Source organism: Leuciscus leuciscus (assembly GCF_965113295.1).
Source record: "Leuciscus leuciscus genome assembly, chromosome: 9".
NCBI lineage: Eukaryota > Metazoa > Chordata > Actinopteri > Cypriniformes > Leuciscidae > Leuciscus > Leuciscus leuciscus.
The window spans coordinates 22,510,632-22,654,810 of NC_138733.1; the positions used below are offsets into that span (position 1 = coordinate 22,510,632).

General features: G+C 37.9%; 3 protein-coding genes and 1 long non-coding RNA gene across 7 annotated transcripts in view; 2 read left to right on the forward strand and 2 right to left on the reverse strand.

Annotated features, from left to right (window-relative positions):
* Positions 1-2,736, forward strand: part of tbx2b (T-box transcription factor 2b) — a 7,768-nt gene extending 5,032 nt beyond the window's left edge. The window contains exons 6-7 of the mRNA XM_082180509.1: positions 154-770; positions 1,294-2,736. Of these exons, the coding sequence (XP_082036635.1) occupies positions 154-770; positions 1,294-1,725 (1,049 nt within the window). The 3' untranslated portion in view covers positions 1,726-2,736. The remainder of the gene's footprint in view (positions 1-153; positions 771-1,293) is intronic.
* A 13,474-nt stretch (positions 2,737-16,210) lies between these two features.
* On the forward strand, positions 16,211-33,524 carry tbx4 (T-box transcription factor 4). Its single transcript, XM_082178732.1, has 9 exons — positions 16,211-16,523; positions 19,593-19,738; positions 19,979-20,073; positions 24,730-24,849; positions 26,242-26,389; positions 30,587-30,739; positions 30,839-30,927; positions 31,005-31,240; positions 31,880-33,524. Exons 2-9 carry the CDS (start codon positions 19,595-19,597, stop codon positions 32,515-32,517), a joined length of 1,623 nt encoding a protein of 540 aa, XP_082034858.1. The 5' UTR covers positions 16,211-16,523; positions 19,593-19,594; the 3' UTR covers positions 32,518-33,524.
* A 1,187-nt stretch (positions 33,525-34,711) lies between these two features.
* On the reverse strand, positions 34,712-60,238 carry LOC309506831. Of its 2 annotated transcripts, XR_014208944.1 has the most exons (4): positions 58,853-60,238; positions 58,682-58,773; positions 58,544-58,601; positions 34,712-34,918 (listed from the first exon to the last, which is right to left on the reverse strand). It is a non-coding gene; the product is annotated as an uncharacterized lncRNA (long non-coding RNA). The 2 variants fall into 2 exon arrangements; XR_014208945.1 differs by having other exon boundaries at positions 58,682-60,238.
* Positions 60,239-60,334: 96 nt separating this feature from the next.
* brip1 (BRCA1 interacting helicase 1) lies at positions 60,335-92,016 on the reverse strand. 3 transcript variants are annotated; one of them, XM_082180783.1, is made up of 20 exons: positions 91,822-92,016; positions 91,385-91,511; positions 91,095-91,206; positions 90,352-90,543; positions 87,377-87,516; positions 87,123-87,281; positions 82,644-82,946; positions 80,349-80,570; positions 79,176-79,375; positions 78,829-78,961; positions 78,590-78,744; positions 77,901-78,069; positions 77,647-77,787; positions 76,996-77,157; positions 68,722-68,893; positions 68,527-68,648; positions 63,862-63,974; positions 63,690-63,772; positions 63,113-63,391; positions 60,335-61,807 (listed from the first exon to the last, which is right to left on the reverse strand). In XM_082180783.1, exons 2-20 carry the CDS (start codon positions 91,475-91,477, stop codon positions 61,032-61,034), a joined length of 3,726 nt encoding a protein of 1,241 aa, XP_082036909.1. In that variant the 5' UTR covers positions 91,478-91,511; positions 91,822-92,016; the 3' UTR covers positions 60,335-61,031. The 3 variants fall into 3 exon arrangements, with proteins under 3 accessions (XP_082036909.1, XP_082036908.1, XP_082036907.1); XM_082180782.1 differs by having other exon boundaries at positions 60,336-61,807; positions 87,377-87,519; positions 91,883-92,016; XM_082180781.1 differs by having other exon boundaries at positions 60,336-61,807; positions 87,377-87,519.
* Positions 92,017-144,179: the final 52,163 nt, after the last annotated feature.

Consider the following 144,179-nt stretch of genomic DNA (forward strand, 5'->3'; position numbering starts at 1 on the left):
TGTTGAAGTGTAATGCATGAAAATTAGCTACGCATGGAATTAGGTGACTGTAAAATGTTATCTTCAAAAATAATATCAACATAAGTAGGCTACTGCATTTAATTTCGTCTTATAGCGCATGGACAAAAACTTTTTTATTTTATTTCATCACAGACGACAAAACATGCACTGACAGTGAGCAGGAATTGGACAATCCAGATGAGCGGACCAGCAGTCCTGGACCAGAGCCTCCATCTCCATTCAGGTCGAGATGTGAGGACCGGGACCGGGACCGGGACCGGGGGCGGGAGAGGCCTGTGGTGGAGAAGAAAGACGATTATCCGGAATCCCGAAAATCAAGCGATTCTATATTTAGCATAAAAAACTTGGAGAAAGACAAACTAGAGAGCAGGCCGAGGAAAGACACAGACTTGTCAAAGAAGGACACGGAAAACGGTGGTCTTAGCAGCAGTAAAGAGAGCTTCTCTCCTCTGATGGTACAGACTGAGAGTCCGTCACATTTTGGGGCAGGGCACCTTCAGAGTTTATCGCTCTCCGGCCTACACAGTCAACAGTTCTTTAACCCACTAAACACCGGACAACCTCTATTATTCCACCCTGGACAATTTGCAATGGCACCTGGGGCGTTTTCAGCCATGGGTATGGGACATCTATTGGCTTCAGTATCAGGAGCTGGTGGCCTGGAGAATGGAAGCCTGTCGGCCCAGGGTACTGGGAGCACCACGAGTCCCTTTCCCTTTCATCTTTCTCAACACATGCTTGCCTCTCAGGTAAGGAAACTCTCGCCATTAAAATTTAAAACAATGTCATGATACGGGCTGTCTGGTTATGGAAGCACGCGAATGAAAACAGGCTATCTATCTAGCGATAGTTTTTGGTAAGATGCTCTTTGATTTGTTTGTCAATAAATTACTGTCGAACATTTTTATTTTTGTTTACAATTAGGCTAGCGTAGCCTACATATAAAATACATTGCTTAAATAGGCTAATATTTATTACAAAACTTTTCCATTTGAATAGCCTACAGAAGGCATGCAGACAGATTTCAAAATGTCATTGCAAAAGCTCATCATTTAAAAATAAGGTCGATTGTAAACTAATTCCGTTGACAGTCAGCGACATATTGCGTTTATTTCTAAATAATACATTCGCCTGCCATTGAAATCTGATGGATTGCAAACAGGTGGATCTGGTTAATCTGTGCAAATACTGGCTCTATGAAAAATTCGCCATGTAGCAAACTATCGCATGTTCGGTGTGCTCAATATCGCTAACGAATGTCTCTTATTACAGGGCATTCCGATGCCAACCTTCGGTGGACTTTTCCCGTACCCCTACACCTACATGGCCGCGGCAGCTGCAGCAGCCTCCGCCCTTCCTGCGAGCAGCACAGCCGCCTCGCTCTCCAGGAACCCGTTCTTGAGCAGCTCCACTCGCCCTCGGCTGAGATTCAACCCTTACCAGCTCCCCGTCACGATCCCTCAATGCACAAACCTGCTTACCACCGGATTGCCAAGCGGCCTAAACCCCTCATCTGAATCGTCTAAGTGCGGGAGCAGGGAAGCGAGTCCTGTGCCTGATCACAAGTCAGGGGCGAGTCAGAAAAACGGCTCACCTAAAACAACAATGAAGGAATCCATCAATGAACTTCAGAACATTCAGAGACTAGTGAGCGGCCTAGAGAGTCAGCGGGAGACTTCCTCGCCTAGGGATTCGCCCAAGTGATCAAGCGTCCCCAAACCTATCCAGGGCATGACTTGAATTGCCAGAGGATTTTATTACGTGGTTCTCTGCGAGAAATTTCATCAAGTACTGTTTTTGCGCATGGATGACTAAAAAAAAAAAAAAAAAAAAAAGGCCTAATAAATGAAAACGTTGGACTTGGCGCTCTTGGTGGTGGAGATCTACGAAAATGCTGCGAAGACAATCTAAAGTGTAGCCTAATTGACTCTTGTGTAGAACATGCTGACAAGACCACACCAATCTGTTGAAAAAAGAAGTTTTAAAATAAAATACATTTTTATTTGCGTAATGTCAGTAGGATCACTGCTGGTTGGTTGCAATATCTAAATGGTGATTCACATAAAACCTGTGGACTGAAAACAACCAAGCTACATCCAAAAAAAGAAAAGAAAAAAAAAAAGAAAGAAAAAGAAATTAAAATGGATATTTCAAAAGGGATTGAAATGACAGTTGGACGGTTAGTTAAATCCGACAGACAGTTATACCTGAACTATTTAATGTAATTATTAATAAAAGAAACCTAATTCTGTAAATAAGCTACAAGGACCTAAGAATATGCAAATTGGTATTAATTTATTCAAAGCTGTGCATTTGCGTGTACATAATATTTAGAGTTTAACTCATTGCATTTTTTTTTTCTCATTTTTCACTATGGTTGTTGTAAATGAAAGCTATAGCGTTTGTTGTTTGGAGACAGAAGGTGTTCCTATCTGTGTTAATCTGCCTGTGACACGCAAAAAAATTGCGTGTGCCATCAATGCATTTGTAGCAGTCGCTGTAAAAACACTTATCACGCTGCGGGACTCACAAGGTTTGGGAAGCCTCAGGTTAATGTACTCCAACAGAAGAGACCGACATTCCTCTTCTTCAGATGAGTTTATATAAAGAAATATATGAAAGTGTCCCGTTGTGCTGGCTGTCCGGATTTTTCTGTTGTTGTTGTTGTTGATGTTGTAGGATTCTTTCACGATTTCAATAAAAAACAAAAATCAACGTGTTTAAATATTTTACATTTATGGCACTACCTAATGATAAACTGCATTCTTACTAATGACAGACCAAAATTATAGTTGGCCCATATGCATTAGATAGGGAGCCTATACCTTATGAGATATAACGAAAACATAAAAAAAAACATAATACAATTTATTTGAAAAAAGAACAGAAAACAGCTACAAGCAGAAAACAAGTGTTTTCTAAATGCATGGGTCAGCCACACCCTCACTATATCTGAATAATAAACGTTGTGTTTTAGAAGAAATAATCTGTGGAAAATAATCTGTAGAAATATTTATAAATTCATAATGGTTTTTGAAGGGGATTTCAAAAACGTTGCATAGCCGCCGATAGTAAAGCTACTGCGCCCTCTGTCGTAGACTCGCGTCACATCATTTACCCTCATCAACTTCAATAATGTGATTTTACCGCTACAACGGTAGTTTTAGGCTATTAGTAGGCCTTTAGGCATGTGCAAACAATTTTAGTTTAGGTATTTGTTTGTTATTATTATTATTTTACATGAAAAGGGGTGTAGGCTATTGCAAAAATACAAATAGGCTACAACACACATGCCTCTATAGCCTATATAAAAAATAGTAATAGAAGAAGCAACAATAACACAATGTTCTACAATCTAATCTCTAATAGGCTAATCATAATAGGCTACAACTAGGACCTCATCTAGTGAAACCCGAACTGTCTTTTTGGCTTTTAGTTAGCTATCTTTAGCTCTCTACGTTTTTTGTGATATATTTGTGATAAGCAAATCCATAACCAAACGAAATAATGACAGTGTTAACGTTTGTTAATGTTTTCTCTGATGATGACCCTTACAAAAAAGCTAGTTAGCCACGTAAGCTTACGCTACGTCTATTTACCGCCAAGTGAAAATATGCACCATGACTGATTTATAATCTAAATGATAAAATCTAAAAATAATACTAATATTAATAATACTAATAATAATAGCCTAATAAATCGACTACATAATGGTGCAAAGACCAGAGGTCTAAATTAGATTTTTTTTTATCGTTTCCAGTGTTTCCCGTGGTGTGTAGCCTACAATGTCACCTATTGTGTTGTTTTAAGCCTATTTATAGTCATAGAACTGCAATGGACGAGTATTTATAGAGAAAGCTTGACTGGGAAGCAGAACTACGCTCCACTCTCCCCACCTCCTTTCCTTCACTCTCTTTGAACGACCCAGATACTGTAGCCTATATGTTGTGCGCTTTTTGGCACCAATCATTAATGGTTTGAGCGCGCCCAGAACACTGTTTAGGGCTGTCGAGTCGTAATGAGTAGATAAGCTGCACAGCAGAGAAGAAATACTCTCATGTTATAGCGAAAGGGTTAAGAGCTGCGGATAGGAGGTTAGGGAGGATGAGAGTTTGGACGCCCAACCACTTTGGCAGCAGACAGCCCTTTGTCCAGCAACCGGCGCCTGTCGCCTGCCTGCCGGCCATGCAGCTTCCCCACACCCGCGCACAAAGGGACAGATCCCGAGAGTTACAGCTCCTAATTAGAGATACCCCCTTGTTTCTCCTCTTTTCTTTTTCGTGCAATAACCACAAGCCCTCGTTTTCATTAAGGGGCCATTGTTAAACCCTGTTATATTCAATTAACAGACCGAACAACGCAACCTAACTCTTTGTCCAAACTAATCAGTCAATGACCAATCAATAAACTGCGATGACAAGCAATTACGGGCCTGGTACTCGACAAGAACCAGCCAAGTGTTTACATATTTAGCTTTAAGTCAACCAAATCGGAAATTGAGAAGGACCAAATCTTTGGTAGGTAGCCTACACAGGCCGAAAGTGACATTAAGCGTAAAAGCCAATTATCAGTTGTTTCTTTTATATTAATGAAAAAAAAAAAAAAAAAAAAAAAAATCAGACAAAAAGACCATTGACAACAAGTGGTTTCTCACAGTCGTCTGGGTGAGTTTTTTATCTGATCTGCAGAAGCTGAAACTGAACACTGAGAAGCTTGGAAATCTATGAAGGCATTGAGGGGTTGAGATGACTGGATGCTGATATCATTCAATACTACGAACCTCAGAAATACCATGTAAAGGAGAGCGAGAAAGACTCCTCAGGCTTATTGCCATTACAGTATTACAGTACCACATCAACATTATAGCTCACGTGCACCTGATCAATCTCTATTCTCTACTGGTCTATGATCATTTTTTTTAAGAACAGCCTACAGTCCACGGGTGTTTTATGTCAGTTCATTTATATACGAATATTTGGCCACTGAAGCACTTTTCAACACCTAAAATTACAATGAAATCAATTGTATAATTTATATATGAAATCAATAAAGGTGAGAAAACACCTTGACCTAATATTAATTTCACAAACATATTTAATATTAAATTCTTCATATTTTACTATGTCAGGTAAACAAGTGAACACAAAGCCACTACAAATGTTTACATCTGTACAATTAATTAATTACAATATTTGCAAGCCAAAACAATGGTTTGTTATTTCTGTACATTTCCTTTAACATTTGTTGCTGAATTGTTCGACTGTTTTTGCTGAAAAGCCTATAATGGGCTGTTTAATAGTGACATCTTACCCCATTCAGTGTGACAACATGTGTTCAGTGGATCTTTATCTCTTTTTTTTTTCTAGGCAATAACAGTGGAAATGTAAACAAGCAGTTTTGTCGCCAAGACAAGAAGAAATTGATATTTTTAAAAACTAAGCCTACCTTAAGAAATATTCAGTAAGTGACAACTAGCCTGACAAAGACAAGTATCAATCTCTTTGAATGTGGGTAGTGAAGAACAGTTGCTTTCAGAATGTGTTGGGTAAGACAGTGTTTGATGGAAATGTTTAAATATTACAGTGCACAAGACAAACGTGTAATTCTCACACACCTCCTTGTTGAAGCTTTCAAGCTTGAGTGAAGCTGTCAGAATCTGTGTAGATCCTGGGGAGGAGGAGTCTCATTCTCACACAAGTTGTGCATTCAGAAAGGCTGATGGTGAGTTTCTCTGGTCTTATGTATTTGTTTAGTTCAATTTCAAAGGCATTCTGTTAACACACAACAACAACAACAACAACAAATCACTTTTTGGTCAATCAGAATATAAATCTGAACCAGTGATCCGTCGCCACCTTCTGGACATATTAATGAAAGGAAGCTATTGTTAATATTATGTCTATATATGTTCTTGGTGAATGCTTTCTTACAAAGCAATTTATAATAAAGTGTAGCCCTACAGATTTTTACAACTTCAGTGGCAATTCAGCAGGACAGCAGAGAATACAACACAAATACGTGCACTGCGAGTAAACACATAAAAAAGCAGAACGAAAAATACTTTTAGTGAAGAAAAGCAGACAGGTGTCAATTATTGTGCATGTGAAAGTGTATTTATATTATAAACCCAATACTGATTCATCATATTTGATATAAGTTACTAATATTAACTTATATCAAAATGTAATATTTAAGCTTTTTTTTTTGCATAAAAAATTTTTCATGCAAGCAAAATATAGTTTATCATCCAGTGAACAATAACCACAAAATGCCCTGTGTATCCAGTGGACTGTCACCCTGTAAATAGAAAATAAAATAAAAAAGCTCACTTTTCTGCAGTACATAACACAACCACTAGGTGTCACAATAACCTTCTAACCATTTCCTTCAATTCTGTGCAAATCAAACAAATCTGCCTCAAAATAATTTTCTAATGACAAAATTGACTAAGCCTAACCTCAAACAATTTTAAATACTGAGAAAAGCACTCAAAGTTATCTCAGTTTGTGATTGCTTAAAAAGAAAGACACACATTAGTGAGTGAACCAGCTGAGAAGAATTCAAACATCAAAATTGATATTTTAGAAGCAATACAACATCAAATCTATCTTCTCAAACTCTTCACCACAACATAGAAATATAAACAAGTGATAAATACAGACTGCACTCAAATGGTTGTGATTACACTGTAAATCTACTTTCATTTTCTGTTGAATCAGCCAGTGCTGCTCCAGGTAACAGAAAGAGAGAAATGAATATCACCTCGAAGTCACCAGAGCGGCTCAGGCAACAGGCGTCTCCAAAATCCCACTACAATAGATGAAGTTAAAGAGGGATTTGTGTGCCTGACCCGTACTCGTCTACTCGCAAGCTCAGATCCTGAGATGAACACAAGAGATTACTAAAGACTAACAGTTGATCATGATGAACGAAGCGTCAGGCCAGGGAGGGTCTGAGACTAAACTAGTCAGCCCTTCTCAAAACATGCAATTCTCTCACACTTAAGAGGGTACAGCCTCAAGTGCCTGGCTAATTTATGGCCTGTTTTATTAGGTTGCTATATATTGCGATTTGATAAATAAAAAAATCTTTAATTAATACTGCTATACCACAAACATAAAAAAAAAAGAAAAAAAAACAAACTTTTTTGTTGCATTTAAGTGATAATGACTCTGACTTCCGTGTATATAGAAAGGACATGTTTGAGATCATATGACAGGTTCATAAGAGCTGAAGCAAATCCGGAGGTCAGTGTTAAGGGTCATTTTAAGGGTCTATTTTAGAATAATATCCTCTGATATGACTGTTTGTAAGCGATATTATGAACCAAAAGGATAAACTATGCCAACATGCCCTGACAGGATTCATCCAGAGAAGCATTCCATTGAAACACAGAGCAGTAACTATTAGAATGCATTACAATAACTGTTACAATAGAAGGTATCTCAGGTGAATATGAGTAATTATTTAAGATTAATAATCATTATTAATACGAACTTTACTTAATTAAGTTGTCATGTTGGCTAAAACAGAACAGGACATACTGGACTAAGAACATTAACAGTAGATTACAGGCCATAAAAATACGTCCATGTTGTTGTTAATTTTATGAAACAATAATTAATTTGGTTGCACTTTATTTCGATGGTCCACTTTAGACACTCTACTACACTGTAAAAAATTATATGATCAATAAGGTATAACACATGTTTTTACATTGCTTAAACTCATCAAAATAAGTTAAGCAACTGTCAAATTTTTTATACGTTATACAAGATTCAACGAATTTTTTAAGTTAATTTAATGCAATTTAAGTTGAAATTATTCAAACATCCAAGTTGGTTGTACTTTTTTTTTTTTTTTTTTTTTACAGTGTAACTAAGTAACTTTGCAACTACATATCAACTCATTTTTTAAAATAGAGTTATGGCTAGGTGTTAGGGTTCGGGTTTTAGAATAAGTTGACATGTAGTTGTATGGTTACAGCCAGTAGAATGTCTTTTGGGGATCATCAAAAGAAAGTGTTAGCAGATAAGAAGACTACTAATACTGAGAGTTAGTTGACATGTTGCAAAGTTATATAGTTAGTAGAATGTCTAAAGTGGACCATCGAAATTAAGTGTTACCATTAAATCTTCTTTTAAATTTTTCTTTCTTTTAGATTTAAGGATGTCTCGAAAATGTAAATGAAAACCCCATAACCAGGCTAGAGTTTTGGCTTTGCTTACGTAATTGTGGCCCAAACACAAGGAACCACATTAAAATGTACATTTCTCTAAAATGACAAGTAGCCTATAGCAACCTCTTTGTGTCAACTTTGTAAAGCTGTAAGCTTTCTGGGATTTTTGGGGTACTGAATGCGCAATGTGAGGACCACATTTATTAGCTACACTTCATCCCGTGCCCTGAGTCACATGGTCAGAGGTCAGAGAGCAGAGCTGATGTCTGCGATTAGCATGAAGCATGACTGCCTACGAGCCAGGTGATGTCTAATAGCCTAAGTGATAAAGACACTAAATGACTAAACAACCCATTCGCAATGACAAGCATAATAAACAGCTGAAATGAGCTAACTGCTAACACAACAACGGCTAAAGGCCACACTTTTGATCTCTGATTTATTGCAACAAATGCATGCATGTAGGCTATTTATTTATTTGTCGGACATTTACATATTACTCTAGAGTATATAATGAGATTTATAAAATATAGCTACAACTGTTCTATGAATTTGAACTCATCAAATTTGAACTGTTTGTAAGTTTGCATGTGTAGCTAATATAGCAATAAATGTACCATTTCTGCAATACAATAAAAGCAGATTAGACAGAACTCTTGTTTGATTTAGAAGGTTGCTGCTGCTGAAGGTTTTAGTGATATCATGACCCTTACAGATGCGTATTTTCAGTGAAACTACAGGAAACTAATGACCCATGATTTTGTTCGTGTCAAGTCTTTACAATGACGCCCTTCCCAATTTTCCATATTCATCATTTCCACTTTGCAAATCAATACTGCAGCAATACACAAATGTTTGTTGTTTGAAAGCAACGGTGCTTATATGGGCCATGTGCAAGCCTTTCCTTGAGGCTGTATTCAAATACTCAGGCAGAAGATGAATGACTCTGTCTGTAGCTGACAGGTGTTGTAGCATTTGAGAATGACACCTGTGCAAGCCACGTGAGATTTCTAAGGATTGTGAGTAGAAATAAGTGGGGAATTGAAGGGAGAAGGGAAAGAATAGTTTATAAAATTGATCAATTGTGTACTAACATGTTTGCATTTTAGGTAGGGCATATTCGGGGTCTTAGTAGTTTATGATAAACATTTATACGTTTTATATACTAATTGCTGAACACATGATATCAGACAAACTTTTGGCCGAGGCTGAGGTATTCAGAGCAAGGTTTACGTAAGGTAACGTGAAAATAATCGGGACAGTCTGAAATCTGTCCCAGTGGCTCCAAATTACAGCGCGATGCAGTTCCATTTTCCACCACAGATTTACAAAGGAAAACTGGGGGGGGCGCTGTGGAGGGCTGCGCTGCCCCGCTTAGTGCATAATAGTCTAGAAAATTCGAAAGTTTTGGAAGACTATTTTGGCTGCCCTCACATTCGAGCGCGGATGGTGTATTTGTCAACTGTGGCGGCAAGTTCAACTTTGCTTTCCCTAAACCTTAAAGTTGTAGGCTACTGCTGTTTTCCCCATAACCATCTGTGCTACATCATATTGCAAATATAAGATCATCGTACTGTAAGATCTATCCGTGTACGGATAAGTAGTGCCTTTGACCACTGAGTTTAACATGGGTGTTAAGCTAAATAAACCATTTTAGTTTTTAAATAGATTTGTTCTACAGCACCTTTACTCGATGACACATGACAGCCTCGGGTCATTGTTTTGTTCTACACCAAATCCTGTGTATAAACGGTCTGTTTTTGATGATGAAATGCGTCCATGTGACTGTATATGACCATAGTTACAGTATTATATTTTGGTCATTTCCCACCCAATTTTCTCTAAATACATTTATAAATTATCAGTTTAAAATGATAAGGTTAGCTAAATACCATCTGTCATGTAAATTAATCTTGACCATTTATTTTAGGCTGAAAAACCTTTATAACAGTTTTTGCATCATAACTTTTAATAACTCAAATAAGGTCAAAAAGAAATGTGACCAGACCATTTTCAAATGTTTTCAATTACATAAAGACCACAACCAACCGAAATATAATGCACCAGACTTGATCAATTACAGTGTTTTGAACACTGTTTTTCCAGCTTAATCAGACACAGTCACTTTTCCTATAATTGGACATTAAGTATTTCATTGTGTGTTGAAAAAAAGAGAAATGTTCAGGACTATATAAATTTATTTGTAGGCCATACTTTTGTGTCAAAGTCAAAACCAAACCATTTGTGGTTAGATGGTTTATCCCACTGATCAGTGCTGCATTAGTCCAATGACGGAGATCATTTATCTAGTCCTCTGTAACTGAACAACCTGAATAATACAATTTCATGAGTGATGACGTTTGATGTCATGAATACTAATGAGCTGTATACATAAAATGTACACTGAATATAATGATCTTAATTATATAATCCTATAATGTTTGATGAATCAAGTAAAAATCTGAAATTAAAAGGATATTAAAGGGAAAGTCTAAGGCACACAAAACTACAGTTAAGTACTGTATATATTTATATACCAAAGACCTACAACACTGATTAATTCTGCTAGTGATATATCAATGATAAAAAGACTGATCAGATGGTTCACATCACTGTGCATACTGTGCAGCTCATGCGAGAATGAATAAATATTTGATATTACCTGGCAAAACCCATTGGCTTACATTAAATAATGATAAGATTAATACTGCCCAGTTAAACAAACACATTCGAACACTAGTGCCCAGTTTCACAGACAAGGCTTAAGCTAGTCCCGTTTGAGCTGTTTTAACTGAAAGCGACTTGCACTGACATATCTTAAAATAGATCAGTGCCATTGTTTTGTCTCAAGATACAAACCAGTGATGTTTTTTTTGTTTTTTTTTAAGGCATGTTTATAAAAGCTACTTAAATGTCCTAATTTAACTAAAGCCTACTCCTGGCTTAATCTAAACACTATCTGCGAAACCAGGCCTAGATCTTTTAACCAAATACATAAGCTTGTTAAACCGGTTAGACCCTATATGGCCAGATTCAGCATCATACCGGCATGATGAATTTGGTCTTCAAGCAAAAGTAACTGGATGAATATTTGAATGCTTCTAATCCCGATCTGATCAACGAACTGAGCTGGACAATGACATCATTTTTATGCAGAACTGCTTTCTAGATGAAATGAACTAATTCAATAATTGATGATCTTTACAATTAACACTGAACCGACTACAGCTGAATCTGTAAAAGCTGTATACAATCTGTACTGTATAAAGTACGATTGTAATAAAATGGAAACTAGCCAGTTAAATGACTTGATGTAAGAAAAGTGCTTTTTAAAAAATATAGTTGCTTAATCTAAACATACATTAAAACAATTTCTTTCAAAAGTATGCATTCATTTATATTTTCATATTACTTTTTGAAAGGACAAACATAATTTTGCACCTGAGCCAGCTTGTCGTACTGTGAAAATCTTCCCAAGCTTTCACTGCTCCACACACAGGAAGGGTGCTTATGGGAAGAGGGCTAATGGTGGAAGAAAAGACACAGCATGCGCGCTAAACACTCTGACTGCACACAGACATCTGAGCTAATGACTATGGCAGTATGGGGTTATGCTGGTTCCAGGGTGGCGGGTCGGTCCGAGGTTTTACTATGAAGCCATTGTGATGTCACTGCTCTGTACTGACTATCTGCCGCCGGGAGCAGACAATGTCCTAGTGTAGAGCCAACTGCACATAATGCCCTTCTGAGAAATACAGCAAGCTGAGAAGAGATGAGAGCATCCTCACCCGATAATTTCACGCCAAAGACACGATACTGGGCACTGTGTTACCACAGTATAAACCAGTGTGAAAAGACTGGATCTGTGCAGGATACGCAGACATTAGGAGGATTTTGGAAATATTTGAGATCATAATGCACAGTATTGAATGAAGATTATTTCAGGTATGAGAGAAGGGAAAAAAGGATAGAGAAATGTAGGACGACTCTGTTGAATCAAAGCCCCCCGCCTCCCCCCATCCCCTCCCATCAGCCTCTTTACTCTTTGTTGTTTATTAGCACAGACCCCTCTTGCCCATGACCAATTATACAGGCAAATGTTTTTCTAAGGAAAAAGAGCCTGCACTCCCATACCCATTAATCACTCACGGATGCTTCCATGAGGATTCTCATTCAACTGACAGAAATCCAGCAGTATTACTAAAATATGATGTAAAAATCTTTAGTCAAGCAATTTTATTGTAAGAAACCAAGAAAGGGAATGGAGAAAAAAAATCTAAGAATTTTTTTTTTTTTTTTTTCATAAAGAACATAGCCAGTAAAACAATTTTATAATGTAAACTAATTATAAAAAAGTATGATGCAATAAATTATGTAATTTGTTATGTACAATATTAACATTATTACCAAAAAAGTAATGTGTAAATATAACTTATTTAACTTAGGCCTAAATATAACTATTAATAATAATATACATGTAATATACTATAAATGTTTACAATAATAATTACAATTTAAAAATGTTTATCAGGACTGAGAACAGGCTATAAATCAAAAAGAATCATAATAACAACACTTCTCTTCTCTCCTTCTAAATGACAGTACAGAAAATGCTCTCTAAGAAAATTGAAAATCAAGGTATATGTAGGCAATAGGCTATTCATAATTTTGCCCGTTTAAAACTTAAATGAATTAGTCATACAATATGTGCAAATTTACAGTTTTTTTTTCCTATGGTGAATATGCAACTATTGATTCAAAATTAGATTAAACATGTTCATTAATCCTCATTTTTAAGACTATATCTAGCCCAGAGTAACAACGCAAAACATTGCAGAACTACATTCATAGTTTTCTCAAACGTGAATTTTAAATGATCGTCACATTTGTATTCATTATTAAATGAGAGGACTATTTTTCTAGTATCTATTTCTATTTTTTCCCATCCGAAATAGATGTTGTTAACGGCCAACATCTACCGTGAGGCAGAGTAAAGGAAAAACTAAAGGTCTGGCGGAGAGGCATCAACTGTAACGTGTAAGTTTTGAGAGCATCGCTCAGTGTCTGTCCAGTCGGTAACACCCTGCCCTCAGTACATAAACTAACCCTACTGCTGTTCCTAATTTCAAGACCACGTGACGGTGGGAGTGAGTGAAGTTTAAATTCCCTTTCAGAGAGGCAGCTCAATTCATCCCCTATAAAAAATCACCCCTTTTATAGCGACATCTTATAGCACGCTAAGGTATAACTTGCCTACTTGAGGATCCCCAAGAAAGCGCGCATCTTGAGCGAGTCTCATCCTGAGGTTCACACACACAGAAAGTGCGTCAAGATCAGTGAGGTCGAGGTAAGACCAATTATTTTCAATCACGTGTGATAACTGTAGGTAATACATGGCTTTCAGCAAATAATTCATGCCTAAAATTATTATTCCTCACGAGAATATTTCGTGCTTCCATCCTGAAGGGATACGCCGGCTTTAGGCTATTTAGTTGTGAAATATGACTAACTTTAAGCTATTTATTTTCGCTCTAATCTATGACAACTTGTCGGAAACAATGGAGTAATTAGATTAGCACCTTTACGAAAAAATTCTAGAATTCATTTTTATGAGATTACCTTACAATTAATGACGTGAGCATCTAGGCCTTATTTAATGTTTAGATTTCTGTCAAACAAACGTAACGCCTTTTTAACGGTATAGCCTTTTCGATTTCAATATATAGGCCTAAGTCTAGAGTATTGTAGAGTCTGATGCATCAAATAAAGCAGATGGGCCTTCACGTGAACATTTTGACATTTAGCTAACGTGAAGTATAGCCTACATTAAATAAGCTACACTTGTTGCGGATACATTGCATTCACTAAAATATGACTAAATGTTTGATCAGAGATTATATTTACAGCAGTATTTTATGGAAAGATGATTCTCATTATTTGACAGCAAACAGCGAAGAGACATCCTACAGAGGAAAAACATGTGAAAATAAATACCGACAATATATTCAATATAGAATGTAAATTACATTATAAATATACCTACATTGTAAATATACCTACATTATAGTCTGTTCTATTATGATTATTATTGGTGTTATTATTAATATTAGCCTACTGTAGGCCTATATTAATTATTATAGTATGTCTGTTTTGAAGGATAAGCTACACCTAAAAGCTTGAACGAAGCTATAACATTTATTTTAGATTTTTTTATAAGCACCAGGTTACATGATTTAATTAATTAAACAAATATATTTAATCACACATTGTGTCAAACTTTTTGGGCTGAAATTCAGGAAGATGGACTGTACATATTAACCTTTAAAATAAACCAAACACGTGTGTCCAGACGAAAGAACATATAAAATAGGCCTGTGTGGTCCCGAATTGCTATCACTGTAGCCAATGAGGCTAAAACAAACAAACCTAGCCGATATCATCCACCCATGACCGAGGCCTATCTCCTAAAACCGTCTTTCCTTATTCCTGCGTTTATTCTCATTGATAACATGACCTGCTTGGAAAATTACACTGGCGAGAATGACAAACGGGTCTGAGAAGGACATATTCTGGCTGTTGCCATTCATTTGGTCATGTCACCAGTAGATATAAGTCAAGGCTCCCACGGCCCTCGAACTTCTCCAGGTGATTTATTGATCTTTCAGCCTCGTGCTTCGACCCATTTACTCTAAAACCGCAACCATATTTCACTGGAAATGTTTAAACGAAATTCTCAGCAGATTTCAAATTCAAACATGCGAGCCTATAAGCGGAACAAATATGCTAAAAAATGGAACAATGTTAAACTGTGAAATTGATAGAAAGCTCATGACACATAAAGCCGGACAAAATGACATGTTAAAGACATGGATAACGTTCAGCCTGTTTTTGCCCGAGCATAAATGGGTGATCGTTTAATTAGAAGCAGTTTTGGCTAACTTGAAATCTTGAGTAATGATCTTGTTCTTCAAACAATGTTTCATCTCCGTTAACACATTTATCACATCATTGAATAAAGATCGGATGCATGGCTTGATCAGCCTTCGGGTGGATCTGGTATAATGTGTGATGCGGTGAATCTTTTAGCATATTGTGTGATGTGATGATTTTATTTTTTGGGGAGAAAATGTCTTGGAATTGCTAATACATCAATAGCCTATACAACAGTAAAATAACTATGAAATAGAAAAAAATATTTCTGAATAAAAAATCTTACATAATGACTGGTAAAATGAATTGGTATAAAGCTTATCTCAGATCATGATGTAAGAATATTAAAATTAATTATATTTAGCCTATGATCTTCAGTCTTCTTCAGCGGTCACTTTGCTGTCTGAGATGTTTTCCTCTGTATTTCTAATTAAAAAAAACAACAACCAAAAAACAAAACAAAAACACCACTCAATTGTTGTCTAAAATGCTTGGCGTGATGGCAATGACAGCAGTTCTACACTAAAAGTAGACCAATAGACATTAATTATTCACGTAAATTCTAAACGACTTAAAATATGATTTTTAAGTTCTTTTGGGGGGTGGGAAGTAAAGCTGAATTTCCATAATTTAAAAATCTTTATTATAAAAGGCAAGTCTGGATAGGGAACTAGCCCAAAATAAAAAATTACCGTTCAACATAACAAAAAAACAAAACAAAAAACTATTTAAAACATTTTTTAAAAATCATCACAGAGGACAGGAAACTTAATTTCCCCAATTTAGAGAAAATAAAATAAAATAAATTCATAGGCTATTCTTTTTTGTCCCCATCCTTGAGGTAGCTATTTTGAATAGGCTACTGCATGTTAAACTATTGCTGTGGGGGAGAGAATGAGGAGACGAGTCTACCAGTCATGTTTAACGATGAGTAGACTTGCTTTCCTCGTGAGAGGACCGTTGGTTTGAGTCAACCCTGCGCATCGGGTTGTTTGGGGTTTGGTGTTATTGAGAGCAACGTCAGCGATGAGGCGCGGGGGGAAGGAGGGAATGAGTGAATGAGCCAAGATATTCACCCCAGTGTTTTAACAATTCAAGCTGCCCTGTGGATAGTCGGTGTTTCCTAGAAAACATCACGTAGTGACCATTTGCCTCTGAGACGAGCACTCGCCGGTGTTAGCACTCGGCTCGCGGCGCTATATGAACAGAAGCAGACTCTGCCGGGGAAGAGAGAATTGAGACAGCTCAGTCTGCTCATGAGGATGCTGAACAGATACTAGTGCACTGGACTCAACGCCACACCGGGACCTAGCCTCCTGCTGTAATGTCGCAGTGGACAGATTATTGCGGTTTGGAATGATATGGAGCATTTCAGAACATAATATTTTATGAGGTAACATTACATTTGTTCTCAGTAGGTCATTTCACGCTACTCTGAAATCCGTGTGGCGAACCGAACCTCCTCTTATATGTGCATGGAGGTCGGTAATGCGATTAGACGCAGTTGATCTATCCTTCTTTATCAAATTAAGTGATCAACGAGAAGGCGTCAGTCCTTCATAAATAAAACCATGGCTATAGGATTTTTATTTAACAATATCTGAACAGCTTGTGATGTAAACAATCTGAAGTTCCTATAGTATAGGCTACTGTAGCCTTTGTAAACTGTGTAGCCTTTTTATTGTATTATTATGCCGCTTAAAATACCATTTATTTGTAGGCTACTATACTTGCCTATGTACTGCTTATGAATGTAATTTTGTACAACATTTGATGTAGGATGCTTTTGCATTATAGGCTACTGCGTGTTAATGTGATTTATCTCAAAAGAAAGCACTGCGGCCTGTACGTGCATGCTCGCTTAATATTTTCAATGAATTGTCGGGAGCACATATTTTATCTGATGATGCAGTTACTTTTGATCTTGTTCGTGTCAATCCCTGATCTATCATTTTGCCCGAATGAATGGAGTAGACCTAAAGGCCTTAAAGCAGCAGCTTAATTCATTCGGATGGCGATAGCATAGTTCTTCGTAAACAATAAAATGACAAATTTCTTAATATTTAAAATTGATATGCAAAATAAAATGTATATATATATATATATATATTTTTTTTTTGATAATCGGAAATAAATAGAAGCGTGACAAATGCAAAAGAACAAAAATATTCACACATATACCTATCATACAGTATTTAAACTACAGACATTTTATTTAAAAAAAAAAAAAAAATCATGTTTAAATAATATATTTTATTTTAAGCTGGTTAAATGCACTTTTAGTTTTTTTGGGGGGGAGGTAGGACTTAAAAAATTAATTAAATTAAATCAAATCAAGAAAATCAAATTAATCAAATCAAGAAAAACAGGCCTATTATTACACAGACTGATTTATTCAATAGGGCCTAGGCTATATAAATAATAATATCTTTGATTAATAACAAATGCACCATTAGTTGCACTCTTTTATATCACAACGAAAATGCAAAGCACATCTAAAATATAATTATTACATTGACAGATAGCAAGAATTAGCCTATAAAAATTATAAAAATCTTACACCTTTTAGAAAAGGAAACTACAGTATATTCAACTGAATCATTTGTGTTAACCCAATTCTTAATATTTATTGTTTTTATTTTTGTTGTTGTTCAGCTGTCAAATCCTATTTAATTCAAATGGTTAAAGGACACCTGAAGGGGGCAAGCACATTTCCAGCATTTTTCATTTTCTCACTGTGTTTGTCAATATGACAGTATTCAAGCAGTCATGGGATAACAGCCCACAAATGCTAAAAATAAATGTTCTAATTAGAATATAATGGTCTGATGCCTTTTTAAGTCCCAAAACAATTTTGGCCTTAGAAAACCATCTACAGGTGCTTTAAAGAACTCAGAAATCAATGCACAAATCTTAGGAACCAAAGTGATTTGTAATCGCCAAAGAATATAACTAACTTAAGAACCCTACAGCCAAAATGGTTCAAGTGTACTTTACTAAACCTAATGTGCTGCAAAGTATCACTGAAGAAATATAGCAGAATGTCACCATACCTAGGAAGGAAAACATGCTGTGTTAGAAGTGAACAGGCCTGTTCTCTAACACGCATTGTTTCCACTCTGGTACAGAATAAAATGGAAGATCAAATCATACTGGGCCGCTATTATAAAGTGCATCAAAACGGTATAAAACACCCCCCTCCCCCTCCCAGGCACGATATTATTCCAGGTTTCCAAAAAAGTATTTCAATGAACTGGGTGAATCTGACCACAAAATCATGGCTATATAGAATATGGTGCAGTCCATCCTCAAACAATTGTATTATTATTACTTTTTGAAAATTTTATAAGAAGCGATAAGTCAAAATTTGGTTGGTGTCGAACATTTTGGACAACACACTGTAAATAGCCAGCGAACCCCCGTGTGCACACAGCAGTATCTGCCAGGAATAGTTTAGCGGATTATATGTCTGGGGTGACAGAGATGTAAACAGATCTCTCGCTCACTGGGCTTAGTTAAACAGTGTAAGTGAAAGGCACATTTTGGACTGGAAAAGTCCAGGGTTGACTTGCTGTAGCCTCACTGTGCCTGTCAGACTTTATCTTTATTAGCTTTGGCAAATGCCTGCCCGAGTTTACACGGAATCCCGCTCTTCTCCTTTTATCTGAAGGGCGCACACTCACATTGTTTACATGCGTGAGATTAGGAGCGGGTGGGAGGAGGTGGCTTTCACCATGAGAGCGGTTTGGTGTCCGCCGTGCAGATAGGCAGCATTCTGGAGGCAGTGTGTTGCACTACAGTAATGAGACATACCTTTGGTGTGATGTCTGAGCGTGAGCAGAGAAGGGGCGTGAGAGCGGGGCTAAGTTTGTGACCTCTCTTAATGGAATCAGCAGTGTTTAGCACGCTTCCATAAAACCGAGGTGCCCGAATGCTGGAAGTGTAAATATTTAATCTTGCGATACTTCAGAACAAACGGATCTCGACCCTTTTCCTTGAAATGAATTGGCCAGGCCATGTTATGAGGACAGACTTTCCCTCACGAAATGTAAATGTTAATGTACGTTATTTCTCAAATTTTGCAGCCCATGTCTTGTCCCTCTCTGTGTATAATCAATTAGAGCAGGCTAAGAGAGAACAAAGAGGAACTATGGCATCTGTGGTATTTTCATTATACATATATCATTAGGTTTTTAGCTTGTGTTAAAAACACGGCATGAGTTTAGTTTTTTTCCGTTGGCTCGTTTTCTAATTTTTTAAGACACTAAAAAATATATAATTTATTAGCATCATAATCTCAAAGTATATTTTATGGTTTTCTATTTTTCATTTTATATGATTTCTTTTTCCAAAAAAGTGGAAAACCCCCGGTTTTAATTAGATATAATCTGAAATAATTTGTCCTATTCTGAAAGTTACATTGCGTAGCCATCATTAAACTAATATTTCTGTGATTTTACAGAAATGCTACAGGAGAAGGCCTCAGCTGTGGCTGATGAAGGTATGACCGTGGCCCAGTTGGGTGGGCGTCCTGAGCTTGCCAGTGATTCCTCACATTTGGGCCTGCCTACAACTCCCAGCATTCCCCAGAACAATGAGCCTGACAAGGTAGCCAATCACTTGGATCCTTTTAATGAGTCCTGACTTGTAGATCTTCACCTCTGCGATGAGATGTAATGTAACATAACAAAGATTTAATGATCAAAAAAAGATAAAAATGAATTATTTTAGTAAATAATAAAATTGTTAATTTCATATTTTTCTCTTTTCATTTGACCAATATTAATAGCCATTTTTCCATTAACAACGACTCATTATCATTTCTCTTTTTTGTGCCTGTACTTTCAGAACATTGAAAACATCAAAGTGGTTCTTCACGACAGGGAACTATGGAAGAAGTTCCATGAGGCCGGAACCGAGATGATCATCACCAAAGCAGGCAGGCAAGAAGAGCGTCATTTCCATCCACCCGATTTTAGACTTTAACACACACACAAACAGAGAGAAAAGTGGTGTTGCAACAGGGAAGCGAAAACATAACAAGGCCATCTCGCTTCTAGTAAGAAATGCAAATGTGAAACCTTGTTTTACCAAGAGGCTCAGTCGCATGAAAAGATGAAGTGCTTTTAATAGAATATTTATAAAATATTATGTGACCAAGGGAAAGCAAGGCTGAATTCCTGTGCATACAAATATCTAATTGAAAACACAAACGGCTGCCCCGTGTGTTAGATTTAATGTGCCCTGTGGATTAAGAGCAGGACCCTGGATATTAAGCAGAGAATGAGTCAATGCTCTCTGCCAGTCTTAGCCAGCAGTTTCTCAGCGCTTCTCTGTGGAAAATGCAAAAGGTCACCACCATTTTTCTTTAATGCTGTAACATTGTGAGGGATGGGCTTCCCCCTGTCCAACTGATAAAGTGCTCCGAGAAGCCTTAAACCCTTTGAAGAGCAAAGCACTGTTCAGTCAGACAGCTGTGCACAGAACAGGAGACTGTACTTCCACATAGTTCCAACAACAGATGGGCTCATTTCATTTTACATACTTTAGTGTATAATGGACACCAGGCTCTGTTAAAGATGCTCAATATGTCAATCGAGCCATGCAGTAGGAAGAGCTTTTAACGGTTTCATTTTATTTTGGGGGATATGACTTGTAGGATATTAGACAGCCATTCACTGAATTGTAAATCTTGAGAAAACTCACCAGGTTTCTTCACGATGGGTCCCATTACACAAAATTGGGGCCAATTTCATGCAATGATTCTCAACGTAGTCTTGTGTTACATAGCAGGCTTCAGCCATGTCTGCACGGTATATGCAGTTTGACAGTATAGGTTTACGCTAAAGAAGAATGCACTCTTACATACAATTCATTGGGTCTGCTAGTAACAAAAATGGCATTTGACAGCATTTTGCTTCTGTGAATGCACAAATAAGTCGAAAATCCAAAGAATGATATCATTGAAAAAAATGTATGTCATACCTGAAGACTATAGCAGTTGTTATAATCAAAAAGAGATTTAGTTTAGCATGAACATTGAAAAACAATCCCCCAGTCATGCGACTAGCACTACTTGCTACGCAGAGAAAGTGGGTCATACATAGTGTTAAAGAAATATTCTTGCTTCGGTTCAAGTTAAGCATAGTCAACAAAAGCATTTGTGGTATAATGTTGATTACTATGAAAAGTAATCCCCTCCTTTAAAAAAAAGCCATAATCTAGGTTACAGGGATGCACTTAGTGTAAAAGTAAATGTGGCCCAATTTGTAAACATTAAAATGCTCAGTTTCAATAGTTTAGCCACTAAACATAAACACAATGTGTGTTAACATAACTTTAGTTTAAAAAAAAAAAATGCTAACTAACCTTTTCTGTGTAAAGTTATATCCAATTTAAGAACTTAGTTGACGACGTAACGGCTCTAACCCTAACATTTCTCTAAAAGTGATTTGCAGCTCAAAAAAATGATTTATGCGCATCAATAAAATGACAGACTTCATATTTCTGCTTTTAAATCCTTTCATAAATTGGACTTATGTACTTCCAAGGTAAGTGATTCATCGTAGCCTAGATTTTTGCAAGTCAAATTTCACAAGCCACTTTTTTTTTTTGTGGTAATCAACATTATGCTACAAATGCTGTCGACTGAGCTTGACTTGTATTGAACCCAAAATATTTCTTGGAGGAAAAAATTGAGGTGAAACTGAGCTGAACTCTGCTACAACAACTCATCTTGTTATTGTGCACATCTGTGGCCCTGTACTAAGCACTAAACATGACTATTGAAAGCAGCCGGCTGGTGTTACTTGTACACAGCCCGTCAGAGTAAGCATCAGCGAGGCTGATGAGTGAAGCATGGTGCCCTGTTCGATCACATCTCCCAGGCCCTAAAGGACCCCACTTGCTTTATCATCTAGCTTCTTTTGATCTAGGCACTCTTCAGATAGCATGAATCACTGAAAGAGCAGGCGCGCGTGAACGCTAAAAGAAACAGCTGCCATAATGCACATGCTGACACCGATATGATACACTTTCATACTTGCCATTTCTCACTGTCGTCCTTACACATATACACTGAAGCACAGGCCCACCCATAAACAGTGCTTTTACTAAGATAACTAAGAAAATTAACCATATCACTTGAAAGAAATTTCACTCCCATAGATATTGTCAGGATATCTAAAACTTGACATGTAATAATATACCAAAAAAATGAAATACAATTGTCATCATTTATTCACGCTCATATCATTCCAAGCCTGTATGACTTTCTTCTGCGGAACACACACACACAAAGATATTTGGAAGAAACAACCACTGAAAAAAAAAAAAAGAATGAAAAAACCTGCAACATTTTTCATAAAATATCTTCTTTTTTTTGCTCCACAGAAGAAAGTCATATGCAATGACATGAGGGTGAATAAATGATTACAGAATTTACATTTTTGGGTGATCTATCCCTTCAAGCAACAAGACGCCGTTTATACAGTAAAGTAAATGGTGCACACAGCTGTTCCCATGCCAAGGACAGCGCTCCAACATGACTACCTACAGCAACAGAATACAGTTACAGAGCCACTGTAAGACCCCTTTAGACATGTGCAATGTGATCTACTGTGGCAGCCATTATGTCAAAGTATTGCATAAATGGAAAGAGCATTACACATCCCTCAGGTGTTTACATGTGAGTCTTGAGTAAATGCGTTTTACTCAAGATTTATTACATCCTCACTGTTAGTACTGTAAATACTGGTTAATTTTTCCTAACTGTATTTTCTTAACATGAATAATTTATTTTAGATATATTTACATTTTGAAAATGTCTAAATGTTCAGTTGGCCTACATAAAAGTACATACAAGAACTCTTGTGATGTTTAATGTAATACTAAGGTAACATTTTACAGTAGGTTTAATTTAATGCAAGAAGTTACATGTTAATAATAATAATGATTATTTTGTTAATTATTAGTTACCTGTGATGCGTGATTTATGATTTAGATTTAAAAAATACAATTAGAATAAAAACAAAATTACAATTGTATTGTTAGTTCATGATACCAATGGCATTGACTAATGTTACCAAATCTAACCTTCTTGTTCTTAGTGTCGAAACAATGTCAGAACCAAAAATGAAACAAGATTTTGTCAATTTGTTGAATTACTGACAGAAGAATAGGGAAATACATCATCATCCGAGCGTAGCCTGGTGGAAAGGTTTGTTTAAGATGTTCCTGATGGCTTAAAGCACCTCTTTACCAGTGTCTTGCCCAGTGTGATTTACATTGATTGGATTGCAGGCCTGGGCCAGACATAGAGCTCTTCCTCTGGGTATTAGAGCTAGTGCTTTCAGGCTAGTGCTTACACAGTGCAGGCCTAAGCAGTTGTGCATTTGCAAATGCAATGAAATGATTCAGCTCAGGCCACATTTATTTGCCGTAATAAATGTATGACTGCTGGTGGAACCCTCCCCCCCCCAAAAAAGTAATGCACTGCAGTGGAACTTTTCTGGAGGAGTGGGGTGGTGCAATGAGGCTGTTTAGCTGCCCGCTGTTTAAAAGACCTGCCATTAAAAAAGCACTCAGAGTTTATAAGGGGAATCAATCTTTTTGCAACTTTGGGATTTTACATGCAAAGAGGTTACTCAAGGTAGCTCTATTGATTTGTTTTATGACTGCGTCTGCTATATTAGCATATTCTGTCTGTCATCTCAGCTTCTCCTGTATCTGAACAAAATGGAGATCCCACATTTTATAGAGCGGCTCTTTCAAAACAGAGTCAATCCCTAAAAATATATATCTGCCCCAAAGCAAATCAGTACCAGGTACAGATCATGACTCCTTATATGGGCTTGTTGAGGATAACAGTTACATTTTATGCTTTAGGTTTTATGAATTTTTGAAGCGTAACCTTTTATGGTAGAGCCGTTTGTGTGAGATGTTTTGCAGAGCTGTCTGGGGATGCTTGAGCACGCAGCCTTCTTGGAGATTTAAGTGACCTTTTGTGCCTCTTAAACAACTAATCTGTCCTAAAAACAGGTTAAGCTGTTATCTGATCACTAATCGTGTACTCATCCGCCCAAAACAAACACTTCCCGTGATTCTCTTGCACTTAAGGCCTGTTAAAACCCTCGAAAGAGCCGATAAGACGGTCTCATCCATGCTTACTGTCAGTGCTCAGCTGTTGCATACGCAACCCGGCCCTAAGTCATTCGGAGGAAAAAGCTGTTCCTGTAGTGAGCAATAAAGACGGCATTGAGATACCTGAATGACACAAATGGGATAAGCCTGCGTAGATGCGATTGAAAGAGAATGACCTCTCTGAGCACAAAAGCGCATTAACACCAAGTTTTTAAGTTAGATCTAAATGGCATTTAGGGACAAAAGCACAGTAGTAAGTGAATAAAAAACAACTTGGTTGCAGTTATAATAAAATAAAATAAGATTAGTAAAATGAAATAAAGTACTAAACTAATTAATAAACTTATTTCTCACCATGTACAATACCTGAAGAGATAAAGCTCTATGAAGCTTTTCTATGTATTTCAATGGTAAGGCACTATTTTAAACCCTGATGATATCATTTGCACTCTCTTTAGGCGGATGTTCCCCAGCTACAAAGTTAAAGTCACAGGAATGAACCCAAAAACCAAATACATCCTATTAACTGACATCATTCCAGCTGATGACCATCGGTACAAGTTCTGTGACAACAAGTGGTGAGTTTAACGTCCCTCTGTCCATCTTTAACGTTTCTGCAGAAGACGACATTCATTCTGACTCACAACAGCATAATTAGAATGAACACATTCTGGAAAGTTGTTTAAGGATACTCTAAGCCTTTGGAATTCAGCTGTAACATGCAATAGCAAATGTGACCGTATCAGAACAGTGACCGTTCGCTTGAGGCATCTGGACAAACACTTATCCAGATTACATTGCAAAGAAACAAAAATGAGTATGTTTTATATTCTGCTGTCTCCTCCAATCTATGTTCCTTAATTTGTTGGCATGAGTGGAAAAATGCCGCAATCCATATCCACAGTACAGATGCACACTTTTTAACACACTAAAAGGAAATTGCTGATAAAGTATAATAATTATTATTAATATTAAAATTAAATTGTATTATTTTTTATAATTATACTGTCAGTAATGATTGTCAAAAGTTTACTAATACTTTGCGATACTGAATATAATGTTGGTAAATAATTAAATCCCATCACAAAAAGACTGCATTGGCCTCGTTTCCAACACTTTTCTTAAATTATAATTCATCCTATTAAACACTTTTGCAAAGGCCAGCACTGAAGGAAACTCAAATTAATTATTTATAAGCAAACAATATGCAGTCTATATCAGTTTATCCATGCAATGCTAGTTCTGGCTGTGGATTGTCATTAGCACACAGTTAATAACTGTAGGCCACAGCAGGCAGTCTGTCAAAACCAATGGGCTTAAAACAGCTGGTTATGCATGCTGTCCTCTTTTTGACCCTGTACCTCTGGCAATGCCACTAGATATAGGCTCTCTTCACCATGCAACCATCGGCACCACAAAAGGTCAGATCTGCATGTATCCAGCATGGAAAAAAACTCAACAAAATAACGACGGCATGCAAATCTCAATGAATGGCATGTTTTGTCACGAGAACGAGCATTTTATGAGCATTTTTCAAAATCTGTGGGATAGACAGGAATTCCACCATTTGCCAGCATTGGTTCTGGAGATCTTCAGCGACACCTTCAAGGCACACAATTAGCAGTGATGTTTCGGTCAAAGCAGCCACCAGTCTTTGGGAAGTATTCCCAAAATGTTTTGGACATTCACCACTCGTGCTCTGATCATTAATGCGCAGATGTTCTGCATAAAGCCTTTCTGTAGCCTGCTGCTATATCCTATTTTCGTGACACTGAAGAACAGTTTTCCTTTTAAAAGCGCTATGGCATGATGTCAGAGGTGCTGGAAAGCTATGTACTAAAAGAAACTCTGGAGGACTGAGCCTAATTCACCACACCAAACCAACAACTGTAAGCTATAGGTCTTTTGCAAATGTTGCTAGTGCCTTTTCGTGTCAAAAAACTAAAAAATGCTCTTGTTCTTCTTCATAGGATGGTGGCAGGAAAAGCAGAGCCTGCCATGCCTGGAAGACTCTACGTCCACCCAGACTCTCCTGCAACAGGGGCCCACTGGATGAGACAGCTGGTCTCCTTTCAAAAGCTGAAGCTCACAAACAACCACCTTGATCCTTTCGGGCATGTGAGTGTCCAAAATCTGAGATTATATATTAAAATCTGCGATTTGCAGTGTGCAAAGAAGAGAGACTTACAAGGTAGACTAGGTGATACACAATTTTTGCTTATTAAGTGGAATTAATAGTGTGGAAACATCTTTTTTTATACTAGGTTATCGGGGGGAAAAGTAGTGCAGGGGGTTTGTTCAATCCATCAGTGTTTGAATGGATAGAGGCAGAACTGAATGCAAAAGAAAATAAACAATACCGTTTAAGTGGACAAAATAATTAAAGAAATATTTATTTTCACCAGAAGATTTAGTAATGACATTTAATAAAAAATTACGTGATCCAATTTTTTGGGATGAATGGATGAATTGGTGTAATGGAATGGAAAATACATCTTATTGATCATTAAGATTTATTTAGAAAATAGATAAGGTGATTTTCTATTTCATACTGACTTTAAATGTAGATATTAGACTGATTCTCACTGAAAATGAAAACTGTGCTATTGATTAAGAACATAAAAAGCCTTTCTGTTATAAATAAACTGAATTGGCCACAGCCCACAGGAAGTTGAACTAGAATGACAGAATGTGGGATTTACTGAATTGCAATTCAAAGAACAGGTAATACAATTCTTGGAAACTTTTCTTTTCCCCGACATTGACGGAAATTTCCTTCATTTGTGAGACAGCGCTTCCCCGCCATTGACGGAATATTCCGGCTTTCCGTGTTTTCACTGTTATATAGTGTGGGGGGGGGGGGGGGGGGGGGGACTCTTCATCTTCTGAAAGAGTACTGAATCTCCTGATCAAAACACAGATGAAGGTGCAGAAACAGGCGATATCATATTTAATTATGCATATGTAAAAAAAAACCCGCAATCATCAATATTAAACAGCATGCAAATCAAAACTGCCAAATGTTACTAAAACGAAATGACCCATTCAGTTCTATAGGACTGTGCAAGCATTAGGGGTGTTGATGGACTCAATCTACTCCATGTTTTGATCATCTGACAAAAACGTGATTTTCTCAGCTTTTTGCTCAAAATGTTGCTCACCCATATTCAAGTGTGATAAAAAAAAAGAATGCTCAAAGCTATATTAAAACCTTTTTTTTTTTTTTTTTTAAAGCAGAGTCTGTTATTTTGATATATTGCATATTCAGATATTCATAGAGCAAAACATTAATGAAATCTTTGTAAAAATGCTCAAAAACGCTGGCAAAAACAACAACAACAAAAAAAACTTTTCCATAACATATTTCCATAAATCTGTCTGTAAGACTTTTTTAAACATTCAAGCAAGGCTGTCAAGCCAACAAGTTTAAAATTTAAAATTTCTTGTGAAAAATTACATTTACACAATTTCATTTTGTAAACTTCCTTAAAATTAAATTTGACTTGCAAGGTCCGGTTTGTCCGGTTTGGTTCAGAATGAATACACCTCATGTGAGAGCTATGGTAAGGGTCATCTTGAGAGTCTCCTACTTTCTAAAGAGAAGAGAAACAGTGGAGCAGAGGAGTCTGACCATGGCAGCGCTGCCCAAAGGAGCCTGTGGACCTAGCTTGTCTGATGCAATAACATCAGAAACAAGCTCATTAGGTTCATAACCTGTCAGAACGACACAAAGTTGGCCTGTCAGGATTAGTTGAATGCCTAGGAAGTGATAAGGGCGAGTAATGAGCAGGGAAAGAGGTTCCTAAGCTCTGCTGACGCCCACAACAGCAGGGACACCACGGCTGGCTGAGAGCCCCAACACAGGCCACCACTGCAGCCATGCTAGTGCACAACACCAGCCACAGTCAAAACACTAAAGCTATATCCACAGATATTACAATTGTGCTGATAATTAGTTTTAATGGTATGACCGAAAACCAATACATGGCAGATATAAGTTTTTGGTCACACTTAAGATCAGGGTCCAATTCTCACTATTACGACTTTTGCATCAATAAACTCCTAATTACTGCGTATTAATAGTTAAACAGCCAATATCCTTGTAATATGCATGCTAATAAGCAACTAGTTAATAGTGAGAATTGGACCCTAAACTTAAGTTTTACCTTCTTTTTTTTTTCTTTTTAATATATAAAGGAAGTCATATATATATATACAGTTTATAAACAGTTCTTAGCTTTCAGCAATATTATTGATTTGACTGCACTGACACTATTGGGTGAGAACTGAACTGAGCTGGAAGATAACATCACTGTTTTCTGCAGAGCTGCTTTATACTGTAAATGAATTAATTTCATAATTTACCAATTTCAGTTATTGAACCAAACTAAATCAACATAAATGAATTCTGTTTTCATCACTGATCATTATTTTCCTGTTTTTCACTGTAAATCTGCTTAGATACGCATTAAAGCGATATATGAATAAAGTTGACTTGACTACCTTTCAAAAGTAAAAAAATATATTTTAATATGTTTATATAGATAAATAGATTTATAATGTCACAAAAGATGTATGTTAAAAAGGCTGTTTCTATTCGTCAATTAATTCTGAAAAAAAGTATCAGGTTTCTTCCACAAAAATATTAAGTAGCAAAATCTGTTTTCAAAATTGATAATATAATTTTCTGATAATAGATTTCTGATGGATCATGTGCCACTGAAGGCTGTAGTAATGCTGAAAATTCAGCATTGTCATCACAGGAATACATTATAAAATGAATTATACTTTCAAAATATATTGAAATAGAAAACAGTTATTTTCATCACATGACCAAATTATTGTGATTTATTGATGTCTTCACTTCACCAAGCTTTGATTACTTTTGCTACACCACTGACCGCACAGACACCCAACACCCACAGATATTTATAAGCAACTTGCTGTGGACTGAACGCACAGGAATTTTTCCAATGCAAGGCAATCTAGCTGTAAGGTCACATGACACAATCCCCAAAAATAGATCTTACACTGAAAGAAAACGGAGATGAAAGGCAGCCTCGGAGTCGGCATTGATCTGACAAAGGTGCTTGATTAATATACTTGGACAGCACACATCTCTATATCTGAATCATCAATGCAGTTTGCATCACATGGTATTACCTCAAGACGCCAGCCAGCCAACCAGGCAAAGGTCACATGTGTCTGCACTCACCAAATGAAGCGCACAAACCATTCATTTGGCTGAGGCTACCGTCTGTGTCTGTGATGGGGGGGATTGACCTGGGGTTGCCCTCTGTGCACTAGTGCTCCTAACTCCTCTTCTAAAAGTGCAGCAACGAGGAGAGCGGCCTTACTCTGTGTCTGGGAGTCGACATAACAAAGGGAAAGGCCCTGATGCTCATTGGCCCTGACAGATCTGTGTTGGGGATGACCCTAACTAAACGCTTCACTGAACACCAGACACATGGACACACTGAGCAGACTGGTGCTGCTAGAACACTATGATCAAACACACATACACAAAGGATCCAGTTGGATTACTTGCATAAAACACAGAACAAAACCTCTTGACGTGTGTATTGATGCGGTCACATTAACATGTACTGTACATCAACAGCTTCATTATGATCAATGTACAGTTTTATACATTTGGATATTTTCTGAAAATGTTAATCAGATCATTCATACAGGTTTTCATACTGTATGCGCAGCTTTAGAAATGTAGACAATAATGAATCTATAAATATAATATATTAAAGAAAAAAATTCTCAATTGATTTGATCAAATAATGCATCTGCCGCCTGTGTGAGCATACACTTTTTTCTAAAACATAAAAAAAAAATACTACAACCCCAAACTTTTAAATGTAAAATTTTGCCTAAATAAAAATAAAATATTATAATATAATATAAATATAAAATAAAAATGTAATATTTTAGTTGATATTTGTAATGTAATATAAAATTAAATATATTCCAATTATCAATTATTTTAAAATAAATATTTATATCACAAATATTTGTATGGCTATATTTTAATATTTTATAGAGCTCAATAAATCAAATTCAACCCATTAATTCAATTTTCTGTAAGGTTTCGTTAACATTTGTATGTCTCTAAAGTTGTTCACACGTAAAGTGCTGTCAGTCTGTTAATAATGTAAATTTCAAAAGTATGAAATGTACTAGAACCAAACTTTACATGCAAATACATATGATTACAAATGAGATTATTACATTTTCATATGCAAAATAATGTAAAATTTCTCTTTCTCAATCTATCCTAATGTAGGCTTGCATTTCTGTTCACAGATCATCTTGAACTCAATGCACAAATACCAGCCCAGGTTACACATTGTGAAAGCTGATGAGAACAATGCCTTTGGCTCTAAGAACACAGCCTACTGTACTCATGTCTTCCATGAGACCGCTTTCATCTCCGTTACATCCTATCAGAACCATAAGGTACCATTAGAATCTGCCCATTACACAATAGAGTCTCACAATCACATGCAGTTATTTGTATAGCACACTACAATTGCGAACTTATGTGTTTCTTCATAGATCACCCAGTTAAAAATTGAGAACAATCCTTTTGCCAAAGGTTTCCGTGGCAGCGACGAGGGAGATTTGCGTGTGTCCAGACTTCAAGGGTAAGATTATCATCTAAAATATGCTGCATAATGTACCAAAGATCTTAGTCTTACTGATCAAGTGCCCATTTTCCTAGGAAAGATTACCCTGTGATTTCTAAGAACATGGTCCGGCAGCGGCTTATCTCATCACATGGCCATCTGTCAGGAAAACTGGGTACAGGTGTGCTGAGTAGCCACTCACAGGTGGTTTCTCACTATCAGTATGACAGTGGCGTCCCCCTACCGAATTCTGATTCCCAGGAAGCTCTCTCTCACTCCTTCCCATCTAGCAGGGAATCCAGCCTTCTTTACCACTGCTTCAAGCACAGAGGTACAGCGCTATGGCAACCACATTATTTACCAAAGACTTGTTAATCCTGACTTAAACACACAATATTGGTAGCATATCGGTTATTGGTCAATAGATATCTTCCTTTTTTTTATATAATCGATATCAGCTATGCTAATTTCCTGTATTGTTTACATTTAGATTACCTTTGCAGTCATCTAACGTTCACTAAAAGTTTACATTTAAAAGCACTAATAATTTAATAATACTGATGACTGATATAATCATCAAAATAAAATGAAAAACGTATGATGCCTAAATTCACTTAAAATGATTCAAACCAGTCATTTTAAATACTGCAAGTGAATTTAGACATCATAAATTAAAATGTATTTGTAATTTGCTGTATTTGAATGCATAACATAACATAACATAACATAACATAACATAACATAACATAACATAACATAACATAACATAACATAACATAACATAACATAACATAACATAACATAACATAACATAACATAACATAACATAACATAAACAACACCAATAAGATTATCGGCATGGGTGCATTGCTAATCCTGATCAATTATTATGACATGGATTTAAAGTGCAGTTTTCAAAATCTCTTGCATTTCCAAACCTTGTAGATTCAAATATGATATTTTCTTCTAGATAACACAAGACATTTGGACCTGGGATGCAAACGACCCTATCTTGACACAACAGCCTCTGCGGTTTCTGAGGAGCACTACTTCCGCTCCCCTCCTTCCTACGATCCACCTCTGCTGTCCCATCCATACTGCAGCGAGGCTTTAGGTTCTAGAGAGGCATGCATGTATGGAGGAGTGGAGGGAGAGGCAGGGGGCGCAGTGGGTACCGATGACCTCCCGGCCCCGTCACTGAACTGCAATATGTGGGCGTCAGTGCAGCCGTATCCTCGCTACGGCATGCAAACTGTGGAGTCTGTGCAATACCAGCCCTTCACTGCACACTTCAACAGCACAGCCTCCGCGGTTCCCCACCACTCATCGTCCATGCAGCGTCCACATCCAGCACCTCCCGACCTAGTCACGTTTACCACACAGCGGGTGTTGCAATCGACAGCATCATCAGCATCCTCCTCCCCCTCCGGCCCCGCCTCCCGTGACAGAGCACATTCCTCGCTGTTTCATAGGAACCCTGGGTCGCCATTACGTTCACAAAGGGATTTCACAGGCTATCCGAACCATAGCCCTACTTCAACACGGGAATCAACCTATCAGTTCCAAACAGGGCTGAGCAGTGTTGGGCCTCACTGGACAGACAGTTAAACAGCCACCGTCTACAACTATATTCCTCTGCAGCTTAGAGAAACAAACTCTCTGTGAACAGCTGCAATGAGATTATTTTTACAGCCATGATGCTAAATTGTAAAGCAAAGCCATAAATCTATTTAGCCTCATAGTATAGGAAGCCCACAATTTGTGGCACTGTATATTTATTTGAATTTGAGATATGATCAGAGTTATAGTTCATGCGCAGGTGGTGAAGCCAAGCACAAACAGCCTACTTAATGCACTGTTGTTGGCATTAAAGGGATAGTTCATCTAAAAATGAAAATGTCGTTCCAAAGCTGTTCTTCCAAAAGAAGATTTTTTTTGTTTTTTAATGGGTCAGCTGTTTTTGTTCATATACTGTAGCGAATGTCAATGGGTGTTTAATACAACATTGGATCCCATTGACTTGAAAAGATCATGAGATTATTTTTCAAAATGTTTTTTTTTTGGGGAGGAGAGTCATACAATTTTGGAATGACATGAGGGAGAGTAAATAATGACAGAAGTTTAATTTTGGGGCGAACTGTCCCTTTAAGAGGAACCTTATCGGTGCTTAATTTTTGTATATAGCACAAAATGTGTATGTGCCAACTGCATTTTGCTACACTTGGGAGACTTTTTGTATTGAGTGCAAAAAGTCAGTGGATTATATTGAGAAGTTTAGTTGTTAGTTAACCTAAACAGACTTAGTTAATGAGGCTGCCTTTTTCCTCTTGAAATGTTAGAGTGTGCAAAACATGTGCAAAGTCCAAAGATTGGTTATTTACTGGGTGTTATTAAGAGATCCTTATTATTTCCTAATATTGCAATAAAGTTTTAAACAAAAAAGGTATTTTTTCAATTATATATATATAATGTATCTGGAATTGCTAATGTATTGATGCTATGCAATTGCTACTATTTCTTTGTAATGCAATCACAACAGTGAAGCTATTCAATATTAAAACACCTCTTCCATAATCAAATGATAAAAAATATATTTGTGGTAAAAAAAATAAAAATAAATACAGACCAGACCTACAGCTCAAAATAAAGCTCACTGAGAAAATGCATCTTAGTGGTCTTAGATTGGCTCCTATACTTTTCCTCCATTTTTGTTGAACTGTATTCTAGAAATGGATTGTAGGGCCAGTTGAACAATATGTGCTATAGAAGCGAAGTGTTTGAGTTTGGCACCAATCATTGTCTGAATTAGTTTGATAAGTGCAATTCGACATCAGAAAAGCTCCTTGCAACCAGATGGAAGCCTAAAAATGATCATTAAGAAAAGAATAGAGAAGAACAGAGTTTAGGCTAGGTTGGAAAATCCTCAAGAGGTCGACAATATAAAACAGCCTTCGTGGGCAGGCAGCCACAAGTCAAATTAAAAAAGGATGGGGCATCACTGGTAAGCACTGTGGTTCTAATGAAGGAAAACAGGATGTGTTAAGGGAACTTAAAGTGGTGATTTTACTCAAACTGTCATTTAAGTTGACAAATCTGACAAAAAGAGACCGTTAATTCATCATGTAACAAATTTTCTCCATAGGAATTTCAGTTGTTTGCACACGTTGAATAAGCTGTACCTTTTTTAGTCTCTTTTTAGAGATTACAGTATGTAACATTGTTTCCAAGACCTCCTGTTTGAACAGACCATAGAAACCAAATAGGCCTATATGATGGTTAATTAACATAACTAACAACATGTTAATAATGATCTACAGACAACACTCAAATTTCAACTCACCTGATTGTTAGATGGTAAAATTCCAGGTGTGGTTTTTGTGAACTGTGGGTTGATTTTTGGTTGTGTTATTAAGGGGTTTGCCTTGTCAAGCTGTTACTCATAACCAGTCTAATATATATATAAATAAATATATATATATATATATTTTAGAACATATTAATTACAAAATAATGTTCATTTTAATTTATCAGTTATCAGCCATAACAATATTTACAATAAAATAAAAAGATAAATAATCGCTGACTTTTGTTTAGGTCAAATCTTTTTTTATATCGATGCATCAAGAAATATGCTATAATATTTATGCTACACTGAATGTACACCATATAGGCTACATGTTTTCACATATAAAAACTTAAGGACTTCTTTAAAGTCACATTGGATAAGAGTGTCTGCTAAACTATGTTTTCATCTATGATTCATTGATAAACAGAAGTGCTAAATGATGTGATTTTCTTACTTTATTTAACTACAAACAATTACAATTGAGTTGATTTGCATAAAGCAATTTTTTTTAGAACAAAAGGGAAAACAGTCATAACAAAAATTACTTTCTTGTGCTAAAAATAAAAGGGATATTAAAAGACAAATGGGAAATGCAGTGGATTCCTCTGAATGGGTCCCAGGGTATTGATAGAAGAACTCAACTGCTGATGAAACCAACCAGATCTAAGGCAAGGGAGGAAATGAGAACATGATTCTGGGTCTTTGAAATGCTCCAAAAACATTTTGATTTACATGAGTGATACACAGTCCAAGAATGAATCCCATAAAGTGCCAATAGTATACAATGGGACACATGAGCATGAAGTAAATTATATTGTACATAACTTCAATGGTGTGCGGTTCTGTTTTTGACTGGGTTCAAGTACAGGAAGTGTCATTTGGTATTTTAATATGCTTTTAAAAACTGAAAAACTCTCCCCAACCAAATCCCATCTGATAAATCTAGGATCACTTAAAAAGAGCCCTCATTGTCATCTGATCAAAACTTAGCTGGCCTTTTTTTTTTTTTACCAATCTTTGGTAGCACATAAAAAGACAAACTGGACCTATAAGATTCATGCGATTTAACTTTCCACATATAAAGCTGTCTATCTCCATTAAAATAGAGCCAGGTTTAAGCCTCACAGAGAATACTCCAGCTTGTAGTATCTATCTAAGTTGGAACTGAGGGGCATCTGGAACTCATTGGAGGAGATCTCCCTTGCCCTCCACTTGCAGCTTCCCACTGTCGTCCCTAAATCCCGTCTGAGAGCCGCCTTGGCAAGGCAACTCTCTGACCCAGCAGCTTAAGTCACTCCTCCTTGTAAAACGTTGGAATCGGCTCTTCGAAGGAGCACTCAGAAGCACACTTTAAATACTTTGAGAAGATTTAATATCAAGTCCATTATGGCCTTTCTGGAGCCTAGTAAATAGTCAATTAGTGGATAATTCTGATTCGATCCACATGCGGCCAGATCCGCTAGGGCGACCGGACAGCTTTGCATTCAGTGGGCCCCGCCAACACTCTTGGGATAAAAAAAGGGGGCGACTGAAATGGGAGGGGCACCACATGGAGCCCTTTTTGTGCATAACCTGCCCATTGCAGCAGGCATTAATTCTGTCAAGTCTAATGCGAAGTTGCTTTTTGCACTTTCAGTGACTTTGGAATAAAAACGAAATCATAATCCCTCAAGCTGGAGTTGTTTGTGGTCTTCCTGCATTGGAATGGAGGGGGGTTGACTGATCTTACACAAGAGGGTGGGCTTCAGGAGGAGGGCCAAATTGGGAGATTCAGCGGTCCAACTCAAGGCGGCATCCATTGATCAAAAGGTACATCTGGCCGACTCCAATAAAACATAAACCCAACTGTAGAAAATTGGGGTCCGACATTACTGAGTGGCTTTGGATAAAAGGACCAATAAAATTAATAATTGTATTATATACATACTGCGGATTAGAGTTTTCTAAAGAAATTGAGGGTGGATTAATCTTTTATCCATCGGATTAAATGGAGACCGGTGAGCCTGATGTATAGTGAACCGTGATGGCAGAAGAACACAGACAACAAACAAGCTAAAATTTGGGGCTAATTTTTATAAAAGGCTGTTTAACCAATTATAACAGTGTTTCGCAAAGTGAAAAATGTTGATCTGTATCCAAATACATACTTCACTGAAATACAAACATATAAAAACAGGATATGATGAAAACAAGATCATAAAAACTGTTGGGGTTGGATTTGAGGACTGCACATGCATAGACTTCACATTACCTCACTGTTGCATCACATTTGTCTAATGGTTTAGCATGTGAGCCTGTGCATGTGTAGTAAAGAGAAGAGCGAGTTCTGGATGGCAATTTAGCGTTTGAAAGCGTGATATGCTTTCGTGCACTTCATTACTCCACCTCTTCATTCTCAACAGAATTTTTGTTGGGTCTAGACAACCAATCAGCTGTTGATACGCCAAGGGCTGCCCCTTTCACAAGCCCCCAATCTTAACACAGCATCCTAGAGTGTGTGCACAAGAACAAGAGGAAATCAAGGAAGTGTTGCACAGAATAAACCAACCAGCGAGAGGGTTTTTGCAGCGTACACATGACCTATCAAGCGACCAATCAATGATTAAAGTAACCGAGTCCGCTAACCTCTGTATTTTATCTGCAGTAAAGCAACTGTACAGGTCAAAGGAAAGAGATCAAATTTTGCAGTCACATGACAACAATTAGGCAGTGTTTTTTTGGAGGACAAGGTGTAGCATTTGTTCTTGAGGGGACCTCCTCAAGTACATGGCATTTTAGTGATGAAATTGAGTTTACAACAGAGGATTCCTTCCTTCCACAAGTCTTTGACTCCCACATCAGCACTCCTTTAAAGGCATTAGTCATTTAAGGAAGTGGAAAACCAATTTGTTTAAGCTTGAGGCACTGTTTATGCTTACATCACTTGTACCAGTTCTGTTACTACAGCACATATTCAGTTTATTTGACCAAAATAACAAATGAATGAAGTCAAGACTTGACAGAAAAGACTCAACAGGGGCTGTCTAGAGTGGATAGTCCTTTGCTTTTAAGAATCGGGAGAGGTCTATTCAAATAGACAAGGTATTGTGTATAAGGAGGGGAGAATGGCTGCCAGTTTTCAGCCATCTAGAGTGCCAATCCCCTCTACTGGCTGAACACTGTTACTGCAGAACCATGGAGGTGTTAAGATAAATGAGGTTGATCATAATGTAATACCTGTTTCTGTGGCTAACATTCTTTTAAAGCTATTGGCTTTCCATAATAAACAAAACAATGAACAAGATGTTCAGTGCAAATGTAATGTTAAGTTTAAATGGATCCTTCACCCAAAATTGAACATTTCATCATCATTTACTCACCCTCATGTTGTTCAAACCGAAATACAAAAAAAGAAAAAAAATGTGTCATACAATGAAAAGTCAGTGGGATTCAATGTTGTCCCACTGACTTCCGTTGTATTGGTTTGGAACAACATGACGGTGAGTAAATAATGACAGAACAGGAGGACTGTGTCTTCCAGAATCATCTTTTGTCACTTTAATGTAGTTCCCATGAGAGTCTAGCAATCCCGCTCTGTGAGGGAAGATTTGGGATTAGCCTGGAAAAAGCAACTGCAAAGCCTCAGGCTAATTCATTTGTCCTCTTTAATACCCAATTGAGATGATCTGCCTCCCGAGACCTCACCTCCGGTTGATGCCTGCGCACAGATCAAGTGTTTAGTTTGACAAAAAACAAATACAGCTTACGGAATATCAGGCCACCAGTGACTGACAGAGCAGGCAGAGGGGATAAGACCATCGAAAAGTGATTACCTGGCAAAAGTAGGAGGAGGAGGAGCACAATACAACCTTGTTTGTCATTTTACACACTTTGCCAAGCAAAGCCTGTGATGCTAATTAGCCAGATACACCGGGCAAATAAAAATAAAACTAAAGCAGATTGGATTTGTGAGTCATCTGCCACGTCCACCTGTGGGCTTACTGGAAAACTCACAGGTTCAGGATATCACCATACTCAATCAGTTTTATCAACAAATCTAACTCATTAATGGAACAATGACTATGTTCTGGAATCTAAGTAGATGTAAAGTGCAAATAAAAATTATTCAGATAAACCATTATGAAAAAAAAAGCAATGTTCTTGTATTACATACACTAAACTAGCTAGTTTTTTTTTTTTTTTTTGAGAAACTCTTTTAGCTCAAAATTGCATTCTAACATTCTTTCAAAAACAACATAGAGAGTAGATGTCTCAATGCACAAAATTGATGAGATTAAGAGTGAGTTGAGCACAAACAATTTGAATTTGCCAAAGGACAAATGGACTTTCCAGGGGCCACTAACCAAAACCGATGCCAACTTGCGGCGCTGTAAGTGCCCTAAGCCCAAGATGGAAGGCAAACTAAAGGATTAAGGTCCTCAGTTAAGGCTCAAAGACTCTTTACAGGTGATTTGAAGCTCATCCTCGCTGGCTTACGTAAAGCTGTTCTGAGCTGATATAGCAACTTGGTCAGAACAGGTGTTTACTGCTTCAGGCTGACAAGATGAACTAAAAAGTGGGTCTGTGGAGTGGCTATACAGGAAAATGACATGCTCTAAAGGTCACAGGAAACATTCTTTTCTCTATCTCATTAAAACGAATGGAAGTGAAGCTAATAAAGTAAAGTTAAAGCAGTAATAATATTTCCACAATATGAACTTATTTCTCAAAGCCAGTGGTTTTTAAGCAGACTCCCTTACAGAGGTAAAGATTTCAAATACAGGTAACATTCAGAGGATAAGGGAAGCACACTATATTACAGCTGCATCAATGTTTCTACCTTTGACGAGCAGCCAAGCAAAACAGATAAAGTGGCAATTCAAAGAGACGCCTGCATTCAGACTCGGAATGAAGGGTGATGCACCTTTTACCTGTCATGCTTGGACACCACTGAAACACTGGAGGAATGGTGGGTATGCGAAGAACGCATGAAAGGTCACAAGATTTGTGTCAGGTCGTGCTGTCGTTGTCATGATCAGTGCCAGTGCACACATTATCTTTCTAATGCCCCTATATGGCTCAATAGGCCTCAACTTCAGTACTGTGGGTGGTTGTATATTAGTAGAAGGGCTACGCAAACAAAGCTGAAGAGGGTAAGACCACTCTAAATAAGTTTGAAAAGGCCTAAGAGAGCAGAAAAATGTTGTTTCTGTCTTAGACATGTTTATATCAAGTGCTATTCAGTTAATTATTTATTTCTTAAATTGCTTAACTGCTGCAGTTGCCCACATGTCTCCTAAAATCCCGCACTTCAATGAGCATAATTATAGTTTAAAGGAAAAATCCAAGTTCTCGCTCACTTAAAGAAAAACATCGACACACAAGAAGAACTTAACGTGCTGGGTAGATGAAGCGAATTATGATAATTTAGTGTCTAAAACAACATGGTTGGTTATAAGTGGTCTCAAATACTTCCTGATGGAAGCTTTTCCCCAATACATATAAAAATATAACTTTTTTTCTTGCTTAAGTAGTTTCTCAAAATACAGTACCTCTGAAGACTGTTAAGAAGTGTAAAACATCAGATGGCTGTATGAAAAGGCAAATATGCTGCAGGCAGTGGAATCAGCACTGAGAATGAGATGCCAGTTTACAGACTGTTCTCTGATGGCACAGATAACTGTCTGCCACCCAAGACAGCAAAGCTGATTACTTTGTAACAAACACAAAAAGACAGTCTGGATTCTGTTTCTGCAGCTGGTAGCTTTTCTTAGATGTTCTGGATGTTCAAAGCTATGTTAAAAACAAAAATCTTTTATTTTTTTAAAAGACAAAAATCAAAAAGATATTTGTACTGGGGCAGTAGGATCAGGTAACTAGCTAAAACAACAACAAAAAACAATCATGTTGTGGCTAATCAATAATTAGAGATTTCTAAGTCAGCACGTCATTCTAAATTAAAATGTGGAGGGAATGTTGGACTGACATACAAGTTATACATAAATGATTCAGTTTATTTAAAAATCAAGCTGTTCTATATTTAAAAATAAAATATTTAAAACATGAATATAAAAATAAAACTAATTATATATTTAAATAAAGTATTTGAAATAAAACTAAAATAAATATTATATATAAATATGCACATATGGTAAGGTATGGTAACACCTCAACTCAACTAAGAGTGATAAAACAATAAGCTTTTCATGGTTGATGTGTCATCAAATTTGACGTGTTGTACCAACATGCTTCCATATCTCATAGACATCTGACCTTTTGACAGGCTGTACAAAGCATGAAAAGACATTCCTCCCTACAGAAGAATGTTACTTTAGTAGCAAAATCAACCATGACACTTACTGCTGAAAGTGAAACTGAACTTCAATGTGTCAGTGCATTAGACACATCATCTAAGCTAAAGAAACGGCATTATGTCAATCCCTTGCATAAACTAATGACAAAGAAATCCAATTACACAACCTCGTCACCATTAATTAACAAAGAATCTTAGGACAAAGGAAATGAGACCCACTCAGGTCAAGCAAAAAACACTACAGAGTGAGAGTGACAGCAAGTAAAAAGGAATGCATACAGCATAATGACTCTCCTTGTTTTTTTGTTTTTTTCCACATGGTCTTTTGTTTTCAACTTTTCTTGTAAATTCCTGCTGGTTTGAACACAGCAGTTTGATAACTTCTTGCAGACATGCTGACTAAGTTTTTCCTCTTCAATTAGACACTGTTTCCATTTCACTAACCCAACTAACATGGAAAATATTGTTACATGCTGTATCCTCATCAAGGTCATGCAGTCGATTGTCAAAGAGGTCATATTCTAATTGACCTTTGTTTATGGTTCATGTCTATATCTTATTTTCCAGACAAATTGCAACAATGCAAGGCATGTCTGGTCAGGTACAGCGTGGTTTGGAATTTGACACAGATGGATATCGAGAACGACTGAGAATGTTACCCTTAAAATATCAAAACTTGATATTAGACCGGAATGGGGGTGCAGTCGGGTGACAAATATATTTGAGAAAATTATCTTTGGTGCATTACAACATAATCAATTCACAATCACTGGTTACAAAATTTCAAATCATGGCACAATGGCCCACAGTCCATATATTACTTAGTTAGTTAATTCCTCATCTCTTTAAACAGCATTATGAATGCACAGTGGTTGGTTGACACATTTTGCTTATTTGCATGGGCACGGCTGTGTCCATCTAAAAAAATGGAGAAATTGGCATCCATAAACCATCAGGTGAATTAACCAGTTAACATTGCTGAGTTCCAAAACAAGAAATCAAGGCTCACTAAAAAGTAGAGGTCATTGAAGGAAAGTCGTATACAGCAGTTTAATAATCAAACCACCATGAACAACATCCCCATGACAGACAAATGAACACTGCTGCTACGAAAAGATATCCGAGCTTATTTATCAAGTAAAACATAATAGCTCGAAACACTAAACACTCACGCCGGTTTCACACCGCACGCGTTAGCAGAGCGTCCAAATGTCCAAAAACAAACTTTTTGCCCGAACTACAAAAACAAGTTATATATATATATATATATATATATATATATATATATATATATATATATATATATATATATATATATATATTAGCCTATATGTTATATACATATTTTACTATATATTACTTATATTGGCATAAGAACAGATGTCTGCTGATATATATGTATATATATATATATATATATATATATATATATGTACACTCACCTAAAGGATTATTAGGAACACCATACTAATACTGTGTTTGACCCCCTTTCGCCTTCAGAACTGCCTTAATTCTACGTGGCATTGATTCAACAAGGTGCTGAAAGCATTCTTTAGAAATGTTGGCCCATAGTGATAGGATAGCATCTTGCAGTTGATGAAGATTTGTGGGATGCACATCGAGGGCACGAAGCTCCCGTTCCACCACATCCCAAAGATGCTCTATTGGGTTGAGATCTGGTGACTGTGGGGGCCATTTTAGTACAGTGAACTCATTGTCATGTTCAAGAAACCAATTTGAAATGATTCGAGCTTTGTGACATGGTGCATTATCCTGCTGGAAGTAGCCATCAGAGGATGGGTACATGGTGGTCATAAAGGGATGGATATGGTCAGAAACAATGCTCAGGTAGGCCGTGGCATTTAAACGATGCCCAATTGGCACTAAGGGGCCTAAAGTGTGCCAAGAAAACATCCCCCACACCATTACACCACCACCACCAGCCTGCACAGTGGTAACAAGGCATGATGGATCCATGTTCTCATTCTGTTTACGCCAAATTCTGACTCTACCATCTGAATGTCTCAACAGAAATCGAGACTCATCAGACCAGGCAACATTTTTCCAGTCTTCAACTGTCCAATTTTGGTGAGCTCGTGCAAATTGTAGCCTTTAAATTGCTTAAATCACCTTTCTTTCCCATTCTGACATTCAGTTTGGAGTTCAGGAGATTGTCTTGACCAGGACCACACCCCTAAATGCATTGAAGCAACTGCCATGTGATTGGTTGATTAGATAATTGCATTAATGAGAAATTGAACAGGTGTTCCTAATAATCCTTTAGGTGAGTGTATATATATATATATATATATATATATATATATATATGTATATATGTATATGTATATATATAATAAACAAAAGCACGGTGTCCCAGAGTGCAGTGCACCTGAAAAGACGACAATAATGGACGACACTCCAACAGCATAAAGTTATTTATGATCCACATAATGTGCTTTATAAAGACTTGCAGGCAAAGGAAAAAGCATGGGATGAAGTTGCAGTGGCTCTTAGTGCCGATGGCAAGTCATGTAAAAGTGTTTTTGACAACCTTTCCCTGGCCCACGAGCGAACAACTCAACTCAATATAGAAAGGTAAATAGAATAGACCAACGCTATCTCACGACCAATTCGTACGAATGATAAAAAGATGGCTAATTCGTACGAATTCGTACGACCTCACTCGTACGAATTTGTACGATTTGTCTAAACCCACGTGATGGGTAGGTTTAGGGGCGGGGTCAGGGGTAGGTCATTCGTATGAATTCATACGAATTGGCCAATTCGTAAAATATGTACGATTTTGCAAAAATCGTACTAATTCGTACGAGTGAGGTCGTATGAATTCGTACGAATTAGCCACTTTGTAAAATTTGTACGTTTTCCCGTGAGATCGGGTTGAATAGACAGATTAATATAGCACACATACAGCAAATAGCCTACATCTATGATGTGCATGAGTTTTTTTAACTTTTGTTTTTGTTTGTTTTTTGAGAATTTGCTTATTTACAATACGTCTCTATTAACAATGTTTATGGTGGGTAATGTTTGTAAATTAGATGTGTATCAGATATTTCAACAATCTTAAAGATTTCGTAAAGTTTCTCTCTTTTGCAGAACACTTTTCATGGAGATGAGTGCTAATATGTAATAAATATGCAGATAATATATAATAAGACATATAATTCAGGTATCAATTACCTATCAATATTTATTTATAAAAAAAATATATATACAAAATCTGTCAAAGTAGCCTACTTAGTTGACCACAACCTCAAAAACCTGTACACAAACCGCGGTTCAGCTGCGCACGACAAACGCTGCCAGTCTGAAAGCAAAACGCGCATGTGCTGCTCCCGCTGACCATACGCACTGCTTCTGCGCTGCCTCCGCTCTGCTAACGCGTGCAGTGTGAAACCGACGTCATACTTATATTTAAAGCTGCAGTGAAAATGTGTGAAAACAACAAAAATGCTTCACTTGTTCTTTTAGGTCATGTTCTCTAGGTCAGAGTGATTCGTTTATAAATTATCTAAAGGGCATGAACGAATCAGGTAAGTTGATCTATCCCCCAACTGACGCAACAGCTTGTCTCTTTCAATTCTTCATTCTCATCCGGATTGAACCAGCAAACATCCTTGTGTCACAAGAGTGAACTAGCACAAAGTGCAGGCTTAGTTGACATCCTGTCAGTGTCCTAAACATGCATGACAAACAATCTGTTCGTGCACGAAGATGATTGAAAAAGCATGTTGTGAACTCAAAGCACACACAAATCTATAAATAATAAATCCATCAGTGGTCAGTTTCAGCTTGTTGAAGCTTTTACCTTTGAGAACAAGAGCATGGAGGACAGTTATTACCAAAATACGAGGACAGGTATATGAACCAGAAATATTCCTGTAAAAACAATCATTTATAAATGAAAGCATCATGTAAGCTGCTGAAAATGGATGAATGACACTACGATGATATAAAAACTCGTAGTCCCTCTTCGTGAGAAAAAAGTATTAATAGTATTGTTAGTGACAGGCGGCAGTCTCTGCGATTAATCACTTATTCATATTTATCTTGTGCTTAATATCGAGAAGGAAATATTGACACAAAATTAACTGTTTATTAATGGTGTTATTCTAAATCAATCAATCAAATGTTGACCTGTAAAACACTCTTTTGGTGAAGCCTAAAAAGAATCTGACTAGATAGGCTTGGTGAAGCCTGTAGGAACATACACTTCTAGCCTCTCCCAAAACTCACAGCTATGCTCATGTCTCCCTGCTCCCCACCCTTGTTTGCTCTTTGGATTACTCTCATAGCTTCTGCCCCTATTGGTCTTTGTGCTGTGTGGTTGTTTATGCGCTGTGAGCACAGGAGTGAGAGAGCACACAACTCTTTTGTTCAAGTGACAGCATGTGTGAGAAGGAGAATCCTTGGGCTTTCTCTGTTCTTTAGCAGTAACACCCTCACTGCCATTAGCAATATGATTGCTAATATAAAACATCACTCTAAACTTTGCGTTTTAAAGTGGCTCAACAGTTAGTCAGGTAAATATTGACTGCCAGCAATTAAATTTTTGCTCATGAGAAAGATTAAGTGGAGCTATGAAGCTACAGGCTATTGTGCAGAGCGTAGCAGAGACATCCATGACATGGAGTTGCGTGACTCAAAACCTTTTTTTTTTTCTTTGTCATCAGAAAAACAATAACTGTTTGCTGTTGAAAATCAAAGACGAGCAAACATGCCTTACCGTGTGAACACTGCTCCTGATCTCACCTCTACTGTCACTAATAAACATACTGGGATGTTGAGGCTCGATTTTATTCCTCCAAAACATACTGTAAAAATGATTGTAATTTTCAAAAAGAAAAAAGATAGCAAAAGTGCTACAGTAAAAAACGAATAATTGATTAACTGTGAGTAAAGCTAAAACTTTACCATGCAGTGAACAATTTTATTGTCAATGTTTTAACATTGTATGTAATTTTAATGTAATTACAATATAATATTTAATACTTTACAGAAAAATACAAGTACTTTTACAGATAGTAACTGTTAAATGTATGTTTTTCTTGTAAAGTAAAATAATTGTTTTTAATTGCAAGTCACCTTAACATTAATGGTGAAAAAAGTACATAAAATGTATTAAATCAATTATGTATACTTGTACATAAATTTAAATATAAGTTTAATACACTGTAAAAAAGTAGTTACATTTAGAAAAGAAAAAAAGACAATTAACATACAAAATCATACATTTTAAATATATATTATATTATATTGTTAATGATTTAAGAAAACTAAGAAAATTATTAGTTTTAATATCATATTTTTTTTGTGTGTGTGTTTGTATTTAAACTTGTATTTTCTGCAATAGTAATCAGGATTAAAATACCAGGAGATGAATTTGGGCCTAAGAAGTTGTGCTGGTCTAGACATGGGCACTGAAGGATCTCTTTGTGCTGTCAAGATGATGTTAGCTAACACTTATAAAACAACAAGTCAAGCCCCCCTGGGAAACCATGTTGCTTTAGACACTCAATTAGTTTTGGGGGGTCAGCAATGTGTGCTCATAATCTTCCTTTACACACTTTAAAACTCCAAAATCCTCCCAAGTACGCCAGGCCACAATAGCTTGCTTTGGTACACAAAGCATTTTTGGTGAAAACTGCTAGGACAGACAAATGATTTGCCTAGTACAAAAGAGAGATATTTGCTTGTGTTTGCATTGCTGATTGGTGGAGGCTTCCAGAAGTTTGAACAGCCGGTACTCTATCAGATGAGACTCAGAAGCAGATGTCCTTGCACTATTTGAGAAGAAAATAGGCAAGCTTAAATATCATCCACTTAGAGATAAGTAAATCTTCGCACGGCTCTCCCAAATCGTAAAGAGGAAAGTTCATCTATTTGAATAAATATAAGGAGGTGTCCAGAAGTGTTAGTGAACAGCACCCCCTGTCTGCAATCAAATGAGATGTAAAATAATGGGGTGGGAAGACATTTACTGATGGGGAAAAGAATGACGGGTTGAAGTGAGCACGTCGGTGACACCTTGGCGTTCCCAAAGAGGAGGGTAATTAGAGATGGTGCAACGATCCGATCGGCAAACTCAGGGATGCACCGGCCCTCCTCCCTCCTCCACTGCACAATTGGACACATGACTGGAGATGCACAACGGGGGAGCTGAGGCCTCACGGGCAAAAAGTGGGTCACGAATGAAAGCCAATTAACAGACAATGATGGCACATTCAAATAAAGCACGTTAAAAATGAGGGGAATGGTTATATCTGGGTCATATGACTCGACGAAGATAGTGATGTAGCTCTATAAGCATCCGTCCAAACACGACAGGGTTAACAGCTTCAACCATATCTGTGTTAACCTTACGTACCTCCCAGTGCACTGGGAGTGTGTACTACATTCACACAGCTAGTGGAGACACCTCTAAAGCTCCCTTTGTCTCTGTCAATAATCCTGTTTGCCTTCTCATTATCCCAAGCTTTAACGCCTCCGACTCATTCCTAATTCTGCAAACGGCTTTCACAAATACATACAGTTAAGCAGTGCTGCAGGACATGGCAATTATCAACATGTTCTCTTTTCTAATAGCAGTCCCTTGTCTCTCCTGGCCTGAGCTAATAGCATAAACACATAGCAGGAGAGGATTGCGAGGTCTTCATCACATGATGACAGAATCGTTGTCGCACAACCCTTCTCGGGGCTTTAGGAGAGCCAAGGTCTTCAGCCAGCCCACAGCAAAGATGTCCGGCTGGTCATTACATACCAGCAGCACAGAGCCAGTGAGCTGCTATGAGGAGTTCAAAGGTTCAGGGGTATATGGTTGACATCACATCTTAAATTGATGACCATGTTTGAGATGATTGAGCAGAAAAGGAGACAATAAATGCCAGTTGAGCAGAACCTTATTTGCACATATTTGTGTCAAACAGAGACAGTTGTGCATCTTTGTTGTGACATGGTTAAAACCCTGCTTCAGTTAAAGATGTCTTCAACTGTCTAAGTGACTATGAAAGGCAGGGTAAGGATATTGTAAATCTATTCACATTAGCCAGACTGTGCTGGCAAAACAGCAATGCTGTGGAGCATACTGCCATCTACTGGCCTTCAATGAATGAATGATTGAATGTCCTAATAGATAAACAGGTAATTAAAAAAACCCTCTCCATATGAAATCTACATAATACATATAAATATAGATTTAAAATATTTAAAAAGTACCGTTTTAAAAGTAAATATTTAAATTATTATTTTTTAAACATATCCACACACACTTAAAGTTGCTTTTTTAAATTATTAATTAAAAATGTATATATATATAAAAATATATATACATTCACACACACACACAGACACACACACGTCAAATGTGTCGGTAATAATTTTTTACAAATAAATTTACATTTTTATTCAGCAAGGATGCATTAAGTTGATCAAAAGTCACAGTAAATACATTTCTAGTTTTACAAAAGATTTCTATTTCAAATGTTGTACTTTTGGACTTTCTATTCATTAAAACATAAAAAAAAATGTATCATGGTTTCCACAAAAATATCAAGCAGCACAACTGTTTCCAACATTGCTAATAACAAGAAATGTTTCTTGAACAACAAATCAGAATATTAGAATGAAATCATCTAGTAATGATGCTGAATTTAGCTTAGCCATCACTGGAGTAAATTACATTTTAAAAATAAATTAAAATATAAAACGGTTATTATGAATTGCATTAATATTGAACAATTGTTCAGTTTTTACTGTATTCTTGATTATTGTAAATAGATTCAGCCGTGGTCGTCATAAAATAAGTTTTGAACGGTAGTGTATATACATTTATGCAAATTGTATATATAATTGTAAATATAAAAATATACTATAGGTGCAAATCTGAAAACTATAGTTGAAAAGTCTTTCAAACACGCTTATTACAAATAGACAAACAGAAACTGAGTGGTTTGGTTTTCAGCAAACAAAAAAAGAAGAGGGAGATGCCGAGTATGAGAGCACCTCAATCTCTATAAACATAATTGATAACAAAGCTTATCACTGCACTTTCCTGTACTCTCAGAAACAATGCTTTGTTGGGTGTGATTGCAAAGTCAAAGAGAAAGCAAACACAGGTCCTAGTGAGAATAGGCGGCCACAATACATCAGAGCAGCTCTTTAATGTAACACCTGCTGTCCAGGTCTGCAAGTCATTGTGCCCCTAACAAGGCACTCGGGGGCATAAAAGTACAGTGCTCCCTGGTCGCTTTTGTGGCCAGCTATGACTGTGTTTGCTTTCGAGGTGTTCTCCTGGTGCGACAGCGATGCTCTCATTGTCAGAAAGCCCATGGGCTTTGTGCGCTGACACGCAGAGGAAGGGAGGGGAGCTGCAGATGCGTGAGTGTGTCTGGACCTCGGCCAGTGGAGCTTCTCAACAGCGAGAGGCACCTGTGCCGACACCTCCCCTTGTTATTTTACATAAGTAATCCCTCGCTTGCTAAAGCACACAAACTTCTGAGCACGGATCCTTTCACCGCATTAGTGTCTTTCATCCTTTTGGAAAATGACAACATTGACTTGTTTTCAGTTTCTAAGGTATCACCTCTTTTGTTGTTGCAAAGATTCTAGCTTGGGGCTGTTCTGACACCATCTTGTTTTTTTGGGTGTGATTCCTGGTATAAGCCGGAAGATATTGAATTAAAAGTGATGGTATTTTATCTTTTTGACTTTGGAGGTCACACCTGTTTCTGGTCAACTTCGATTTTACTGAGAGGAAATGTAACTGGCTAACAACTTCTATAACACTACAGGTGACATTAGTTAATGCATTAAGCATCATGAACTAACGATAGACACTACTTATAAAGCTTATTCATTTTGTGAATGTTAATCTACACATAATACATTTTTTATATTTAATTTTGTATAAATTAACATTAAACAAATTATTATTACAATGGAAAACAAGCAATGGCTTACATGCCAATACACACACACACACACACACACACACACACACACACACACACACACACACACACACACACACACACACACACACACACACACACACACACACACACACACACACACACACACACACACAAAGACAAATGTATTTAATATTAGTCTAGATTAATAAATGCTTAAAAAATTGTTATACAATGAATCAACTAAAGTTAACAAACTGAAGGCAAAGTCAACTTTTGAATTATTAACTGAAGCAAAGTATTCGGTATTGATAATTTAAAACAAAACAAAACACTTATTAATTTAGTATTAGCTAGATTAATAAATGCTTGAAAAGGATTGTTACCTGCACGTTATCTAATGAATAACTTCACTGTAAAATGTTACCAGTTATTCAGGCAAAGATAATGTCTAAATTAATTGCAGCAGAAAGAAGCATAGAAAGAAGACAAAATAAGTCACAAGACATGGTTCAATGAAGTTGTAAAGATAAAAGTCAACTAACTACTCAGCAAAAAAGCACTTCGAATTCTTGCTGAAAGCCATTCTTTACACAGCCGCGCTTCCGATGACAATTCATTAGTTCTTCACAACTCATTCTATCTTTGTTGTACTGAATCCTTTGAAAATCCTTAAGACATTTAGCACTGTTGGCTTGTGTCCACATGCTAAACTCCCATCTCTGAAAGGCCTTAAACCAGTTTCATCCATTTGAAAATGAACACTACCGATCTTGGGTCGTGCCGAGCTGGATTAAAGGCAACAGGAATAAAAGTGCTCAAAAGAGGCTAAATAAACAGTTGCCTTTCTCATGATGCTTATGCACCGTGTAATGATGAGTCAGGGCAAGTGTTGAGTGTTGTGAAAGTGTGCATACATAATTCACCCACCCCTGTCTCTTACACAGTCTGTCTGTCAACACACGGAGTGCCTCTGCTGTTTGGCTGCCACTTTTAAAGGCCTCTGAAGTCGCCTCTAGACAGAGGCACGAAGGGGAAGGGTGCGCCTTAGTATGTGTGTCTGTGTATAAATCCTGCATCGGAGCTGTCTCTGCCTGCACATTAGGGCAGATGTCTGTCAGCAGAGTTCATTTGCTTAAACAAACCGCCGTGGCACTCCACATGTGGCCCCCATTCATTAGCGTGGCACTTGAAACCCTGCGTGTTTTGACACACTGTGTCTCAGAGCTTCCAATATTTACACAACCACAGACCACCTACATTCTAGCGAGGCACACAAATGCGCTAACAGGCGCGCATACGCACTTCTAAAGCATTCAATTTTCACTTTGGTTTCCTTCACTCATTTGCAAGGTCTGAGAGAGGAGGAGCCGGGCATTCTCTCACAGCCAGGAGATTCTTTTTTTCATTTTTTTTTTTTCACACAAACCTTTACAAACAGATGTAGCATCCATCATTCTGGGGGCTGGCAGCTGGATTTAACAGACGATTGATTGGTTTCTATGATGAAATCGCTATCGACTTGTTAAGAACATGCTTACTGTTTACTTAGTTATGGTGCTCTGGCACATTGCATATGTCAAAATAAAAACCCTGTGGAAAAGTCATGTAAATTAATTAAACGTATTACTTATGCCTTATATGCGGACAATGTAGGGAGAGACTCTGGCAATTCAATTAATATTATTACATATCACTTTACATTACTTAATGCATCCCGTATGATGACCTAACATTTATTAAAGCATTTATTAGTCTAGTTTAAGGTTAATTTATAAATTAATTAGTGTTCTTTGTTAATAATACATTGTTAATAAACCCCTTAAAATGTTACAAATATATTCATGTATTCAAATTAACATTAACCAGGGTTATTAAATGATGTAAAAAAATACTGTTCATTGTTATATCACATTAATTATTGCATTAACTAATGCTAACGTATATAACCTATTTGTGCAGTGCTAACATTATTATAAAGTAGTAATTATTAGTACTGAAAATGACCTGCATTCCATCCAACCCCACATAAAATAAAATACAAATAAATAATGCAATAATAATGAATATAGTAGTATAACAATCAAGATATTTCTTATAGATATTTGTAAATCGCCCGTCCAACAACTGTTTTGTTTTTTATGTCTTAAAAGACAGAAAGAAAAAAACATGACTTGGAAAAACCTGAATAAATGAGGTAACCTTATTTTAAAAGTACGATTTCTAGATGTGGAAAAGTCATGTAAATGTATTAAACTTACTTATTACTTATGCCTCATAGTTTCCTAACTTAAGACTGTGAAATGTATTAAAGATTCCAGTAGCATCCAAATGTATTGGTAAGTCTGTATCAGATTAGTCAAAATATTTAACAAAAAAGATAGAGGTAATATGTAGATATGGGTGTTCAAATAAGGTAGAAGCCTGTGAAAGTCACATATGCATAAAGCTATTTGGCAGTTAAACTAGAAATTCTCTGAAAGGTCATGTTTTGTTGTGTGTTTGTCTTACTGTACTCCAGAATCATAGTACACTGGCAACTTACACTGAAAAATGCCTGCATTGCCCTACCAACAAGACAAATAATAAAGGACCGGTATTTTAAAAAAAAAGTCCAAACAAAAATAAATGTACACACACAGTGGAGTATGAGGGAAAGAACAAGGGCCTAAATTCAATTCAATTTATGACCTGCATCGATATCACACAAAATAGCTTGTCTGCAGCATTTAGACGACAGCAAATCACTAACAGCATGGAGCATCTACCAACAAGGCATTGAGTCAGTGATTTACCTTTAAACTCAGCAAGGAAATCACATATTGCTCCTTAACATTCTTTGGTGAGGTAGGAGACAGACCTTCAAGAGCATGGTTATTTAGCACCCTGGGCAGGAAGGAGTGCTCTCTCCTCCAATAGGAGCCAATGCTGGGTCTTATAGCATGGCATGAAGAACGCCAAGGCTCATAGCTCAGGTAATCCCCGCTATGATCAGCACCGAGGAGACAGTTCTCCCAGAGTAGTGAACTTCACAAGCTTTCCACCTAGCCTACAGCGAAATCAAAAACACATGGTGGAATCAGACAACTTTATAGGCACCTACATCACAAATCAAGGGGAATGTGAGGTAATATATGAGCAGTCTAGCAATACCACAGCAGAACAGGACAATGAGAGGCTGTTATCCATTGTCTGGCTGATTTGCTGTTGTATGTGGCTCTTTACCAGACAGTGCTTTTACCTGAACCATGCAGAAAGAATTAAAATAAGTCTCTGTTAAATCTAAGCAATGGTCTGTCTGCCTATTGGGAATCAGTTAGTTCCAAAAGGGTTTAAAACACAGTGACTAGAGAAGAAAAAGTACATATAAAGTCTAGAAACATGCTACATTTGTAGAGCTGATTTACAGAACTCTCTTAGGCCTCGTTTACACCTGGCTTAAGATGCGTTTTGGTCGATTGGATCACAAGTAGACGAGGGAGACACATATCCGTTTACACCTGATCTTTTAATCTGTCTCTTTTGTCCACTTTCAACAACTTCTGTCCTGATTTCTTTGAGGGGAGGGTCTATGGACGGGTAAATGTATGTTTTTTTCAGATATTTTGATCTAATAGACAAAATAACTTGCGCATTTCACATATGAACGTGCCCGGAGATGATGGAAAACATATGAGAGCAGCAGCTTTCGTTTCTGTTTGATAGCCACAAGAACTTGAACATGGTGAGTGCGTGTCTCAGGGTCTTCAGCCGACAAAGTTTAAATTCCGTCTGGCTAGTGCGCTTCCCATAATGTTTACACAAGTCAGTAGACGAAGAGTAGGCGGTCAATTGTGGCTGTTCGAATGCCTTCGACCACATGAGCATTTGCACTACGAAAGCAATCCTTTTGAATGCGTTTTCGACTACCTCAGGAAGTGGTCGAAAGTGGACAAACTAAAACGATTTAGATCCCATTTACACCTGTATTCAGCATCGTCCACTTGTTATCCGATCGACCAAAACGCATCTTAATACCAGTTGTAAACAGGGCATTACTGACACACTGACAGGCTGGAGTCCAAATACCCCCCTCTCCCCCACCCCCAGAAGAAGGCTGCCTGGTTCAATATAAGGTCCATTTCTATTAAAAAAGTCAATTTTATTGATTCACTGATGTGTTTCAACAGCAATGTTTAACTGTATTAATAAAACAACTCATGATTGCTCTCTCATAATTAAGAAATCAATTTCCTACCAAATGGAAATGACAATAGGGAGTTACCAAATTAGTCCCAAGTCTTTGATTGATTAAACTAATGGCCACTCCAGCACTAAAATAAAACTACATGAAAGAGCCATTCATTAGTCGACAAACCTTCAGATACACTAGGAAATAACAAGCCTTAGAAATATGCACTGGAAATATGATTTGCCTATAAAAAAAAAAGATATGAACCACAATTTTTTTTTATAATAAATAAAAATAATATACACAAAAGTGCAAAATGTATCTGTCAAGTTGGCAACAAAAGAATAGAAACTAATACTTTTGATATTTAGACTATAACACATCAGGTTAAACTCAGTCACCTAACTGACAAGTGGCCTCTATGATTTAACAGATTACAGAAAAAAAGAAGAAAAAAAAACCTTTTAAAGGCTTTAAGTAAACAACAGAGGATGAACCATAACAAAGAATGTCTATACTCAGATCAGTCTACTTATCAAACTGTTAATTCAGATTAAGCGTTTAATTCTGAATAAACCTCTGAAAGAAATCCGGGTTTATTGTTCAAGGGGCTCCAAAACTATAACCCAAGCCAAGATTTGACAGCTGTGTCTGCAGACAGATTGAGGGGGAGATGTTTAGGATCTAAGATGATCAGAACCGGCCAACAGCGCCTTCAGAGCTTCAGACTTGAAGATTAAATGTTGGAAACAACACATGTAATGAAAAATCTGAATGAAACGATTTTATAACTTGCGCCCATTCTTAAAACAAACATTTATAGTAATTTTAACTGTTATAGTTTTAAAGACCAAAGACGTGAGGCGTGTTAGACTAGCTGTTCATGTGTTCCTTAATACCTTTGTCTGCTCATCAGCCAATTATTGTCAGAGATTATGGGTCTAAACCTCTAACAGAGCCTCTACAGCCCATAAGGGTTTTTATTCTGAATCTGGGCTGTAAAAACTGGCATCCAAGCCAGCACAAGATGGTAACATGACAGACAGATTAACCAAAATGAGGATTAGCTATCCATTACATTATAGATTGCTCCTCACCTACCTAGTCGCATCGCCAAAAAAACCCGGATTAATCAAGACTGGTGCAGACTGTTGCCGCAGCAACAAAACATTCAGTGACTAGGCAACCGCCTGTCCACAAGCCACTGCTAGTTAAAGCACCCAAACCCAAAACACAAGCAGTTATAACATCACCCCACCCTCCGTCCCTAACAATGCTATCACAGCTTCCTTTGCTGTGCAATGCGATGCCTTGGGTACACGCTGCCTCAAATACAGCACAAAACCTTTGAATTCATGTCCAGTTCATTGTGTTTACCTTTTCATATCCAAGAGTACTGCTCATATTAAAGACCAAAACAAGGTGAGTCAAAGATGGATGATCGTGAGGGAAAAAACAAATCTTGTTCAGATAAATCTTATTACATTATTCTGTAATTCACGAAGGCACTGAGACATACAAAAACATCAGCATAACTTAAAATATATTAAGTTAAAGTTTAAAACAAAATCCTAAAGCCCCACTAAAATATAAAAAAACTGATTTTTTAAATATACAACATTAAAAAAGCTTAGTCATTTTGCAAATAAACGAAGCAATGTTTTCTTTTGTTTCATCCAAAAAGCAGTGAAGTGAAAAGCTCTGCTCTGAATGATCACATTTTATACTCTGTGAAGCGTGATCATTTCCTCTCATGAGACAAAATGATCCAGTTTAATTACAAATATAACGTTAACCTCCGTAATGGGGTCAAGGTCTGTCAACCTTCCTCCTCCACATTAAAAAACACCAAACTACGCCATGTGTGCCAAGCTCCCTACAGGCTGTGAATAATGGCCAATTATTTAATGTGCCCTCAACGTCCTCGGCCATTATGAACTAAAGTTTGAACGGCGTTGAGAGGTAATGGCTGAGGCTAACACCTTTGAGAACTGTCAAGCTCTGCTCTAAGGCAAAGACAAAAGGCCAAGAAGAAGAAAAAAATATGGGCCAGCGGTATCAGAACAGCAGTGATTACATTGCCAGCAGCAGATGAAACCTCCATTATACACCAACGGGAGATGTGATTTACATGGTGGAATGGTGGCCGTGAGAATGATGGGATGTCACCTCTGGGGAGTGTGTCGGCCCCATGCTACAGTGTATATGGCCCAGATGGAGGTCAGGCCAGAAGGGTGGAAGATTTGTCAAGTTGAGCAGGGGACAGGAGGGTGACGAGAGCCGACTGCAGCATAAGTTTAAAGCAGGTGGTGGGCTGTGATGAAAATGGCTCAAGGACATATTCCACACGTGCAGCAACTTTTACTTACATTAAACAAGCAAAACTAGCAGTCTCAAGTGTGTTTTTAAAGTGTAACGGAAGTTGCATCAACAGCACAAGGTGACACTTAAATTTATTTCAAGTTAAAATATACTTACCTAAAATATACTTAAAAATAGGGCTGTACAATATATTGTGCCATAATGGATATTGGCTGAAATTAGATTTTTTTATTTTTATTATCTTCATCATTATCAGCTATTTTTACATTTAGATTTCCTTTGCTTTCACCTAATGCTCACTTAAAAAACACAAATAATGGAATAACACTATTAAATGTTAATTTTAAGCAAATCTCAAGGTGAATATTCATTTTCATACTGTACATCAAAGTTAGCATTAGAGTGAAATTTTTTATTGTTTAATTTCTAATTGAAGACAAAATAGTATAGAATTTATACGTAATTGTCTATAAACAAAAATAGTTTTTGACTCTTATGCTTATCAAGGCTGCATTTTTCCCAAAAACACATTTAAAACTTAAAAAAGAAAAAAAGAAGATGTTATATATACACTACCGTTCAAAAGTTTGGGGTCAGTTAGATTTTATGTTTTTAAAAGAAGTATCTTCTGCTCGCCAAGGTTGCATTTATTAAAAAAAATTAAAAAATAATAATATTGTGAAAAATTATGACAATTTAAAATGACTGTTTTCTATTTTAATATATTTTTAACTAGTTTATTCCTGTGATCAAAGCTGAATTTTCAGCATCATTACTCCAGTCTTCAGTGTCACATGATCCTTCAGAAATCATTCTAATATGATGATTTGTTGCTCAAGAAACATTCATTATTATCAATGTTGAAAACAGTTGTGTAATTTTTTCCCCCCAAAATTCTTTGATGAATAGAAAGTTCAGCATTTATTTAAAATAGAATATTTTCTAACATTATAAATGTCTTTACTGTAACTTTTGATCAGTTTAACTCATCCTTGATGAATAAAAGTATTGATTTATTTTATTTATTATATATATATATATATATGAATTTAATAAAACTGTTAATATATTTTACGATATAATTTATTTCTGTGATGGCAAAGCTGAATTTTCAGCATCATTACTCCAGTCTTTCCTTCAAAAATCATTCTAATATACTGATTTGGTGCTAAAAATTTTGTTAATATTAATATTCCACACACATCTGAATTATTGAAAAATGTAAAAATAAAAGTGTTTTGACACTTAAATATTGTCCTGAGTTAATGGGTCATCCGAGTCCAGACACACCATACACATTAAAAAACAATGCCTACTAACTGCAGACTTTGTGGATCAATAAACTTATGTTCATGTGTACGGACGGGTGCAGCCTATAATAGCCTAATAATAACACCACCAATAAGCCCTTCTTGTATGGTTTTGATCAATATTTCACAGAGTATGAATTGATTTACTCAATTATTGGACAAGATCTCTAATAGAAAAACCCAATGAAGTTATAATGACATTTTAAGTTCCTTTCCATGGCTTCCTTTTTGTGTCTAAGTACCTGTCTGGTTCTGGTTTAATTAAGGCTCAAGGACTTCCAATCAATAAGGATTTTTTCCCAGTTTGAAGAATTCCATCCATATGGCGTCATACAAGAGCACGGTGGACATTTATGCATGTACTGGGTTCACAAAAACATGAAAAACAGAGAAAAGGACTGTGCATTCGTCTTTGAGCTTTCACCTGAAATAACCACACAAATAAGTGCTAGCCTGTTGTTCTATATTGACTGGGTGTCAGCAAATCAGTTACAAGTTAATCTTTCAGAGATTGTTTGGTCAGATTTTTTTCTTAGTGACGCTGAGGATCTCAGTATAAATGGATCATAAAAAGAAAAACAAAATGATTTTTTTTTCTATTGTACAAAACTTAATTACGTGAGACATGGAAACATTGAATATTTCGTTTTTTTGCCAGAAAAGTAAGAGCAAATTATTCGACAGTCTGAAAGACCTTGCAGGGTCAAAATGCATCATTATGGCCCATCTACCTTTCCGTCAGGTAAATAGGACTGCACTGATCAACTCAGGACAAAAAGGATAGTAGTTCTTTACACAAGTAGCAGCAAAGACCACACCCAATGGGACACTAAAGGTGTGTCACACTTGGATGTGGTTATCTCAGAATATTTTTTTTTTACTGGTTTGAAGCCAGTAAGACTTCTTTCTTTTGCTTTTGAAAGGAATTCATATTTTATTCAGTAAGAACGCATTGTTCAAGAGTGACGAGAACAATTTTTACATTGCTACAAAAAATATCAATTGAAAAAAAAAAAAGCTATTCTTTGGAACTTTTCTTGACAAAAAATAAAATAATTAAATGTATCACTATTTCAACAAAAATATTAAGCAGCACAATTGTTTTCAACATTGATGATAATACAAAATGTTTCTTGAGTACCAAATTCCCAAAGAATCATGTGACACTTGAAGACTGGAGTAATGATGCTGAAATCAGCTTTGCCATCACTGAAGTGGAGTGTTATGTTTTGGCAATAGTCATCATACCATAATTCCCCGTACCTTGGTCAAAGGACTCCAGTTCAAGTTCATTCACAAAGACAGATGTACTGGATAACCACTGGAAGAGAAAGGCTCCATGTCACAGAAGGAAAATTCAACCACTGAGAATCCACTGCACAATGCCAATATTTGGCTAACCTCTTGTGTTTGAGAATGTCTGTTCTCATGTGCCATTTTTGGCTTCTTTGGCTGTCTGTTCTTCCTTAAATATGATCTCTGAACTTTGATACCTGTTCATAGAAACAATGCTAAATATTAAGAAATGAATTAGTACATAGAATTTAAAGACATACAGGCAGATTTTCCTACCTGTTTGGGTCTCTAAGTTGTCATTCTGCACCTCTACAGACGTAGGAGGCAAAGGTTTGACTGTTATACAAGTTCCAGCTTCACTAGTTCTTCTCTCCCTCTCTAACCTCTCTGCAGATGAGACCTCTGATGCCCCATGATGCCCCAAGGGTCTCTGGGTTGGGTGTCTGACTGAATCTCTTCGTTTGGCTCCGTGTAGTGGCACTGCAATGGCATTTGTTCTGGCATGGGTGAATTGGTTATGGAGGACTACACTTTGTGCACCGCTACCATTTTCCTGTCCAAAACCCTCAGCTTCTCTTAATATCTGCTGGCTACCTGCATGTGTGTGCTTTGTCTCCTTTCTATTCAGGATATGGCCTCTCATTTTTTGGATTAGCTCTGGTTTGAGCGAGGTTGGAGGTCTTGAACTAGTTTTGTGTGGATTTTGAGCTTGCCACTTCACTGACACTCTCTCCCTGATCCTTGCGTCTGAACTTTGACCTGCTGAATTCAAGCACATGCACCTTCAGAATGAGCATTGAGAAAATCATAATGCCTGAACACAATAATGCTTAAAACAGTGGAAAAAGCTTTCTTGTAGAGCATTGCTCTGATTAAAATAAACATTCAACTGATTGTGGACAGAGAAGGGCTGATTTAGGCTAATTCAATTAAATGTATTAGTTTAATAAAGGGCTAGCTGGGGCAGGGTCCAACTGTTTCGCAGTCTTGCGTGGCTGCAGACAGCTTATTAGGACGTCTTGATCTACACACATTCTCACTCCTTAGCCTTTAGCATCCTTATTCAGATTGATACTAATGGGTCGGTCTCAGCCCGCCATGCAATTACAATAACGAACTGGCTGCCTCCGCACAGGCCAGATGAAGAGGGATGAGCTTTAATAAAATTTCTTCTACGGCCCCCACATTAACGGTGTTGCTGTTTAAGCCCCTCTAACGAGACAAATCTTGTCAGGCTGATGGGGGTTAATTTGCCCCCACATCCCCCAACCCCAATTCCTAACTGCGCAAAGTCTCAAAAAAAATCTAATTTAATATGTTCCTTGGAACGTAATGTGAGGGATAACATATTCTAGTGTTCAATGTAAGTTTATCACAGTAAGAGTACTGGAATATTCCAGCCAGTAACAACACCTTTCAAAAACAACATCTATAAATGCATTATTCTTCTGTTGTGAATGTATGTGGAACAAATACTAACCACATACAGTCCTACTTACGAATTTAAATGCTAAGAAATCCATTTCTAGCTCTAACAGACAGACAGAATTATGATACTAATTGTATTATAAATGTATGCTTGTCCAATTGGTTACTGTCAAATTTTCAACAATTTTTCCATTCGATTTTAAAATAAATAAACAAACAAAAAATGTTTGGAAAATGTAAATATACAATACAATATAAAATGTTTAATAATAATAATAATAGCAAGAATATTAACAATAATAATAACTTATTCATTGTTGTTTGAGGTTATGGAAACAGAAGGAGAGAAACATTTTAAGCAAAATAAACGATTTTATTGATTACGAAAATTTGATTCTACTAGTATTTCTGCTAATAAGCCACTATGGTTACTATTAATATTAACAATACATTTTTTAATAACCACTATTAAAAATATTTAACTGTAGAAATTGCTCGATTCATTGTTAATTGTGTGCTTATGTGACAATTATTCACTTTATCATTTCTTCAAGCTGTTAGTAAGAGGGAGACAGAAAGAAGCAGCTTCCTGTGCCTGTTTACAGACTCGTTTGCCCTTGGCGCCCTGGACACCCGGCACTACACAGCTGCCCCCCGTTTACATCCAGAGTTCACACAAATAAAATTTTACTGGCCTGTAATTTCTGAGTAAAAATGCAGAACTTCTCAGCCGAGTGAAATCGGCCATGTAAACCCCTCCCTGCACCTCCTTCCAGTTTTTAGCTGCCATAGCACAGTACATCTCATTAAAATCAACCCGGTCAAGACATCACGTCACAGAGTCGAGGATGCGCTTGTCACTTATTTTTAATCATTCTTATAAAAGATACACGTGTTTAGGAGCATATTAAAGACAAATCAGCAGCCATGTGTTTTGTTTTTGGGGTTTGGATAAAATACACATTATTACACCAAATAAGACAATAGACTTATTAATAAAAAAAAAGAAACACAAAGTTGAACATTATCAGTCATCAATTGTGATGATGCATGGTTGGCTGGTTGGGGGTACAACTGTAAAATAGTTGGTGAGTTTACCTGATGCTGCTGATGCGCTTGGCCTTTTCTGCCTAGATCTGGAGAGTCTACGTGACCGACTACTGCTGGCGCCATTTTGTGAGGCAAGCACATCAAAGTCTGTACTACAGTATAATTCTGTCTGCTCTGCACTACCCTTTAATAATGTGTTGTCTGGGACAGTGCTGCTCACAACGTCTTCGGACAATGTCCTCTTTCCCTGCTCTAAACCAAACAGATCCTCCAAAAGAATGCTGGCTGTGCTGTTAGCAGGATGGCTGACTTCTGCAGGAGATCTTTCCACCTCAGTAGACTCTTCCTTCTCTTCCCCATCTCCTTCAAACAGCTCAGGGCTGTAGAAGATACTTTGTTCACCCTCTTCAGTGTCATCAAGGTCCATTCCACTGGTGTTCTGCTTCAAGGTGGAGTTAGGGGTCACAAAGAGCTGCTCAAGTTGAGGTTCAAATGAGCTGTCATTTAGGTCAGGAGCACCATTTATTTGGTTCTTTGGTGTCACAGAAAGCACAGGAATAAGTCCCTGCTGAACTTGCTTGTTATTCACTGAACTTGCATCCTGCTCGGATTGAAAAATAGAAGTCTTGAATTGGCTACTGACTGGAGAGGAGGTGAAAAGATGGCCTGTAGGCAATGCCGTTCTGTGGACATTACGTTCTTGGCTTGGCAAAATGATTGGTTCAGATGGATGCTGAATACACTTTTGGTCACCTGTTGAAACAGACAGACAAAAACATCAGTGACAATTATACATAACTCTTGGGTACACCTCAAAGCAGAATCTTTGGTTAAAACACTACAGCCAGCATTGTCCCACAGACAAAACTTGTTTGATGGCTAGCTTTGATTAAGTGGTGGAGCACAGGGTCTCTCACAAGGATAATTGTGTGGGCTTTAGTTTTGAGTCTTCAATATGGTTTGTGTGTCTGAATGAGTGGAGTCCCTGATTTATTCTCAAGTGTACGCAAATACTCACGCTCAATCTACCACAAACAAAGGTCAAAGGGATTTCATTAAAAGCAAAAGTCAAGACATCTGCTCATCCCAATGATGTTCAGTCAGTCGGGGGCCACAGAGTCTGACAGGGGCAATGAGGAGTGAAGAGCATGTACAGTACACACGCATACATGTACTTACCACAGAAACGCACGATCACTTACCAGATGGTTTTACCTAAAAATACCCACAATGTTAAAGGAATAGTTGACCCTAACATAAATTTGGTCAATGTTTACTCACCCTCATGTCGTTCTAAATACTTTCTTATAGAGAGAAAACTAAAGGAGAAATGCTGAAGAATGTTTGCATCCACTAGCTTTCAAATGTTTGGGTCAGTTTTTTAATTGTAATATTTTTGAAAGTAGTCTCTTATCCTCACCAAAGCTGCATTTATTTGATACTATTTTAAAATGTATGATGTATGTATAATGTATATGTTCATGTGATGACAAAACTGAATTCCATCAGCCATTGCTCCAGTCTTCAGTGCCACATAATCCTTCAGAAATCATTCTGATGTGGTGTCCAAGAAACATTTCTTATTATTATCAATGTTGAAAACAGCTGTGTTGCATATTTTTGTGGAAAATATGGTAGCGTATACAGTGAATGTGAGATAAAAATATATATATATAATAATAAAAAATAAAAAAACATGTCTTGTGCTATATTCAAGATCATCCGAAGCCATACAATCTTGTTTCTCCATTTTGGTTCCACAAAAGGAAATCCATGTTTGTTTACAATGAGATCAGGGTAAGTCAATTCTTTTAAATTAGGTGAACTACTCCTTTAAACATCACAAAGAGCAAAGCAGTAAATAAGTAGGCCTCATTATAAAAGATAGAAATAAAAGTACTTCATGGAAGTGGGCCTGTAATGGAGTGAGGCAGGAAACCGTTGGCCCAACAGTTATTCATCATCACCAAATACAGTGACTTCCTTTAGAGCACTAATGAGATTGTTTAACAAATGACTATTAAGCATTATCGTTAAGTTTCCACCCAAGCAATATACCTGATTCAGAAGACCTGCTCTCAGAGTTGGCTGCCTGCACCTTGGTGTGTAGGTTTGGCTGTGCAGGCTGAGGGTCAAATGGCTTGTTGGGGGTGATTATCTCAGGAGGGGGAGAGGTAGCATTGGAAGGGCTGGGGTATTGAGGGACAGCCTGAGATTGTGTCTCTTCGAAGGTCTCTACTGCCCCCCGCTGGCCTTGAGAAAAGGACTCCAGGGACTGCATGGCACCAGTGAAGGTGTCATGGTGCCTCACTAGCTGACGCACCCATTTTGACAGGCCTGAGAGAAGAGAACAGCAGCGTTTGATGAGCATTTAACCACTCTACACTACCACTATTTTCATAACACTCTACCACAGTGCTGTCAATCCGTGTAGATTTTCAAGTCATGAATGTTTTCAACCCATCACTGTTACATGTAAAAGAGCAAGACCTTATGTACACATTATCTGGCCGCAGCCCACAGTCTAACATTTCAAAGCCCCTGCGCTAGGTCATTATCTCCATCTAGTGATACCGAAATGTAACTACAGCTGGGTGATACAATGGCAAAATCATTTTTAGAGATTCTACACCACCTGTGATGTATTTGTTTGGGTTCGTCTTAAACCGGTCGTCTACCAGTATAAGTGCCCCCCAGTCATTTCGATGTCGAATACACCTAGGACATCAGCAAACATATCGTTACACCAAATTGATCTTAAAAGATTTGTATCATGTTATAAATATCAACCCTGAAATGGCTCTTACCTTCCGAGTGCCTGGTTTAGTGCCCGATATGCTTGAATCTCGTACCAGCGCCCACCAGGCAGAAGTCCTCGTGACTTGGCATGCTTGTCATTATATTTCATCTTAAGTTCAACCTGCAATGCAAAAGAAACAATGACTCGGACTAAAGTAGTCTCTAAAAACACTAAACAGAATTTCAGGTGATGGTTGGGATACAAGACAGAAGTGCATTTTAGAACCAGGGTTTCCACACATTTTGGAAAATGAATTTTTACGATGTTTGTAATTGCTGCATGAACATAAGCAGAAAGATACATTTCTAATGTATTCAAAAGTTTAAGGGGCAGTAAGGTTTTTTTTTTTTTTTTGCAGGGGTGTAATGAATTGATCAAAAGTGATAGTAAAGCATTTATAGTGCTACAAAACTGTTTTTAACATTGATAAGAATAAATGTTTCATGATCACAAAATCAGCATATTAGAATGATTTCTGAAGGATCATGTGACACTTAATACTGGAGTAATGATGCTGAAAATTCAGCTTTGCTAACAGGAATAAAGTGCATTTTAAAATATATTGAAACAGAAAACAATCATTTTGAATTGTAATAATATTTCCCAATATTACTTTCACTGCATTTTTATTAAATAAATGCAGCCTTGGTGAACATAAAATACATTATAAAATCTTGCTGACCCCAAATCTTTGAACCACAGCCTATACATAGAAATTGCCATGACTTTTCTATGATTCCCCCCCCCCCAATTTATTCATTTAGAGAACTAGAAAATATGATTTTAAAGTTTTCCAGGACCGTGAAAACCCTGTGGAACTCCTGATGAACAGATTCCATGATGAGCAAAATAAACAAACAGCATTTAATTAATTGAGTGCTTTTTAGTGGTACATTTTCATGTTTTGTAACTGGAAGGTTCCTGGTTTACTCTCCAGGAGCAATCCAAGAGCCAATCCTTAAACATTCTGCTTAACTTCGCCTTTTGTGTTTCACAGAAGAAAGAAAGTCATACAGGTTTAAAATGACAGTAAATTATTGCAGAATTTTTGTCATGTACAAACAATGATTCTATTCTAAACTTAGTAGACAGTATACATTTTTCTTCACCAACTTCACATATATCAGAAGGCCCGACAGGCCACACCTGGGAATCAGGCAGCTGTGTCACCATCGTACCACCCATACAGAACTAATTCAATTAACACTGGCAGGAGTTAGGACCGATGAGGGGTGATCTGGAGAGGGCAAGGCTCCCCTGAAGATGACACCCTGGGCCTGTAGTGCTTTCATACTTGCCTGCCCACACCCGCTGATCCATTCCAAAGAAAGAGAAAAGGGGCCAGCAGACAATAGGCATCTGCTTTGCCATAAAAATGCCAGGGAGGCATCCATCAATTTTCACCCACTGCCCTCACGGTTTTAACGCTAACCTTTTTGAATTGACAAGTGAAAAGTTCAAATCCCGTCTGATGGGACAGGATGGCAAAAGCCTTTAACTATTTATGACAGCTACTGTGTTTCAGATGCCAAAACCTGAACAAGGGCATGACCGTCGCAGGTAAGAACTGTCTCTTGTATACATCAGCTCTGCGTCATCCGCGATGTTGTCACACGCTTTAATCAGGAATATTTAGAAACACATGGACACGTTGATATACACATGGGGCTGAATAGAAGAGCAAACACTTAAGCATGAGTGAATCTGCAATTTGATGCACATCTCAATCTCTAACCCACTGGAAGAGTTAAAAGCATCTGGATAGAGATCCTGTTGTCAACTAAAGGCCGTTACCCCAAGGCGGACTGTCATCTAAATCCAATCAGAGTCTATTTCACTATCAAGGCCTTCACCTCCCAGAACCACGTCAACACTCAATCCGACATGACAGCATGCATATGTGAAAAAGCCAATTCTTGCTGCTAGCCAAATCTCCTCAATGTGCAAGAAACCACAAGCTGGAAGGGATTACGTAAAATGTCAGGAGATAACCCACTCTCTCATCAGCTTCAACCTCTTTACCTGTTCATCCTTAAAAACAGACATTTGACCAAGAGGCATGCATTGCAGCAGAGCGGAACACAGCCGCCGTTGTGCCCGTCACTGAGATCTCGTAGCCCACTGTCTGTCTGTGTTAGGTCACACTAAGAGTTCTCGGCTCCTCAATTAAAAGGAAAATCAAAGAGAAACAAGATACAACATTCCACACAAACCTTTACATTTTAACACACTTTCCATGTTCAAGCTGTTCATTAGGCATCGAGACACAGCATCAGCTGGAATAGCCCTTTTACTGCCTTTTAAATCGGAGATTATTTTTCTTAGTGAAACAAAACATGTTCCCTCCAGTTTTTATGTTCACCAGAGGCTATTTTTATGTGTGCACCATCAGCTTACAATGCCTTAGACTGTTTAAAGTTCACCTTTGATCTTGTTCCCAATAGCGGACTAATAAAAGCAATACTCTCATTTTAGAGGCACTTTAATAGCTTTTCTGTCTATCTGGGAAGACTGTGCAGGCATCCACTCAACAGGACCTCTACTCTGACTGGAAAGTAGAAAGTGAAGTCACAAGTCACAATTAATTTATGTGTGTAGTCCTAAAAGTACGAAAAATAATAATAAAATTAAACAAAATCTAGATTACACTAAAATTACACTAGCGTTTTAAAAATTCACCATTATGAAGCAGTTTTTGTGCGTTGTTGGTTGCTAAGATGTTCTATGTGGCTGTTTAATGGCCCTGTGAGTGTCAATGCAAGCATTAATTTGCTTTAGACAGAGTAACCATTGCACTCTGACAGTAAATAGTATCAGTGTCCTCTCTTTACTTTGCATTAATGGGGTCATATCCTAGGTATCCCCAGGGGTCATCTCCATCCCCCATGCACTCGACCAAAGGAGATGCATCATCTTGTAGCAAAGTTCAAAAAGCTTGCATGCAGGCTGTTAGTGTATGTTAACGCAAGACTGTCGTGATGTTAATTTATGAACAACTAATAGAATAAGATGGACGTATTAAAAATGCTTGTATAAAATAGTTTCCACTTCTTAGTAAATGGATTTTCATGAACTTTCCAGTCGTTTGTGATTACAAAACAAAGATTTTGAAAAAAACATTTAGATTCATACTGATTTGCTATCAAAATAATTTATCATTTTGTAAACCGATTTGACCAATACAAAAAAAAGAAATGTCTCAAAAGAACAGCTTTCCTATCACATGAATAAATTACATTTTAAAATATATTAAAACAGAAAACAGTCATTTTAAATTCTTATATATATACTGTATATTTAAACAAATGCAGATTTCTGACATCTTTTAGAAACATAAAACGTAAGTGTATATTCACAATAGACATTTCAATTACTTGAAATCATCCCCATGGGAACCCTGAAAAAAGTAGCAAAACTTAAAAAGATGTGCTGAAAAAGGACATTTTGTGGATCGACTTCTCTCCCAATTGCAAAAATAGTTCTCATTTAATAAATAGCATTAGCTCAAGAAACAAGTTTGAATCTTTTTAAGGTAAGAAAGAGTACAATAAAACTCCTTCACCATCCTTAATCTTTTTAACCTGCACTAGGAAAATGAGACAAAGCATTACCCATGTCAAAGGGGGAGGTATTGAAAAGAAATCGAGGGCAGTAAACAAACACGTCTGAGTGCTGTCAACCACTTCATGTGGCATTTGAGACCAGAAGAAGCATTACGGTTGGCCAGGTGCACTAGAAACCCCCGCTTCTTTGCTCCTCACCCCCTCTGGCACATCAACTCAGCGCTTGTCCGCAACAAGCCACATGATTAAAACCTACCTCAGAACCCTCCAAAACTCATCCAAAATGGCAAACTCAATCGACCTCCACTGGAGCAGAAGTGAAAAAAAAATCAAAGGCCTTCCCAGAGGTAAGGGTACAACCACGCCAACAGCTTCCGCTAAGGTGAAGGGCTCGGAAGTGTCAATCATCTGTACATATCCCCCCGGTGACAGACCCAGTTAGGAAAGCTTCAACATACTCTGACAGCAAGGTAGACAGAGGGGGAAGCTTAAAGGTCAGGTCTATCTGCTAAGGACAGGCAAACCACAGCACAATCACTACTGAATTAATTTACGGATCACAGCAAGGGGGGGGACTGTTGTTCTGCCTACAATGTAACTATAAGATATGAATACATATGAGAGGACAAATGGTACTTCAGGGTTGAACAGAGGATGAAGAAAAGTGAAAGTTTTTAATCAGATTATAAAAAGACTACAATAGCCTAGCAAAGATAATCTCTAAGGGAGAAATTTACCATCAGTTCACAACGGATTAAGCCACTTGTAATATGTCAAATATTGACCAACAAAAATTGTATCCAGTTGTCTAGAACAACTACTAAACCAATAACATTGAGGCCAGGCGTTACAGCGATTTTACCACGAATATTGGATGGAATCATTTTATAAGTTATGTTTTAACAGAATTCTGTTAATTACATCTGCTATTTTCTGAAAGATCATACATGAAATCCATTCATCATCAGATCATAGCGTTATCCAGATGATACTAAGATGACCTGAAAAAATGTAGAAAACTTCACAGACATGTCAAATACATGCGTATAATACAGTCAAATATAATCAAATACATTTTAATTGTGATATGCTTTTTTTTAGACCGTTACCTGCAAATCCTTGATATTAGGGAATGGGATACCAATAGTAACCACTGCTCTGGCATTGTCATCGGTGAAGTCTAAGCCCTCGCTCACCTTCCCTCTGCAAACAGCTACCAGTAGCGCTCCATCTGGGAAAATAAATCATAATCAACACACAGATAACACATTTAAAATAGGCATTTGGAGTAAATCAACACTAACCTCTGTTTTCACAGTTGGCTGCTGTTCCTCTGATGGCCTTATAGTAGGTCTGCAGCAGCTCATCAAAATCACCCTTGCCACCACCACGTGGCTCAGTGATCACAGTCTTTCGCTCCTCAAGCTTGTCCCATAGACCTGTGTTCTTCCAGCGGTCTCTCAGTTTATCCAACATCTTATCAACACAAAAATTGACCAAGAATAATATATTATTTGCAGTGCATCCCCCCCAAAACAAGACATTCTAATACTTTTAGCATGTAATATAATATTCAGTAGTTACATTAGGATATAATATTCAGTCCATAATAATATGCAAGTTCACTGGGGTACGATAATTATTGAATTTTTTTTCCCTCTTCTGGTGCAACACATTTGTAATTAGTGTAGAGTAATAATAGGAATGAGTTAGAATGGTAAAAAGGGATGCCTTTAATAACAAACATAATGAAAACCATATTTTCGAACACAAAAGTTTGATTCAAAACTGCAGCATCCATGTGGCCCCCATTAAAATAAAAAACAAGACTCAGTTGAAGAGGAATGTCTGAACCCTGGGTTGCCCAGTAATTCATAGTTTAATAAATGCAGACCTCCTGTTTGCATTGTAAACAATTAGCTGGTTTGGACCTTCTTTTTATATTTTTAACAAATAATGTACATTGCACACTAAAAGCCTGAGAACGAAAGCTCACAGCAAGACACAGGACATTTCTCTTCAGTCTTCTCTCTAGTTCCTGTTACTGAAAAACGATAAATTGCAAGTATAAACTCTGTTCATAATAAAAATCACTGTTACAGTGCTATTGTTAGTGCAAAAAAGTCAGTAACTCCCAAGGGAGGAACACTGATCTAAAAGCTCTCCCTCACAGGGAGCAATACTTGTCTCGGCTGTACGCATTTTCCTCTTGAATAGGCATGCCTTTACAATCCAAGCGAATCTTCACTGGCTTGGAAATGTGTTAGAAGGGTCAAGCAAAAGTTCTTCTTGTGATCAGAAAAAAAAAAAGAAAAAAAAACTTATCATGACTGCAGGAATTTGTGGCTTTATTCAGGTAAACAAAAACAAAGAATGGAGAAGCACCCCAGGGCTCAGTATTAGGATCATTACACTTTTGTTGCTTAACCCTCTGAGGACGGCAAACGCGCCCCCGCGTTTTGCTGGATTTTCTTCACATTGTAGCACAATAAATTTAAATTACTCCGTCATTTATGGTCATACAGAAAAAAGAAATATAAAAAAAGAATCTGTGATATTTCTACTTTTGTATGTGTCCACTTACAATCAAATCAAAACATTGTGCTTTTGTAAAATAAAGAAAATAAACAGGGTGTGCGTTCTGCCTCTCCGTCGCGGTGAACTTTTTTTTCTTGAGCACGTCTATAAACTGAAACAAAACTCAGCGAATACTTCACACATTTATGAGCCATATACCTTTATAAACATTTAAGAGTGTACTTTTAAATGATCGGATTCAAACTGAAAACAAATATTCGGATTCAAACTGAAAACAAATATTCTCTGTTTATGTAATTTGTATAAAACCAACAGGATGTTCAGTATCTCAAACGCTTGCTAATTATTTTTTAATTCGACCATGCCCACTCGCGCAAAAGTGATTCACATGCAAATCGTCCACATGGAACGCGAACACCCTCGTTACCTCAAACACTTCACAAGTCTCTGCTTTTCGTCGAGTTTGGAAGACGCGCTGTGAGCTTACATTGGATTTACCTAAGAAGAAGAAGAACGCGATTTGAAGACAAGAAAGATGTAAGGTAAGAAATTCTTACTTATTAGTTTATGGTATTGTTGCATAAACTTCACATTGCAGTTGATAATATATGGTGAATATTATAATATTTAGACCCGTGTTTACTGTTAAATACTGTTTCTGTATATCTGCTCAAACGTAGATATGTAAAATATGGTAACCATAATGTTTCATATTTTGGAGCGCGATCGCGTTTGAATGTATCATATTTTGGAGCATGATCGCGTTTTAAAAGCAAAATGCACCAAACAATAGGCTTTATATTTTTACTATTATCTCATTTCATATCATCATAACGAATGGAAACATTTGAAGTAACATATGATAATCAATATATTTTTCTCTAGCATAGTTGTTACTGAAATTCTTAGATTTATGAAAGATTTATAGGCTGCTATAGGTTATTGTTATTATTATTTTATGCAGCACTGCGCATAGCCTATGCCTACAAGGCACAACAAACCTGGTGTTCATTATATTATATATTGTTGGAAACAGTTGTGTGTGTGTATTCTGTGAATTTTAAAAAGCAATTTTAACCAGAAAAATCTAAAATGTATTCCCAAAATCGTGCAGGCCTAGTTTCTCTTGATACCAGTATGTTCACTTTTTTTCTGTCCTGCTCTGAGTCTCTGTACATGAACATGGTAAAGTGAAAATCAAACACCTTGGAAATGAAAGGTATGTACAATGCTTTTAGGAATGGCACAAAGGTCTCTGTCTTTGGATCATTGTTTTCAATGTGCTCTTTTGTCATTTGTTGTGTATTTTTGGATTATGTTGTGTTGTAAATAAATCCAAACAATCTAAAAGCCATTCTTTTTTAAATCTCCTCATTCTTTGTGCAAGGTTGCTCTGAATGACAGGGCCTGATCACTCCTAATAGGGCAGTTAGGGGAGTGTCTTTGTCTTTCTCAGGTGTTGAAGGCTTACATATTCATGAGATGATCACGCCTCTTCGCATATGGCTTTCTCACACAAAACAAGTCTTAGAAATTTTAAATCAATATATTGTCTTATCTGAATGAGCAGTCAGGGTGATTTTCACATAGTTTTGGAGCAAATATTCTAGGCTACGTGATACAATTTTCAAAAGTCTTGTGAAGAAATAATCAGTATGGGTTTCATGGCCTTATTTCAGTGACAATTTTTTTTGGTATTTTCACAAACCACGCATAAATGTCATTATCTCAAAGCTACAAACTTTTACATACATGCTGCTGATATATTATTGTAGCAGAGTTTGTGCTAAATACAGTGTAATAAGACTTTAGCCATGACAATGTCACAAGTAACAGAAATAAGCACAAATGTCAGAGCATGTCAGAACACCTCCAGGGCCAGAAAACAGCTCAGACCTCAGAGGGTTAAAGGACAGAAAAACTATGCATGCCACACCACTTTACCAAAGACGACATTTAATTCATAACTTCTAAATATTAAATCCCATCTGAGGTGGCTGAGACTTCTGCACTGTGAAAACTATTTTACACATGGATGTGACTGTGAAGTGAAGCAAGCACCAATTTCATCAGGTTTGTGCTTATAGGAACAAACAAGCAACTTGTCTTCAATAAAACATGACACTTGTGCTGAAGCTGCAACAAACTCATAAATGTCACTGTTTCAAAGACTAACAATTGCTGCAAATCCGATATGAATAAAAGGTGAATTATTAAAGCATTCTCTCAGCAGACTGCCCAAGGAACAAAACAGCCATTATACACACTGTACTTGGAGGAAATTCAGATTTCTGCGGAAGAGTTCATGACAAGAGGAGGTGGAGGACAAGAGAAAAAAGCTGAAACAAAAAAAATGACTCATTTAGATGAATACAACTGATGGGTTTGGATGCTGTTTTCGGCATCTTAAATTCACCTTAAGGGTCAATGTTATTAATTTGTACTTGGCCTGAAGTGTAACCCGATGATGACCTGAGCATAACAGGATAATAAAATGCTGCCCCTTAAAAGACAGGGACACATGCAAGCACAAAGACTCCTTGTATAAGCTTGTTGTTTATATTCCCAGAGCTGTAATTTGTAAAGCCTTATAAAAGCGGGCGAAATACAATACAGTGCCACTCCAGGAGTCCCTTGGCTCAAAGGGTAATGGTCCTAATGCTTTTATCTCACAGACACTGTGAGTAAACATCACTCTATGTCTGCTTCCATTCAGTCATTTCATTACAGGCACATTTTCCACATCCCTCATTTTGACAGACTAGAGCCATAGTTTGAAAACCCAAAAGAGAAGCCAGTTAGCAATGAGGAAGAAACTCAAGATTCTCTCAAGATTCTACAGACTCAAACTACATATTTTTCAAAATCAGTCTCTCTCTATGCATCCATCCATCCATCAATTTGTACTGAACAAATAATAAATAAATAAAACGCTCATGCAAGTAAGCAAAACAACGGATAACACCACATTCAGTCTATCAATAAAAAAATTATAATAATTTGAAGAATTTAACCTGCCATTAAAAACATCAACAGTGATAGAATAAACGGACAGCATCCAATGTTGCCAGTGAAAATTAGGATCTGCAAGTGTGCATTTCTGTTTTAAGATGTTTGGACAAGGAATGGGAGATTGTGGGGGTGGTGGTGATGGGATGAGCACATGGCCTTCATGCCTAATTCATGGGCATTATCTGACAAGAGCAGCGCTGTTTCCACAGGGCCTAGACCAGGACACAGCAGAATGAAAATGTCAATCTGCACACTTGGCTGAGGCTCAGGTGCACAAACATTGCAGAAGTGACCCTACACCATCCCTCTCTGAGGTCAGTGACAGTGCCATCAAACAGATGGCGTGCTCAAAGACGACATGAACGCACTAGTACCAAACAAGCTCCGACAAATGATAAGAGGCATTTAACCTCACATCCTCATTCTACTGTGCACGTCTGGAGAATAACAATCACTGCCTAACTTTAAATAAAAAAAGGTTTAAGAACTAAAAAAAAGGATTTCCAAAATACAGTAAAGTGTGAGAATGTCTGACAACACAGCACTAGGCTACCTTTAACCATCAGTATAAGTATATAAGGTGTGTGCAGCCCCACTTCTGACACCTCATCTCTTACACTGCTCCCGAGGGCTGGGAGCTCAAGTCAGCAGTGACCCAGTCTCATGCCTTATTTAAGGTCCTCTTACAGTAGACCTTAATCTCACATCTTCAGAACTCTGCAGCAGACTAACATTATCAACAATAGACCACAATGGACACACTGTTCCCACAGTCAGTTGTATTTACTGACTGACAGTTGTATTTAAGAGGTGACAAATGATCCTGGACATAAAACAGGAGGCAGAAGCCAATCAAATGTCTGTATAATTAGGTAACTTCACAATCCACTACTTTAAAAGGTGAGTAATGCCTGCTAATCCTCTCAGATATGTGGTATTTTTTTTATTCAAAAATGATGGTTAATTAATTAATTAATATATATATATAAATAATTCCATATATGAATCTAGGAACAAATATCTTTTAGAAGAACAAACTTGAAAATGCTATATTCACTACTGTTGGTGTACATGTAAATGTGGCTGCCGTTGTCTTTGACAGTAAAGAGAAAAACTCACATCTCAGATGTCTACACAAGAACGGGTAAAAGCGTTCAGAGAAGCTGTTGATAAAACAAAGCAGAGTGAAGACTATCTAGCGAACACCCGCAGGCACAACAAAAGCTGAATAATTCATTGTGGTTAGTCGACTAAATATATGCATCACTCAGCTTGTGTCACCATGCTAGATTAAGTAGACCGGATGCAGTTCTCCTAGGGGACATGGAGGCGAGGTGGCACTGCGAGGCACAACTGTGTGCATTCTCTCTCACGCTCTTATTTCCTCTGCAACCTACACTACTCTATCAACTTTTCTCCAACCTTGATGCCATTCTGTCTTGTGACAACACATTGCTGTTTTTTCTTTGCAAAAGGCCTCTAAATAATGGACAAACTTGGTTGTAGGGTGGCATAAATGAAACATAGTGCCCTGGTGGCGGCAGGAGAAGACGTGTAGCTGCTGTAAATAATTCAGCTGCAAATATCTCAGTGATGATCACGCCAAGGACAGAGTGGTGTGGCGCCCCTGCCAGAGCTATAGCTGGAATAAAGGGGTTGCCTCACTAATTATTAATAATAAATGTTATATGTTATGCCATTGCCATGTTATATACTGTATTATATACAATTATATGTTGTAAACATGTACATAATAATGAAAATATTTTAAAAATAAAATAAGAGATATTATATATATATATATATATATATATATATATATATATATATATATATATATATATATATTATTTTTGTGTACATGTTTACATTGATACATAAAATATACATAGTTATATACTATTATATATATATATATATATATAATAGTATATAACTATGTATATTTTATGTATCAATGTAAACATGTACACAAAAATAATATATAAAATGAAAAGATATATGATATAATTATATTATATATACTGTATGTGTCTGTGTAAAATCACATATTTACATGCATTTACAACAGTAATAATATAATAAAATACACAAAAATATATAGAGCAAAAGCACAAATAAACACAAACAAATAAATCAAGCAAGTATTTCTGTAATACAATTACCTTGGATTACACGTGCTACAGTATCTCTACTGATACTGTTGAGACTGCACTTATAGCTACGCCTAGGAGACTGCAGACAGTATGCTGAGAGGCCTTGGGGGCTCATAGCCTGTGCTCAGAACCCCTGCAGAGCACTTTGACTTTGAGAGGATGCAAGTTATATAGATACATCCACCAACCCCTCCTTTCCACCCCACCTCGCTAGGCGCCAGCTTAGATGCATCTTCACACAGACAGCTTGGCGACGTCAGTTCTAATGGCCCTTATCTTAATCTGCTTTAAAAGCATCCTGCATTTCCACAAAATCTTTTCACCTTTCCTAGCCCACATTTAATAAGCAGGCCCTCCTAACTGTTTAGCCCTTCTTGTCATGAGGTCATGCCAGAAAACATGGGCCGTTGTGGTTAACAGGGGTCCAACTGAGACAGGTTGGAAGCTGCAAAACCACATCTTGAGAACAGTACAGGGCTTGCGTGTCTATCTGTGCGAGTTATGAATGATAATGTTGGGGGCCCTGGGGGAGGTATAGCACATTTGGTGCCATGGGGACAAATGGCCAGAACAGACACACATCATACACATGGTCCCTAGCAGAATGGAGAGATAGTGATCAAGCAGGAGTTGATAGGTCTCTGGAGACTACAGATGTTCTGGTCTGCTCCTCAGACGGGATTCTCAGGCTCCAGAATTTTCACAGTCTCCAATAAGTCCCTAAACTGCTCAATTTCCAGATTAAATATTAATCCGCATGGAGCATTCATACATGGGCATGATATATAATAGGGAATTGATGTGGTCAATTTATAAAGAAACTGGTTCTTGTGTTAAAGTTGGGGTAGCATACTATGATTCTGGTAGGCTAAATATATTGGATGATATATATTGGAAATGTGCACTAAGTGTACATCAACACAAAGATGTACATGCACACACACACAGACATTTGAGAATGTTAATCATCCCCTCTGAGGGTACATCATGACAGGCAGCTTGAATAGGGCTGAATTATTCATTAACTAAACGTAACAAACAATGAGGAACAAAGTATTTTTCAATGGTTTTCAATAATTGAGCCTGTTACCTGAAAAGGGATACAGAAAAACCGTGAGCCAGCACTCAAAGGTTTGTTCATTATCCATAATACATTATAGCCACGCATTATTGCATGTGGTCATTGTCTGACCGCTGCTATTGAATTTTGAAACAGATGCTTCTAGTGTTATGACTTTGAGGATCCTCTACCCGAATGTCAAACAGCAACCACAGTCTTACACAGCATGCAGACGATATTTTTATGGCAGTTCTGAGGAAAACATTAGCTTGTTTACAGAAATGCAAAATTGTGGTCTCTAAGGCCTCCCAGTGGCAGCTGTATAGTGCTGCAGTATCAAACTGACATGACTTAGTAAAAAAAAACCTCATGTTTCAGAATCTTAGATTTTGTTAGATTCTTTATAAGCAAAGAGGTATGGATGAGATTAAAAGGTCAACTGGATTTTTATATTTTCTGTTGCTACTTGCTAAAGTACTATATTGAAGTGGGAGGTTGCCAGTGTATTGCTAAGCAGTTGCTAAGATGTTTAGGTTGGCTGCTAGCCCAGTGGTAGTTCAGCAGGTACTAAACAAGCAAAAGAGACCATTCCCAAGTCTCTATAGTCTATAAATATGGCTCGGGTGCCCCCCTTCAAATTAAATTGGCCATTTTATCACTTGCTTATCATTCATATCCTTAGCACAAATGGTGCTACTAAATTGAACACTTTGAGTGAGAGGTTTGTTCAAATCCCTAACCATATGTATGAGCAAAAGTGATGATTGAGTTAGCCAGTGCCATTAATTGCAGGGAATATTGACTCTACACACCTTGTAGGATGGCAGGAAGCAGAGAACCCCTCGACTCACTATGTGGCACACTTTCAAAAGCAGGGCCCCTACTTCATCTTGGAAGGCAAATGTCTCTGCATGCTGAAATGTGGCGCAAAGTTTACGACCCTGAGGCCCTGCACCAACTGTACCGACCCAGACCTGCAACAAACACACACCAATTACAAACTCAGAATTTAAGTTACACTACCAATAAAAAGTCTAGGGTTATCTAGATTTTCTTTAAACAAATTAATAATTTTATTTAGCAAGGACACATTAAATTGATCAAAAAGACATTTATAATTGTACAAAATAAATTTATCTCAAATGAATGTTTTAGAACTTTGCTTAAAAAAGAATCCTGAAAAAAAAAAAAATGTATTGCGGTTTACACAAAAATAGCAAGATAATCATTCTTGAGCACCAAATCAACATATTAGAATATTTTCTGAAGGATCATGTGACACTAAAGGCTAGAGTAAATGGCTGCTGAAAATTCAGCTTTGCCATCACAGGTATTTTAAAATGTATAAAAAATAGAAAACAATTTTTTATTTTTTATTTGTAATAAACTTTCACAATATAACTTTTTTTTAAAACTGTATTTTAGGTAGATCCACATCCTGATAAATGCTATGTAGCAATGACCTGTGACTTGCTGATAACGTGATTGGCCTCCAGCTGGATGGAGAATTTGATGCCAAGTTCAGAGGAAAAGGAACCCATGGGAGAGAGGGTACCCGAAGTTAGCACGATAGTCCGCACTGAATCGCTCAGATCTGAAAATGCCTGCCAAGACACAAACCACCAACCACTACAGTAACAGCTTACAATTCATATTCATACTAACAACATTTAAATTAGATTTTTTTTTGTTCTGCAACAAGCAAAGTTGTTCTCACCACAGCAGGGTTGAGGCACCAAAAGCTCAGAGTGTGCACCAGAGTTTTGGTGCGGGTGCTCTGTCGGCGACGCTGGGGTCGTGCAAAAAAGCCCTGAGCGTCGGGCAGGTCCTGCTGGGTTGTCCACATGTAGCTCTGCTGGAGAGCCACACGGTAATCATCTGCAAACCTGTACACATCCACAAACAGAGAAATTAAGTAAAAACAATAGATGAATGTGAAATAACTGGATTTTGTGGTATTAAGTGGCTTACTAGAGCATGTAGTAGAAAGTTTGTTCAAAGCTTTTAAAAAGTTTTAAACATAATTAACAAAGCGTTTTATGCAATGAAAACATTCTGTAAAAATATAATGTAGGTAAATACTGGAGCAATTAAGTGAAAAATGTGGAAAAGTGAATGGAAAACAAGCATTGATTATTTATAACTAAAATTCATCATTTTACTTATAGCAGCTTATTTTGAATTTATGATTCCTCTCTAAATTTTACACTTAAAGTTCTCTTTTACACTTAAATCTTGCCAACTTTTAGGAGTAGACTAGCATAAAGATACCCATAAAGAAAAAAGACATGGACTAAAAGCCATAAAACTCCAATTGCGATTTCAAGGGGTCTTTAAAAATCACTGCCAAAAACCTTTTTAGAGATAGTAAGGTAAGAAGAATGATGGGTAGTTTGTGATAATGACCTGCAATTTTGTCTGAAAAGAAATTCCAGCACCATAAAGAGGCTTTTGAGCATTGACTGAGTGTTGGAGCTGATGGTGGGAACCTGCACCGTGTCTTCTCTCCCGTTCACTAGCCCGATTCGCTCCTCCTTCTCAAGCACTGCTGCCAGGTTTTTCTACACAAATCAGATACAAAAAGGAGGGGAGACTGTTAGTATACTCCTGGTATAAGGGGAGGAAGGTACACAGAGGAAGAATACCTGTAGCAAAGAGAAGGTGTCTGCTGTGATGCCAAGGCCACGGAAGATGCCAAGAACCTCCATCCCTGTCCAGACCTTACATGAAGACTCATATTCACGCTCCTCCAAGCCCTCGCAGCTTTCCTGCACCCAGCTACATAAAAGTATGGACACAAATATATAATTAATTTTATTTCAATTCTTTCTATTTAGCTCCCAATTTACACAATTACATACTGGTCCACATAAAGAAATATTAAGAATCTTCAGAAAGCAGATCTCTGCAGACTACAACTCATGATGAAGCCAAATATGGATGTCTCCCAAACCCAATGATGTGAAACTATTGAAGAAAAGAGGGGCCATACTTGGCAAGGCTGCAGCAGAATGCTAGCAGTGGCTTGTGTTGATCACGCCGAATGTTATGTGTCACCATTCCGTCAATCTCATCACGTGCCAGCAACAGCTGAGTTTGATTCAGGGTGAAACTGGCACTCTCACGGGCACAATCCTCTATGTTATGAGCCTCGTCCAGCACCACAATCTGCTCCTTCAGATTGATTTCCATCTGGAAAGAGGAGCAAAGATGGATACAAATAAAAATGCTTAAAATATCCAAACACGTGTTATCAATCTTATTTGAAGACTTTCATTGACTTCTTTAAACTAGGATGGAATTTTTTTTTAAATGTAACTTTTTAGTAGTGCTGTCGATTTATCGCATTAATTTAACTAATTAGCTATGGAAAAATAACATGATTAAAATGATTTAATGCAATTAACACACCCAGTCTGCCCCAGACCTATGTAGATCATCTTACATTTCATTCAGTTGATTGGTGACAACATGAAGCAGGGTAACATCTCACTGCGTGATGTAGCCTATAGAATTCAGTGAGACTGCCCCTAAAATTCAAGATATTGGGGCAAAATGCAGTTGTCGTCTCATATTTAAATCAAATGATATAGTTAACACGAGCAACGACTGCAATATCACACGAGTGCGGTTTTTGTTACGAAGAGCTCGAGTGCAAATGTGATATTGATTTACAACTGTTCAATAAATAATACGTTAATATTGAGATATATTTAATTTTAGACACAATATTGTCTGTTTTCATCACCCTTGTACCCTAAAAGTTGGTGTTTTTCAAAAGTTACTTTTCATAATCTCTATTTAATGCTTTTCTCATTTAACACAATGACTTTAATAACTTTAAATTATATTTTGGGGCTAATTTCTGAACCAAATTTGATGTGCGATTAAATGGATGAATTAATTGGCACATCATGTAATTAATTAGATTGAAAATTGTATTTGCTTGACAACCCTAGTTTTTAGTCTCTTACACAAAAATATATTATTAAACTGTTAAGTGTGGTATCAGCACAAAACACACACACACAAAAAAGTAAAACGTAGAAATGTAAATAATCTATAAAGCAACATAATTATATCTATATAAATAAAAATATAGTTAATTACATTCTGTGTATACTGAAACTTAAGATTATATGGTAGCTTATGAACTGATGCTCACACTCTCACGAATAAGGGGGTCCAGCAGGTAGTTGTAAGGACAGAACACAATGCAGGCCTCTTGCATGAGCTCCCGAGCTGCGTAGTAAGCACAGGACCGCAGCTTGCCACCAAGACGCACCAGATCCTCAATGTCCCAGGCCTGGTGTAGCCCATGAACAAACTGTAAAGAGCTCTGATCACGCATTTTATGCACATTGTGGTAGTACCGGCATGACACACCCTGAAATGACATGGAAATACACAAACACAGACAGATAACATCGCTTTATGAAAAGAGCTATGCTTAAGATGCATTTTAAAAAGATTTAATTGTATAAGTGGTAAAGCGCAGTGCTAGCAACACCAAGGTTGTGGGTTTGAATCCCAGGGAATGCATGAACTGATCCAATGAACTGTTAATGCGCTTTTATAAGATTATTTAGGCAGCTGCCTCAGTGCAGAAAAGGGAAGCATCTGTGCATTGTTTTGCACTTCACTGGAAACTGTAACATGCTGCTGAAAGGCTGATAGCAGCTTCCAGTATACAAACTCAAAGAGGGATTAGTTGTCAATGAGAGCATGGGATAAACGTCAACCCGATCGTGCCGTTTTGATCCCCCTGTCCTCCAACCCGTTATGAAGGTGATGATGGCATCACTGAGGGGTGTGCAACCTAACTACAAGTGTCTGAAAGGCCTACGCACTTCAGCCATTCAGTAGGGCCAGGAGAGTAGAATAAAAGACTCGGAGTGGGGCTCATAAGAGGACACAAGAGATGGGGCCTCAGGGAGGATGAGGAAAATGACAGCTCATTCCCTCCTCTCTCTGAGCAGGGTTGTCGGCACGGCCTTCCCCGCTTTCATGTGCAGGGGCGCGACACAGTCGAGAGGTGAGTGGACACCTGTGGTGACAGCATAATAGGTATCATTATGTGGGCTGCCCGATGGTCAGAGACTAAGTAACACGGACAATACCGAATCTCCCACTGGAACAAAGTGTGTTTGAAGCCTTTGACAAGGCTGCACAACAAAAAAGGTCTGTATGACTGATTGGGGATATTATCGCCTGTAACTGTTTTCCACAACTTTGGTGACGGAGATTAAGTTTGTGAAACCTTAAAGCAAGGGTTTGCATTTCAGTGTGGGCAGCTCGTCTTCTTTTCTTACGACAGTATTACAGTGAAAGGAGAAGAGGGTTCACAGAATAAGTGGCCACACTTGCTGTTTGGCCTGCAGGCCACTGTGAAGATCAGGAAATGAGGTGTTTGGTTCCACAGGAAAGAGTGGGTCAATCTCCGTTCACAAGATCCAATTTAAGACTTTCAAAGGCAAACAAATTCATGATGAGCTGATCACTACTTAGGCCCAACACTCAATGATGAAACAAGGCAAAGGCCATGACCTGTACACTTAGGTGGTCAGTGGAAATAGTGTGTAAAGGGGTGATATTTTGCTACACACACACAGAGGAGAAAAAAAAAACACTGTTATCATAATGATAAATCTAAACTGACACCATTCTAATAAGGATGCACCACAATTTCGACCACCGAAAATATAATTCTTCAGTCAAATGTCGGAAACGCAGACAGAATCTGTTAAGGTGCGGCCACATTTACTGTTGTTCTGTGAATTGTTGCAGGTGAAATCCAGTCATTTCAATAGAAATCCACACGATCAGGAATTTCCCCATGCAGATTTCGCAACGGTTGATCACATCATAATGTGACCTTTTGCATCTTTACTACTTAACACTAAGTTTGCATTGAACAACATGTGCATAACTGCACTGTTTTTACATCTATACAACAGCACAGTATTTTTTTAAAGTTGTCAGAAACAAGATCTTTAAGTACAAATGGCAACATAATCTTTTTACCATTTAGAAATATATCAATATAAAAATAATACTAGAATATTTTGGTTATAATTTTTTTTTTATAGATTTAATATTTATTTCTATTTTAAAAATATTCTAATATTCATAGACTATTTTCTTAATACGAAAAATATCAGAAAAATATTAATACAATTTGTTGAGTTATTCCAAATAAAGGCTGCATTTTTGTTTCAGCAAATAATTTTCATTTTGGTGCATCACTACAGAGAAAAAGGTTCATTGTTTATCTTTAGGTTTCTCTCACAACACCAATATCGAGTTCAGAGTTCAGTCTCATAAAAGGCCTTGAACTCAGTGAACCTAAATCTACTCTCTTTTATCGCTCTCAGGGGCACTAATGATGACAGATGAATGAAGAACCTGTGCTTAAAGGTGGTTGCGATGTCACGGTGTAACCTGGGAAGGGGTGACTCACGTTCTTGGCCTCCAGCAGCTCCTTGCAGCGCTCGTTGCGGTTGGCATGAGGTACCACTTCGGGGTGGACACATGTGTGGTCTCGGCTGGACAGTATTGTCATGGGCACGGTGGAGTAAAGCGTCCGTTTCAGCTCCCGTGCGATCTGTGTGATCTGCTTATGAGTACGAGTGCCGAAGAAGATCTTTGGGATTTTTTTCCTCTCGCTTCCCTCTTTGTCTTTCTCATTGTCCTTGGACTTTTCAACCAGTTTCTGTCCTGCTTTGAGGTTGGCGCAAGGACAGAGAGAACAAGACACGGGAGACTGTCGGACACAAAGAGAGAGAGAGAAAAACAAGTCAAGCGTAAACATTACAAAGAGAAACAACCTACTTGAAGCAATTCTACAGCCCTTGTTTGTCCAGCTCATGAAAAGGCTTTTGTATTAGTAGTCGTACAGATAATCATTCAAATAACAGGCAAAAGCTATAAGTCAAGACAGAATGACCCCAAGCAAGACTGTAATTTTAGACCGTGCCATTGTTCATGCTACTGGCCCCCTGATTGGATCTCTTTAATTGCAGCTTTCACACAAAGGGCCATGCTTGCCTGCAGCCAGCTCTAGTGGTGAAACCGATCTTGAGGATGGTATGAGCATTTTAAGTGTCCCACTTTCTCCTCCATTCATGGGAATGACACAACTCATGTGTTACACAGTTGGTGTCAAACAGAGAGTCATTGCTTCATTCTGTGGGAGACAGTGTTATTGTCCGAGTACTGAAATATTGCATGCACAAAACAAGAAAAGCTTGTGAAGTGTTTTAATCTAGACTACTTGTGTTTTTTTCCTTTCAACAACATGATTTTGTCCAGGCATGACTGATAATTGGTTGATATTACAGTTACTATTTTGTATAAAAAAAAAAAAAAAAGAATAAATAATAATAATAAATAAAAAAAATCACTTTAAATACTAAAAGTGAATATAGGCATCATGCCATTATAATGTACAGAATTAAAAAAATGAATATTCATTTTGAAATTTAATTAGATTACATTTAACTTTGTTATTAAATTATTTGTTTTTAATTTTACCTTTGCTGGCATTTAACACTCAATCTAATGCATGCATGTAAAATATCCTTCAGTCCTTCAAAATAACAGTAGCTTCTTTTCTTTTCCTAAAAGTGACAGTAAGATTATCCCTCATAAGCAAATGCTAAGTCACGGCGTGTGTTACACCTTCACATCAGGGATCAAGCTGTCCTTTAGCCTGCACTCCACTGAAGAGGTCCAGCTCCAGTTACCTGAGTTGCTTCTCAAACCTTGTTTGTCATTAAATATTACAGTAAGTGATAGAATGGAAGCGAACGTGAGCCTGTCTTGCAAACCGTCCCCCGGTGGGACAAAGACCAGGTCCGACGTGCTAAATAAACAGAGAGCTGGCAGCAGCTAAGGTTACGGCTTCGCAGGAAGAGTTACGGCCCTGCCGATCACCTTACCTGCTGCTGCCACATTCAATAGGCCAGTCCAAGTATCCTGCCTCCTATACTGAATAATTACTTATTCATCGCAGGGGGGAGAGAAAGGGCCGATTGTGAATGGGAGGCCTTGTCAGTAGCCGTGCAGGAAACAGCTGACACAAGGGTATCCGTTACATGCAGCCTGCCACAGTTTCGGCCCCTCTCGCTACCGCACAGCAAATAAGACACCCCTGGAATGCAGATAACAGCCTCCATTGGCCAGACCTGCCGCCATAGACACATTCAGGCGGACTGGCGCATTCTTTCCGGCGAGGCCCTGATATCAGCAGAGCAGAGAGCTACACCTCAGGCCGCTCCAGACCTCAACAGCGGCTCCTAATAAAACAGTGCGTGGCATTGTGTGAGAGTGTTAACCCAAGCATGCTGTTCCAGTCAGGGGCAGACACCTGCAGATGCATCTAGCAGCTCATTGCTCTGCTAATAAAATGTGGCCATTGTTCTGGAACCAAAAAATGAGCAAGGATATTGGGAAAGCGTCTTCAGGGATTTGTTGCAGCACTGGTGTACAATGAAAGCATTTCACAGCTCTTGTGGGACCTAACAGCTAGTTACAGTTCAGGGCCAGCACACATACTACAAATACAAAAAATAAGCTGCAAGTCACTATGTGATGTGTTTTAGGGGTAATGGATAGAGAAAGAAAGAACAGGATAGAGAAAGAACTTTATTTTTGCTGGATAAAAAAAAAATAAAAAAATAAGTGATTTGGAAAGTGTTCGATGTGTGTAAAATACACAGCACGACCTATGAAGTCTGATTCTAAAATGAAATACTTCTATGCGCAATACTCCTTTCTAGCGAATAAAAAAAAAATACAGAATGACCAATGAAGTCAAAAGTTTCCCAAGTGAAAAAAGTTATGAACCCGTCTTTTTTAAGAAACAAAAACATACAGCACTACTAGTGAAGCCTGATTCGCAAGCAAATGACTCTTACGAGTCAGTGAATCAAAAACAGAAGCTCAATATGAAGTCAAAAGATTCCCAAGTTAATGCCTTTTATGAACTGTTCTCTTAAAAAACAACAAAAAACATACATAGCTGATGACTGATTCACTAAAAAAAACATTATAAGGGCTGGGTTTGTTCTACTAGACAGTGCCATTTCTGTTTGCCAGGTGAGGTGTGGAGAGAGCAGCTCCTGTGTTTGAGATGGTGAGGCTAGATTGTCTGTGCTCTACAATGGCCCTGTGGTGGAAGATGCAGGCCCAAGTGTGAGCGCGAACAATGGAGACTGCATTTCAACAGGCTGGCTCTGAGAGCCTGACACCTGAGAGACTGAAATCTCACACTGTCCGCCTGCCTGGGCCACTGCACCCTTACCATACAGATGGACAGAGAGAAAAGGAGATAGCGGGTGAGAGACAGAGACAGCGAGTGAAGCATTTCAGTGAGGTCTTTACTCCATATAGCCCTCCTGATAGCTGCCCCGGAGTGCCCCCACCCAGCAAATCCCCAATCTTACAAAGCACCTGTTTATCCCCGGAGCACCGTAACCAGCGGGTGAACCCCATTCAATATTTATCCCAGGCTTTCACAGATCACTGCCAAGCAAGGCAAACCTCTTAATTAAACTGGAGCTCGCTTCAAAGGGCCCATTGAAGATGTCAGTCAGCGCTGGCAGGGGCCGAGAACGGTGTCAGGTGAGAGAGTGAAACCTAAGGCCTACTTTCTCTTCTTCCCCCTACCAAACACACCCATAGGCCCGCCCATCAAGCCCAGGCCGTCCTCTTCGGTGACCGTCCACCAATCTCGAGGAACACGTCAGACAAGTCACTCCCTTTTCCATTGTGCCAGTTGTAAGCAATATGTCCTACAGTGTGACGGGGCGTTCACACTGACACAGATTCCTTTCACCACTGGCCATGTGAATACCTGTGGTGTTTGTTACACTGTATCAGATTTTCCTCATGCAGTACATGGAGATGCTGAGCTGCATTTTATAGCCCTACATGTGAGCCTCTCTCAACAAGCCAAATGAATGGTAACCCCACAATTAGGAGGATTTCTGCTACAAGAAGTACAAACTGTCTGTTTAAGGTTATCAATTTACAGATAATGTCAGGCAGATTTTCAATCCGAAAGATTGGATAACGTACCATAAAGTTTGTGATCAAGTGAATCTAGTATCCCCAAACATCAACAAAAACCCACTTTTGCATTCACACTGTAGTGAGCATTGTTTTAGTAACTAACATCCAACATATATAAGATGTAGCCTAAGCGACTATGTGTGTGTACATTAAATCAGAGTCATATGGCTTTTTGTGACACAGCACTAGTCAAATTACAATAATTAAATGGAGATAATGCCTGCTTAAGAACACAGCTGTGTGAAAAACATGCAATGAATCCAATAATATCCCCATGAACCTGTTTTGACCCATCCTCTGCTGCCACCCTGTGGTCAATGTATAATACAACGCAATACATAACATTATATTGATAATATATATATAATATAAAAAAGTATATATAGTATATACAGATAAAATATAGTTACAATTAAATATAGAATTATAATATTGTTTATTTAATAATAAATACTATTCCAGTGGCATCCTTAGCAAAACAGCAGAAGTCTTAAAGCTATAGTTCACCAAAAAATTATAATTACTGTCATCATTCACAGCCCCTCATGTTGTTCCAAACATATATGATTTTCTTGTATGAATTACTTGTACTGAGAAACTGTTAGGGCAACAACATTCTTCAAAATATCTTCTTTTTGTGTTCCACACAATCGAGAAATTCATGCAGGTTTGGAACAACATGAGGGTGAGTATATGATGACAGAATAAAAAAATAAAAAAATGGTGACCTATCCCTTTAATGGATACTGGATGATGAAATGTAGAGAAATATCAAACAGTGCTCTTCATAGCTATTTTTGACACTATTACATCATATTCTCCAAATTAGAGATACGAGTAGAAAATGAGTCTGAGGTGCACTTACACAACACTGTGGCTGCGACTGGCAGCTGGCAGCTTTGGCACCACTGTTCAATTCCATGGTCCAACTCTGAGCCCCAGGCACCGGTCTCCCCAGATCATCCTCCTCTTCATCATCATCAATGTAAATCACTCCTCGTTCGAGACATCTTCGCTTGCCGTTCTGTGAAAAAAAAAAAAAAAAAACCTGAGTGTGACGACAAGACTCAACAAGCCAATCAATAATGTCACAGGAATAGAAGCTATTGGTAGCGGTACCTTTTGCTCTATGCCTGGTGTACGAATGCGCTTCCTGTCCATCTTAAAATCATCATCTTGTTCTCCATTGGAGAGAGAGGCTTGAAGTTTCTCAGAGAGACGGGAAGACAAAGTCGACTTTTTAGGCTGGTCACTTTTGACTGCTGAAACAAAGATACATACTTTATGAGAAAATGGATTACACTTAAGTAATATATCAAAGTGTTGAATCCACATTTAAAGTGCTCCTATAATGCTTTTTCAGATCTACCTTTCATGTAGTGTGTAATATAGCTGTTCGTAAATGTAAAAGGTTTGTAAAGTTTCAAAGATTAAGGCCTTGTCCACACTAATACGTTTTCGTTTGAAAATGCATATTTTTCTCTGTTTTGGCCTTTCATCCACACTGAGACGGCGTTTTTGTCAACAAAGAAAGAGCTTTTTGAAAACGCACACCCAAGTAGATACATCTGAAAATGCCGTTTTCGTGTTGTAGTGAGGACTGTGAAAACTGAGGTATTTGAAAACGATGACGCATGTTTAGTCATGTGATGCATATTGAACCAATAGATATCTATGTTTATACCTGTATTATGCCTGTGCTATTCACTTTCACACTGTTGCATAAGATATGTTACTTTGTACACTCTTTATATCGCAGACCTGCAAAGATGACAAAAAATTTACTTGCAATTGCTGTTCTGTGACAAAACTTGAGGGCAATTGCGTTTTAGACCAAACATATATTGGTGACTGAGTGTGACCTGGACGCATCAGTGAATGGTGAGATATTTTGCTAAATAGAATGATCCTGCCAGAAGAATAGCATGAGAACTTTATGCGCAGTAAGTTGAATTATGCGTATTCTGACGTTTCAGTATGAATGCAAAACTTTTGGAAAACGCTAGTGTGGACAGAGCGGTTTGAAACGAAAACAAAAACGCAGTTTTCAAATGTATCCGGATTAATGTAGACGTAGCCTAAAATGCATGACAAATGTAGTTATTGAGTAGGCTAGGCTCTCTTGTGGTTGATTAATAAATGCACTTACGCAAGCTCTGTGTGAAAGTACAAAGTCTTTTGTTGTTGTTTTAATAGAAAAACCTTAACATAATTTGGAATTAATATTAAGCATTTTATATTTTTCTTGTTTTACCAGTTTTCATAAAGTAGTGAGTGTTCATTTATATGATAAATATAATAAATCAGGAAACTAGATTTGGTAAAATAAGATTTGGAAACATGGCAAAATAAACCATGCGTATGGGTTGATGTTCTCTTGAGTTGTGCTTGCGTGAAAGTGCAGTAATTTTTCAAATGACAACAATAGATGTGGTTATAATATTGAGCAAAATAATCAGGATAATCAATTGAACCATTATGCAGCATGACGAAAATGTGACTAAGTTTTCATTGACTAAAACTAGTGGTTAAACGGATCATAGTTGATCTGCGATCCGTACGTACCAGGCAACGCTGTTCATGCCGCATGTGATTTGTGGATTAATTGCAAGTTTAATCACCATAGAGTGAAAGTTTATAATTTGCTAGTGTTTTGTCTTGCAAGTTTACATATTCAATAGATTTTAAACCATTCCAGTGCTATTTCATTTCTGTATCTGAAATTAATACTACAGTTAGACCTTACTTTATTTGTAACTTTGTTATAGTGCATTTATCTGTGATTGTGTATTTGTTATTAATTTTTACTGACTGTTTACTTGCCTTTAATTATGTGTGAACTTTATTAGTTGGGAAAGTAGTTTTTGCTGCAGTATCAGAGTAAGTAAAGTGTGCTTAAAGTAATGTTGTAGGAGAACCACAAAACAAAATTAAGAGCCTTTAAAATAGCATCACAGACTTTAAGTAACGACTCTTATGTATCAGTTCGAGTGTGAGCAATGTAGCTGTTTTGGGCGACCTGGGTAGATTTGCATTATCCACTACCTATATAAAAAGGTGCATAATGTATTGGATAAAATTAGTGTCCATGCCTAATTACCGGTATCCACATTTTTTTTATAATATGCTCTTTCAGTTGGATGAAGTAGGTAGAAAAACATGGGTTACCTGCATTCGAGTTCTATTGTATCTCAATGGTTTCTCTAGTGCTTGGGAGGCCCAAAGTGTAGGTGATACAAGAATATTTACATCTATTCTGAACCAACGATTAAGAGAAAGAGCACAGAACGCATGGTACACATCAGTCTTAGATAATAAGAAGTTGAATATATATTCACAATGCAAATCAATGGTGGTACAGGAGAGCTACATTGCATCTGTATATAACATACAGTTGTTACGGTCTTTGTTGTTATTCAGATGCTCAGGACACTGTTTGGCTATTGAAACGGGTAGATGGAGTAATACACCAATGACAGAAAGAATTTGTAGTTATTGTAAACTAACTAATATCTCTGCGATTGAAGATGAGAAGCATTTTTTGTATGACTGTTCTTTGTATATGGATCTGCGTAAGAAATATCTGAGTGATCTCACACTTGTTGGTGATGTTTGTGTTGATGTGTCACAGGTTTGTGAGTCAAAGCATGCATTGAGATTAGCATTGTACATATATCATAGAATGAAAAAAAAGAGCATCTGTCATGCTATTGTAACTTTGTAACTATGGGCCGAGAGGCCATGTATTCCTGAATAAACTACTTACTTACACAGACTTTAAGAAATTGTATTTCATCTACAGTAAGTAATGAGTTTGTAGAATCATCTAAATGTTACAAGATGTCTTTTTATTGCACTGTTTTTTACTTGCCACACACACACACACTAACAAAGCTCAACCACCATCTGAACTGATTCACGAAACAAATTAAGGTACTCCTTTGATCCAGTTATTTTAATGTATTGTTCAAAAGACTCACACTCACAAGTGAGTTATTGGTTTGAATCAACATAAATGAATCACTGAATCCATCACAAGGTTACCAAATTAATTTGACTTACGACACCATAAAAATGTTTCAGAAAATGCTCACCTCCTTTTGACAGAGGGGTTGTAGCTTCAGCAGAAGTACCTTCACCAGCAAGATCCACCAGAGGTGGTTTAGATGCTGTGCGGTTGAAAGTGGGATGTGCATTTTGGCTGTGGCACACACATTGACATGGAGTAACCACTTCTGGTTTATTACAGTGGGCCGAACTGGTGCCTGCATTGGGCTGTTCCTTACCTTAAGACATGATAAAATTAACAAAATACGAGGCATTGTGTAAGTGCATTGTTTTATAGAGAAAAAGAGTTAACAAGAGTTTAGTATCACATCATCATTCATACAGGTTCCATCTTCCTACACATTTTTCATTTCAAAACTCCAGACTTTCCAGACTCAAATTTACAAACCTGTAAATTTTTTTCAAACCATATTTAACATAAAATGGTCCATACAGCATTATTTTCAGCATTATATTTGGTGTATAGTACAGTCATCTATAAATATTTATAATTTTCTGTCTTTTTTTATTGGTTCTCTCAAAGTGATAACATGTGCTTTGGCTACACGATGAACCTAAAACGCTTTATAACCTGCATATTCACCTCTGACACATCAGTTTCATAATGTAAATGTGGTTTGATGTTGCGCGATCACCAAACATCAAAGTACAGTCTGATTAAAATTATCGTTTATCTGTTGCTCTCTATACCTTAGTCAGCGTAGATGCCAGAACGATTGACTGAAAAGTTAAAAACACTACAGCTCATTGAAAAGATTTCTAGACATACCAAACTGTGCTTGCTGCCATGCAAGGGCCGAACAAAGCAAAGCAAGACTCTTCCCACTGCCAGTAGGACTCTCCAAAAGACAGTGATTTCCATGGTTAAGTCCACGAATGATCTAAGAGAAATGGGGGGGAAAAACACGTTTCCAAAAATGAAAATTACAGACCTATCAATCTACAAAAGTAAAGAGGCTATTTTAAATGTTTTGTATAAAGATGAAACTGATGACAAAGCTAATTCACTGTAAAACACATCAACAAGTCTGTCGCCAGGCTCAAGACAACAGATCTTACTGAATTCATCATGGCCAGCTGAGAGGGATAAGCTTTACAGGGGAAGTTTATTTTCACCCCTCCTATGGTGTAGTCCACTGGAGCCCCAGCCATTCTGTGTGTCTCTGTGTCCAGTGGAAGTCAGTGTCTGAGGACACAAACATTAGAGCTTTATGAGACTGGAAAACTCTCTTCATCTGACACTTTTGACAGTTTAGCTCCACCTATCAAAGTGTGTTGTGGGTAACGTTAAACACTTAATTTAAACTAAATTAGCCTGACATCATCTATCTTAATTAACGTTACACGAGTAATATTTGAACCGACACTTGACCTAACAAATAACATATCTAATATAAGACATGATTCAATCGACTACAAAATAATAAACGAGTGTTTTATTATAACATTTTAACGTTACTACAGAACTGTCTGCGTAGCAAGTTAGTTTGTCATACTTGCTGCGATTAGCATGAAAATAACACCCGTAAGATCCACCAAGTCTTGGTTTAACGTTACCTCAGGAGTAATGCAAATTAGAGGAATAGCAAATGAATTACGTCGTAACGAAAAACTACATTTTTGACTGGATAAAATTAGCTGTGTAAACAAAACGAGGCAGGAAAATGAAACTCCCGCGCTGCAGCACACAAAACAAGACGTCCCTACGTCGTCAACGTGACGCCCACAGTCAAAATAAAAGACACTCTCCTTTAATTTTTTTTCTCTCTCAAAAATGATAAATAATATCACATATTTCCCTGTGAGTTTTTATATCTTAAATGTTTAAAGATATTAAATCATTATAAGATTCTTCTGAGCAGCTGAAAAAACAAAAAACAAACAAACAAAAAAACACAACAGATAAAACTGTATAAAACAACAAGACCAATAGGATCTAATCCTGTACTGGAGCTTTTTAAAACTGCGATTTATGTTATAATGGCATGGAAAATATTGTAATTATTTTTTCTATTGTAAATATGCAAAGATGATTCGAACTGAAATAGAACATTTTATAAAAGGGAACCTACGCACAGTGTAAAGTTTTACACTTTGTTGGAAGTGATACAATGGGATTATTATTATATTAGCAATATAACTAGAAACGTTCCATTAATAAAATGAAATTAACTGTCTCCATACCTTCTTTTTTTATTTTTGTAAAAATATATATTTATTTTTCAAAATAAAAGTAATTCTAATTAAATGAAGTCAGTCCAGCTAGGACACAAGCGTGTCAGTTAACGTTAAGGAAGATCCGAATGTTTATTCTTGCGCACTTAAAACTAACCGAACTTTACTTAGTGTGACGATAAGTATAACTGAATTAATCATGAAAGTAATTCGTGACTACAACAGGTGGCACTGATACACATAGAGGGCAGGTGAGATTATTTTGAGAAAGTTTATTCAGGTAACTTAACGTTAACTGTCCACTGAGTTTGAGATATCACAAAGAGATCCGATAATGTAGTACTGGGGCAAGAAAGACTTTCAATTCATCTTTTCTACATTTTCGACTTGGGGGTTCATTGTAGTCTGTCATTTATTTCTCACAATATGCATTCCCTTGCCTATCAGTTATCTCGGGTCCGCGTCATTAGAAAAATAAATAAATAATAATTCGTCAATTGTATTGTATTTATTGGCAAATCTAGCTTCATTGAATGAATACAGGGTGATATTCTACACTATAGTGTCACTAAAATAAGCAGCAGCCATTTTTGTTTCTCTGGTGTTGCTAGCTATTAAAATGAATAACTTTAAATTTAAATTCATCTAATGTGACAAAGTGTTACATATCAAGGTGATGGTGACTCAGGAAAAAAAAAAAACACTATTAGTTATATATTTTTAATAATAATAAATAAATAAAAATCAAACCTTTCGGCCATGGTTAAACTCAAGGTGAAATATGGAAAGTGGACCTTTGGGATGAAGCCCAATTTTGATTGTGCCCGATTTATAAAATGTTTGACAGTGTTGATGTGATGTTCTTATGTTTAATATATATATTAACTATATACATATCAAATTGTGAAATTATGATCTGAGGTCAGTTGGAATCAGGAAAAAACAAAGTCTTGTAAAACTGTTATTCAACAGGAGTCTGGATGGCACCAACTAGTTAATAAGGATGAGGCAGGATTATGCTGAAGCGTCATGCACAATCTGTGATTATGGTGATCCCAAGATGCTTGGTGATGTAATTGCACCTTGAAAATTTGCCCGTAATCCCAGGATTAGCATTATTAACATGCTCAGAGTGCCGTAAACCTCATTTCCATATCACTCAGCATTTCAGATGTGATATTTCTGCAGGTTTGGTGTTCAGAAATGCTCAGAGAAAACGAGAGGTTTAATTCTCGAGACTTATTTTGTGGATGTTTGACAGTATTCAGCTATATTTGACTCAAGTGCTCCAAGCTAAGACAAAACAATAGCATTTTGGGCCGGGGTGATATTACATAGAAAAGCAGCATTGTGCAAATCCCAACAGTTATAACAATGAAAATCACTAGAAACTCTAGACCTAAGGACGTAACACCTGCCATAACCCTCACTTTGAGCTTGAGATGTAATAAGTTCCTACTTCAGATATAATATAATTGATATAACAAATAACACTCAAACTTATTTGTATATGCAGGTGTGTATTTGAGAGAAGAGGCTGATGGGAGTCTAGTGATTCTATCTTCACCCTAGCTGGACCGGTGGGACCTCATGATCTACAGTACATTCATAACCAGCTCAACATTATCACCTACATCCTCAGCCAGCAGGTACATGACTAAAGGCTACACCAGTTGATGTTGTGATATCACCTAAGATGCATATTAATCTTGCAGATCATTTGCTCTATTTGTTAACATCCAACAGAGCAGTGCAGTTGTGTAACTTATGTTTACATTTACATTTTACATTTATTCATTTAGCTGACGCTTTTATCCAAAGCGACTTACAATTGCTATACAGTGCCCTCCACAATTATTGAACCCCCTGGTAAATATGATCAAAATTGGCTGTAAAAAATAAATCTGCATCGATTATCCTTGTGATCTTTCATTCAAAAAATGTGCAAAATTCTAACCTTTCATTGAAGTAAAAGAATTGAAAGTGGGGGGAAATCACATTATGAAATAAATGTTTTTCTCCAAAACATGTTGGCCACAATTATTGAAACCCCTAGAATTTTTTACGAGTAAAATATCTCTGAAGTATATTCCCATTAATATTTACCTTTTTTAGTACACCAGGGTGACTAGGAACATGAAACTGTCCAGCTATGACTTCGTGTTTCACAGAAGTTTAAATATGAGGAAACACAAAGGCCAAATCCCCTTAATCATCCATCACAATGAGTAAAACCACAGAATATAGTTCTGATGCGTAGCAAAAGATTGTTGAGCATCACAAACTAGAAAGTGGCTGTAAGACAATAGCTAAAGAATTGAAAATCCCCATTTTGACCATCAGGGCAATAATTAAGAAGTTATAACCAACTAAAGATGTTATGAATCTGACAGGAAAAGGACGTGTGTCTATACTGTCTTAATGCACGGCGAGTATGAAAGTTTGACTGGCCAAAGACTCTCCAAGGATCACAGATGGAGAATTGCAGAGATTAGTTGAGTCTTAGGGTCAGAAAGCCTAAAAAAAAAAATTATCAAACAACCCCTACATCCCCACATGTTGTTTGGGAGGGTTTAAAAAAAACCCTCCTCGCTCATCCAAAAACAAATTCCAGCAAATTTAATTGTCAGACACGACTGGATCTTCAAACAACACAGGGTTCTGTGGTCAGATGAGACTAAAACAGAGCTTTTTGGCAGCAAACACACTAGATGGGTTTGGTGAACACAAGGATAAAAAGTACCCCATGTGTACAATTTAATATACCATTGGATCTTTAATGTTGTGGGCATATTTTTCTGCTGGAGGTCCTGGACTTCTTGTTCAGATACATGGCATTGTGGATTCTATCAAATATCAACAGATAAAAAATCTAAACCTGACGCCTTCTGCTAGAAATCTTATAATATGCCGTGGTTGGATCTTCCATCAGGACAACGATCCAAAACAAACATCAAAATCAAAACAAAAATTTGTTGTGGAGCACAAAATGAAGCCTCTGCCATGACCGTCTCAGTCCCCTGACCTGATGAGTGGGCTGAACTGAAGAGGAGAAGCACCAACATGGATCTGGGAATCTGAAGGATCTGGAGAGATTCTGTATGGAGGAATGGTCTCTGATCTCTTGTCAGTTATTCTCCAAACTCATCAGGCATTATAGAAGAAGACTCAGAGCTGTTATCTTGGCAAAAGGAGATTGCAAAAAGTATTTAATAAAAGGGTTTCAATAATTGTGGCCAACGTGTTTTGGAGAAAAACATTTATTTCATAATGTGATTTCCCCCCACTTTCAATTCTTTTACTTCAATGAAAGGTTAGAATTTTTCACATTTTTTGAATGAAAGATCACAAGGATAATCGATGCAGATTTATTTTTTACAGCCAATTTTGATCATATTTACCAGGGGGTTCAATAATTGTGGAGGGCACTGTATATGTCAGAGGTCGCACGCCTCTGGAGCAACTAGGGGTTAAGTGTCTTGCTCAGGGACACATTGGTGTCTCACAGTGGATTCGAACCCGGGTCTCTCACACCAAAGGCATGTCGTGAGCTTAGAATTATAAGGTTCTATCTCCACTTTTGGTCGAAATTGAGTTTTTGACATAATCTGATCCATTAGGTGTTTATTAATGCCTGTGTGGTGTTATTTTTGTAAAAAAATAAATAAATTGTTAGTAGTTATTAATAATTAATCAAATAAAAAGGTTCCATCTCACAAAAACATAAACCGAGTTGGGATTATAAGGTTCTATCTCCAGTAGATTCAATATCCAATCAAAATCAAAAATCCAATCAAGCTTTGTGCTTGTAATATAAATATATAAATTGATTAAAATCAATGGTTATATACATTTATTCTTTGAAATGTGTGGTTTTATTTGTAAAAGTGGAGATAGAACCTTATAATTCCAAACAGAATCAGAGCTCTCAGAATTATAAGGTTCTATCTCCATTTGGGCCATCTTAAAAAATCCCATTTCCAAATGTGCCAGGATTTTGATATTCTATCCTCAAAGTACCTGTAGGGTGATGGTCTTGTTGAGCTATAATAGTAGATTATACTACATAACCGTTTTGCCAGCTGAGATGTAAAAACTTTGATGCTCAATATCTCAGAACTACCCTAAACGGAGATAGATCCTTATAATTCTAAGCTCACAATGTGTCTTATCCATTGCGCCACCACCCCTATTGTTGTTGGCAAAGGTAACTGTGTCTGTCTCTAGATTGCATTTGCAAGTGAGTGTGTGCTTGCACTGTAGCTCTGCAGAAAGAAATTATCAGTGGCGTTCATTAAAGTCTGCTCACTGTTTTTGCTATAGCATATTATTTCTTTTCACTTGTCATTTTAAAAGGAGAACAGCAAAAAGCTGCTTAGTTTATTCAGAGTTAGAGACAAAACCAATAGAGCAGAAATAGATTATAGATCCATGTACCTGTCCATGTGCCATTCATGTGTTCATTCATTTTTCGATTTAATATTGAAATTAGAAAAATGAGAAAACGGAACTTTTGTGTTTTTCGTTTTGCTCATTTATACATGCATATATTTTTAGTTTATTGCAAAATATTCACATATATACAAATAGTGAAGTATTTTGAGACTGTTGGTAGGCTAGATCTTCTAGATCATTTGCGGTGCTTGATGGGAGTTAGGCAGATCTAAAGAGATCATTTGCCATGCATTGCTTTTTTCGACTCACTGATTTGGTGTAAATTTCTGTACAGCATCATGGGTAATGTAGTTTTTCATCACAAATTCCGCTGTTCAACACAATTATTTTACAAATAAGTTGGAAAAACGCAGGCTGAGGGCTTCAACAGAAGCAAATATCATTGATTACCTCGTTGCTCACAGTAGGTCTGTCTTTAAAGATTGATAAGTTATTGTTAAAAATCAATCTTCCTATGGAGAAAATTAATGGAGTTTTTACTTCTGGAATCGGACTGTTGCACTCTGCAACTGATACTATGCAGATTGTTTTTATGTGTTTAATAGCTGATATGCAGAAAGTTTAATTATTGTTTTGTTTCTGATACAATGATATCTCAATTAATAATGGATTACAATGAACATATATGCATTATAAATATTTTAATGAATAATTTAGCTTACAGGGTAATACTACATGTCATGCATTTATATTTACATTTCACTTAAGCATGAGTGGATGTTAAGTCAAATCTTTTATGGAAATAACATATTACAATTTTAAATTAATTTACTTATGCACACCACTGTTTCCTTTTACACACACTGTGGTGTAATAGTGGTGTTTTTTGGATGCTATTCTGTAGAGACCAGCCAAATGGGTGTACATACAACAGGTGCTGCTTATTGCACTATACACAATACATAGTCAATCTCTCACACTTCTATATATTAAATACACTACTGTTCAAAATACAGTTAAAATAGTAATATTGCAAAATAATAAAAAAAACTCTTTTCTATTTGAATATATTTTAAAATGTAATTTATTCATTTGATGGAAAAGGTACATTTTTAGCAGCTTTCATTAAACTTAATATTTTGTGGAAACATAATGCATTTTTTTTCAGGATTCTTTGATGAAGAGAATGTTCAAAAGAACAGCATTTATTTAAAACAGGAATCTTCTGCGACATTATACGTGTATTTACTGTAACTTTTCATCAATTCAATGTTGAATAAAAGTATTAATTATTCATGAACCCAAACTTTTGAATGGTACTATAACTGCAGATACTGGTACACAGTGCTTCAAAGATGTTTGTCATGTCCACTTGCTGTGAAACATCTCTCTTTGACCACAGGATGGCAGTATGATGCCAGGACTAGTCCTAGAGCTTCTTTCTTTGTTCTCTTGCCAACACATGTTGTGCTGTTTTTCTATAATTACTAAGAACAAAAAATGTATCCTCGGGTTAAAATAAATAGCCTTTCACAGTTAATTTAATTGACTTTTTGCACATAACCGAGGTAATTCTGTCTCTGCCTCCGTCACAAACAAGAATAACAGTGCAAATGGTTGCCAAACAGACGTCTACGCTGTCAGTGAGTTTGTCAGACAAACTGCAGTTTTGTGGACTAAATGTGGCACTTATTTTATCATAATGATATCGTTTTGCAAATAAATGTATTTCCTAGAGAAATAGGAAGTAGGTAGTTGGCACTCATGCACACACATTTTCCTGCGACCCAGTCAGGCTGCAAGAATAGTGTATTCGAGCCATACAGCAAGGCTTTCTCTCTTCACTCTCTCTGAATATCCTCATCTAGTGACACTACAGCGGCATGGTGTAAATTGAGGTCACAGTCACGCTTTGTTTTGTATGCTGCTCAGACTAACTTCTTAATCATCTGCCCCCCTCTCTCACACAAACACACACACACACACACATTCACAGCCGTCTTGTGGCAGTATGTGTATCTGAGGCGCTGCTTTTGGTGACAGCGAGTGCTGTGTCCCTGCCGGCCCAGGGCAGGTACCCCATGCTGACGTGTTTAATTGTGTGCGTTCCCAGTCCGCTATGACAAGTACGTGTTCGCATTGTGCCAAGAGAACAAGGGCAGACTCGCCAACGTGTGCCACTATGTTCTGTCACATGAATAGTTGGTCAGAAAGAACCAGGCACAACTGACCATATCAAAGGAATGGCTTGAGTCATATAGTTACTTGAAGAAAATGTCCAAATAAATATGCTTCAGCTTGATATTATGTAACATCCAATCTCATTATTTTTCCATTCCTGAGCGCCACAGTCTCTGATCCGTTTGGATGAGAGAACGTTGTTGATATGGTTTCCACATTCCAATTTTTATTTGATTATTTTTACTATATAATGTGTAACTAAAAATTAATTTGATTAGTTTCTATTTTTTTATGTTGCATTAAAATAGCCATTATGTTTAGACTGAGTCTTAAGAACTAGTTTGCTAACTAGCAGTTAACCAAGGGATAATCAGTCCTACTACAGTCTTTATTTTCAGATTAAAATTAGACCGGTCCATCTTTTTATGTAACTGACTTTAAAAATATATGATCAGTCTTGAAGAAAAAAATTATGACTAAAGGCCTAAGCAGGTTATGCCGCTTGTTAAGTCGGACTTCACATGTTACTGTTTGCGGGTCCAAACATTTTGTTCAAATCAGATTCAAGTCTGCCAAAAGCAGAAAATAAATGGTGGTATTATACACTCACGGTGTGCTGTAATACTACCAAAAATCATGATCCTAACCTTGATCTCCATAATAAAAATATCAGATGGCCAGACAGTGATTTGTCTTTTAGGAATTGTGTAAACCATGAGTTTTTAAAAGCTTAGCTTAAAGGCACAAGATTGTACCTGCTAAGATTTTTTAACATTCAAATATCCAAATACCACTTACACAGCGTTATATATTTTGTTGACTTGTGTTCTTACAGTATCCCAAATGTTTCCAACAATGTTTAAATCCAGAGAAATTCTCAATTTTAATCAGTGTAACAGTCCGTGTCATTGCGTCGCCTGTCAATGACATCATACCCGCGCTATCCTTGATTTCCTTGATTTGGTTTTACTTCCATAGAAACCATGGAAACACCACAGACGCTTTAATCTAATATGTTTTATTAGACAGGTGAGCAGCTGTTTGGCATACCTTCATCAACAAAAAACTAATCATTGTTATATAGCTCATTTATATATTTGCATGTCATTTGGCAACAAAAGTCATCCAGCTTTTATAAATATGATATTCTAATATCCATCTATCTTACTAGTGTGCAATAAGTGTCTCATACCAGCCACCGAGTGAACTCACAGAGTAACGTTACAATGTAACTTTCAACACACTAAAACGTATTTTTAATATGATTATTTTGACCGATTAAACAGCACTGCATTATCCCACAATTTTAATTTGTCAAATAAAGTGACCTCTATGAGTAGTAATTCTGCACCTGGCTGTTTCATTACAATAAAATAAAATAATGTGAATTTAGGCTAAGTGATCGAACGTAACTGTAACAAAGTTCAAGTTCAGGGAAGAAGGAGGCAGGAAACGGCAAACATTACTTTAATTGTAATAGACATTAACAACACAACGAAAGAAGCGGCAGAGCCCAGCTACGGCATATGAGCATAATAAAAACAGCAACGTAAAATGCCCCAGGCCTGGTCCTCTCTCACCCTTCACTGTCATCATTCCATGGGACTCAAGGCCGGTGTGTCGCGCAGGTGTCTCTCATTAGCATTCCATGTCTCTCGGCCCTACCCTGCTTCATACCACAGTGACGTTGATAAAAAAATGTGATTTGAAACATGATTTCTGTCGGATTGCTTTTATTCGACTGTGGAGGTGGAGATGACAACTCCCATGATTTCTCGCTCATTCACGCCGTCATCGAGCTACTGTACCTCTTTGTTATTGTTTTGAATAAGCGACATCTAGTGGCGAAACTTGCATACTGTGCCTTTAAATGTGTGATGTGAATAAATAGTGCTTATTGCTGTTGAGTTCTCAATGGAAACAAGTAGAGGCTTGGAGTCAAAGACAATATTCTTAACCTCATGACTTAACAGGCGGATTGTCTTAGACTTATGACATCTAGTGGTGTGGATGCTGCAACTCACTGTATGTAAAATAAAACAATGTTAAAATCTATGTTTATTTTAGGCCTCTGATATAACAATTATTCATCTCATGATTCTGAATAATTTTTAACATATAAACTACTGTTCAAATGTTTGGGATCAGTAAGATTTTACAAAAAATATTCAGCGAGGATGCATTTAAATTGATCAGAGTGACAGTAAAGACTTTTACATTGTTACAAAAAAATAAATTTCAAATAAATGCTGTTCTTTTATATTTTCTATTCATCAGAAATAATGTATCATGGTTTCCTACAAAAATATTAAGCGGCACAACAGTTTTCAATATTGATAATAATAAGAAATGCTTCTTGAGCACCAAATCAACATAGAATGACCAAAAGAACGGCTTGAGGCATAGTTATTTGTGGAAAATGTCCATTTAAATATGCTTCGGCTCGATTTGTAACATCATATGATCTGTTGATCTTTTTCCACTCCCAAGCACCTGAGCCAGAGTCTCGGATCTGTTTGGATGAGGACTTCTGTAGATGAGAGAAAGTTGGGTTGTGTTTGGGTTCCTCTCCTCTCATCTGCTCTCCTCTCCTTCTGTCTGGGATGGTAAATAAGGTTGGGTGTGTGAGAATCTCATTACCAGGACACAAAGCGGCATTTCCTCTGAGGATTGAGTGAGGGAGTGAAGAAGGGAGGAAGGGAGGGGGCGAGCGGGGCGAATGGCCAGGCTCAATCACGACCACGCTGATGGGGAGGGAGAAGGAGGCAGCTGGGTTCCCGCTCAGGCCTTCAATTTCCTCCACAGTCCAGCCACTCAAGTGTGTAATTACTATGGGGTGTCATGAAGGTGCGATTCCTTCTTCTTGTAACACTCACCCCCCTTCTTGTCCCTCCCCAATGGCTCTCAGCTCCCCACGTCCCCTGCACTCACCCCCAGTAACACCCCCATCTCATTTCTGCCCCAGGTGAGGGCACTAGATCCAAATATGTCTGGTGCTTAAATAGACATCCCAAAGCAAACCCTCTCCGTATGTCATGGCGGCACGGCCCCCCTCCAGCTGGTTAGCAGTCCACTTTCACTTTGTTTATTTGTGACAATTTGCCAGTTTTCTGTGTGGCTGTTTGTGGTTACAAGATGTCTAAACTTTGCATCAAGCAAAAAGTGATTTACCATCTTCGGGTGGAATAGCTACCATTAAATAGTGCCGCTCTGTAGCGATCTGAGGTTGTTGAAACTGTTATACTTTCATTTTTCCCATTGTCCAAATTATTATGATTTTTTTTATTATTATTCTATTTTATTTTTGGTATATAATATAAATGAATTTGGTTAGTTTCAAACAAATATTAGCTAGCTACCAGCAATAGCTGATTTGACTGTTGTTTTGAACTTATGACACCTAGTGGTGTGAATGCTAGACTCAATGTATGTCTGTAAAATAAAACAATGTAACACAAAATCTTCATCTTATGTGATAAATCAGTTTAAACACATATACAGTACCGTTCAAAAGTTTGGAGGCAATACCATTTTTAAATGAAAAACAATTCATACTTTTATTCTGCAAGAACATATTTTAAATTGATCAAAAGAGAAAGTAAAAAAAAAATTACATTGTTATAATTTTTCTTTTTAAATAATTCATTTTACACTTTCTAATCAAATAATCCTGAAAAAATTTATAATGGTTTCCACCAAAAAATTTAATAAAATAAAAAATTAAGCAGCACAACCGTTTTCAACATTGATAATAATAAGAAATGTTTCTTAAGCAAACAATCAGCATAATATAATGATTTCTGAAGGATCATCTGAAGACTGGAGTAATGATGCTAAAAGTGCTGTTTTGTCATCACAGGAATACATTTGAAAATATATTTAAAAATATATTCAAATATAAAACAGTTATAGTACAGATAATTGTGTGTGTGTGCAATCAATAAAAATAACTGTAGTCTGATTACATGTATTTTAATATGTAATATAATCAAATTTATAATCTAACAAGTAGGCCTACTTCATTTTTGGAATCAGATTACATAATCCAGATTACATGTAATCAGTTACTACCTGCGTGCTAGTTTATTTATTTTTAAAGCTTTTTATTAAGGGAAAATTGCATCTTTAATTATTATTACTGGTTTTGTCTGCAGAGGGAAATGAAATGACACTCTGTAATACAAAACAAGCTGATTAGACTGACACAAACTGCCCATTTTGGAATGTCCTTCTGTGATCACCAGGTAGTTCCCACAAGTCCTCTGACCCACCACACTTGCTCCCCAAAATCATGCCAGGTTGACATGCTCAGGCAGGCATACAAACACACAGTGTCTCCAGTGTGAGGCAGCAGACTGGCATCAACGTTCATGAGTGTGTGTGTGTGTGTGTGTGTGTGTGTGTGTGTGTGTGTGTGTGTGTGTGTGTGTGTGTGTGTGTGTGTGTGTGTGTGTGTGAGAGAGAGAGAAAGCTTTTTTGAGTTTCTTTGTGCATTGCGGCTGGCTCTGGTGCTTTGAAGCTGCTCAATGACCGCACAAGGCCGTCTCTCAGTGGGAGGCGGTGAGCGATGCACGCTTGTCATTTGTATACAGCTGTTTCTTTCATCTGGTCCTCCTCCCTCTCTCTTGTAGCCCCCCACCCCAACATGTGCCATCCTACTCTCCCCAGTCTCCACCTAGCTGCCTGCCCTTTTGCAACTGCAGCGGCATTTACTGACAAAGACCAGAGTGATCATCAGTTTACTGATAAACACGCTAAACACATAAACACGGCTAGCCTCTGCTCCCTGGCTGCCTTGTACCCAGCATGCAACGCATGGACAGAGATGGTGTTTGAGGTGGGGGTTGTTTGAGGAGCTTTCTCACTATCAGCCCCAAATGCTCTGGCCCAACTCTCAGTGAGAAACAGGATGCAGGTGCTCTGTTGCTGGTGTCAATTGCTGCTAATTGATGCAGCAGTGCATAAATAGTAAATAAGAGGACCTTGTTGTGTCTGGGTGTTTTTGTGCAGCAGTGTGTTAAAGTTTCAGTTAGGGTGTCTGTTTGAAGTCGATTCAATGTTTGCACGATTTTTGGCACTGATTGTATATTGACCCATAGTCATAACTGTCATTGGCTTGGTTCTTGGTGCTTTTAGCCATTTTTTCACGTTTAAGGGGTTAGTTCACCCAAAAATGAAAATTCTGTCTGTAATTACGTCACCACGTATCACACATGACCAGCGTCGCCCAATAGTGAGCCTACGTGTGACGTGCAACACAGACGCGCTACGCTTAAACACTACGTGAAAAGACTCGAGGCTCAGAGAGAAGGAAATGAATAGTGGAATAAAGTCGTTATTTTTGTTTGTTTTTGCGCACAAAAAGTATTCTCGTCGCTTTATAAACTTAAGATTGAGCCACTGTAGTCACTTGGACTATATTAACGATGTCTTTAATACATTTTCTGGGCCAGCAAGTTATAGTGTCTTAGAAGCCTATGGAGGAGTGATCCAGCACTCATATTTCATCAAAAATATCTTAATTTGTGTTCCGAAGATGAACGAAGGTCTTACGGGGTTGGAACAACATGAGGGTGAGTCATTTCTGACAGAATTTTCATTTTTGGGTGAACTAACCCTTTAAGGACAACTACAGATACTTGAGAGGTGGAAGGGGGTAACACTCTAAAAATAAGTTTTTAAAGTCATGGTAATGTAACAATTTTGTGCATTTTGTAACAATTTCATTGCATCCCATTCTTTTAGATTTGATAAGTTTAAGTTTGCTTTTTCCATTTGCATTGGGACTACATGAATAATTTCCTATAATAATTGCTAAGTGCAAGTGTAAATTAAGCATAGCCATGGACTTAAATGGCATGTTACATCTTCCTGAATCAACAGGTAAAATGGAAATATGCTTTGTTGACTGCCTTTGAGTCCCTTTCAGTTACATTATGTAGAAGTTGAGGCTTTTTAAAAAAACATTTTTCAACAAATTTCTTGCCTAAATTCAATCAATACTGGCCTGTTTCCATTTGATTACTTTGATGGATGTGTGTAATTTTTTCGGTGGTATTTGCTTTATAGTCAAACCAGAGTTATGACTTAAATTTGTATCGGCAAGAGGTGATTTAGCACAACAAATAAGGAGACGCTCATCTCAACCCTATTATAAGATTTTGATTAAAAGTGGACAGCTGGGAATGAGTTGTATACATAATCTGTCTGCGGTTATGTCCTTTGCTGATTCTGATGCGTGAACTGCAAACAATTGCAACAGCACTTGTGTGTTAATCATGTACTGTATGTTCAAATGATACGTATGTGGAATGTGGAAAATGGAAAGTGATTTAGAGAAGTCTGAGAAATTTGCTCTGGCACATGAGGTAGAGTAAAATTGACAGATAATGGCTTTCTTCTCTCTTGATTGGTTCATTCAGAGCCTTTTATTTTTTATAATTCTCCAATATCCATTGTCATCTATGCAGTAAAGACTGTTTTATGAAATAATTGCTTTATTTTCTCTGATCACCTTTCCATTATTCATGATTTGCTGGTTTATTTTTCAAGGAGATGTGTTTCTATACACCTTTATCACTAAATAGTCTTCCAGATATTTTTTTTTTTTTTTTTTGCCATGGGAAATGTCATAGCACAGCATTAGTCTGTCTGTGTGTCTTTCACTGAGAGGGAAATGGGAGTTCTGGGAAGGTGTCACTGCACCAGATCTTCATCTCTAGTTCTTTCACTCCCACATGTGCACAGGTCACTGGTTACTGTTATTTACACTCTTTCACACTTCCTTTACCTCCCCACATCCTTCTTTTCACTCTCTGTCCATCACTGTGATGGAAAGGACACAAGTATTTAAGTATATTTGATTTTAATTGTCTACTTGCCTGTCACAGAGTTTGAGGTGACTGTCTAAAGGCATAAATGTTTTTGATTATAGTTTACATCAGTTGCTTTTGCTCTAACCCATCCCACCCCCTTCACTCCGGCTCTGTGGTTTGGCCCATTTCGCAATGCCAATATTGCAGTGATTTAGCCTCCAGATGCTCTCCTCATTCTCAGTTTGGCAGGATGCTAGGACAATAGTGACAGGTCTGAAGGTAAAGATAGTGGTGTCCATTTTTCTGACAAAAACAGGACAAGGTAGCAATCAGAACTTATTTGAAAAGTCATTTTTGAGAAGACCGTAGATGCTATACTGCTTCTGTTGGTCAGACATCAATGCTTAGTGACAGACTTTTTACAGTTGGCAGAAGAGCTTTCTGTGGTCATGTAAATCCAGAAACACTTTGCTGGTTATATGAAGGTTCGCAAGATCTGTCTATCTGTATGTCTGTCTGTCTGTCGTTCCATCTTCTCATCCATCCGTCCATCCGTAGATCAGTCTTGACCAAAGTAGGCATGGCATGTAACTTCTGTCATGAAACACTTTAAATCTGTAAATTAATTAATTTATAAATCTGTATTCCTCCCCCCCCCCCCCCCCCTTTTATCATGAGAGAGCCCCACCAAAACATTCATCCAAACATAGACTGAATTAATAATGAATTATGCATGTGTTAAGCACTCTCCAACATTTTTTTCATAATTGTTATTAGTTTAATATTATTTAAAGGCACACTATGCAGTTTCTGTTTTTCTCAAAGAGCGACCCCTAGAGTCGCTGTGGAGTACTTAACGTTACTGTCGTAAATACCACTCACGCAGAGCCGTCTCTGCACTCTTCCGACCTCGTTTTCTTCGCCGACTCTGCCATGATTCAAATCTGAAATGCGTGCTATGTCTTCCATAGAGGCTGCTTCATATGTTGTTGATGTTCAAGAAGAAATTCAAGAAGTAAAAGAGACCAAATATCTGGGAATTATTCTTGACAACAACCTTAAATTTCAAAGTCAAGTCAAATATGTTTGTAAAAAGGTCAAGTCCAATTTGAATTGTTTTCGTTTTATCAGGAGGGATCTGTCTAATCAGGCCGCCATGTTATACATGCATTCAATGATTTTATCACATCTGTCTTATTGCATCACATCCTGGTCACAAACATCTGCGTCCACACTCAAGCCGGCTGTTTCATTGTACAAGCAGGCAGTCAAGATATATGCCAGAAAACCTATGAGATCACATAACTGTGACATTATTAGTAGACATAATCTTTTTACTTTCGAAAATTTTATACATTTCAGTACTCTGAAATTGGTTTTTAAATGTTTGAACAATCATGTGTCGCCGCTGTTTTCAGCTCTCATTATTAGACGTCAGGGCTCACTCAGACCGTCCACCAGAGCCTCAGTCAGTGGTGACTGTGTAGTGCCAAGATTTACTAAATCCTTTGGTCAGTCCAGTTTCTCCTTTAATGGATCGAGACTATGGAATTCTCTGCCCAGTGACTTAAAACTGCAGACAGACATGATTACCTTTGATAGAGGTTTGAAACGGTGGCTGAAATCAAGTCAAATCTGCACACATGGTAATGCTGTATGAAATGAATATTGATGATGTGTATTGTTACTGTTTTGCACTATGTTTTGTATATCGCATTGTTGTGTTTTATGAAATATGTAGTCTCCTATGGACAAGTGTTGCAAATTAGCAGTATTGCTATAACACTTAAAACACTGTATCTGGTGCGTCCAATGCTATTGTTATGTCCATATCAAAATAAATAATAATAATGAAAATGTATGTGACGTCGTGCCGTAAAGCAAGTCGTGATTCTCGCGAGATTTGGCGGGGCGCCACCTCTCAAACTTGTATTGCTGGTTTTTGCTAGCTACAAAAAACTACATTCGGAGGTAATAACTACATTAAGGCAGTTCGACATTCGACATATGCGTTTGTCGTGTCGTGTGTAGCCTACTAAAGTATGTCAATCATCATTAGAGTGCCACCCTAAGGCTGAATAACGCAAGGACATTAGAATTCTGCCAAACGTGTATCTAATGTGTTCAGCGATTATGATATAAAGCTTACAAAATGTTTATCATAAACTAGCACTAAAACCCAGAATCTGCCCTACCTAAATTTAGCTGCTATGTCCCTCAATCCTTACCAATACCGAAACTTAACAACTGACATTACCTTACTAACTAATAATAAGCAGTAATTAGGAGTTTAAGGCAAAAGTCATAGTTAATAGTGAGAATTAGACCCTAATCTGAAGTGTCACCATATTTTTATTTTAAAATGTTTTTTATTGTAATTTTATGATTTTTTATGATTTCATTATTAGCTTTTTATCAATTTACGAATTTTTCTGCAGTTCCCTCATGAACCCCCAGGAGTTCGCAAGCTCCAATTTGAAAATCCTTTTTAGAGGGAACAATTATGAGGTTGTCCATGCTAGTAAAAAAAAACTATACCAAAATACATTTATTTCATACTATCTATACTACATATTTACTGACATTTTGCTTGAGACTTACTGAGGTACAAATTATAATTAAACTTTTTTTTTGGAGGACTTCTTTATTGCACAATGCACATTTCTTAATATTAAGCCTAAAATGTGTTTCAATATCACTATTAGTAAGGATATTATGATCTCTGTATGTATAATATCAGTCTTTAAATGCAATATATTTAAAGTGTACCTGAAGTATACTTGCAATAGTTCCACTTTAGCACAATCAAATATACTTAAGTATATCTTTAGCTGGACCTCAGCAGTATTTCCGAATAACTAAAGTGTATTAAGTACAAAATTAGTTCAAATTTAGCAGACTTTAGCAGACAGTAGAACAATTTAGTATACCAAAAAGTACAATTGCAGGGTATGTATTTCAAGTATATTTTAGTATTTATTTTTCACTTGGGCTTCCCGATTCACCACCATCTTTCTTGGACTACAGTGGGTTAAATTAAGTTTTTTTTCTACAACCCAACCTCATTCTATCTCCTTAATTTCTAAAGTCCACTTGATTGCCCCTGACCAGCATAGATAAAACCCCATTATTTTCAAGAACATCAAAATGCATGTGTATAGTTTAGATGTAATTTCTGCGGCCCACCCATTTCCCATTGTGAATTGAATTTGAGATGGAAATGGAACCAAATTTTGGACTGGAACGCTGAAGGAAATGAAATATTTAACAATGGTAATTTTCCTTACTCAAATTTGCTAAATTGTAGAGGAGCTGGAGGAGCAATTTTATGGGGAGGCAGAGTACAGGAGCTCTCCCAATCAGACATGCTGAGATTTAGTCTTAAGTTGGCCTTTTTCTGCTTTCAAGTGGAGCCAGATGGGCACTGAAATGGTTTTAAGAGGAAAAGAATGACACAAGCCGAACATGGTCAAGTGAACCTGTCTTACAATCATCAAACCCTTCAGTCATAACCCACACACTCTTTTCATTTTAATGTCTTTGCGGCTTTGCATCAGAATATGTATGTGATGTTTTGCTCTGTAAATGTCCTTTACATCTGTAATGTATGAGAATGTGGTTCGAGAAGCTTTTTTGTTTGTTTATTTATTTATTTTTTACAGTAGAAACGTTTCTATGTTTCCTGAAGTCATTATGTTCAGCGTTAGTGTCCGTGTGTTGGGTGCTGAGTCTGCAGTTGCATGGATGTGTGGCCCTGCTTTGACCCTGTAGGAGGCAGAGAAGGATGATTCGGCTCTCAGAGTTTATGCCGTCCTGCGAGGAGCTGAAACTGCACATGGCAAAGGGTAGGCTCTATGTTAAGAGGATTACTAACATGAAAAAGGTAGCCGTCATTTAATTGAAGGCTTACCAGCAGCTGAAAAAGGAAAACAGTCAAACTGAAGGTATATCCCTGCCCAGAACATCCTGAAGGGACCAAATTTGACAAAGTCTGTGTGTGTTTTTCTCTTCCATGTCTCCTCCAGAAGCACACATCACGCTTTATCATGGAGTCTCAGCCTCTTAAACACATTTACACATTTTGGAATTTTAATCATGCCTTTAGCTCGTATTTTTCAAACGCTGTGATCTGGCTGCCTCTGTCGAATCTTCGGCATGTCAGGGTTTGCTGCACACTAGTTTAAACATGAATATGGCCTTTTTTTTTTGTATACTACCATTCAAAAGTTTGGGTTTAGTAAGATTAAAAAAATAAAATAAAAAATTAATACTCTTATTCAGCATGGACGCATTAAATTGATAAAAAGTGACAATACAGAGATTTATAATAAATGTCTAATAATGAAAACGTGAATTTCTCTCCTTTTGAGTCACATTTTGACTTCTGCGCATTTGAAAATGCAGAAACGGATTAATTGAAATAGTTTACACATGCAGCTGTAGTTAGCATAGACAATAATAATAATAGGCTGATGATTAGCTATCATTCCAATAATTTATTGTTTACATAGGTATTGATCTGTTTCTATGCATTCATCAGAAACACACAAGCACAGTTACATATACAGATGCTTCAAAAAGGCCTCTTTGTAACTGGCTCATGGAGGCACAATCAGGGCTTGCGTGTCAGATAATAAAGGGTGTGTGGTTGTCTTCTCCTGTTGTTATCATCTGTGTCTGATTCAGAAGGCAGAGGCCAGGTTTTGAGGGCCAGATTAGGTCATCAGCTACCTGCAGTGTTGCCATCCCATCCGACTGCTGCTACGGCACTAAGGGAGTCACTCACAGTTATATGAACCATATTATCTCTAGAAGAACACAGCAGGCCCTGTCACTGCTCGCAGTGCATTTGTCTTCGTATGTGGTCCACTTTGCAACGCTCCTCTACACAGTGTTGAAGCACTTTTAGGGCAAATTCATTTTACCTTTATTATTTTTCTCTTACACATCCACTTTTCATGGTGACACCTCTCATGGTAAGATACATTTTTTCCAAAGGCTGGGTGCTTTCCAGCCACAGTCCACAACATGGCCAAAGCAATTGTCATTTAATGTAAATCCTGCCATCGTTTATTTGCCCTCATGAAATGAAACCACATTTTTAACCTATTTTGTTCCAGGATAAAAAAGAATAAAAAGAGTCTCCCCTCCTAAAACACTGGCATCACCCACTTAGAAAGGCTTATTGACTGGGACTTGGAAGCTGAAAGTCAAGTTCACCCTTGAGAGCATTTCAAATGATCCCAATGTTTTCTTTTCAAACTTGTTGCTGATATGTTTGCTGTAAACTTTATTTTATTTGAACATTACTGGCTTTAAATGAATGAATCAGCATTTTTTTATTTAAATAGGCTATTTTCATATGCAACCTTTATATACTCAACAACTTTCTTCCCCTATTGTTTAACATTAACTAGAACCTAGTAACACCAAAAAGTAAGTTGTTTCAAATATTTTTTGGAAATATTATGAATTCTTGGGAATAAGGAACAACATGCACATTTTCAGCCAGTACATGTGCAGGTACTTGTACTGTATTTGTGTGTGTGTTTGTTGGAGGGCCATTGAGTGTATGTGCTACTCATGCTGTCCCGTATGGATCTGGATGGATGACAATACTGGCTCATTTTTCCTCTTTAATGGTAGGATTACTGCCTTTCACCTTCATTTGATTAGACAACCCAGGGCCTTGATTGTGAAAAGGCAGATTTGTTCTGTGGCTCTCAAAGGTAATCACCAGCATCATTGTGTCCCTCCTTCTGCAATTGTAAGGTCTTCCTTCCGCACACAGAAAATGTGCAGTCTTCAATTGCCCCTCGCCTCCCTCCCCTAGCCACCTCTCTCTCTGAATTAAATCCTGTTAAATTAGCCTTCACTCTCCCATGCAGTTGTTTTTGTTTGGCTTGTGTAAAGATTCTAGCTGTATGTGCCTCCTCCATGAGTGAAAAGTGGATTATGTTTTCCTCCCCTCCTCCACATTTTGTTGCCAGCCAGAAATAAAAGGGTTCGTACACCTCGCACATTTGGCAGGATTTTAAGTGTTGATTGGCTGGCGTCCACACACAGGGTTTGTTACAGAGAATTTGTCATGCTAATGAAAATTGCAGTGTGTTATTGCTGTAGTGCTGTCAAATCAAGACCCTAAAGCCACAGACCCTAAAGTGCCAGGGATACCCCACATATTTAAGCTCAATTGCTGCCGTTCTGACAAGACACATGAATCTCGCCTGTTAGTCGGCACAGTTGATCTGGTATCACTGCAGAAAATGGGAGGAGTTGTGCTTCCAGTAACTGAGAAATGTTCCCCATCATTTATAATCATGCATCACCTGCTTTTGTCTCTGCCATCATTCAAGAGTAAATATATATATATCCTTTTTTTTAAAAGCTGAACACTTTTCATTCATTTGTAAAATACAATGTTATATATATATATATATATATATATATATATACTGTATATAACTTGAAAAAATATTTCATAAAAATATATATTAAAAATTTGATGAATGCATTTTAATGAATTTTCTTTAATATTAACAATAATATTGTTAATTTCATTTATTAATATTCATTTTAGTTTGAAACATTTTATGCTAATCTAAATTTAGATACTTTGGATTTTTTATAATTTATAAAATTGTATTATTAATAATAATGTTTATTGTCATGTATGATTTATTATTATTCACTTTATATTAATTTTTTTAATTTTAATTTTATCCGAGTGCTTTAAAAAAAGCTTTGTTGCAATTTTCTGAAATAGACAAGTTGCAGTTTTCTTGTCATGGGTAATGAATTAACACGAGTAATGAAAAGTGTCACATTTATATAAAATTATCTTCACTGCAATGCATATTAGGCCAAATAAGACAGACACACACACACACACAAACACAAAAACGTGATGAACCACACAGACTCTTTCGGGGGTCTCCGCTAGATCACCTCTTGTATTTACAGTGCTTTATTTGTGCTCTGTATGTTTGCCAATTAGGAACTCACCACTGTTAGACACCCAATTTTCTGCCCTAGCTGGGTAGTTAGCGCTCATATTAGGATGAGTCTCTCTGCGATCACTTTCCAATCTCCTGGTTGGCGGGGTGCCGCATTGGGCTAATTTAAGGGAATTATTGTGATTGTTTCCATAACGCTGATCAGATTATTGCCCAGCGGGGCCCACTTGCCCTGGTACACTCATTCCTTCTCTCATTCTCGCTCCCTCTGTCTTTCTCCTCGACTTTCTTTTTAAAGTGTCTATTAGTAATGAGAATGAAATTAGAGTTAAAAAAAAATAAATAGAAGAGAGAAAGTGTGTCAGTTATTTTAAAATTTGTATTCATTTCTCTGTTCCAATATCATCAGCTAGTTTTCTGAATTTGTTCTTTCTGATGAAAGATTATAGATAGTTTTATAAACTGTGACCAGACATTTATACATGACACATCTTATACTTTTCAGGCAGATCTAAAGTACTTTTCATCATGAAAGCAGTGCACCAAAACTGTACTTGTATCCAACAAGGACAAACTGTAGGTAGCACTCATAAATAGAGAATTCGGGTGTTAAAATGCAAATAAAGTGGCAGGTGATGTCATTCCCTTCCTAATATCATTCTTTCAACTATCCTGCCCAAGGCTTTTCTTGGCCTTAGCGAGTTTGAGTGGCCTGATGTTTTGATCAATGGCAGCTTTTCTCTCCTTCTTGGCCTTCGTTTGCTCCTCCAGAATAGCCTTACTCATTACTGTAATGAACTTTATAATTACTTTGCCTTGCTAAGAGGAATGAGTCCCATTTAATAAGATGTGATTGGCCTTTATTTCATTTACTTGGCCTGGGCGCCCCACTTGTGGCCATTTTCCATCTCAATAAACTCCTTATCCTTCAAACAGTCAATATCCTTCTTGAATCAGAAGGAAGAGACACTCTCCTGAAGTGACAGTTTGGGTCTCTCTTTTTATGTGCTGATATATATCCTGTGGTCAGTCAAACCTTCACCAGAACCAACTTTTGAAATCGTGCTAATGATGCTTGGTGATTCGGTCTTTGTTTTAGTTTTTTTTACAGGCTAAATAATACTCAAGGTATAGTTCTCAACATGAGCTATATGCAAGTTTTATGACAAAGACACTTAAGGATATCAACCTTTATTTTTAAGATGTTCTCTTGTAGTTCATATATATAGTTATCACGTGTAATTTCAGGCAGCCATCACATTTACAAAATAATACATTTGCATTTGGAAAAAATGAATGTGATTTTGCAATTCTGGTTCTATAAAGAGAAAAGTGGCTGTAGCGGGAGGTGTCGGGAGGAGAGGGAGGATTTCATTTTCTTCTATTTAGAGTTGCCAGACAGCATTAAATAAGGATGGAGTTGCAATGCACTTTATTCACCCTCCTTAATTAACACTTACCACAGTAGATATAAGGCAAGCTCATTCTTGCCTCTGTATAATAGAACCATTATGGATGCAGGATTTATGGACAATAGTGCCTTTTTCCCCAGTAAAAAAAGTCTTTTTTACGCTTTCTTTTTACGTAACTTGTGCGAGTCTTGATTTTTGGGGGAGAATCCAGGGATTTCAGAAGTTTATGTCAGGATTGTGCTGCGTCTCAGGCTGGCCTGAGTCGATTACAACAGCTTACATTTCTTTTATAAATATACTGTATATTTAATAGATTAAGTATTCTTTATTTTTTTTAAATACATTTATTTTATTTTAATAAAATAAAAATATAGTTAAATGCAATTAAATAATGTATTAAGTGTATATGAGATAAGCTCTTTCAGTTGTTCAAGGAAATTGTCCTTCTTTGGTGCGATGTGGGTGAATTGTGTGAATATTTATATTTAATATAAATTTTCTGCTGCTTTTGATTTCACTCAACTGACCAGGTGTCCTTGCCTTGGCATGCAGAAAAAAAAACATTTTTTAACTGTAATAAACATATTTAATTATACAAATTTAACATTACATTCATGTAAAACATCTTGGCTGTTAAATGAAGTGTAAACTTTAACCTGCAATATGTTCCTTTAACCAAATATAATAGTGAATGCATTTGATAAGATTCCGTTTATATCCTTCACCTGAGGAACGATGAACAGGTCTGAATAGACGTTCTCCATGCAGTGCTGCAGACTGACCCACAGGTGTCTCTCTTTTTCTTCCCTAGTGCTGCACTGTATCACTCCCTCTGCACTTTTCTTCTGAAAATAGAAGCCTGTATCTTACAAAGCACAGAGCCCATCTCTATAGTCATTCAGTACACAGACCCTTTGGACTAAATACAGGCGGCCATAATAATGTCCCTTGTGCATGAGAGCAATCTTGCACGTTCTCGCACACGTCGGTCCACTGATGCGAGCGGCTCTCATTTTCTGGTAAATTGCGAGGCTGTACAGGTGTAATACAACGTCTGGGCGGAGAGCTGAAATTTGGAGGATGTTACAAGCGTATGTTAATGTTTAGCAGTGCATCTTCTCTCTCTGATGGTGATTGCTGTTGCCACTATGTCTGGACACACACAGCTGTATTTACTATAATGTATTCTGCAGACCCAGAGCTAAGTTATGTAGAATTGAACAGAGGACGTCTCTTTATGGCCATCATTAACATTAACCCCAGAAAGTTAGAGGGGAAGGCAGAAGGTTAATCCTGTGCACTTTAATGGATCGAGACAGTTATAATAAATAACAGCTTACCTCTGTATCTCAGTTGATTGATGCCCAGGCCAATATTATAGTAAACTTGTTGGCATAAAATGTTATTTTGTATTATTTGTTTGTGCTTCAACCTTAATTCATGCACATGCTATCTTTATTTTTGCATTGAATATTTAATATCTATTAAAATTAGTTTTAGTGTCACTGTTTTGGTCTATGTATTTTGGGACTCAGTTTGAAGTTCTTCCTGTTCCGTTTTGCCTAGTTTCCCTTTTCCTTGTTTGAATTCCTGTTTCCTTGGTTGTTATAATTGATTAGAGTCTCACCTGTCCCTCATTGCCACTGTGTATTTAAACCCTCAGTTGTCCTCTGTTAACGTTTCGTGCTGGTATGCATCTCTGTTTGGTTCCTTGTGTTTATTAAATGTTATTTCTTCGGTCATCTGCGTCAATCCTCATTGTTGTGGTGGATAATCAAATCAACCCAGTGTGTGAAAGTTACAGCCATAGTCCCCATGCAGCGCTGGTCTGGTTTCACACTCAACTTTATTCTGTCGAACCCTGGTGCGTTTGCGTGCATCTTATGTCATCGCAAACGTGCACGGCGCATGATAGCGGGTCAATATACTGTTTTTTTTTTATTAATTTGGTGCTATTATGCGCAGCTGAGTGAACAACACAGGTTTACTGTGTGTGTTGCATACGGTGGCTCTCTGCTGCTTGCAAACGGACTCTGAGTATACGGTGGATTTCCATTCATTTGTTGCCCTGATTCCACGCGCTGCGCAAATACACTACAGGCCCACTCTCGCTCGTATCCAAGGTAAATCATCAACACTATCATCCCTTACATGTGTTTTATTTAACTAAATATATCATAATCAGCATGTGCAGGTTACTTTACTTCCTGAACAAGTATGTACCTGAGTCCGTGTTGCTTTCACATTCACACGAACCGCGGCACGGTTCGAGTGCAGCCGAACTCAGACCACCTCCTCCAGGTAGTCTCGGGTTCAGAACCCCAGTGCGCACCCGGGTCCGCATGACAGCTTTCACAGTAGAGATTTTTCATGCGAACCGTGCCCCGTTCCGAACAAAACTGCCAGTGTGAAACATGACCTGACGCATTGAGCCTTGGTGCTCTTGTGGGCAACACAAGTTCGAAACTGACAACATTCTTTGATTTCACTATCCTCTGCACCATCATTTCCTGTCCTCTTTCTCCATGACATGCTGATTGACAGGCTAATTTAGCTTGTCAAAATCCCCAAATTTGACAAATTAGACTTTTGTTTTCCCTTTTTTCTTGCAGAACACAAAATAAGATATTTTGAATAATGTCAACTGTTATGGTCCATGTAATAAAAGTCAATAATGTCAAAAACAACATTGTGGATAAAAAAAAGACACAGAGACGTTTTTTATTTATTTAAATATCATCTTTTGTGTTCCAACTCTTTTAAAGAGGTGAGACTCAATAAAGAATCTGCTGTGTTTCTGGACTTCTCCTGGATCTTTCCTTCCTGAGGTGAGTAAGAATTAGTTCAGCATCCTCTTCTCCTGCAGTAGTACCTACAGTGGCGCTGGTATTGTTCAGTTTTCAAATTACATAGGTGGACACGGGTGGCAGATTCTGTCCTGCAGCCAGTCAGCTGCTTTGCTCCTGGAAGCTGCCCAGATGCCCTCTGAACCCTGGCAAGGTGGCAAAGCCTTCACATAGGGTGGGCGTAGTGCAGCAGGTTGCCCAGGCTTATCTCAGAAGAGTGGATTTATGCAGGGGGGAAGTGCTCTGAGTGCTCCTGATGCATTGCTTTGGCAAGAAGCTCCTCATCTGTCTTATTATGCCTGTTCCCTCCTGCAGTCTCTCCTTCAGAATTCAAGTACCTGTGTCTCCTTTTAAGGGTGTCAGCACCAAACTCAATGTAGAAGGTGAGGAGCAGACCTGGTGAGAGATATCAGCAGATCCCAATGTTCTTGCTATCTTTTCTGCTAATCAGCCCTAAGAAACCTTTTAATCACTTTGACAGCTCCTTTCTATCCTTGGCACTAGAGCAGGTTTAAGATGGTACAGATGTGTAGAAGGCTCTTGCTGAGGAGATTCTACAAGAAAATGGGATAGGTACCTGCTATGGTGCCAATAGTGACTTGTGCCTGTGTCAAGCAAGATCATATCATCATACCAAGACATATCCCTTTTGAAACCCATTGAGAGAACTTTACATGGGCACTCTATTCTGTGCCTAAATTGAAAAATCATTTTGCATTTATTCCTAACCATGAAAGTTGATCAGTAAATGAATGTCTTTTAACGTTGTGTTTTTGTGTTTCTCAGGCATCTCTCAGAAATCTCACACCAAACATGTGATTCTGGATTTTGAACAGCCTCCAGAGGCATAATTTGGTGCCACCAACAGATGTGAAGCCAGTGGTATGTGTACACTCCCATTGAAAACAATGTATTCAAATGTCAAAGACGTGACTCTTCTCGTCCAGTGTGCGAACCTCTTTACGCTTTGTTTTGCTAATGCTGGAGGCACCTGGTTGAAGTACTTAATTTATTAATCATAGTTTTACCCACATTTGGAGGGTTGGCGGGTGTTAATTTCAAACTTTGATGATCACATTATATTAAACCAACTATCCCTTTCTTTGTGGTTTCAGTTAGCCTTTCGGTTAGAAAGTTACAGACTTTAGCATAGCACTAAATCATAAAAAAGTTATTTTAATTAGCTAGAGAATATTCCCTTCTAAAAAAATAAAAAAAATGGTTTAAAATTGTCTCCCAGTCCAAGCTGGTCTAGCTGGGCTCCCATTCTGACAAGCTGGAAAAGTACCCATAACCCTTTTTAAAACCAGCCAGCAGACCAGCCTGAACACATAACATCAGCAAATCAGTTTTGCTTGGTTTATTATTATTACTATTATTAAAATTATTATTATTATTATTTTCAAGTTGTGATGATAGCACTACATGTTGACCAGGTGCTGAGGAAGGAGAATGTCAAACATGCTGCTGATTAGTGGTGGATCAACCTGATCTCATAAGAAAACATTGCTATTTTAGAATGATTTTTTTCAGAAAAAAAAAAAAAAAAAAAAAAACCATTAAGGTACACCTCTAAACCTAACCGTCAGTGGGTAATAAGCAGATCATACGAAACCACATAAATGAGATTGTACGAATTAACAACGAATTCGCCAAAACATAAAATGAGAGTTTTTGAAACAATTGCCATGAGAGTGTGTTGAGTGGATTATATTTCTGCATTAAACAAATACCTGAGCAATATTTATTTTTATTTAATCTTTTGTTCTTCAAATTCTGCATATTTGCTCACACTGGCCTGCAGACACACACACAGAGTTTTGTACAGAATTGTGGCACACAGATTTGTGGACTGTGCGAGTATAGCGTGTGTGTAGATTCCATTGCCATTCAATGCATCTGTAAACACCAGCAACCGTGTCACACCGACCCTCTGCTGCTTTCCACAATGCTGCGTTGTGTCGCCGCGGAAATTGAAATAATGATAATGTGTCCCTCTGACTGCATCAAAGTATTGCCACTTCAAAAAAAGCCGGGAGGCATGAAATGCAAATGACAATGTGGAGCAGATGGATTGAGTGCCGTCGCCTTGGCCCCAATGAATCTTAAAGGAGGGGCTGGATGTGACTGTGTGTGTGCGAGACAGGTGACAGGGCACTGGCTATGGGGTATTTGCAGGTCTTCTGTTTACGCCTTGCACACAGATTGATGATAACTAAATTCGTGTCATGAGCTGTCTTCGGCGCTGTAGTGTTTGGACTTGACCCTGTCTGTGCAAGTCCCAAATATGCTATCTGTGCTCCTTTTCCTCCATATGGAGCCTGCTGCAATTAGCCGCTAGTCAGGCTACTGTTTTGACTGGCTGGTTTACAGTTTGCTTTTAACATTGTAGAGCAGGGGTGCCCAATCCTGCTCCTCCAGTTCTTCTCCAACCCTAATCAAACACACCTGCCTTTAATTTTCAAGTGATCCTGAAGACCTTAATTGGTTGCTTCAGGTGTGTTTGATTAGGGTTGGAGATGAACTGTGCAGGACAGTCGATCGGCAGGAGCGGGATTGGGAACCCCTGTTGTAGAGTGTGTGTGAAAGGACCAAATGTCCCCTCAAGAATACTGAAACCTAAAATCCCCAACATTGTCGGGACTGCAAGAAAAATGGTTAATGAACATACTAAATATAAAAATTTTTAAAGCTTCATAAATGCACTAAATCACATCTTATTTTTTATTGCAAACATGTCCAAATGTTTATTTTTACTCAAAAGTAATTGTAATTGGCTTATATTTAAATGTTTTTAATAGTTCATCCAAAAATTTAAATTCTGTCATTATTTACTTACCCTTGTGTAGTTCCAACACTGTGACTTTCTTCTGTGGAACAGCGTTGGACACCATTAACTTTTATTGTCTGGACAACTGTCTAACTTTTTTTTTATAAATAATATACAAATAATATGTGTTTAAAGCAAAAGTGTAACTGGGACCTATAATTATTTAACGTGACTTTAATCCTTTTTTAATAATCATCTTATCATTCACATCAGGAATGGTCTTATGTTTTATGAATAATGTGCCTTGCATATATTCAATTTTTTATTTCATTAAGTAGTGTTAAAATTGTTCTAAACTCACAACCATGATACGATCTTGTATGCTAAGTGCCAATGACACATGTTAGCATTTGTCAACCTATTGCATTAAAATAAGGCAAGTTAATACAGTAGAAGAAAAATACTGAATATCCCCTTTTATCGCTCGAAATATAGATATTTTATTTAGATAGTACAGTTGGAGAGAGAACAGGAAGCAAACTGGGAGGGATCGCAATTGCGCTACACATTGGAGAGCTTCTCATGAGGCTATCAGCTCCAACTCAAAATCTAATTGTTTGTTGAAAATTTCTCTCAATATGCTGTATAAATGTCATCATGCAAGTTGTATTTCTGATTTTTAGAAATGTAGTAATAACCCTTCAGATTACACATGACAAAACAGAATCTTTTGTGAAATCTTAAACTTTCCTCTGAAAAGTGCCATTGAAGATCTAGGTCTTGTTTTCTGTAAAAATGTACGCTGTTTTAATGGTATGGCTAAGAGTTTCCATTTGGCTGAGTAGAATGCGCAATACTCAGTCTTTAGTTGCCTTTAATAACAACGAGGAGGAAACAAATTTGTTTGATTTGTGCGTATATGTGTGTATGTGTGTAATTACTGCAGTGGGGGAGATGAAGGCTGATGGGGTTGAAAGTGTGAGTGGTTAAACAGCGGTAGTCTCTGAACCAGCCTGCTGGAGGAGGGCTGTAATATATTAAAGGGGAGGCAGAGAGAAACAAATTATCCCAGTGTCTTTGTGTTGTTCTTGTCTCTCTCTCACACTCTTAGTGTTATATATTTTCACACCTCAGTGAATCCTCCCCATGCTTGCGCTCTCTCTCTCTTTCTCTCTCTCTCTCTCTCCCTCTCCCTCTCTCTCTCTCTCTCTCTCTCTCTCTCTCTCCCCCTCTTCATTTCTCTCATGTGCCCTGCTACGCCCGTTCTCTGTCACTCCTTTTCTCCTGTTCTGTCTCACTCTGTCTCGCTCGCTTCTGCTTGCAACATATCTCTCCCTCCGTCTTGCTCGCTTTCCTCTCCTGTGCAGTCTCTCTCTCTCTCTCTCTCTCTCTCTCTCTCTCTCTCTCTCTCTCTCTCTCTCAGGTCATGTTACAGCAACACCAGTAGAAATGATAGGAGGAAGGCGTGAGGTTGTTATTTGCATAGAAATAGCATGACGCCCCAGGCAGCTTGGGAGAAGGACACAGAGATCATTTGTCTAAAATTTTAATGAAAACTTTTGCTGAGGCAGAGATTTTTTTTCTTTCTCTTCAGTCTAAACCCCCCTCCCCATACAGTTTTCACTACACCCCGCTGCCACCTCCCGTCTTCTCTTTCCCCCATGGTGAATTAAGGCGGCTCGATTTAAAATTAGATGACACATCGCAAATCGCTGCATGCCAGGATGCAATAACATGTAAATTTCAATTTGCGGGCTCTAATAGAAGTGCGTGTGGTGGCCGTGCTGAATGGCGAGGCTGCTGCGGTGGGATGGGATGTGCAGTCTTCTCCCCATTGTCTGCTTGACAAAGCCCAGGATGGCCGGAGACTTCATCGTGCGCCGGAGCTTTTATGTGGGTGGCTATTCGACCAGCCCAGCATGGGTTCAGAATGAGGACAGATATGTGGAAAGGAAAACTGTGTGTGTGGAGCTTGGTATGCACACGCACGCACAAATACGACATAACCCAAATAACCCATCGGCTGCTCTGGGGTCACAGGCTTATTGTGTATTGTTGAAACTTTACTTTACAGTTTTGAAAGTTTACTTTACAGAGCAGAGGATCAAAGAAGAGCAGAGGGTTGAACCCATTCTATTTTTTATTATCTGCTTAAAACATTTGAGCTTTTATTGTGAATGAAAATGAGACTGACAGTTGAGGAACAGACGTGTAAAAAAAAAAAAAAACTTACTATTTCTGTCTCTTGTTTTCCAGTGGAAATATTTAAACATCAAAATAAATAAATAGATTTAAAAGGGTACTTATAGCCCTGGAGCTGTCAAATGTCCGCTGAGTGATGCGGGTTGAAAATCAGCAAAAATACACTTTAAGCAAAAAACTAACAGATAGATATATATATATATTTTTGGCTTAGTTGGGAGTAAAGCAAGATATTATTTAAGAATATATATATATATATTAAAGAAAGAAAGAAAAATACATATTTAAGAATAAAGTAAAACAAATTCTGCATAAAAATTTAATATAAATAAATGTTCTCTGAAAACATGTCTTATGATTTTACTTGGGGTTTACTTGGGGTAATTTTGGTACTCAAGTGAACTTATCTTGGAAGTTTAGATATTTTTGCCAGAAAAGAACAAAAATACTGATTCAGAAAATTGTCTGTTTTATATATGAACATTATCATATGAACAAATTGACTGTATATACATTATAGTGACCATGCCTTAAGGCAGTAAATTAAGTATACCTTGTACTCTGACTCTTTAACCTATAAGGTCTATAACCTTTTTTAACTGATAAACAATACAATGTTTTAAGAGTATTTCTCTGTCAGTATGATTGTTTTTGCCTATGATGTTGGGCTGTGGCTCCTCTCTCTCAGAGTGCCCTTGGCATTGTGTGACTTTCTCCTCCTGTGCCAGCAGGGCTGATGCTGGGCATTTGAGCAGTGGCGTGGCTGATATGGTTAGACAGGGCATGGGGCGCCGTGCCAAGACAGTGCCAGTATCTACCTCTGACCTGCTGGCACTTGATCAGCACGCTTGTGCCATCCAGCCTGCTAACACCCCACTGTACGCAGCGGGAACCAACAGCAAGCTCTGTCCTGCACCATTATGTAGAGAGGACAATAACAGTAAGAGTGAGATGGAAACAAAGACAAGGAGAGAGACTCCTTTGGCACATATAAAACTTTTAATCAAATTTTCATATTTTGTATAATCCGTTACACTTGGATGAATGTCAAAATACAGAAGAATTGACCTGCTGCTATTTCCGTTTCAGCACAACATTAAGCTAAAAAAAAACAACTAAACGCACACACACACAAACTAATGTGTGCACACGCTCTAGAGTAAACAAACAAGCAATTGGTTCTTTTTTTACTGTAAGGCAGGGCTTCTATTTTTGCCAATGCCGTGGGGTACAATAATTGGGTTCTGGAAGTAAAAATCCCATTCATTTTCTCCATAAGGGTATTGATTTTTAACAATAACTTATAAATCATTAAAGACAGACCTACTGTAATCTATGAGGTTGTTATTCGGTGGTATGTGCTTTGGTTGAAGCCATCAACCTGCATTATTTTAACTTTTATTTATTTGAATTTTTTTCTTAAATAATCATGTTTCACAGTGGAATTCCTGGTGAAAAACGTTTCGGTTACTATCGTAACTTCGGTTCCCTAAGATAACTGGAATGAGCATTGCGTCAGTTGCTGACACTATGGGGAAACTCTGTTTCTCTGAATACTGAAGCCTGATTGGATTACGTCTGTGCACCTTCACAGACAAAAGGCATTTCACATCTCACAGTGCTGGATGCCATATTGTCAGTATCTTTCAACTAAGGAGCAGCAAGCGTTGACTCGTGCATGAGTGTTGTAGCACAGCCAGCTACGCAATGCTCATTCCCATTATCTCAGGGAACCCGAGTCTCCCTTGATGATTTATGAAGGCCACCACTGTCGTGTTGTCCAATCAGACCAGGACGTGATGCCCCTTCAGCTCTGGCTGGAAGGTTTTGAAAGCCATGCCATCATGTCTAGGCAGTTAATGTGCCAGTTCAGGATCGGTCCCGTCCACGAGCCAAATGTTGGGCTTGCCGTTGCAAAGGGCGCCCTAACCCGATTTGAAGGCGTCCGTCACGACTACCTTCCCTCTGGAAATTAATCTACAGATCAGATCTACACCGACTGGGACAGATGGGGTGATTTCCAGGGGACCAGGGCCATGACTCAAATGTGGGTCATCCTGCGATTGAGGCGTCCTATACGCCATGTACGGGATGGGACACGGGCTTTTAGCCAGTATTGGAGTGGCCACATATATATATAAAAAAAGGCATATAGGAACTGCTGAGGAGACTGATGCTATGGCCTTCATCAGGCATTTAAAGGGGACCTGTTATGCCCCTTTTTACAAGATGTAATATAAGTCTCAGGTGTCCCCTGAATGTGTCCGTGAATTTTCAGCTCAAAATACCCCACAGATCATTTATTATACACTGAAAAAAACAATTAGACTTTGGCTAAATTTCTTTGGCTAAGTTAAGTGAAAGTAACAACAAAAAAAGTAATTTTAACTTGGCTAGTAAAAGGTTGAGTAATATCTATTTAGTTGAAGTTTCCTTTGCAATACATTTCACTCAAACAATATAACATTGAATAAAAACACACTTTTAAAGTATATGCTTTACTTAGAAACATCTAAGTAATTAATACAATAGATCATTTTGTGAGAGACCATCTACATATCAGAAGTTACATTTTGAGTATTCTCTTTCACGTCTTATTGTGCTTGAACTGTCAAATGCACACAAGGTTATGTAAAAAGCACAAAGTTCACATAAACGCAGTCGGTTATGTCTGTGAATGTAAACAGCAGGGAAAGAAATCGCATGTGTGTGACGTCACACTGCTAGAATCTGCAGACAGCTTGTTCTGAGACACTGATTATGATTTATGGGGATAAAAAAAAAAGAGGAGTGGGTGGATTTTTACCATTATAGTGTCATTGTGTACACACAGTGCCGACACACATTTATGTTCAAACATCATGTAAAAGTGAATTTTGCATAAAAGGTCTCCTGTAAACACAAACAAATGCAAGATCATCGCATTTATCAATCCCAACATTGGACTATTGTAACGTTGTGTTTTTTAATTCGTTGATCTTGCATTTGTTTGTGTAAATGCCTGATGAAGGTCATGGGACTGATTGAAACAAATACTTTAAATCCCCATGTAAAAAAAAAAAAATATGGGAAGAACACTTCCAGAACCAAGGAGCCTGAAGAAGTATATTGTTACACCCTATTGAACGTTGCACTATTGAAAATTTCTATCAAAAAAGTTTTTTTTTTTTTTACTTCAGCCACCAGATTGAGTTATTACTATACATAGTCTCTGTTTATTTTTTTTAATTAAACATTAACATTAAAAGTTTTCTGAAATGCTTCACACAACTCTGAATTAGGAAATGTGTTCATTACCTTGTATCAGACTCATTGAGCTAATGGACCAGAGGGCTGTCCTCCTCTCTCACACCTCCACCAGGCTGTCTTGGAGCAGACAAGATACCCCCTTCCTTGCCTCCTCACACAAAGGTTCTTCCTGCTGTGCCCACGAGCATCACAGCATCTCTCAGATACACTAGCATGGTAGCACCCGGAAATAAGGGAGCCTGCCGGGGTGGTAGACTTCATCCGCTTGTAGAAATGACAGTAGCTAATCATACAGTACAATCACTTTATGATTAGCAGAACAAGATGTCCTAAAGGCAAAAGAGAATGAAGGGGTTCACTTCCCCTCCTCTCTGTGACAGAATATTAATGCGTTTCCTGTGTGTGTATGTCAGTGTATATATATGCCTGTGCATCTGCATCCTTGTGTGTGACAGAATGTGTGTTGTCTCTTCTGGCCCTAGCTCTCTAGTGTCAAGGTGACCGTGCTGGCTGCCACAGGCCCGGGGCTGCCCTGACAGCTTTAGGAGCGTGTCGGAGATTTGTAGCCATGCACATAACCAATGGAGGTAATAAAAGAATAAATGATGGTTGAAGAGGTTAAAACAAGGGGTGAGATGGTCACCTCCGCTGCTTTTACCACACAGATTCCCCTCATTCAACATCCCACACCCCCCTCCAGCCACTCTGCCTTTGGCCTCTGCTGCATGGCATGATGGGAAGAGAGGGTTAATGAGCCCTGGAGGCCATGGGGTCAACGCAGGAGTGGAAATGAGTTAGCCATGCTCAGAGCTATCATTCACAAACCTTTCTCACCTCACTTGCACACACAAACTCACTAGCATTTACTTACATCCCTCAACTGACACATACCCAGCAACTTCATTAACAGAGCCATAGTGATTTTAGACAGTCTTCAAAGCTAATGTTGGAATGTCTATTTCCAGATTGTAAGTAGCCATAATATAGTGCTTGTGCAGAGACTGTTTAGCGCAACATCTCATGCGATATGTGAGTAGAGACGCCATATTGGATGTCAATGAGTGAAGATTCTGACTTCTTTCTTAATTTGTCAAATGTGCATTTGTCCTTTTTTGCATCTATAAAGTTTTGTAGTATTTAAATGTATTTATTTACTTACTTACTTTAAAAAAAAAAAAATCCAAAAAAATGTATAACTAGGGTAACCAAGGATATTTTATTTATGGAGTCAATTTAGATTTTGATCTGTCCATCTGTAGTTTTCTGTCCATATTTCACCATAATGTATTTTTTTTTTGCAAAAACTGTTTATACTACAAAGTTAAACTACAATTTTTTTTATTCAAAACATTTTTTATTGTTTTATTTTTTTTTATTGTTGGAGTCTAGATGTTATGGTAGTAATGTCACCTGAAGTAAGAACAAGTGTAATAACTTCAATAATAATAACAATGATGCTTTTTGTTATTGAGGCACATAACATTATTATTAATGTCCAGAATATTTCCTAATGTCCAGAAGTTTTGGTTTCCATTTTGCATTTTGGACAAAAGTTTTTAATTGAATGCACTAGTTGTTGGCTATTATGATATATTTTTCTTCATAGTCAAACAATTTCAACTTATAGTAGATGAAGGCCAGCCATGATGTTTCGTAGATGCAATGCATAGAGACAATCTGACAGCCTAGTTAAACTGCTGTAATTAGGCCAGTTTATAGACACAAAGGACAGTCAAAATACAACTTCATATCAGAGCTTTAGAAGTAGAGTTTGGTGTAGGAAATCTCCCTCTTTGTGTCTCCTTTTCTCATTTTCCTTTAGCACTGCTTCTCTGCAGGTTCTTTGTCACCCTACCTGTCGATACTCAGGAGGGATGGTGTGTCAAGCTGGGAAGGGTCCCTGTATTAATATACACTGGAGGTTACCCAGCACCCCCCCGGGGCCTTGTGTACTGGGGCCCTCTGTGACCGCCGGCTGACAGAGTGCTCTTTAATACCCAATCGACAGTATCGATGTCTCCCCCCGACACAAGGCCCACAGAGCTTGCGGAACCACCCACTGTGTATGATTTTATTGATCCAGAGCCCTGAGACCCAGGCCCTGTTGACATGCACAGTTTCACTGCTCCATAATGGACAGATTAAGAAGGGGATTACAACACAGGGGGCAGATAGCGGGCCCAGCAGGGCAACACACTACCTCATCTGATGAGCAGATGAACATGTGATATTGTGATCCTCCTGCAAGCATGACTTTATGTTTGATTAGAAGTCTTCTTTTTTATGTTATTTTTGGGGTTTTGATTTATTGATCAGACAGTCTAGGGAGAGTGAGGCGTCACAGTCGAACCTGCATCATCTACGTGAGCACCAGCTTACTCAATGTAACCAAAGTGTCATGGCTTTACTTGGGATCGGTAAGATTTTTTAAATGTTTTTAAAAGAAGTCTCTTATGCTCACCAAGGCTGCATTTGATAAAAAAATAAAAAATAAAATAATAAAAAAATAGTAACATTGAAATCAATACTTTTATTCAGCAAGGATGTGTTAAATTGATCAAAAGTTACAGTAAAGACATGTATAATGTTACACAAGATTATATTTCAAATAAATGAAATGGAACTTTCTATTCATCAAAGAATCCTGAAAAAAAAAAACGTTTTTCAACATTGATAATAATTAATGTTTTTTGAGCATCAAATCAGCATATTTCTGAAGGATCACGTGAGTCTGAAGGATAATGTGACACTGTAATGATGCTGAAAATTCAGCTTTGCATCACAGGCATAAATTATATTTATATAAAATATATGGATATAAAATATATTCAATGGAAAACAGTTATTTTAAAGTGTCATAATATTTAACAATATTACTGATTTTTGTGTGTGTATTTTTGATCAAATAAATGCAGCCTTAGTGAGCATATGAGACTTCTTTTAAAATCATTAAAATCTTACGGATCCCAAACTCTTGAACGGAAGTGTATATCTAAGCCAACAGAAAACAACAAATATTTTAAGCTTGCTGTTTTATAATTTTTCAGATGCTATATAGGAAGTTGGGATATTCGGGGACAGAGAGTTTCTTTATTGTGCAACTGTACATGGGTTGGTGACTTATAAATCTGTCTCTAGAGGTCTGCCTCCATACCACATACTATTTGTTCAATTTCAAGCACCAACACATCTGGTTGCACTCAGCATCCAAGATCTCTAATTACCTGATGCACGTCTACAGTATGTAGAATGTTGATGTGAGCTCCCGAAGGTTTGGGTCTTTGGTCAGGTTTACTTGATCCAAAATAACTCGCTGAGTTAACGGAAGAAAGAGAGGATTGCCGTTTTAAACTTGACACCAGCCTTTATAAGCTATGACAGTGTTTTAATGCTATTTTAAAATAATGTAATGTTTTGAGAATAATCTCATAGGCCTTTATTTGTTTTTCACTTTAAATGTTTTACAAGAATGTCCCTTTTAATGTTACTTTCCTTTTTATCATCAAAATATTACTATTTTATTATCATAATGTTTCTAAATTCTATAAATATAAAAAATATTATTTTACATAATTGTAATACTACAACTTCAATCTCGAAATGCTACATTATTCTCATAATTTTGATTTTATTTAATTTCAATGTTGCAACTTTTAACTTAAAATATTACTTTAATCTCATAATGCAATTTTCCCCCCCTCTAATTCAGATTTAATTTTCAAATGATTACTCAAGTCGTCTCATAATGTTATGACCAAAAAAAAAAAAAAAAAAAAGAAAACTGAGAGGGAAGTTGTAACATTCTAACACTAAAGTAGTACCATTCTGAGGATAAAGTTATTTATTATTTTAATGTGGTGTTAATCTGCTGTCATTTAAAGCAGCCATCTTTGAAACCGTGCCGTTTCCTTATCTTATAAATGCATTGGCTTGGATTGGCATGGCATCAACTCTTATGCTCTCAGGGCACGAGTTGAGCTGGAAAGTTTGGACTTGACTCTGGGTGTGATTGATTGGCTGTGCTGATGGTGTGTGGCTCCCCACCGCTGCAGGCATATGGAGGCTGCATGTCCGAGCAGCTGTGCTCTCAGGGCGGCACTGAGAGGGCACTGGGGCACTAACACCACCATCACACACCACCGCCCCAATGACCCCACCGGAGAGCGGCACCCTTACACTTTGAAGCCTGTGTGGCTTCTTTGCTTCTCACAACTTCCATCAATAATCTCAGTGCCACAAAGAAAGAAAAAATAACTTTGACTGACACTTATAGGCTTGGTTCACTCAAAAATGAAAACTGTCATAATTTTTTCACACTCATGTCATTTCAAACCTGTATAACTTCCTTTCGTGTTTTTTGAGTACATTTTTGTCCATACTATGCAAGTCAGTATATGGTCCAGTTTTGTTTTAGATCTCACTGACTTTCATTTTACACTGTAAAAAAGAAAATCAGTGAAATTGATAGAAAAAATATGGCAGCTGTGGTTTCCAGAACTTAACCATAAAAATAAGGTTGAAACATGTTTTATATAAACTGAAATTTTAATGTAAATATACCAAATTTATCATATCTGGGATCTTTGTGTGTGCATGGTGTCATAAACAAATACATAACTACATCATGGTAACACACAACATTAAAATAATGCAATAAACATTAATTGAACAACATAAAACCATAATGCACATAACTGAAAAGAAAATCTAAGAAATAGCTATTCAATGAAAAATTATCAAATGTGAGTTCCAAAAACCTATATATTTAACAATATTTTACCGTAAAATTACTTTAAATGTCCCATTAAATCCATTACATTTTTTCACCATAGAGTAAGAAAACTTAACATTAACCAATTAACAGGTTTTTACTGTAGCATTTACAGTCTAAAAGTCCTGCATGTTTAGAACGACAGTAAAATGATGACAGAAGAATTTTCATTTTTGGGTGAACTATCTCTTTAAATGATCTTTTAAGGTTTCAGTATAAAGCCCAAGTCCAAGTCACCATTGTGCAAATGCATATAACACTGCCAATTGCTCATGCCAAAGACCCTAATAAGTGTCTGCTGGAATTTGTGCCTACTAAGGTACCTTACAACTTACGGCAGATTCTGGCAGAGCGCCCTGGTCATGATGCTGTCCAGCAGCTCAACCGGCCCCACTGCCCATTCATCACTCTCCATTCGGGGCCTCGCCGCCCTCCTGGCCCTTGCATTTTTACCATGCCATTAAAAGGCTTGTCAGCTCATTCAAGGATAGAAAATTGTTGCAAACAAAAGGATCCAGAATTCGGCTTACACAGGGAGAAAAAAGTGCGGCTTCAGACCAACTCGCTCCTGGGATCTGTGAGCATTCCTACCACTAAATGCATGAATCTAAAGCTCTTAGGGATGCAGTGTAGATCCAAGGACATGGGCGCAGGAGAATGTGTGTTGAACAATACTGCACGTCCATCTGAATGACCTTCAGTAATGGTCAGTCCTTTCAGCATGCCTTCATATTGTTTTATGATGAGGGGGAAAAAATCAGTCGTGGTCAAGGATTTCAGACCTGCATGCACATTCTTTCACAATGGACCTCATACACACACAATCTTGATGTATGTGCTCTTCGCAGGCTGCATTAAACACCCTAAAATCTCCTAGCTCAAATTAGTTTTCTGTGGTTTCAAGGATATAGCCCCTCTTTTTTTCTTTCTTTTTTTTTTAAATCATCATTTTTATTATTTCTCCCCAATTTTACCTACATCATCCATATCACCTATCAGACAAATGCTGCAGCAGCATCTTCCTAAATGGAGTGACTTCATATTTTAATTTAGTGTTTGCTGTTAAAAGTGTGCATGAGGGAGAGAGTTAGAAGAAGTGGGGGGCGGGGGGGGGGAGTAAAAAGGTGATGATTTGTGGCGATAAGTTCAAGCACAGATCCACAAGGTTAAAAGTTAAAGTAATTCATTACGGCAGATAGTGGTGTGATATTCTTCATTCTGACGCCCGGCACGAGCCGCCCAATCATGGCCATCGGCCTGGAATCCGGATGCAGAGATAATGGCAGAATTGATGGTCATATTTTACAGTGGGTCATGGCAGAGCAGAGTGTTGAACATTGTAATTACAAGTTTGGTGGAGGGGAGAGATGTGAAGAGAGGTGTGGGGAGGGGAATGAAAGGTCTTTGTCTGGCCTTAGACAAGCAGGCAGCTTAATTGAATGGTAACCTCTGGAAGTGTTGTGCTAACGCAGCCATGAGAGAAAGAGCGAGAGAGTGAGATGGGAAGTGCTGAGTATGGCTTTTGAGGGTGTTCACTCGTCTGTTTGCTTGTCTTGTGCTGCCCATGTGTCTGATAAAGCATGGGCCTGGTCTGCACATCAACAGTGCATGCACAAGACACATGGAACTTGGCTGTTTATACACGGATTAGGTGTTTGCTGACATATTGTAGTTCAAATTAAAATAATATCGAAAATATAAAACATTGAAACAGATCACACTCTAAAAAATGCTGGGTTGTGTTAACCCAATGTTGGGTCAAATATGGACTAACCTAACGTTGGGTTAAAAATTCAATTTAAAAATGGTCAAAAATTGGTTTACATTTTTAATGTAACCAATGCAATTTGTCCATTTTTAAATTGCATTTTTGTCCATTTTTGATTTTGTCCAAAATGCAATTTGTCCATTTTTAAATTTTTTATTTTTTTTAACCCAATGTTGGGTTAGTCCATATTTGACCCAAAATTGGGTTAACACAACCCAGCAGTTTTTAGAGTGCATAAATTAAATCAATATTAAAATTGATTTACCCTGCCATCTGGAATTTTTTATATTATTTAGACATACGTATGTCTTTGTTACAAGTTTTTTCATTCAGGCATCGTTTTTAAGTGCTTCTTGCACTACGTTACCAGTAACTGGGTTTCCATCCAAACGTGAAGCGAATCTTTAAAAAAAACAAATGCAAATTAGGTGCGTTTCCATCAAGTTGTTTGAGCGGATGACGGTGGTATTGGTAACCTAGTAATCAACAGTAAATAAAACACATCAGTGGAAACAGCCGATTAGTCACATGGGTTTAATGTTCGCTATATGTCAGAATTTATTCGGCAAATGCATTTCCATCTCCCGTTATTCGCGTTAACACTTTTTCACACAAGTCAAAAACCACCTCAAGGGAGTGTAAAAAGAATTTTCTTTCGAAATTTGCCATTTCTATCACTCGCTTATGATGCGATACTTCAAAATGTGCATTAAAACAGGATAAGGGAAACATAGCTAGTGACGCTATTGAATCCTAAGTGCCACAGCAAAGAAGTATCACCCAAGCTGTAAATGTGAATTTGCAGTCTTACTTGAACTTGATACAATAAAAAGATAGTCTCCTTGTGGGCTACGCACACAAACAAAAACACTGTGCAAACAGTGTAATCTGATTCAGAAAAAAATATTCTTATGAGCCAGTTCTTTACACATGTGTAGTGAATCAGAAACTGATGTAGTGTGATTCACAAACTAAATGACTCTTATGAGCTGGTTTTGTTTGGTGAATCAATAAGAAACAGCACAATAAGTAGTCAGATTCACAAACAAACAATTCTCATGAGTCGGTTCTTCAAATAAATTGGTCAAAAAAACTTGTAGACTCAGGAGTTACCAGTTTGAGTTGGTCTGATGATTCTCTCACTGAATTAACTTGACTCACTCACATTTGACTCACTTACTGAATTTCAAAGTATTACTTTCAGTGATTTACATCTTGAAATGCAACATGTGATAATATATTATACTTTAATTATACAGCATATAAAAAACAGTAACAACTACATCAATTTAAGATATACAGTACATTATGCTGCTCAGTGTTGGGGAAAGTTACTTTTATACTGTATTACAATATTGTGTTACTCCCTAAAAAGTAACAAATTGTGTTACTTTTTTTGAAAGTAATGCATTACATTACTTTTGCGTTACTTTTTGTCACCTGGGCTGAGCTTGCTGTTTGTTTAAATATAGTAAAAACTAAAAAGTGAACCACAAATGTGATGTTTGGTCATGTGAAGTCATTTTTGCTTATTGGTATGGTTGAATTGGATCATTGAATGTCTGCAGCAAATGCATTAGTTAATACAGTGAGATTAAATGCTCGAAGTATATTTTTATTTAACATATTTAATTATTGCTGGTTTGCGTAATATTCTGAGTTTGTGTTTCACTGTTTTTATTCATTTTGAGGAATACTGAATCTGTTTTTGTGTAAGTGGGCAGAGTAAATGCTCACATTTAGCCCAGAACTACAATAACCAGTTTACACAGCGTACACAAAGCTTCTGCATTTACTCCCAATTTCTCTCAACACGGGGACATGTTGTCAGTCAATAATTGGGAAAACAAAGTAACTTGCGTTACTTTTTTGAAAAAGTAACACATATTTTGTTGTAAATTTAAAAGTAATGTGTTACTTTACTCGTTACTTGATTACTCGCTTTACTTGTAATGCTTTACCCACAACACTGATGCTGCTGATATCTCATTCTGGTCCAATTCTAAGGCAATGCTTCCCTTGGACAAAATAATATCCCACAATACATTGGGACAAGTTCAAAAGTTTGAGGTAAAAAAATAAATAATGCTATTATTCAGCAAGGACAAATTAAATTGATTAAAAGTGACAGTAAATACATTTATAATGTTACAAAAGATTTCTATTTCAAATAAATGCAATTGTTTTCATTCATCAAAGAACCCAGAAAAAATATCAATAACAGTTTTTAACACATTGCTGCATTTTGATCAAATAAATACAGCCTTGGTGAGCTTAAGAGACTTCTTTCAAAAGCTTAACAAATCGTGCCGACCCAAAACCCAAATGTATTTATATAGTCTGAAATACACAGTCTGTATATTTCACACATAGTTCATCAACAAACAATTGGAAATTGTCTAGGGTGATCATACAGTACAGTATGATCATAGTTACTAAAAATGTATATTATAAAAGGACAAAAAATATATTTCTCTTTTACAGAGATGAATGGCTGCACTCATTAAAAGACTTGTGATAAAGGCAATCAAGGCTATGTACTTCTCTCTTCACCTTTTTATCTCTTCATGTTCTTTAGCCTAAACACCAAACACTTACAGCCACAGCTGAAATGACCCTTTAAAGCTGGGTCTCCCACTCCAGCGCCACAACACTGTCCCCTGACATCACCTCATCTGCCCCAGAACCCCTCACTTGGACACCAGTGACCTTCCTCCCCTCTGCTGTTTCAGACCGCTGGCCTGGACTGCACAAACTAGGCCCTCAATGTCCTCATGTCCCCTCGCCTCTCTTTCTCTCTATGTATTTTCTACTCGTCCCACACTTCTATTTTTTCCCCGCAGTCCAGCTGAATGGATTGCAGACTCATCATAGCCCTCGTTTTAGAATTTTCCTCTCTTTCATTTTCTTCATCTCCTGTCTATCCATTTTTTCCCCTTTATCCCATAATCTATTTCTTTCTCTCCCGGACAGTTTCTTTTCCAATGTTCTGCCATAATAGCAGAAGGGAGAGCCTGCAGTTATAGCAACAGGGACAATTTAGTCCTGTATGGGATATGTGTGAGTGTGTGTGTGTGTGTGTGTGCGTGTGTGTGTCATGTACACTTACATAGACACTGTCCTGGCTCAGCACAAACACTTCACTGGTCTTGATGAGCCAATTTCATTTAATCTCCGGATACTCATTTCCTTTTAATGAAAAAAACAACAATTACCCCAATGCTCTGAATAGCCCTCAGAATTGGTTGAGGTAATGAATGTTGTTTTGTTTTTTGGGGGGTAAGGTAAGACTCTCTCTTTTTTGTAAGAACTGAAAAACAAAGACAATTGCATTTCAACTTAGAAGTCATAGACAAAAGTATTTGTTGTTTCATTTAAAATGGTTTCAGTTAGTTTCTTTGCTTATTTAACCACAATTGCCATTTCTGTATGTTTGGATTTGTCTCTCTTTTTTGCATCGCAAGGAGTAGAACTATTTAAAAAAAGTGATTTTAAATGGCTCTGTTACAGAAGGAGCTGCTTTGCTGCCCTTCTCACTCGATGCAGCCTTGTAAGTGAACAATTTACAACAGCCTGCTAAGGCAGCAGACATTATAAATACGTAAAAAAAATTGAATGTAGTTGAAAAAAGGCTGGACATTTTTAATGCGATTCACAAAGGAGACTCAGTTTAGTTGATTTCAATACAGTATGTCTTTAGCTTGTTGCTAAGCTAACAATGACTTGACTTGACTTGTCTTGACTTGTCTTGATACTTGTATGGATACTATTAAGAATATAATTTCACTAACGTTCAAAAGTTTGGGGGCAGTACATTTTTAGAAATAAGTCTTTTATGCTCCCCAAGGCTGCATTTATTTATAGAATACAGTAAAAAAAAATATATATATATTGTGAAATATTTACAAAACAACATAATTTTTATGTAATTATATTTTAAAATGTAATTGAATTTAATTAATTAATTTCTTTAATCCAGTCTTTAGTGTCACAAGATCCTTCAGAAATCATTCTAATTTACTGATTTGGTGAACCATTTCAAGAAACATTTCTTATTATTATTAATATTGAAAACAGTTGTGCTGCTTAATATGTTTGTGAAAATCATGATCCATTTTTAAGGATTATTTGATGAATAGAAAGTTCAAAAGAACAGCACTAGAAATCTTTTGTTTTAAAAAAAAAAAAATTCATAATCAACATTTCTCTCACTTGTTGTTGTGCATTTTGGGATAACCTTTTCTGTGAAAGATAAACGCAATGCTACCTGTGAATTTGGCCCAAATGTGGTATAATTATGAACACCCTCTGCATAAGAATTGCACCTAATGGCGCCTTGAAGTGCTTCCTATGCAGGCAGCTCATTGGATTTTGGAATGGTGCTAATCATACTGTCATTTGATCATCATCTTAAGGTTTGCTGAAATTCTCCATGATGCGGTTGCCATGGAGACCAGATCTGTTGATGCCTCTGTCATCAGACTTAGCTGACCCGGCTAACCTGGCTGCTGGGGCCCATAGACTGTAAAAAAAAATGGACGTAGTGTCCGTGACGTCATCCGTAGGTTTCTGAAGACCGTTTTTGAAGCCTAAAGTGGGCGTAGCCGACCGTCGCCATCTTGGCAGCGCGTCACTCCCGAATTTATTTATTTTTACAGTCAGACAATGAGCTGAGGTAACGTGACGGCTAACAGACAGCAGACAAACGGCTAATGATGACTAATGACCACAGCAGCGGGAATCCACCTGTCACTCAAAAGTGGACACACCCCTTAATTATGCAGAAATTTAAGGCTTAATATAATTTAAACGGATGAGTTATAAAAAAATTCACCACCCTCACAGTTGTCATGAAGGGCAAAATTAACTGTATAGACCAAAGCCACTTTTTGCTCCAGGCTGTACACATGTTTTTTTTTTCTGCTGTAAAGTTGGGCATTTCAACATGGGGAGATGCAGATTTGACTCACTTTTGCAGCCAGCCTCAAGTGGCCAGTTGATGTATTGCCATTTAATTCACTTCCGTGTTGGTTTCAAGAGAGAGACAGGGAGGTTGCCGCTTGCTGGGGCCACGCTAACCTTAACGCAACCCTTTGTAATGCACTGCCACTTTGCATCACTGTAATGATCACACTCAAAGGACTTTAGCAGTCTTAGGTCCTGTTTACACCTGGTATTAAGAAGCGTTTTCTTCAATCCGATCACAAGTGGCTCACCCTAAATACAGGTGTAAACAGGGTCTAAAACGTTTTGAGCTTGTCCATTATCAACCACTTCGGTAGTCGAAAACGCATTTGACCGGATTGCTTTTGTAGTGTAGATGCTCATGTGGTTCGAACAGCCACAAAAGACCACCTACTCTCCGTCTACCGACCTAATGAATAAACATTATGGGGAGTGCGTTTGCCAGATGGGATTTAAACTTTGTCAGCTGAAGACCTAAGTTTGGATTTGGTTTGGTTACCAAGCACAACCATTCCTGATTTCTAACACTCACTCACAGTGTTTGGCGTGTCAGAGCATAAATAAAAGCTGCTGCTCTCCCTATGTTTTTCCATCGTCTCCTTATTTATATGTAATTAGATCGAAAGATCTGAAAATGCCAATACATTTACCCATCAAAAAATAAAATAAAAATCAGGACAGAAGTGGACAAAAGAGCACCAGGTGTAAACACCAGGTGTAAATGGGAATGTGTCTCCCTCGTCTACTTGTGATCCAATCTACTAAAACGCATCTTACCAGGTGTAAACAGGAACTTAGACCATCTCCAGCCGTCTTTGTTTGTTAAACGTTATACATAAATTACGCTTTCCATGATATGGTCAAAATAAGGCCTAAAAGTGTGTGTGTGTGTGTGTGTCACGGTAAATATTATGCAAGTGATTTTATTTTCTACTTCACATTAGGCTTGTCATTTTCTAGCATAAAACATAACAATTAGCTAAACAGTGTTGCAAGCAACATTGTTGTAGATTTGTCCTAAATGAAGCTGTCACTCAAAATTAAATAAAAATACAATTAAACATCAAAAATGAAATGTACAAAAAACATCAATACAAAACATTAATAAAATAACTAATTAAATACAAATTATACCACACCACATAAAATGTGACAAAAAACTGTGAACCATATTCATGGAAATATTTCTCGCTCCTGTTGTTTTCTTTTTCTCTCCCCTTTACTTATGTGTTTTGGACAGTCGTGTGACGACCGCACAGGAAGAGAAAGAAATTGTGTGTGAGTGCGTGTGTTTTGAGACAGCGTGTCAGATCACGCTTTAATGGCTTTTTAAACGGAGACAGCTAGGTGTCAAACATGCCACTGTTTAATTAATTTTGTTTGTCCTGTGCGGCTTTTGATAGTCACGGGCTGCCGGGTCTCCCCGTTGTGTAGAAAAGACAGAATGAAGGTAGGAACTGTTGCATACTGGGAATGTGGCTGTCTGCAGGGTCACGGCCCTCGTAGTGCAGTGCAAATAACCAGCAGAGTGAGAGTTCATGTCATGGAACTGTCTTAAATACATCATAAATAATACATTTTATGCCTTAAAATGAGTATGAAAAGGCATAATTTGTTTGCAGATGCCACTTGTTTTGATATATATATATATATTTTTTTTTGATATGTATGCATCGCAATATTTTCATGCCACTGTAATGTGTGCACGCGTTTTGCAGTGTTATTTTATGAGTGCAAGCACGCATGACCTGCATCCTAAAGTGCGTATTTGTGCTTTATGATGCAGCGCTGAATTGTTTGTGTTTGGTTGTAGCATGTTTGCGCTCAGTGAATGCAGGTGCACTTTGTGTGTGTGTGTGCTTGCAAGTGTACCAAAGCCACGCTGCATTCTGTTTGTGTGTGTGTTTTGTGCGCTGTGTGGGTATTTGCATGAAGACAGAACAGACTACAAGATCTGGTTTCTCTGGCGCTGTTTGATTATTCATAGAAAATTGTATTGGGGGGCTTGTGAAAGTGGGGAGGGGAGGTGTGGGGTAAATAAATAATAAACAATCACAGCACCCCTCACTGCACACACCATGAGGAGCCAATCGCTGTGTCGGCCAAACGACTTGGAAATTGTGTGTAATGAGTAGGAAAAGATTAGACGCAGCTCTTGCTAGCCTGTAAATTGACATTAGTAAAAGAAAACTCTTTACCAGGCTGGCTCGGAGCGCTAATTTAGTCCATAAGAAGAGAGGGTAAAAGGAAATAAGCCTTAAAAAAAAAAGAAAATAAGGGGAAAAACAAACGCGCAAAAAAAGAGTGTGCAATTTAGATGCAATGTGTCCTGTCTTGTGTTGACTTTACTTCCATCTTATTACGTTATTTGGCAGAATGCAGAATCAGATTAGCCGTGGAGAGGAGCAGATTGCTGTGTTGTTTTGGCATGGTGTTATTTGTGAGGGTTGCCTCGGCCTGTGACCCAAACAGAGGAGAAGTCATGCATGAAATGCAGTGGAAATGAACACCCAGGTCCCTGCATGGCGCCGCTGCAAGTGCTTTAAAGTGAGCGTTCCTGCTCAACCGCTGCACAGGTGCTCTGCTCACAACGTCACGGTGCATTGACTTCCTCTCCCATTGTCTGACTAAAAGTATTTATAGAAAGAGTAAGCTCTGTTCCAAAACCTACACAAGCAGCATTGCTCAGTTTTAACCCCATAAGTGACACTCTACATCAGTAAATCGTTTAAATCACGCCAAGCACACACAGGAGCTTTCGCTTGAATCGGTTTCAGAGAAGTTTGGCATTAGAATGTTGCTAAGCTAACATTATAATACTCTAGTAAGCATAACTAGATAAATATTACAAGTATAATAATTCACGTTTAAGTCATTACACAGTAAGATCAAAAATACAGTAAAATTAATATTGTGAAATATTAATACAATTTAAAATAACTGCTTTCTATTTTAACATATTCAGCAAAGATGAATTTTCATTACGATTACTCCAGTGTTTAGTGTGTCTTCACATGATCCTTCAGAAATCATTCTAATATGCTGATTTGGTGCTAGAGAAACATTTCTTATTATTATGAATAATGAAGTCTATTGTGCTGCTAAATATTGTTTTGGAAACTGTGATATATATTTTTTCAGGACTCAAGAATCTAAAGTTAAAAAAACATTTATTATAAAAACATAATTATAGATTAATTTGCTTGAAATCTTGGGTTAATTTTTAACTCATTACACTGACTTTTTTATTAATACTATTCAATGTCGAATGATACATACAGTATATAGGCTCTCAGTGGTTTATAATCAACAATTATGAAACAGAGCTATAGATTTATTATTGTATCATCATCATTTCTAGACTGGTCATGAGATTAATCATGACTGTTGTGAGTATACTTTCCAGATATAATTTGAACTTTGTTTGTCTTTATGTAATGTCAATATAAATTGTAATTATTTGATTTTAGAAACAATATTTTGTCTTCACACTTTATTTTTTCTAACACAGTACACTGTCAGAAATAGGGGTACAGTAGGAGTCCATTTCTGTCCCCCAAGGTACAATCTACACTAACGTACCCCATAAGGCTTATTATTGGACCTCAAGGTACATATATGTACCTTTTTGAAGGTTAAAAAAGCATTAAAAGGTACATATATCTACCGTTTCTTTTGAAGGTTAAGGTACAATATTGTACCCTCGAGGGTACAGCCCCAGTGACAAGCCATTGTACCCCTAAAGGTACAATTATGTACTTTTATTTTCTGAGAGTGTATAAATGAATCTGTATACATGTAAACATTTATTAAGGTCCCATGCAAGTATTTGGGCATCCTTGGCATCAAAAAGTTTGAAAACCCCCTGGTCTAGAATTTCAAGGTGTCCGTCAGGCCATTCCTGGTAGAGGAAAAATACGGTTTTGAAAGGGTTAATGTGAGTGGTTCGAGCGGTTGGACTGCGAGAGAAATTGTGTGTAAAATGTTCAAGATTTGAGCTGCATGTATGTGAGGAAGAGAGAGGCTCCGGGGCAGACACTTTGCTACAGTCATTACCGTTTCCACACTGGGCTCCGTCGTTACTGAAAATTTCTGTTTGCTTTAATCTCTTGAAAGCGACTACGCCAGCAGCAACTCTGGTAATGAATGCTATGACAGACTACGTGAGGCCGAGGCTTCTCGCAGTGAAAGAGGAAGGCACCAGCAGCGAGGATGGTCAAAACTCCCTCCCTTTGCCATTTTCTTCCACTTTCTAAAGGGCCGTGTTGTCGGACTGCTGAAAAGGGTTCATGTTTTCCCGAGCAGTTGAAGGAGCAAACATCCAGTGATCCCAGAGTCCCGTCGCCACCCACAGCAATTCTTGTATCTAGGCAGTCGGAATAATAACAGTTTTCATAATGGCGATAATAGCAGACAATTACAAAAGATAGAAGAGGAAAAACACGGGGTTGGGATGGGGGGAGGCAGAGAGAGTATAGATTTCACTTGTGTCGTGCAACACAAAGGATTGCATAATTTGGACCCTTTTCTTCCTCTCTCCATTTACCTCGATCTCTCCTTTCTCCCTCGTTTTCTCTCTCTTACAACCCTCCCCAACTCTTTCTGGCTAATTTAAAATTTGTCAAACCAGGGCGTCTTCTGGATCGCTGGCCTTTGATATTTTGCGCACTCCATTTGCTACAAACAAGCCGCAGGGCCTGGTTCCTGCTGACTGCTGCAGAAGAGCCTCGGCTCCATTTATCTTGCCCCGGCCGCTGAATGCTTACTCATTAGAGAAGGCCTCACCAGGTTAACCCTCCCATCTCCAACAGCATCCCGCTAGCATCTCCCCCAACAAACACTATCATTGCAAAGACACATACACACATGGATGCACACAAACAGTCTACCGGTAACCACACACCCAGAGGCAAGCAAAGGTCTTTAAATGGACACGCCACGACTTATTTAGATTAGTTTAGCGATGCTCCGCATGCCACTGAGAGCCAAACCGAGAAGTGCTGGTGAGGATACCAGTTTTTTGTGTTAATGGCAGGTCATTTTTTCACTGTGTGTTTTTGTCCTCGGTAAATAACAGTAGTTCCCTTTCGTGGTCACTCCGAGTTACGTCGGATGACGACGATTGGGGTTTCGCCTAGAAGCCTATCACCTTCGAGTATATAAAACGAGCCAATGGCAATGAAATGCCATGGGTCTGCGGAATTTGCATAGCGTAACTCCGCCCGCCGCAGGGGGTATATAAGGAAGTACGCTGGCACAATGCAGATATGTTTTCGCTTCGGAGCCGAGAACTTCTCCACTCCTGCAAGCCAAATATTCTGAGTTAGTCTTCTCTTACCTTCGAGACGAGCGAACTCTCCGGTGTTGGTGTGACGGCGTTTTCAGCGAGTGCTCACTACCCTGCTGATCTTGTCAGTGATCTGACAGATAGTGTGTTTCTCCCTGTTCGCTTCAGCATCCGCGGAGTTTTTCCTCTCACAAAAAGAGCATTGCACGTGGCACGTCTTTTTAAAGATGCCTCGCCCGTGCACTTCTGGTTGCGGTGGCGAGATATTTTTCTCTGATGGGCACGATCGCTGCTTAACGTGTTTGGGCGTTGATCACGCTAAAGCAGCGTTCGTGGATGACTCATGTTCTCACTGCGGGAACATGACCATCTCTATGCTGCGGTCGAGACTCAATGAGCTCACTAGAGCGAGAGTCCCCCTACCCACACCCCGATCTACTGGTCCCGAGAGGGCTAGTACTTCGGCTGGTGGCCGGGGTGACCTGAGGGTGACTGTGTGGGACATACCGCCGACACGTCCACGGTCCACACACCCCTCTCCAGCATCAGCACCCGCGAGTGTCCAAACTGAGACCGCTGGTCCCTCTTCGGAGCCCCAGCGCGTCTCGTTTGGAGCTCCAGAGGAAGATACTATGTCCATCGCTGCATCACAAGGTGGGCGCGAGTCCTCGGGAAGTGAGGATTCGGCTGTGTTGCCGCCCTCGGGCGTGCCAGCATTGCCCGAGTCTGATCCCGAGCTGACCGCCATGCTTTCCCGGGCAGCCGCGGCCATTGGTATTGAGTGGTCCCCGCCACCTGATCCAGTGCGCTCGCGGCTGGATGATTGGTTTTTGGGAGCGGCCGCTGACACCCGTCGCCGCCCAACCCCAATACCATTCTTCCCGGAAGTGCATGAGGAAGTCACGCGGTCCTGGAAGGCTCCCATGTCTTCCCGTGATCGTTCGACGGCTTTCTCCGCCTTTCCTCCCCTCGATAGAGCTGATGCTTGTGGGTACACTGGGATTCCCACGGTTGAACGTTCTGTCGCGATGCAGCTGTGTCCGACAAGCGCTTCATCACGTGGTGATCCTAAGCACCCGTCCAAAGCCTGTAGATTCTCGTCTACCATGGTGGCGAAATCTTACAGAGCGGCGGGACAGGCAGCTGCCTCTTTGCATGCCATGGCCATCTTACAGGTCTACCAGGCCAAGATGCTTCGTGACATGCACGAGGGTAGGACAGACCCAGGGCTCTTTGATGAGCTGCGCGCCGCCACCGACCTCGCTCTCCGGGCGACGAAGGTGACCGCGCGCTCCCTGGGTTTGGTGATGTCCACAGCTGTGGTCCAGGAGAGACATCTCTGGCTGAACCTGGCTGATATGCGTGAGCCCGAGCGGACTCGTCTGCTTGACGCTCCCATATCCCAGGCCGGCCTTTTCGGCGGTGCAGTCGAGGACTTTGCCCAACAGTTCTCGACTGCTCAGAAGCAGACTGAGGCGATTAAGCACATTCTGCCCCGACGCTCTGCTGCTCAGCCGTCGGTGCAGAATCCTCAGCCTGCTCGCCGCCGAGGGCGCCCTCCCGCGGCTCCCGCCCCTCCCGCACGGCCCCAGCAGCAGCCTTCATCTGGGCCGCGTCGTGGAGGAAGCCGTAGGAAGGCGCCACAGCCCTCTCCAGCCCCGCAGCCCGCTAAACGCCAGGCTAAGCGGCGCTCCTGAGACGGGCAGCTCAGGATTGGCTTTCTTTTCGCTACAGGAGGTGGTAGCAGGGCCACTCCTTCCCCCGGTGGAGGGCCGGGGGAGAATCTTTTGTTCTCCACTCCCCGCTGCTCGTCTCACGACGGGCAGCACCCTAATGTGGTTAAAGAAAGAATCGAAATCCCCAATCCTGAGCCTACAGACCCAGAGGGCCGCAGTGCGCGCCACCCTCGGGTCCCGCCACTGCCGCCCTCCTCTGTCCCAGAGGTCTGGGATGACAGCACGCGCCGCCCACGGGCCACGCTCCTCTCATCCCCCTCTGTCGCCAGACCCCTGCCAGAGCACGCCCCCGTGGGACGCGCGCCCTCCCCTGGCCTCCTCTGGCA

What these genes read in the sequence shown, in the direction of transcription:
- tbx4 (XM_082178732.1), top strand. Translation starts at nt 19,595, where the DNA reads ATGCTACAGGAGAAGGCCTCAGCTGTGGCTGATGAAGGTATGACCGTG. An exon ending in AGAACAATGAGCCTGACAAG is followed by an intron (nt 19,739 to 19,978) that starts GTAGCCAATCAC and finishes CTGTACTTTCAG; the next exon opens with AACATTGAAAACATCAAAGT. An exon ending in ATCATCACCAAAGCAGGCAG is followed by an intron (nt 20,074 to 24,729) that starts GCAAGAAGAGCG and finishes CACTCTCTTTAG; the next exon opens with GCGGATGTTCCCCAGCTACA.
- brip1 (XM_082180782.1), bottom strand. Translation starts at nt 91,477, where the DNA reads ATGGCTGGGGCTCCAGTGGACTACACCATAGGAGGGGTGAAAATAAAC. An exon ending in CTTTTCAGACAAAATTGCAG is followed by an intron (nt 78,070 to 78,589) that starts GTCATTATCACA and finishes GGATGTGTACAG; the next exon opens with GTTTGCAGATGATTACCGTG. An exon ending in AGCCAACTGTGAAAACAGAG is followed by an intron (nt 68,649 to 68,721) that starts GTTAGTGTTGAT and finishes TTATTTTCCCAG; the next exon opens with ATGGAGCGCTACTGGTAGCT.